Consider the following 144,179-nt stretch of genomic DNA (forward strand, 5'->3'; position numbering starts at 1 on the left):
ATAAGAGGTCAGAGCCAGAATCAGTATGAGAGGTCACAGCCAGAATCAGACTGAGAGGTCAGAGCCAGAATAAGTCTGAGTGGTCAGAGCCAGAATCAGTCTGAGAGGTCAGAGCCAGAATCAGTGTGAGAGGTCAGAGCCAGAATCAGTATGAGAGGTCAGAGCCAGAATCAGACTGAGAGGTCAGAGCCAGAATCAGTGTGAGAGGTCAGAGCCAGAATCAGTGTGAGAGGTCAGAGCCAGAATCAGTATGAGAGGTCAGAGCCAGAATCAGTATGAGAGGTCAGAGCCAGAATCAGTATGAGAGGTCAGAGCCAGAATCAGTATGAGAGGTCAGAGCCAGAATCAGACTGAGAGGTCAGAGCCAGAATAAGTCTGAGTGGTCAGAGCCAGAATCAGTCTGAGAGGTCAGAGCCAGAATCAGTGTGAGAGGTCAGAGCAAGAATCAGTATGAGAGGTCAGAGCCAGAATCAGTCTGAGAGGTCAGAGCCAGAATCAGTGTGAGAGGTCAGAGCCAGAATCAGTATGAGAGGTCAGAGCCAGAATCAGACTGAGAGGTCAGAGCCAGAATCAGACTGAGAGGTCAGAGCCAGAATCAGTGTGAGAGGTCAGAGCCAGAATCAGTGTGAGAGGTCAGAGCCAGAATCAGTATGAGAGGTCAGAGCCAGAATCAGTATGAGAGGTCAGAGCCAGAATCAGACTGAGAGGTCAGAGCCAGAATCAGACTGAGAGGTCAGAGCCAGAATTAGTATGAGAGGTCAGAACCAGAATCAGTATGAGAGGTCAGAGCCAGAATTAGTATGAGAGGTCAGAGCCAGAATCAGTCTGAGAAGTCAGAGCGAGAAACAGTCTGAGAGGTCAGAGCCAGAATCAGTTTGAGAGGTCAGAGCCAGAATCAGTATGAGAGGTCAGAGCCAGAATCAGACTGAGAGGTCAGAGCCAGAATCAGTATGAGAGGTCAGAGCCAAAATCAGACTGAGAGGTCAAAGCCAGAATCAGTCTGAGAAGTCAGAGCGAGAAACAGTCTGAGAGGTCAGAGCCAGAATCAGTTTGAGAGGTCAGAGCCAGAATCAGTATGAGAGGTCAGAGCCAGAATCAGACTGAGAGGTCAGAGCCAGAATCAGTATGAGAGGTCAGAGCCAGAATCAGACTGAGAGGTCAGAGCCAGAATCAGTCTGAGTGGTCAGAGCCAGAATCAGTGTGAGAGGTCAGAGCCAGAATCAGTGTGAGAGGTCAGAGCCAGAATCAGTGTGAGAGGTCAGAGCCAGAATCATTGTGAGAGGTCAGAGCCAGAATCAGTCTGAGAGGTCAGAGCCAGAATCAGTATGAGAGATCAGAGCCAGAATCAGTATGAGAGGTCAGAGCCAGAATCAGTAAGAGAGGTCAGAGCCAGAATCAGAATGAGAGGTCAGAGCCAGAATCAGTCTGAGTGGTCAGAGCCAGAATCAGTCTGAGAGGTCAGAGCCAGAATCAGTGTCAGAGGTCAGAGCCAGAATCAGTATGAGAGGTCAGAGCCAGAATCAGTCTGAGAGGTCAGAGCCAGAATCAGTGTCAGAGGTCAGAGCCAGAATCAGTATGAAAGGTCAGAGCCAGAATCAGACTGAGAGGTCAGAGCCAGAATCAGACTGAGAGGTCAGAGCCAGAATCAGTGTGAGAGGTTAGAGCCAGAATCAGTATGAGAGGTCAGAGCCAGAATCAGTATGAGAGGTCAGAGCCAGAATCAGACTGAGAGGTCAGAGCCAGAATTAGTATGAGAGGTCAGAACCAGAATCAGTATGAGAGGTCAGAGCCAGAATCGGTCTGAGAGGTCAAAGCCAGAATCGGTCTGAGAGTTCAGAGCCAGAATCAGTCTGAGAAGTCAGAGCGAAAATCAGTCTGAGAGGTCAGAGCCAGAATCAGTATGAGAGGTCAGAGCCAGAATCAGACTGAGAGGTCAGAGCCAGAATCAGTGTGAGAGGTCAGAGCCAGAATCAGTATGAGAGGTCAGAGCCAGAATCAGTCTGAGAGGTCAGAGCTAGAATCAGTGTGAGAGGTCAGAGCCAGAATCAGTGTGAGAGGTCAGAGCCAGAATCAGTATGAGAGATCAGAGCCAGAATCAGACTGAGAGGTCAGAGCCAGAATTAGTATGAGAGGTCAGAGCCAGAATCAGTCTGAGAGGTCAGAGCCAGAATCGGTATGAGAGGTCAGAGCCAGAAGCGGTATGAAAGGTCAGAACTGGAATCAGTATGAGAGGTCAGAGCGAGAATCAGTCTGAGAGGTCAGAGCCAGAATCAGTCTGAGAGGTCAGAGCCAGAATCAGTCTGAGAGGTCAGGGCCAGAATCAGTCTGAGAGGTCAGAGCCAGAATCAGTCTGAGAGGTCAGAGCCAGAATCAGTATGAGAGGTCAGAGCCAGAATCAGACTGAGAGGTCAGAGCCAGAATCAGTCTGAGTGGTCAGGGCCAGATTCAGTATGAGAGGTCACAGCCAGAATCAGACTGAGAGGTCAGAGCCAGAATCAGTCTGAGAGATCAGAGCCAGAATCAGTCTGAGAGGTCAGAGCCAGAATCGGTATGAGAGGTCAGAGCCAGAAGCAGTATGAAAGGTCAGAACTGGAATCAGTATGAGAGGTCAGAGCCAGAATCAGTATGAGAGTTCAGAGCCAGAATCAGCCTGAGAGGTCAGAGCCAGAATCAGTATGAGAGGTCAGAGCCAGAATCAGTATGAGAGGTCAGAGCCAGAATCAGTATGAGAGGTCAGAGCCAGAATCAGACTGAGAGGTCAGAGCCAGAATCAGACTGAGAGGTCAGAGCCAGAATTAGTATCAGAGGTCAGAACCAGAATCAGTATGAGAGGTCAGAGCCAGAATTAGTATGAGAGGTCAGAGCCAGAATTAGTATGAGAGGTCAGAACCAGAATTAGTATGAGAGGTCAGAGCCAGAATCGGTCTGAGAGGTCAGAGCCAGAATCGGTCTGAGAGTTCAGAGCCAGAATCAGTCTGAGAAGTCAGAGCGAGAAACAGTCTGAGAGGTCAGAGCCAGAATCAGTTTGAGAGGTCAGAGCCAGAATCAGTATGAGAGGTCAGAGCCAGAATCAGACTGAGAGGTCAGAGCCAGAATCAGTATGAGAGGTCAGAGCCAGAATCAGACTGAGAGGTCAGAGACAGAATCAGTCTGAGCGGTCAGAGCCAGAATCAGTATGAGAGGTCAGAGCCAGAATCAGTTTGAGAGGTCAGAGCCAGAATCGGTCTGAGAGTTCAGAGCCAGAATCAGTCTGAGAAGTCAGAGCGAGAATCAGTCTGAGAGGTCAGAGCCAGAATCAGTATGAGAGGTCAGAGCCAGAATCAGTATGAGAGGTCAGAGCCAGAATCAGTCTGAGAGGTCACAGCCAGAATCAGACTGAGAGGTCAGAGCCAGAATAAGTCTGATTGGTCAGAGCCAGAATCAGTCTGAGAGGTCAGAGCCAGAATCAGTATTAGAGGTCAGAGCCAGAATCAGTCTGAGAGGTCAGAGCCAGAATCAGTGTGAGAGGTCAGAGCCAGAATCAGTATGAGAGGTCAGAGTCAGAATCGGACTGAGAGGTCAGAGCCAGAATCAGACTGAGAGGTCAGAGCCAGAATCAGACTGAGAGGTCAGAGCCAGAATAAGTCTGAGTGGTCAGAGCCAGAATCAGTCTGAGAGGTCAGAGCCAGAATCAGTGTGAGAGGTCAGAGCCAGAATCAGTATGAGAGGTCAGAGCCAGAATCAGTCTGAGAGGTCAGAGCCAGAATCAGTGTGAGAGGTCAGAGCCAGAATCAGTATGAGAGGTTAGTGCCAGAATTAGACTGAGAGGTCAGAGCCAGAATCAGACTGAGAGGTCAGAGCCAGAATCAGTGTGAGAGGTCAGAGCCAGAATCAGTGTGAGAGGTCAGAGCCAGAATCAGTATGAGAGGTCAGAGCCAGAATCAGTATGAGAGGTCAGAGCCAGAATCAGACTGAGAAGTCAGAGCCAGAATAAGTCTGAGTGGTCAGAGCCAGAATCAGTCTGAGAGGTCAGAGCCAGAATCAGTGTGAGAGGTCAGAGCAGAATCAGTATGAGAGGTCAGAGCCAGAATCAGTCTGAGAGGTCAGAGCCAGAATCAGTGTGAGAGGTCAGAGCCAGAATCAGTATGAGAGGTCAGAGCCAGAATCAGACTGAGAGGTCAGAGCCAGAATCAGACTGAGAGGTCAGAGCCAGAATCAGACTGAGAGGTCAGAGCCAGAATAAGTCTGAGTGGTCAGAGCCAGAATCAGTCTGAGAGGTCAGAGCCAGAATCAGTGTGAGAGGTCAGAGCCAGAATCAGTATGAGAGGTCAGAGCCAGAATCAGTCTGAGAGGTCAGAGCCAGAATCAGTGTGAGAGGTCAGAGCCAGAATCAGTATGAGAGGTTAGTGCCAGAATCAGACTGAGAGGTCAGAGCCAGAATCAGACTGAGAGGTCAGAGCCAGAATCAGTGTGAGAGGTCAGAGCCAGAATCAGTGTGAGAGGTCAGAGCCAGAATCAGTATGAGAGGTCAGAGCCAGAATCAGTATGAGAGGTCAGAGCCAGAATCAGACTGAGAGGTCAGAGCCAGAATAAGTCTGAGTGGTCAGAGCCAGAATCAGTCTGAGAGGTCAGAGCCAGAATCAGTGTGAGAGGTCAGAGCAGAATCAGTATGAGAGGTCAGAGCCAGAATCAGTCTGAGAGGTCAGAGCCAGAATCAGTGTGAGAGGTCAGAGCCAGAATCAGTATGAGAGGTCAGAGCCAGAATCAGACTGAGAGGTCAGAGCCAGAATCAGACTGAGAAGTCAGTGCCAGAATCAGTGTGAGAGGTCAGAGCCAGAATCAGTGTGAGTGGTCAGAGCCAGAATCAGTATGAGAGGTCAGAGCCAGAATCAGTATGAGAGGTCAGAGCCAGAATCAGACTGAGAGGTCAGAGCCAGAATCAGACTGAGAGGTCAGAGCCAGAATTAGTATGAGAGGTCAGAACCAGAATCAGTATGAGAGGTCAGAGCCAGAATCGGTCTGAGAGTTCAGAGCCAGAATCAGTCTGAGAAGTCAGAGCGAGAATCAGTCTGAGAGGTCAGAGCCAGAATCAGTTTGAGAGGTCAGAGCCAGAATCAGTCTGAGAGGTCAGAGCCAGAAGCAGTATGAAAGGTCAGAACTGGAATCAGTATGAGAGGTCAGAGCCAGAATCAGACTGAGAGGTCAGAGCCAGAATCAGTCTGAGTGTTCAGAGCCAGAATCAGTGTGAGAGGTCAGAGCCAGAATCAGTGTGAGAGATCAGAGCCAGAATCAGTGTGAGAGGTCAGAGCCAGAATCATTGTGAGAGGTCAGAGCCAGAATCAGTCTGAGAGGTCAGAGCCAGAATCAGTATGAGAGGTCAGAGCTAGAATCAGTATGAGAGGTCAGAGCCAGAATCAGACTGAGAGGTCAGAGCCAGAATCAGTGTGAGAGGTCAGAGCCAGAATCAGTATGAGAGGTCAGAGCCAGAATTAGTATGAGAGGTCAGAGCCAGAATCAGTCTGAGATGTCAGAGCCAGAATCAGTCTGAGAGGTCAGAGCCAGAATCAGTATGAGAGGTCAGAGCCAGAATCAGTATGAGAGGTCAGAGCCAGAATCAGACTGAGAGGTCAGAGCCAGAATCAGTCTGAGTGGTGAGAGCCAGAATCAGTATGAGAGGTAAGAGACAGAATCAGACTGAAAGGTCAGAGCCAGAATCAGTCTGAGAGGTCAAAGCCAGAATCAGTCTGAGAGGTCAGAGCCAGAATCAGTATGAGAGGTCAGAGCCAGAAGCAGTATGAAAGGTCAGAACTGGAATCAGTATGAGAGGTCAGAGCCAGAATCAGTATGAGAGTTCAGAGCCAGAATCAGTCTGAGAGGTCAGAGCCAGAATCAGTGTGAGACGTCAGAGCCAGAATCAGTATGAGAGGTCAGAGCCAGAATCAGACTGAGAGGTCAGAGCCAGAATTAGTATGAGAGGTCAGAACCAGAATCAATATGAGAGGTCAGAGCCAGAATCTGTCTGAGAGGTCAGAGCCAGAATCGGTCTGAGAGTTCAGAGCTAGAATCAGTCTGAGAAGTCAGAGCGAGAATCAGTCTGAGAGGTCAGAGCCAGAATCAGTATGAGAGGTCAGAGCCAGAATCAGTATGAGAGGTCAGAGCCAGAATCAGTATGAGAGGTCACAGCCAGAATCAGACTGAGAGGTCAGAGCCAGAATAAGTCTGAGTGGTCAGAGCCAGAATCAGTCTGAGAGGTCAGAGCCAGAATCAGTGTGAGAGGTCAGAGCCAGAATCAGTATGAGAGGTCAGAGCCAGAATCAGACTGAGAGGTCAGAGCCAGAATCAGCGTGAGAGGTCAGAGCCAGAATCAGTGTGAGAGGTCAGAGCTAGAATCAGTATGAGAGGTCAGAGCCAGAATCAGTATGAGAGGTCAGAGCCAGAATCAGTATGAGAGGTCAGAGCCAGAATCAGTATGAGAGGTCAGAGCCAGAATCAGACTGAGAGGTCAGAGCCAGAATAAGTCTGAGTGGTCAGAGCCAGAATCAGTCTGAGAGGTCAGAGCCAGAATCAGTGTGAGAGGTCAGAGCCAGAATCAGTATGAGAGGTCAGAGCCAGAATCAGACTGAGAGGTCAGAGCCAGAATCAGACTGAGAGGTCAGAGCCAGAATCACTGTGAGAGGTCAGAGCCAGAATCAGTGTGAGAGGTCAGAGCCAGAATCAGTATGAGAGGTCAGAGCCAGAATCAGCATGAGAGGTCAGAGCCAGAATCAGACTGAGAGGTCAGAGCCAGAATCAGACTGAGAGGTCAGAGCCAGAATTAGTATGAGAGGTCAGAACCAGAATCAGTATGAGAGGTCAGAGCCAGAATTAGTATGAGAGGTCAGAGCCAGAATCAGTCTGAGAAGTCAGAGCGAGAAACAGTCTGAGAGGTCAGAGCCAGAATCAGTTTGAGAGGTCAGAGCCAGAATCAGTATGAGAGGTCAGAGCCAGAATCAGACTGAGAGGTCAGAGCCAGAATCAGTATGAGAGGTCAGAGCCAGAATCAGACTGAGAGGTCAGAGCCAGAATCAGTCTGAGTGGTCAGAGCCAGAATCAGTGTGAGTGGTTAGAGCCAGAATCAGTGTGAGAGGTCAGAGCCAGAATCATTGTGAGAGGTCAGAGCCAGAATCAGTCTGAGAGGTAAAAGCCAGAATCAGTATGAGAGATCAGAGCCAGAATCAGTATGAGAGGTCAGAGCCAGAATCAGTATGAGAGGTCAGAGCCAGAATCAGAATGAGAGGTCAGAGCCAGAATCAGTCTGAGTGGTCAGAGCCAGAATCAGTCTGAGAGGTCAGAGCCAGAATCAGTGTCAGAGGTCAGAGCCAGAATCAGTATGAGAGGTCAGAGCCAGAATCAGTCTGAGAGGTCAGAGCCAGAATCAGTGTCAGAGGTCAGAGCCAGAATCAGTATGAAAGGTCAGAGCCAGAATCAGACTGAGAGGTCAGAGCCAGAATCAGACTGAGAGGTCAGAGCCAGAATCAGTGTGAGAGGTCAGAGCCAGAATTAGTATCAGAGGTCAGAACCAGAATCAGTATGAGAGGTCAGAGCCAGAATTAGTATGAGAGGTCAGAGCCAGAATTAGTATGAGAGGTCAGAACCAGAATCAGTATGAGAGGTCAGAGCCAGAATCGGTCTGAGAGGTCAGAGCCAGAATCGGTCTGAGAGTTCAGAGCCAGAATCAGTCTGAGAAGTCAGAGCGAGAAACAGTCTGAGAGGTCAGAGCCAGAATCAGTTTGAGAGGTCAGAGCCAGAATCAGTATGAGAGGTCAGAGCCAGAATCAGACTGAGAGGTCAGAGCCAGAATCAGTATGAGAGGTCAGAGCCAGAATCAGACTGAGAGGTCAGAGACAGAATCAGTCTGAGTGGTCAGAGCCAGAATCAGTATGAGAGGTCAGAGCCAGAATCAGTTTGATAGGTCAGAGCCAGAATCGGTCTGAGAGTTCAGAGCCAGAATCAGTCTGAGAAGTCAGAGCGAGAATCAGTCTGAGAGGTCAGAGCCAGAATCAGTATGAGAGGTCAGAGCCAGAATCAGTCTGAGAGGTCAGAGCCAGAATCAGTGTGAGAGGTCAGAGCCAGAATCAGTATGAGAGGTTAGTGCCAGAATCAGACTGAGAGGTCAGAGCCAGAATCAGACTGAGAGGTCAGAGCCAGAATCAGTGTGAGAGGTCAGAGCCAGAATCAGTGTGAGAGATCAGAGCCAGAATCAGTATGAGAGGTCAGAGCCAGAATCAGTATGAGAGGTCAGAGCCAGAATCAGACTGAGAGGTCAGAGCCAGAATAAGTCTGAGTGGTCAGAGCCAGAATCAGTCTGAGAGGTCAGAGCCAGAATCAGTGTGAGAGGTCAGAGCAGAATCAGTATGAGAGGTCAGAGCCAGAATCAGTCTGAGAGGTCAGAGCCAGAATCAGTGTGAGAGGTCAGAGCCAGAATCAGTATGAGAGGTCAGAGCCAGAATCAGACTGAGAGGTCAGAGCCAGAATCAGACTGAGAGGTCAGTGCCAGAATCAGTGTGAGAGGTCAGAGCCAGAATCAGTGTGAGAGGTCGGAGCCAGAATCAGTATGAGAGGTCAGAGCCAGAATCAGTATGAGAGGTCAGAGCCAGGATCAGACTGAGAGGTCAGAGCCAGAATCAGACTGAGAGGTCAGAGCCAGAATTAGTATGAGAGGTCAGAGCCAGAATCAGTATGAGAGGTTAGAGCCAGAATCAGACTGAGAGGTCAGAGCCAGAATCAGACTGAGAGGTCAGAGCCAGAATCAGTGTGAGAGGTCAGAGCCAGAATCAGTGTGAGAGGTCAGAGCCAGAATCAGTATGAGAGGTCAGAGCCAGAATCAGTATGAGAGGTCAGAGCCAGAATCAGACTGAGAGGTCAGAGCCAGAATAAGTCTGAGTGGTCAGAGCCAGAATCAGTCTGAGAGGTCAGAGCCAGAATCAGTGTGAGAGGTCAGAGCCAGAATCAGTATGAGAGGTCAGAGCCAGAATCAGTGTGAGAGGTCAGAGCCAGAATCAGTGTGAGAGGTCAGAGCCAGAATCAGTATGAGAGGTCAGAGCCAGAATCAGACTGAGAGGTCAGAGCCAGAATCAGACTGAAAGGTCAGAGCCAGAATCAGTGTGAGAGGTCAGAGCCAGAATCAGTGTGAGTGGTCAGAGCCAGAATCAGTATGAGAGGTCAGAGCCAGAATCAGTATGAGAGGTCAGAGCCAGAATCAGACTGAGAGGTCAGAGCCAGAATCAGACTGAGAGGTCAGAGCCAGAATTAGTATGAGAGGTCAGAACCAGAATCAGTATGACAGGTCAGAGCCAGAATTAGTATGAGAGGTCAGAGCCAGAATTAGTATGAGAGGTCAGAACCAGAATCAGTATGAGAGGTCAGAGCCAGAATCGGTCTGAGAGTTCAGAGCCAGAATCAGTCTGAGAAGTCAGAGCGAGAATCAGTCTGAGAGGTCAGAGCCAGAATCAGTTTGAGAGGTCAGAGCCAGAATCAGTATGAGAGGTCAGAGCCAGAAGCAGTATAAAAGGTCAGAACTGGAATCAGTATGAGAGGTCAGAGCCAGAATCAGACTGAGAGGTCAGAGCCAGAATCAGTCTGAGTGGTCAGAGCCAGAATCAGTGTGAGAGGTCAGAGCCAGAATCAGTGTGAGAGGTCAGAGCCAGAATCAGTGTGAGAGGTCAGAGCCAGAATCATTGTGAGAGGTCAGAGCCAGAATCAGTCTGAGAGGTCAGAGCCAGAATCAGTATGAGAGGTCAGAGCTAGAATCAGTATGAGAGGTCAGAGCCAGAATCAGACTGAGAGGTCAGAGCCAGAATCAGTGTGAGAGGTCAGAGCCAGAATCAGTATGAGAGGTCAGAGCCAGAATCAGTATGAGAGGTCAGAGCCAGAATTAGTATGAGAGGTCAGAGCCAGAATCAGTCTGAGATGTCAGAGCCAGAATCAGTCTGAGAGGTCAGAGCAAGAATCAGTATGAGAGGTCAGAGCCAGAATCAGTATGAGAGGTCAGAGCCAGAATCAGACTGAGAGGTCAGAGCCAGAATCAGTCTGAGTGGTCAGAGCCAGAATCAGTATGAGAGGTAAGAGACAGAATCAGACTGAGAGGTCAGAGCCAGAATCAGTCTGAGAGGTCAAAGCCAGAATCAGTCTGAGAGGTCAGAGCCAGAATCAGTATGAGAGGTCAGAGCCAGAAGCAGTATGAGAGGTCAGAGCCAGAATCAGACTGAGAGGTCAGAGCCAGAATTAGTATGAGAGGTCAGAACCAGAATCAATATGAGAGGTCAGAGCCAGAATCAGTCTGAGAGGTCAGAGCCAGAATCGGTCTGAGAGTTCAGAGCTAGAATCAGTCTGAGAAGTCAGAGCGAGAATCAGTCTGAGAGGTCAGAGCCAGAATCAGTATGAGAGGTCAGAGCCAGAATCAGTATGAGAGGTCAGAGCCAGAATCAGTATGAGAGGTCACAGCCAGAATAAGACTGAGAGGTCAGAGCAAGAATAAGTCTGAGTGGTCAGAGCCAGAATCAGTCTGAGAGGTCAGAGCCAGAATCAGTGTGAGAGGTCAGAGCCAGAATCAGTATGAGAGGTCAGAGCCAGAATCAGACTGAGAGGTCAGAGCCAGAATCAGTGTGAGAGGTCAGAGCCAGAATCAGTGTGAGAGGTCAGAGCTAGAATCAGTATGAGAGGTCAGAGCCAGAATCAGTATGAGAGGTCAGAGCCAGAATAAGTCTGAGTGGTCAGAGCCAGAATCAGTCTGAGAGGTCAGAGCCAGAATCAGTGTGAGAGGTCAGAGCCAGAATCAGTATGAGAGGTCAGAGCCAGAATCAGTGTGAGAGGTCAGAGCCAGAATCAGTATGAGAGGTCAGAGCCAGAATCAGACTGAGAGGTCAGAGCCAGAATCAGACTGAGAGGTCAGAGCCAGAATCAGTGTGAGAGGTCAGAGCCAGAATCAGTGTGAGAGGTCAGAGCCAGAATCAGTATGAGAGGTCAGAGCCAGAATCAGTATGAGAGGTCAGAGCCAGAATCAGTCTGAGAAGTCAGAGCGAGAATCAGTCTGAGAGGTCAGAACCAGAATCAGTATGAGAGGTCAGAGCCAGAATTAGTATGAGAGGTCAGAGCCAGAATCAGTCTGAGAAGTCAGAGCGAGAAACAGTCTGAGAGGTCAGAGCCAGAATCAGTTTGAGAGGTCAGAGCCAGAATCAGTATGAGAGGTCAGAGCCAGAATCAGACTGAGAGGTCAGAGCCAGAATCAGTATGAGAGGTCAGAGCCAGAATCAGACTGAGAGGTCAGAGCCAGAATCAGTCTGAGTGGTCAGAGCCAGTATTAGTGTGAGAGGTCAGAGCCAGAATCAGTGTGAGAGGTCAGAGCCAGAATCAGTGTGAGAGGTCAGAGCCAGAATCATTGTGAGAGGTCAGAGCCAGAATCAGTCTGAGAGGTCAGAGCCAGAATCAGTATGAGAGATCAGAGCCAGAATCAGTATGAGAGGTCAGAGCCAGAATCAGTATGAGAGGTCAGAGCCAGAATCAGACTGAGAGGTCAGAGCCAGAATTAGTATGAGAGGTCAGAACCAGAATCAATATGAGAGGTCAGAGCCAGAATCTGTCTGAGAGGTCAGAGCCAGAATCGGTCTGAGAGTTCAGAGCTAGAATCAGTCTGAGAAGTCAGAGCGAGAATCAGTCTGAGAGGTCAGAGCCAGAATCAGTATGAGAGGTCAGAGCCAGAATCAGTATGAGAGGTCAGAGCCAGAATCAGTATGAGAGGTCACAGCCAGAATCAGACTGAGAGGTCAGAGCCAGAATAAGTCTGAGTGGTCAGAGCCAGAATCAGTCTGAGAGGTCAGAGCCAGAATCAGTGTGAGAGGTCAGAGCCAGAATCAGTATGAGAGGTCAGAGCCAGAATCAGACTGAGAGGTCAGAGCCAGAATCAGTGTGAGAGGTCAGAGCCAGAATCAGTGTGAGAGGTCAGAGCTAGAATCAGTATGAGAGGTCAGAGCCAGAATCAGTCTGAGAGGTCAGAGCCAGAATCAGTCTGAGAGGTCAGAGCCAGAATCAGTCTGAGAGGTCAGAGCTAGAATCAGACTGAGAGGTCAGAGCCAGAATCAGTATGAGAGGTCAGAGCCAGAATCAGACTGAGAGGTCAGAGCCAGAATCAGTCTGAGTGGTCAGAGCCAGTATTAGTGTGAGAGGTCAGAGCCAGAATCAGTGTGAGAGGTCAGAGCCAGAATCAGTGTGAGAGGTCAGAGCCAGAATCATTGTGAGAGGTCAGAGCCAGAATCAGTCTGAGAGGTCAGAGCCAGAATCAGTATGAGAGATCAGAGCCAGAATCAGTATGAGAGGTCAGAGCCAGAATCAGACTGAGAGGTCAGAGCCAGAATTAGTATGAGAGGTCAGAACCAGAATCAATATGAGAGGTCAGAGCCAGAATCTGTCTGAGAGGTCAGAGCCAGAATCGGTCTGAGAGTTCAGAGCTAGAATCAGTCTGAGAAGTCAGAGCGAGAATCAGTCTGAGAGGTCAGAGCCAGAATCAGTATGAGAGGTCAGAGCCAGAATCAGTATGAGAGGTCAGAGCCAGAATCAGTATGAGAGGTCACAGCCAGAATCAGACTGAGAGGTCAGAGCCAGAATAAGTCTGAGTGGTCAGAGCCAGAATCAGTCTGAGAGGTCAGAGCCAGAATCAGTGTGAGAGGTCAGAGCCAGAATCAGTATGAGAGGTCAGAGCCAGAATCAGACTGAGAGGTCAGAGCCAGAATCAGTGTGAGAGGTCAGAGCCAGAATCAGTGTGAGAGGTCAGAGCTAGAATCAGTATGAGAGGTCAGAGCCAGAATCAGTATGAGAGGTCAGAGCCAGAATCAGTATGAGAGGTCAGAGCCAGAATCAGACTGAGAGGTCAGAGCCAGAATAAGTCTGAGTGGTCAGAGCCAGAATCAGTCTGAGAGGTCAGAGCCAGAATCAGTGTGAGAGGTCAGAGCCAGAATCAGTATGAGAGGTCAGAGTCAGAATCAGTGTGAGAGGTCAGAGCCAGAATCAGTATGAGAGGTCAGAGCCAGAATCAGACTGAGAGGTCAGAGCCAGAATCAGACTGAGAGGTCAGAGCCAGAATCACTGTGAGAGGTCAGAGCCAGAATCAGTGTGAGAGGTCAGAGCCAGAATCAGTATGAGAGGTCAGAGCCAGAATCAGCATGAGAGGTCAGAGCCAGAATCAGACTGAGAGGTCAGAGCAAGAATCAGACTGAGAGGTCAGAGCCAGAATTAGTATGAGAGGTCAGAACCAGAATCGGTATGAGAGGTCAGAGCCAGAATTAGTATGAGAGGTCAGAGCCAGAATCAGTCTGAGAAGTCAGAGCGAGAAACAGTCTGAGAGGTCAGAGCCAGAATCAGTTTGAGAGGTCAGAGCCAGAATCAGTATGAGAGGTCAGAGCCAGAATCAGACTGAGAGGTCAGAGCCAGAATTAGTATGAGAGGTCAGAGCCAGAATCAGTCTGAGAGGTCAGAGCCAGAATCGGTATGAGAGGTCAGAGCCAGAAGCGGTATGAAAGGTCAGAACTGGAATCAGTATGAGAGGTCAGAGCCAGAATCAGTATGAGAGTTCAGAGCCAGAATCAGTCTGAGAGGTCAGAGCCAGAATCGGTATGAGAGGTCCGAGCCAGAAGCTGTATGAAAGGTCAGAACTGGAATCAGTATGAGAGGTCAGAGCCAGAATCAGTATGAGAGTTCAGAGCCAGAATCAGCCTGAGAGGTCAGAGCCAGAATCAGTATGAGAGGTCAGAGCCAGAATCAGTATGAGAGGTCAGAGCCAGAATCAGTATGAGAGGTCAGAGCCAGAATCAGACTGAGAGGTCAGAGCCAGAATCAGACTGAGAGGTCAGAGCCAGAATTAGTATCAGAGGTCAGAACCAGAATCAGTATGAGAGGTCAGAGCCAGAATTAGTATGAGAGGTCAGAGCCAGAATTAGTATGAGAGGTCAGAACCAGAATCAGTATGAGAGGTCAGAGCCAGAATCGGTCTGAGAGGTCAGAGCCAGAATCGGTCTGAGAGTTCAGAGCCAGAATCAGTCTGAGAAGTCAGAGCGAGAAACAGTCTGAGAGGTCAGAGCCAGAATCAGTTTGAGAGGTCAGAGCCAGAATCAGTATGAGAGGTCAGAGCCAGAATCAGACTGAGAGGTCAGAGCCAGAATCAGTATGAGAGGTCAGAGCCAGAATCAGACTGAGAGGTCAGAGACAGAATCAGTCTGAGTGGTCAGAGCCAGAATCAGTATGAGAGGTCAGAGCCAGAATCAGTTTGAGAGGTCAGAGCCAGAATCGGTCTGAGAGTTCAGAGCCAGAATCAGTCTGAGAAGTCAGAGCGAGAATCAGTCTGAGAGGTCAGAGCCAGAATCAGTATGAGAGGTCAGAGCCAGAATCAGTATGAGAGGTCAGAGCCAGAATCAGTCTGAGAGGTCACAGCCAGAATCAGACTGAGAGGTCAGAGCCAGAATTAGTCTGATTGGTCAGAGCCAGAATCAGTCTGAGAGGTCAGAGCAAGAATCAGTATTAGAGGTCAGAGCCAGAATCAGTCTGAGAGGTCAGAGCCAGAATCAGTGTGAGAGGTCAGAGCCAGAATCAGTATGAGAGGTCAGAGCCAGAATCGGACTGAGAGGTCAGAGCCAGAATCAGACTGAGAGGTCAGAGCCAGAATCAGTATGAGACGTCAGAGCCAGAATCAGACTGAGAGGTCAGAGCCAGAATAAGTCTGAGTGGTCAGAGCCAGAATCAGTCTGAGAGGTCAGAGCCAGAATCAGTGTGAGAGGTCAGAGCCAGAATCAGTATGAGAGGTCAGAGCCAGAATCAGTCTGAGAGGTCAGAGCCAGAATCAGTGTGAGAGGTCAGAGCCAGAATCAGTATGAGAGGTTAGTGCCAGAATCAGACTGAGAGGTCAGAGCCAGAATCAGACTGAGAGGTCAGAGCCAGAATCAGTGTGAGAGGTCAGAGCCAGAATCAGTGTGAGAGGTCAGAGCCAGAATCAGTATGAGAGGTCAGAGCCAGAATCAGTATGAGAGGTCAGAGCCAGAATCAGACTGAGAGGTCAGAGCCAGAATAAGTCTGAGTGGTCAGAGCCAGAATCAGTCTGAGAGGTCAGAGCCAGAATCAGTGTGAGAGGTCAGAGCAGAATCAGTATGAGAGGTCAGAGCCAGAATCAGTCTGAGAGGTCAGAGCCAGAATCAGTGTGAGAGGTCAGAGCCAGAATCAGTATGAGAGGTCAGAGCCAGAATCAGACTGAGAGGTCAGAGCCAGAATCAGACTGAGAGGTCAGTGCCAGAATCAGTGTGAGAGGTCAGAGCCAGAATCAGTGTGAGAGGTCAGAGCCAGAATCAGTATGAGAGGTCAGAGCCAGAATCAGTATGAGAGGTCAGAGCCAGGATCAGACTGAGAGGTCAGAGCCAGAATCAGACTGAGAGGTCAGAGCCAGAATTAGTATGAGAGGTCAGAGCCAGAATCAGTATGAGAGGTTAGAGCCAGAATCAGACTGAGAGGTCAGAGCCAGAATCAGACTGAGAGGTCAGAGCCAGAATCAGTGTGAGAGGTCAGAGCCAGAATCAGTGTGAGAGGTCAGAGCCAGAATCAGTATGAGAGGTCAGAGCCAGAATCAGTATGAGAGGTCAGAGCCAGAATCAGACTGAGAGGTCAGAGCCAGAATAAGTCTGAGTGGTCAGAGCCAGAATCAGTCTGAGAGGTCAGAGCCAGAATCAGTGTGAGAGGTCAGAGCCAGAATCAGTATGAGAGGTCAGAGCCAGAATCAGTGTGAGAGGTCAGAGCCAGAATCAGTGTGAGAGGTCAGAGCCAGAATCAGTATGAGAGGTCAGAGCCAGAATCAGACTGAGAGGTCAGAGCCAGAATCAGACTGAAAGGTCAGAGCCAGAATCAGTGTGAGAGGTCAGAGCCAGAATCAGTGTGAGTGGTCAGAGCCAGAATCAGTATGAGAGGTCAGAGCCAGAATCAGTATGAGAGGTCAGAGCCAGAATCAGACTGAGAGGTCAGAGCCAGAATCAGACTGAGAGGTCAGAGCCAGAATTAGTATGAGAGGTCAGAACCAGAATCAGTATGACAGGTCAGAGCCAGAATTAGTATGAGAGGTCAGAGCCAGAATTAGTATGAGAGGTCAGAACCAGAATCAGTATGAGAGGTCAGAGCCAGAATCGGTCTGAGAGTTCAGAGCCAGAATCAGTCTGAGAAGTCAGAGCGAGAATCAGTCTGAGAGGTCAGAGCCAGAATCAGTTTGAGAGGTCAGAGCCAGAATCAGTATGAGAGGTCAGAGCCAGAAGCAGTATGAAAGGTCAGAACTGGAATCAGTATGAGAGGTCAGAGCCAGAATCAGACTGAGAGGTCAGAGCCAGAATCAGTCTGAGTGGTCAGAGCCAGAATCAGTGTGAGAGGTCAGAGCCAGAATCAGTGTGAGAGGTCAGAGCCAGAATCAGTGTGAGAGGTTAGAGCCAGAATCATTGTGAGAGGTCAGAGCCAGAATCAGTCTGAGAGGTCAGAGCCAGAATCAGTATGAGAGGTCAGAGCTAGAATCAGTATGAGAGGTCAGAGCCAGAATCAGACTGAGAGGTCAGAGCCAGAATCAGTGTGAGAGGTCAGAGCCAGAATCAGTATGAGAGGTCAGAGCCAGAATCAGTATGAGAGGTCAGAGCCAGAATTAGTATGAGAGGTCAGAGCCAGAATCAGTATGAGAGGTCAGAGCCAGAATCAGACTGAGAGGTCAGAGCCAGAATCAGTCTGAGTGGTCAGAGCCAGAATCAGTATGAGAGGTAAGAGACAGAATCAGACTGAGAGGTCAGAGCCAGAATCAGTCTGAGAGGTCAAAGCCAGAATCAGTCTGAGAGGTCAGAGCCAGAATCAGTATGAGAGGTCAGAGCCAGAAGCAGTATGAAAGGTCAGAACTGGAATCAGTATGAGAGGTCAGAGCCAGAATCAGTATGAGAGTTCAGAGCCAGAATCAGTCTGAGAGGTCAGAGCCAGAATCAGTATGAGAGGTCAGAGCCAGAATCAGTATGAGAGGTCAGAGCCAGAATCAGACTGAGAGGTCAGAGCCAGAATTAGTATGAGAGGTCAGAACCAGAATCAATATGAGAGGTCAGAGCCAGAATCAGTCTGAGAGGTCAGAGCCAGAATCGGTCTGAGAGTTCAGAGCTAGAATCAGTCTGAGAAGTCAGAGCGAGAATCAGTCTGAGAGGTCAGAGCCAGAATCAGTATGAGAGGTCAGAGCCAGAATCAGTATGAGAGGTCAGAGCCAGAATCAGTATGAGAGGTCACAGCCAGAATAAGACTGAGAGGTCAGAGCAAGAATAAGTCTGAGTGGTCAGAGCCAGAATCAGTCTGAGAGGTCAGAGCCAGAATCAGTGTGAGAGGTCAGAGCCAGAATCAGTATGAGAGGTCAGAGCCAGAATCAGACTGAGAGGTCAGAGCCAGAATCAGTGTGAGAGGTCAGAGCCAGAATCAGTGTGAGAGGTCAGAGCTAGAATCAGTATGAGAGGTCAGAGCCAGAATAAGTCTGAGTGGTCAGAGCCAGAATCAGTCTGAGAGGTCAGAGCCAGAATCAGTGTGAGAGGTCAGAGCCAGAATCAGTATGAGAGGTCAGAGCCAGAATCAGTGTGAGAGGTCAGAGCCAGAATCAGTATGAGAGGTCAGAGCCAGAATCAGACTGAGAGGTCAGAGCCAGAATCAGACTGAGAGGTCAGAGCCAGAATCAGTGTGAGAGGTCAGAGCCAGAATCAGTGTGAGAGGTCAGAGCCAGAATCAGTACGAGAGGTCAGAGCCAGAATCAGTATGAGAGGTCAGAGCCAGAATCAGACTGAGAGGTCAGAGCCAGAATCAGACTGAGAGGTCAGAGCCAGAATTAGTATGAGAGGTCAGAACCAGAATCAGTATGAGAGGTCAGAGCCAGAATTAGTATGAGAGGTCAGAGCCAGAATCAGTCTGAGAAGTCAGAGCGAGAAACAGTCTGAGAGGTCAGAGCCAGAATCAGTTTGAGAGGTCAGAGCCAGAATCAGTATGAGAGGTCAGAGCCAGAATCAGACTGAGAGGTCAGAGCCAGAATCAGTATGAGAGGTCAGAGCCAGAATCAGACTGAGAGGTCAGAGCCAGAATCAGTCTGAGTGGTCAGAGCCAGAATCAGTGTGAGAGGTCAGGGCCAGAATCAGTGTGAGAGGTCAGAGCCAGAATCAGTGTGAGAGGTCAGAGCCAGAATCATTGTGAGAGGTCAGAGCCAGAATCAGTCTGAGAGGTCAGAGCCAGAATCAGTATGAGAGGTCAGAGCCAGAAGCAGTATGAAAGGTCAGAACTGGAATCAGTATGAGAGGTCAGAGCCAGAATCAGTATGAGAGTTCAGAGCCAGAATCAGTCTGAGAGGTCAGAGCCAGAATCAGTATGAGAGGTCAGAGCCAGAATCAGTATGAGAGGTCAGAGCCAGAATCAGACTGAGAGGTCAGAGCCAGAATTAGTATGAGAGGTCAGAACCAGAATCAATATGAGAGGTCAGAGCCAGAATCAGTCTGAGAGGTCAGAGCCAGAATCGGTCTGAGAGTTCAGAGCTAGAATCAGTCTGAGAAGTCAGAGCGAGAATCAGTCTGAGAGGTCAGAGCCAGAATCAGTATGAGAGGTTAGAGCCAGAATCAGTATGAGAGGTCAGAGCCAGAATCAGTATGAGAGGTCACAGCCAGAATAAGACTGAGAGGTCAGAGCAAGAATAAGTCTGAGTGGTCAGAGCCAGAATCAGTCTGAGAGGTCAGAGCCAGAATCAGTGTGAGAGGTCAGAGCCAGAATCAGTATGAGAGGTCAGAGCCAGAATCAGACTGAGAGGTCAGAGCCAGAATCAGTGTGAGAGGTCAGAGCCAGAATCAGTGTGAGAGGTCAGAGCTAGAATCAGTATGAGAGGTCAGAGCCAGAATCAGTATGAGAGGTCAGAGCCAGAATAAGTCTGAGTGGTCAGAGCCAGAATCAGTCTGAGAGGTCAGAGCCAGAATCAGTGTGAGAGGTCAGAGCCAGAATCAGTATGAGAGGTCAGAGCCAGAATCAGTGTGAGAGGTCAGAGCCAGAATCAGTATGAGAGGTCAGAGCCAGAATCAGACTGAGAGGTCAGAGCCAGAATCAGACTGAGAGGTCAGAGCCAGAATCAGTGTGAGAGGTCAGAGCCAGAATCAGTGTGAGAGGTCAGAGCCAGAATCAGTATGAGAGGTCAGAGCCAGAATCAGTATGAGAGGTCAGAGCCAGAATCAGACTGAGAGGTCAGAGCCAGAATCAGACTGAGAGGTCAGAGCCAGAATTAGTATGAGAGGTCAGAACCAGAATCAGTATGAGAGGTCAGAGCCAGAATTAGTATGAGAGGTCAGAGCCAGAATCAGTCTGAGAAGTCAGAGCGAGAAACAGTCTGAGAGGTCAGAGCCAGAATCAGTTTGAGAGGTCAGAGCCAGAATCAGTATGAGAGGTCAGAGCCAGAATCAGACTGAGAGGTCAGAGCCAGAATCAGTATGAGAGGTCAGAGCCAGAATCAGACTGAGAGGTCAGAGCCAGAATCAGTCTGAGTGGTCAGAGCCAGAATCAGTGTGAGAGGTCAGGGCCAGAATCAGTGTGAGAGGTCAGAGCCAGAATCAGTGTGAGAGGTCAGAGCCAGAATCATTGTGAGAGGTCAGAGCCAGAATCAGTCTGAGAGGTCAGAGCCAGAATCAGTATGAGAGATCAGAGCCAGAATCAGTATGAGAGGTCAGAGCCAGAATCAGTATGAGAGGTCAGAGCCAGAATCAGACTGAGAGGTCAGAGCCAGAATTAGTATGAGAGGTCAGAACCAGAATCAATATGAGAGGTCAGAGCCAGAATCTGTCTGAGAGGTCAGAGCCAGAATCGGTCTGAGAGTTCAGAGCTAGAATCAGTCTGAGAAGTCAGAGCGAGAATCAGTCTGAGAGGTCAGAGCCAGAATCAGTATGAGAGGTCAGAGCCAGAATCAGTATGAGAGGTCAGAGCCAGAATCAGTATGAGAGGTCACAGCCAGAATCAGACTGAGAGGTCAGAGCCAGAATAAGTCTGAGTGGTCAGAGCCAGAATCAGTCTGAGAGGTCAGAGCCAGAATCAGTGTGAGAGGTCAGAGCCAGAATCAGTATGAGAGGTCAGAGCCAGAATCAGACTGAGAGGTCAGAGCCAGAATCAGTGTGAGAGGTCAGAGCCAGAATCAGTGTGAGAGGTCAGAGCTAGAATCAGTATGAGAGGTCAGAGCCAGAATCAGTATGAGAGGTCAGAGCCAGAATCAGTATGAGAGGTCAGAGCCAGAATCAGTATGAGAGGTCAGAGCCAAAATCAGACTGAGAGGTCAGAGCCAGAATAAGTCTGAGTGGTCAGAGCCAGAATCAGTCTGAGAGGTCAGAGCCAGAATCAGTGTGAGAGGTCAGAGCCAGAATCAGTATGAGAGGTCAGAGCCAGAATCAGTGTGAGAGGTCAGAGCCAGAATCAGTATGAGAGGTCAGAGCCAGAATAAGACTGAGAGGTCAGAGCCAGAATCAGACTGAGAGGTCAGAGCCAGAATCACTGTGAGAGGTCAGAGCCAGAATCAGTGTGAGAGGTCAGAGCCAGAATCAGTATGAGAGGTCAGAGCCAGAATCAGCATGAGAGGTCAGAGCCAGAATCAGACTGAGAGGTCAGAGCCAGAATCAGACTGAGAGGTCAGAGCCAGAATTAGTATGAGAGGTCAGAACCAGAATCAGTATGAGAGGTCAGTGCCAGAATTAGTATGAGAGGTCAGAGCCAGAATCAGTCTGAGAAGTCAGAGCGAGAAACAGTCTGAGAGGTCAGAGCCAGAATCAGTTTGAGAGGTCAGAGCCAGAATCAGTATGAGAGGTCAGAGCCAGAATCAGACTGAGAGGTCAGAGCCAGAATCAGTATGAGAGGTCAGAGCCAGAATCAGACTGAGAGGTCAGAGCCAGAATCAGTCTGAGTGGTCAGAGCCAGAATCAGTGTGAGAGGTCAGAGCCAGAATCAGTGTGAGAGGTCAGAGCCAGAATCAGTGTGAGACGTCAGAGCCAGAATCATTGTGAGAGGTCAGAGCCAGAATCAGTCTGAGAGGTCAGAGCCAGAATCAGTATGAGAGATCAGAGCCAGAATCAGTATGAGAGGTCAGAGCCAGAATCAGTATGAGAGGTCAGAGCCAGAATCAGAATGAGAGGTCAGAGCCAGAATCAGTCTGAGTGGTCAGAGCCAGAATCAGTCTGAGAGGTCAGAGCCAGAATCAGTGTCAGAGGTCAGAGCCAGAATCAGTATGAGAGGTCAGAGCCAGAATCAGTCTGAGAGGTCAGAGCCAGAATCAGTGTCAGAGGTCAGAGCCAGAATCAGTATGAAAGGTCAGAGCCAGAATCAGACTGAGAGGTCAGAGCCAGAATCAGACTGAGAGGTCAGAGCCAGAATCAGTGTGAGAGGTTAGAGCCAGAATCAGTATGAGAGGTCAGAGCCAGAATCAGTATGAGAGGTCAGAGCCAGAATTAGTATGAGAGGTCAGAACCAGAATCAGTATGAGAGGTCAGAGCCAGAATCGGTCTGAGAGGTCAAAGCCAGAATCGGTCTGAGAGTTCAGAGCCAGAATCAGTCTGAGAAGTCAGAGCGAAAATCAGTCTGAGAGGTCAGAGCCAGAATCAGTATGAGAGGTCAGAGCCAGAATCAGTATGAGAGGTCAGAGCCAGAATCAGTATGAGAGGTCAGAGCCAGAATCAGTATGAGAGGTCAGAGCCAGAGTCAGACTGAGAGGTCAGAGCCAGAATCAGTGTGAGAAGTCAGAGCCAGAATCAGTATGAGAGGTCAGAGCCAGAATCAGTCTGAGAGGTCAGAGCCAGAATCAGTGTGAGAGGTCAGAGCCAGAATCAGTGTGAGAGGTCAGAGCCAGAATCAGTATGAGAGATCAGAGCCAGAATCAGACTGAGAGGTCAGAGCCAGAATTAGTATGAGAGGTCAGAGCCAGAATCAGTCTGAGAGGTCAGAGCCAGAATCGGTATGAGAGGTCAGAGCCAGAAGCGGTATGAAAGGTCAGAACTGGAATCAGTATGAGAGGTCAGAGCCAGAATCAGACTGAGAGGTCAGAGCCAGAATTAGTATGAGAGGTCAGAGCCAGAATCAGTCTGAGAGGTCAGAGCCAGAATCGGTATGAGAGGTCAGAGCCAGAAGCAGTATGAAAGGTCAGAACTGGAATCAGTATGAGAGGTCAGAGCCAGAATCAGTATGAGAGTTCAGAGCCAGAATCAGCCTGAGAGGTCAGAGCCAGAATCAGTATGAGAGGTCAGAGCCAGAATCAGTATGAGAGGTCAGAGCCAGAATCAGTATGAGAGGTCAGAGCCAGAATCAGACTGAGAGGTCAGAGCCAGAATCAGACTGAGAGGTCAGAGCCAGAATTAGTATCAGAGGTCAGAACCAGAATCAGTATGAGAGGTCAGAGCCAGAATTAGTATGAGAGGTCAGAGCCAGAATTAGTATGAGAGGTCAGAACCAGAATCAGTATGAGAGGTCAGAGCCAGAATCGGTCTGAGAGGTCAGAGCCAGAATCGGTCTGAGAGTTCAGAGCCAGAATCAGTCTGAGAAGTCAGAGCGAGAAACAGTCTGAGAGGTCAGAGCCAAAATCAGTTTGAGAGGTCAGAGCCAGAATCAGTATGAGAGGTCAGAGCCAGAATCAGACTGAGAGGTCAGAGCCAGAATCAGTATGAGAGGTCAGAGCCAGAATCAGACTGAGAGGTCAGAGACAGAATCAGTCTGAGTGGTCAGAGCCAGAATCAGTATGAGAGGTCAGATCCAGAATCAGTTTGAGAGGTCAGAGCCAGAATCGGTCTGAGAGTTCAGAGCCAGAATCAGTCTGAGAAGTCAGAGCGAGAATCAGTCTGAGAGGTCAGAGCCAGAATCAGTATGAGAGGTCAGAGCCAGAATCAGTATGAGAGGTCAGAGCCAGAATCAGTCTGAGAGGTCACAGCCAGAATCAGACTGAGAGGTCAGAGCCAGAATTAGTCTGATTGGTCAGAGCCAGAATCAGTCTGAGAGGTCAGAGCAAGAATCAGTATTAGAGGTCAGAGCCAGAATCAGTCTGAGAGGTCAGAGCCAGAATCAGTGTGAGAGGTCAGAGCCAGAATCAGTATGAGAGGTCAGAGCCAGAATCGGACTGAGAGGTCAGAGCCAGAATCAGACTGAGAGGTCAGAGCCAGAATCAGTGTGAGAGGTCAGAGCCAGAATCAGTGTGAGAGGTCAGAGCCAGAATCAGTATGAGAGGTCAGAGCCAGAATCAGTATGAGAGGTCAGAGCCAGGATCAGACTGAGAGGTCAGAGCCAGAATCAGACTGAGAGGTCAGAGCCAGAATTAGTATGAGAGGTCAGAGCCAGAATCAGTCTGAGAGGTCAGAGCCAGAATCAGTGTGAGAGGTCAGAGCCAGAATCAGTGTGAGAGGTCAGAGCCAGAATCAGTATGAGAGATCAGAGCCAGAATCAGACTGAGAGGTCAGAGCCAGAATTAGTATGAGAGGTCAGAGCCAGAATCAGTCTGAGAGGTCAGAGCCAGAATCGGTATGAGAGGTCAGAGCCAGAAGCGGTATGAAAGGTCAGAACTGGAATCAGTATGAGAGGTCAGAGCCAGAATCAGACTGAGAGGTCAGAGCCAGAATTAGTATGAGAGGTCAGAGCCAGAATCAGTCTGAGAGGTCAGAGCCAGAATCGGTATGAGAGGTCAGAGCCAGAAGCAGTATGAAAGGTCAGAACTGGAATCAGTATGAGATGTCAGAGCCAGAATCAGTATGAGAGTTCAGAGCCAGAATCAGCCTGAGAGGTCAGAGCCAGAATCAGTATGAGAGGTCAGAGCCAGAATCAGTATGAGAGGTCAGAGCCAGAATCAGTATGAGAGGTCAGAGCCAGAATCAGACTGAGAGGTCAGAGCCAGAATCAGACTGAGAGGTCAGAGCCAGAATTAGTATCAGAGGTCAGAACCAGAATCAGTATGAGAGGTCAGAGCCAGAATTAGTATGAGAGGTCAGAGCCAGAATTAGTGTGAGAGGTCAGAACCAGAATCAGTATGAGAGGTCAGAGCCAGAATCGGTCTGAGAGGTCAGAGCCAGAATCGGTCTGAGAGTTCAGAGCCAGAATCAGTCTGAGAAGTCAGAGCGAGAAACAGTCTGAGAGGTCAGAGCCAGAATCAGTTTGAGAGGTCAGAGCCAGAATCAGTATGAGAGGTCAGAGTCAGAATCAGACTGAGAGGTTAGAGCCAGAATCAGTATGAGAGGTCAGAGCCAGAATCAGACTGAGAGGTCAGAGACAGAATCAGTCTGAGTGGTCAGAGCCAGAATCAGTATGAGAGGTCAGAGCCAGAATCAGTTTGAGAGGTCAGAGCCAGAATTGGTCTGAGAGTTCAGAGCCAGAATCAGTCTGAGAAGTCAGAGCGAGAATCAGTCTGAGAGGTCAGAGCCAGAATCAGTATGAGAGGTCAGAGCCAGAATCAGTATGAGAGGTCAGAGCCAGAATCAGTCTGAGAGGTCACAGCCAGAATCAGACTGAGAGGTCAGAGCCAGAATTAGTTTGATTGGTCAGAGCCAGAATCAGTCTGAGAGGTCAGAGCAAGAATCAGTATTAGAGGTCAGAGCCAGAATCAGTCTGAGAGGTCAGAGCCAGAATCAGTGTGAGAGGTCAGAGCCAGAATCAGTATGAGAGGTCAGAGCCAGAATCGGACTGAGAGGTCAGAGCCAGAATCAGACTGAGAGGTCAGAGCCAGAATCAGTGTGAGAGGTCAGAGCCAGAATCAGTGTGAGAGGTCAGAGCCAGAATCAGTATGAGAGGTCAGAGCCAGAATCAGTATGAGAGGTCAGAGCCAGGATCAGACTGAGAGGTCAGAGCCAGAATCAGACTGAGAGGTCAGAGCCAGAATTAGTATGAGAGGTCAGAGCCAGAATCAGTATGAGAGGTTAGAGCCAGAATCAGACTGAGAGGTCAGAGCCAGAATCAGACTGAGAGGTCAGAGCCAGAATCAGTGTGAGAGGTCAGAGCCAGAATCAGTGTGAGAGGTCAGAGCCAGAATCAGTATGAGAGGTCAGAGCCAGAATCAGTATGAGAGGTCAGAGCCAGAATCAGACTGAGAGGTCAGAGCCAGAATAAGTCTGAGTGGTTAGAGCCAGAATCAGTCTGAGAGGTCAGAGCCAGAATCAGTGTGAGAGGTCAGAGCCAGAATCAGTATGAGAGGTCAGAGCCAGAATCAGTGTGAGAGGTCAGAGTCAGAATCAGTGTGAGAGGTCAGAGCCAGAATCAGTATGAGAGGTCAGAGCCAGAATCAGACTGAGAGGTCAGAGCCAGAATCAGACTGAAAGGTCAGAGCCAGAATCAGTGTGAGAGGTCAGAGCCAGAATCAGTGTGAGTGGTCAGAGCCAGAATCAGTATGAGAGGTCAGAGCCAGAATCAGTATGAGAGGTCAGAGCCAGAATCAGACTGAGAGGTCAGAGCCAGAATCAGACTGAGAGGTCAGAGCCAGAATTAGTATGAGAGGTCAGAACCAGAATCAGTATGACAGGTCAGAGCCAGAATTAGTATGAGAGGTCAGAGCCAGAATTAGTATGAGAGGTCAGAACCAGAATCAGTATGAGAGGTCAGAGCCAGAATCGGTCTGAGAGTTCAGAGCCAGAATCAGTCTGAGAAGTCAGAGCGAGAATCAGTCTGAGAGGTCAGAGCCAGAATCAGTTTGAGAGGTCAGAGCCAGAATCAGTATGAGAGGTCAGAGCCAGAAGCAGTATGAAAGGTCAGAACTGGAATCAGTATGAGAGGTCAGAGCCAGAATCAGACTGAGAGGTCAGAGCCAGAATCAGTCTGAGAGGTCAGAGCCAGAATCAGTGTGAGAGGTCAGAGTCAGAATCAGTGTGAGAGGTCAGAGCCAGAATCATTGTGAGAGGTCAGAGCCAGAATCAGTCTGAGAGGTCAGAGCCAGAATCAGTATGAGAGGTCAGAGCTAGAATCAGTATGAGAGGTCAGAGCCAGAATCAGACTGAGAGGTCAGAGCCAGAATCAGTGTGAGAGGTCAGAGCCAGAATCAGTATGAGAGGTCAGAGCCAGAATCAGTATGAGAGGTCAGAGCCAGAATTAGTATGAGAGGTCAGAGCCAGAATCAGTCTGAGATGTCAGAGCCAGAATCAGTCTGAGAGGTCAGAGCCAGAATCAGTATGAGAGGTCAGAGCCAGAATCAGTATGAGAGGTCAGAGCCAGAATCAGACTGAGAGGTCAGAGCCAGAATCAGTCTGAGTGGTCAGAGCCAGAATCAGTATGAGAGGTAAGAGACAGAATCAGACTGAGAGGTCAGAGCCAGAATCAGTCTGAGAGGTCAAAGCCAGAATCAGTCTGAGAGGTCAGAGCCAGAATCAGTATGAGAGGTCAGAGCCAGAAGCAGTATGAAAGGTCAGAACTGGAATCAGTATGAGAGGTCAGAGCCAGAATCAGTATGAGAGTTCAGAGCCAGAATCAGTCTGAGAGGTCAGAGCCAGAATCAGCATGAGAGGTCAGAGCCAGAATCAGTATGAGAGGTCAGAGCCAGAATCAGACTGAGAGGTCAGAGCCAGAATTAGTATGAGAGGTCAGAACCAGAATCAATATGAGAGGTCAGAGCCAGAATCAGTCTGAGAGGTCAGAGCCAGAATCGGTCTGAGAGTTCAGAGCTAGAATCAGTCTGAGAAGTCAGAGCGAGAATCAGTCTGAGAGGTCAGAGCCAGAATCATTATGAGAGGTCAGAGCCAGAATCAGTATGAGAGGTCAGAGCCAGAATCAGTATGAGAGGTCACAGCCAGAATAAGACTGAAAGGTCAGAGCCAGAATAAGTCTGAGTGGTCAGAGCCAGAATCAGTCTGAGAGGTCAGAGCCAGAATCAGTGTGAGAGGTCAGAGCCAGAATCAGTATGAGAGGTCAGAGCCAGAATCAGACTGAGAGGTCAGAGCCAGAATCAGTGTGAGAGGTCAGAGCTAGAATCAGTATGAGAGGTCAGAGCCAGAATCAGTATGAGAGGTCAGAGCCAGAATAAGTCTGAGTGGTCAGAGCCAGAATCAGTCTGAGAGGTCAGAGCCAGAATCAGTGTGAGAGGTCAGAGCCAGAATCAGTATGAGAGGTCAGAGCCAGAATCAGTGTGAGAGGTCAGAGCCAGAATCAGTATGAGAGGTCAGAGCCAGAATCAGACTGAGAGGTCAGAGCCAGAATCAGACTGAGAGGTCAGAGCCAGAATCAGTGTGAGAGGTCAGAGCCAGAATCAGTGTGAGAGGTCAGAGCCAGAATCAGTATGAGAGGTCAGAGCCAGAATCAGTATGAGAGGTCAGAGCCAGAATCAGACTGAGAGGTCAGAGCCAGAATCAGACTGAGAGGTCAGAGCCAGAATTAGTATGAGAGGTCAGAACCAGAATCAGTATGAGAGGTCAGAACCAGAATCAGTATGAGAGGTCAGAGCCAGAATTAGTATGAGAGGTCAGAGCCAGAATCAGTCTGAGAAGTCAGAGCGAGAAACAGTCTGAGAGGTCAGAGCCAGAATCAGTTTGAGAGGTCAGAGCCAGAATCAGTATGAGAGGTCAGAGCCAGAATCAGACTGAGAGGTCAGAGCCAGAATCAGTATGAGAGGTCAGAGCCAGAATCAGACTGAGAGGTCAGAGCCAGAATCAGTCTGAGTGGTCAGAGCCAGAATCAGTGTGAGAGGTCAGAGCCAGAATCAGTGTGAGAGGTCAGAGCCAGAATCAGTGTGAGAGGTCAGAGCCAGAATCATTGTGAGAGGTCAGAGCCAGAATCAGTCTGAGAGGTCAGAGCCAGAATCAGTATGAGAGATCAGAGCCAGAATCAGTATGAGAGGTCAGAGCCAGAATCAGTATGAGAGGTCAGAGCCAGAATCAGAATGAGAGGTCAGAGCCAGAATCAGTCTGAGTGGTCAGAGCCAGAATCAGTCTGAGAGGTCAGAGCCAGAATCAGTGTCAGAGGTCAGAGCCAGAATCAGTATGAGAGGTCAGAGCCAGAATCAGTCTGAGAGGTCAGAGCCAGAATCAGTCTGAGAGGTCAGAGCCAGAATCAGCATGAGAGGTCAGAGCCAGAATCAGTATGAGAGGTCAGAGCCAGAATCAGTATGAGAGTTCAGAGCCAGAATCAGTCTGAGAGGTCAGAGCCAGAATCAGTCTGAGAGGTCAGAGCCAGAATCAGTATGAGAGGTCAGAGCCAGAATCAGACTGAGAGGTCAGAGCCAGAATTAGTATGAGAGGTCAGAACCAGAATCAATATGAGAGGTCAGAGCCAGAATCAGTCTGAGAGGTCAGAGCCAGAATCGGTCTGAGAGTTCAGAGCTAGAATCAGTCTGAGAAGTCAGAGCGAGAATCAGTCTGAGAGGTCAGAGCCAGAATCATTATGAGAGGTCAGAGCCAGAATCAGTATGAGAGGTCAGAGCCAGAATCAGTATGAGAGGTCACAGCCAGAATAAGACTGAAAGGTCAGAGCCAGAATAAGTCTGAGTGGTCAGAGCCAGAATCAGTCTGAGAGGTCAGAGCCAGAATCAGTGTGAGAGGTCAGAGCCAGAATCAGTATGAGAGGTCAGAGCCAGAATCAGACTGAGAGGTCAGAGCCAGAATCAGTGTGAGAGGTCAGAGCTAGAATCAGTATGAGAGGTCAGAGCCAGAATCAGTATGAGAGGTCAGAGCCAGAATAAGTCTGAGTGGTCAGAGCCAGAATCAGTCTGAGAGGTCAGAGCCAGAATCAGTGTGAGAGGTCAGAGCCAGAATCAGTATGAGAGGTCAGAGCCAGAATCAGTGTGAGAGGTCAGAGCCAGAATCAGTATGAGAGGTCAGAGCCAGAATCAGACTGAGAGGTCAGAGCCAGAATCAGACTGAGAGGTCAGAGCCAGAATCAGTGTGAGAGGTCAGAGCCAGAATCAGTGTGAGAGGTCAGAGCCAGAATCAGTATGAGAGGTCAGAGCCAGAATCAGTATGAGAGGTCAGAGCCAGAATCAGACTGAGAGGTCAGAGCCAGAATCAGACTGAGAGGTCAGAGCCAGAATTAGTATGAGAGGTCAGAACCAGAATCAGTATGAGAGGTCAGAACCAGAATCAGTATGAGAGGTCAGAGCCAGAATTAGTATGAGAGGTCAGAGCCAGAATCAGTCTGAGAAGTCAGAGCGAGAAACAGTCTGAGAGGTCAGAGCCAGAATCAGTTTGAGAGGTCAGAGCCAGAATCAGTATGAGAGGTCAGAGCCAGAATCAGACTGAGAGGTCAGAGCCAGAATCAGTATGAGAGGTCAGAGCCAGAATCAGACTGAGAGGTCAGAGCCAGAATCAGTCTGAGTGGTCAGAGCCAGAATCAGTGTGAGAGGTCAGAGCCAGAATCAGTGTGAGAGGTCAGAGCCAGAATCAGTGTGAGAGGTCAGAGCCAGAATCATTGTGAGAGGTCAGAGCCAGAATCAGTCTGAGAGGTCAGAGCCAGAATCAGTATGAGAGATCAGAGCCAGAATCAGTATGAGAGGTCAGAGCCAGAATCAGTATGAGAGGTCAGAGCCAGAATCAGAATGAGAGGTCAGAGCCAGAATCAGTCTGAGTGGTCAGAGCCAGAATCAGTCTGAGAGGTCAGAGCCAGAATCAGTGTCAGAGGTCAGAGCCAGAATCAGTATGAGAGGTCAGAGCCAGAATCAGTCTGAGAGGTCAGAGCCAGAATCAGTGTCAGAGGTCAGAGCCAGAATCAGTATGAAAGGTCAGAGCCAGAATCAGACTGAGAGGTCAGAGCCAGAATCAGACTGAGAGGTCAGAGCCAGAATCAGTGTGAGAGGTTAGAGCCAGAATCAGTATGAGAGGTCAGAGCCAGAATCAGTATGAGAGGTCAGAGCCAGAATTAGTATGAGAGGTCAGAACCAGAATCAGTATGAGAGGTCAGAGCCAGAATCGGTCTGAGAGGTCAAAGCCAGAATCGGTCTGAGAGTTCAGAGCCAGAATCAGTCTGAGAAGTCAGAGCGAAAATCAGTCTGAGAGGTCAGAGCCAGAATCAGTATGAGAGGTCAGAGCCAGAATCAGTATGAGAGGTCAGAGCCAGAATCAGTATGAGAGGTCAGAGCCAGAATCAGTATGAGAGGTCAGAGCCAGAATCAGTATGAGAGGTCAGAGCCAGAATCAGTGTGAGAAGTCAGAGCCAGAATCAGTATGAGAGGTCAGAGCCAGAATCAGTCTGAGAGGTCAGAGCCAGAATCAGTGTGAGAGGTCAGAGCCAGAATCAGTGTGAGAGGTCAGAGCCAGAATCAGTATGAGAGATCAGAGCCAGAATCAGACTTTGAGGTCAGAGCCAGAATTAGTATGAGAGGTCAGAGCCAGAATCAGTCTGAGAGGTCAGAGCCAGAATCGGTATGAGATGTCAGAGCCAGAAGCGGTATGAAAGGTCAGAACTGGAATCAGTATGAGAGGTCAGAGCGAGAATCAGTCTGAGAGGTCAGAGCCAGAATCAGTCTGAGAGGTCAGAGCCAGAATCAGTCTGAGAGGTCAGAGCTAGAATCAGTCTGAGAGGTCAGAGCCAGAATCAGTCTGAGAGGTCAGAGCCAGAATCAGTATGAGAGGTCAGAGCCAGAATCAGACTGAGAGGTCAGAGCCAGAATCAGTCTGAGTGGTCAGGGCCAGAATCAGTATGAGAGGTAAGAGCCAGAATCAGACTGAGAGGTCAGAGCCAGAATCAGTCTGAGAGGTCAGAGCCAGAATCAGTCTGAGAGGTCAGAGCCAGAATCGGTATGAGAGGTCAGAGCCAGAAGCAGTATGAAAGGTCAGAACTGGAATCAGTATGAGAGGTCAGAGCCAGAATCAGTATGAGAGTTCAGAGCCAGAATCAGCCTGAGAGGTCAGAGCCAGAATCAGTATGAGAGGTCAGAGCCAGAATCAGTATGAGAGGTCAGAGCCAGAATCAAACTGAGAGATCAGAGCCAGAATTAGTATGAGAGGTCAGAACCAGAATCAGTATGAGAGGTCAGAGCCAGAATCAGTCTGAGAGGTCAGAGCCAGAATCGGTCTGAGAGTTCAGAGCCAGAATCGGTCTGAGAAGTCAGAGCGAGAATCAGTCTGAGAGGTCAGAGCCAGAATCAGTATGAGAGGTCAGAGCCAGAATCAGTATGAGAGGTCAGAGCCAGAATCAGACTGAGAGGTCAGAGCCAGAATTAGTATGAGAGGTCAGAACCAGAATCAGTATGAGAGGTCAGAGCCAGAATCGGTCTGAGAGGTCAGAGCCAGAATCAGTCCGAGAGGTCAGAGCCAGAATCAGTATGAGAGGTCAGAGCCAGAATCAGTATGAGAGGTCAGAGCCAGAATCAGTATGAGAGGTCAGAGCCAGAATCAGACTGAGAGGTCAGAGCCAGAATCAGTATGAGAGGTCAGAGCCAGAATCAGTATGAGAGGTCGGAGCGAGAATCAGTCTGAGAGGTCAGAGCCAGAATCAGTATGAGAGGTCAGAGCCAGAATCAGTATGAGAGGTCAGAGCCAGAATCAGTATGAGAGGTCAGAGCCAGAATCAGTCTGAGAGGTCAGAGCCAGAATCAGTCTGAGAGGTCAGAGCCAGAATCAGTGTGAGAGGTCAGAGCCAGAATCAGACTGAGAGGTCAGAGCCAGAATCAGTGTGAGAGGTCAGAGCCAGAATCAGTATGAGAGGTCCCATATATATACGTGCACATATACAGGGTCTCGCATATATATGCGCTCGCATATATATGCGCGCGCATATACAGGGTGTCCCATATATATGCGCGCGCATATACAGGGTGTCCCAAAAAAATGTATACACATTTTAGCAGCTGATAACTCAATTATTTATTCTTTCTTTACAGACTGAGCCCATTACGAGTGCTCCCATTGAAGTTAAAGGGAAGTGTTTGGCAGCCTGCCGTAGCGTTGGCGTGTACGGCTGTGATACACGCTCGGCGTTACTCTGTGTGAATGTTCCCTTACACGTGGTTGTGCACGTCAGTTTCACAACCTGAACAGGTGAGAGGCCATCGGGTCTAAATAGATATTATTACTTTTTATACTTTTTTTGTACCAACCATATTTTAAAAATTACTACACTATCATCGGTTTTTGCTCGGTGCTGTTTTGTGTTCTCTTTGAGGTTTAATATGATGGAAGTTCTTGGTTGTCCTGATCTGGTCCTAGTCTTCGCTGAAGTCCTCGTCTGTCTTGGATTGTGTTCAGTCCTGGTCTTGTCCTGGATTGTGTCTGGCCTTGTCCTGGATTGTGTCTATTCCTGTCCTTGGGCTGTATCTAGTCCTGTATTGGGCTGTGTGTAGCCTGGTCTTGGGCTGTGTCTGACCCTGTCCTGGATCGGGTCTAGTCCTGTCTTGGACTGTATCTAGTCCTGGTCTTGGGCTGTGTCTGACCTTGTCCTGGATTGAGTCTAGTCCTGTCCTTGGACTGTATCTAGTCCTGGTCTTGGGCTGTGTCTGACCTTGTCCTGTCTTGGGCTGTATCTAGTCCTGTCTTGGACTGTATCTAGTCCTGTATTGGGCCGTGTCTAGACCTATTCTTGGGCTGTCTCTGACCCTGTCCTAGATTGTGTCTAGTCCTGTCTTGGACTGTATCTAATCCTGTCTTGGACTGTATCTAGTCCTGTATTGGCCTGGTGTAGCCTGCTTTTGGGCCGTGTCTAGACCTATCCTTGGGCTGTGTCTGGCCTTGTCCTGTATTGTGTCTAGTCCTGTCTTGGGCTATATCTAATTCTGACCTAGGGCTCTGTTTAGCCTGGTCTTTGGATGCTTCTTAGTCTTGTCTTGGGCTCCGTATACTCCTGATCTAATATTATCTATAGTCAGAGTGTTTTGAGCATGCATTATCCCTAGCCTCACACAGCGGGGACTCAGTAGTCAGCACTGCTACATCTGTCAGACCCCATAGGAATGTTATTATCCATATTCTGCACCGATTCTATGCTGACGGCTTAAAGTGACAGAGCAGACTTTCATATAACCTTCATGGAGTGCATCTGTCAGGGGTTTGTGTGATGCTGCGGTGCCGCACGTGTCTCATTCAGTCCATTCTTTGTTACACACACACACATATATATATATATATATATATATATATATATATATATATATATATTTATATATATATATATATATATATATATATATACTGTACATATCATGGAGGCTTCAGACCCGGGAGGTCAATTATTACCATCTCCCAGTACATGCTCGGCGTTCTACCTCCCAGAGGACACAATCCGCAGCAGAACCATCACCCAATTATATCGACAACCCAGCAGGAGCCACAATTATTATTATTTCTTTCTAGTCACGTCCAATGTAAGCATTATAAAAAAAGTATTTGCCCCCTTCCAGAATCATTATTTATGAGTGTAAATGTACTTCAGTACTTTCCTCCTGTATTTGTAGTGCAGAAGTCTCGCCCCTGGCCATTGGGGGTAGCTGGTTCCATAGATCCAAAAAGCCCCAAGATGTCTCCGTAGGACAGAGGCAGGGTCTTCAGTATGGCACCTGTGAACCGAGTAGGGTCCAGTACGTAGACAATGGGGCTGAGCCACAGAACTACCATTGGAGAGGCTAGACAATGTTGCAGACAGTAAAATGGAAAAGAGTCCATGTTGCTAGTTGGGATGGGTACAGCACAGATCCAGTTGTGAACCCTCAACAACATGGAAGACGTCATCTTATCAAGAGACTGAGTTGGCCTGGAACCTGGAGGACAAACCTGGGTTTGTCCTTGTAACGTAAGAAACCAGCTTGTAGGCCGTGGGTTGAAGACCAGAGGCAAAGACAGCAAAGACACTGCACTTATTTGGAGATCCCTGGGTGGAAGTGGTGATCATGACACCATCAAAAACGGCCTATAGGCCTATAGAGTCACCTGTAGGGGTGGGATGAAGCCGCTTCTCCCCAGTTCTGTTGATCTACTTGTTAAATATTTGGCAGGTTTGCAAAGACAGTGATAAAAGGTTCCACCGATGTGATTCTGAGCCTCTGGTAGAGCAGGAAGCCATAGGCCTCCTGCCCTACCACTCTGATATATAGGTTAAAAGTACCCTGCGGTCTACAAGGTGCGAGGAAAACAGACAAGTTACGTGTCCTGGTGCAGGTGGTGGAATAATCACTGCCTTGTGTCCCCCCGTGTCGGGTCACTCATGTCCTCTCAGAACTCCCGGTACCTTGTATGTGGCTCACAATCTGGAAGAAGAAGCAGCGTCACCGCGGGATGGCGGAGGTGAGTATAATATTCACACATCGGGGGGGGGGGGGAGTTATAATAAGGGGACATTGTGGGGGATTATATTATTGGGGGAATCAGGTTACATTACAGGAGGGTATAAAAACATGGTGGCAGCAGGTGACATTGATGGTCTTAGAGCACATTGGGGGGATTGGTTATATCATGGGGGTATCAGGGGATATTGGGGGAATATTAATACAAAGAGACACCATTTATATCAGGCTATAGTCATACTACCTTCTTTCTATCTTGAAACACTATGCTAAAAAAGCGCAATGCCACAAAAAATGTTTAACAAAAATATATCAGACTTTATTTAAATACATGTTAAAACATATATAAGAAAAGAGATAATGAGGTGGTACAACCATACAAAAAATGGAGGCCCAATTGAGATAATACTATATATTAGTAAGTAAATGACACTCTCATTGCATACATATAAGGATATATACAATATCCATAATTTTTAGAGTGCAAATACAACATAGAATTATCATAGTACAAAAATATTAATTATCTATGGAAAGACCTCCATATAGTAAACGCACCCCAGGGACCTCCAAACAAGGACACAGGTCGCAGCATGGGCATGTTATACTGTATGAGGGAGCACTGCTGGGCTTGCTATACTGTAGGGGGACACACTGCTGGGCATATAATACTGTGGGGGGGGACACTGCTGGGCATGAAATACTGTGTGTGTGTGTGGGGGGGACACTGCTGGGCATGTAATACTGTGGGGGGGCACTGCTGAGCATGAAATACTGTGCACGCCACTGCCCTCCCCCTTAGATGCAGCAGTACCCCCAAAGATCTCCTGCTCCCCCTTAAATGCCAGAAACACCCAAAGAACCCTGTCTCCCTCCATGCTAACGACTCCTATACCACACTAAACATGAATCCAATCCCCCAGACCCTCCATGATACAGTCCCATATAAAACATCACTCTCTTTTCAGCCTCATCCAACATGCAGTCCCGTGTAACTACATAACTCACCCCCCCAGCCTTACCCAACGTGCAGCCCCATGTAACTAACTCACTCCCCCCCTCAGCCTCATCCAATGTGCAGTCCCATGTAACTACATCACTCCCCCCTCAGCCTCATCCAACGTGTAGTCCCATGTAACTACATCACTCTCCCCTCTGCCTCATCCAACGTGCAGTCCCATGTAACTACATCACTCCCCCCTCAGCCTCATCCAACGTGCAGTCCCATGTAACTACATCACTCCCCCCTCAGCCAACATACAGTCCTATGTAACTGCATCACTTGCTTCCCTCAGCCTCGTCGAACATGCAGTCCTATGTCACTACATCACTCTCTCCCCTCAGCCTAATCTAACGTGCAGTCCCAAGTAACTACATCAATCCTTCCCTCAGCCTCATCCAACACACAGTCCCATGTAACTACATCACTCCTTACCTCAGCCTCATCCAACGTGCAGTCCCATGTAACTACATCACTCTCTTCCCCCTCAGCCTAATCTAACGTGCAGTCCTATGTAACTACATCACTCTCTCCCCTCAGCGTCATCCAACATGCAGTCCCATGCAACTACATCAATCCTTCCCTCAGCCTCATCCAACATGCAGTCCCATGTAACTACATCACTCCTTACCTCAGCCTCATTGAATGTGCAGTCCCATGTAACTACATCACTCCTTACCTCAGCCTCATTGAACGTGCAGTCCCATGTAACTACATCACTCACTCCCCTCAGCCTCATCCAACATGCCGTCTCATGTAAAACAAACCTGTCTCTCCCCTTCCATCCTCCATTACCACGCTACAATCCCCTCTGCTTTCTGTTCTCCAGCTCCATGTGCTCTGCTCCGGCTTCCTCTACACAGCACAGAGCAGTGATGGCCGAAACTCCGCCCTCCTCGGAGAAGACGGAAAGCATAGACCGGGTCCGGCCGTGAGCGTTTTATGCTCTCCGCCGCGAAACCGGATTTTTTAATCCGGACACAGAGTACTGCATGTCTGCTCACGGCCGGACAGCCTTCTCACCCATTCAAATGAATGGGTGAGAAAGACTCCTGCAGGTTTCCGTCTCCTGCTCTGTTTTATACAGGAAACAGAAACCTGCAGTACGGAGAGGAGAACGCAGATGTGAACGAGCCCTGATTATGTTTTCTCACCTCCCCTGTGCCATTCGCTAATTATACTTTGGGGTCTCTTTTGCATCTGTGGGGCATCCATTTTCAGGGATTCTTTATTAACTTGAGTCCACTGAAGGACCGATGAAAATGGACAAAAATGGGAAATTTTTTGACGGCCCATTAAAAAAGACATGTGCAACTTTGTCTTTCTGCTACAGGCTTGTACACATGACTACCCTCTTATACAATGAGATTAACAAAACATAAAGCCTCGCACCTCAGTTTCCGTGGTGATTCATCCACAGATTTGGCAAGATGCTTTTTTTTCCAGCATCCATCACTGCTTCCATCCTCACTGCCTTGAAGGCAATGGAAAGCAGGTGTGGAACGGTTTTTGGAGAGGATTTTGAGGAGGAAGATTGCCTCTCCAGATTCCACTATGGAAAAATTGTATTATGCTTCATAGAACATTCCACAGAACTACAGTTTTTAGCCACAAGATGCAATACCCGACAATTTATAACTTTAACAATTTAAAACCCATTGCAATAATTTTCAAGCATTTTCCATTTACTGTCAAATGATGAACATAAAAACTTGATATAAAACACTGTTTTGTTCTGGATTTTATCACTTCTTCAGATGATTTTAGACCTAGAACATGGTGTCTGTTGTTGTTTATACATGTTTTCTCTCATCTGTCAATATTACTAAACACAGCTGTGTCACGTACGATAATGAGATCTTCATCTTCCCAAAGTAGGGCCCTGTTAAATTTACAGGCGAAATGTTCTATAAAGTTACTAAAATGTGTCATTTTCTAAATAATAATTTTTTGATCTGTAGTTTAATGTATGAATCTAAATCTCCCCCTCCTTATATCATTAGGGAGATGCAGTTTACATACGCAGAAATCTGTAATATGCACCTATACAACTTAATGGGGGAAATTTATGTTCATGATCCTCCCTAAGGGTAAGTTCACACAGGGTTTTTTGGTCAGGATTTAGAATCCGTATTCACCTCAAAATCCTGACCAAAAAGACAGCTCCCATTGAAATTCTTTGAAAAGACACTCCCGACTAGGAGGAGGCTTTCAGTTGCGGCTACCCGGCTTTTGGCCCGGAGTTCCGGACCAAAAAATCGCCGTGTGAACTTACCCTGACAAAGATGTACGCCTTTTCAAACGAACAGCAAAACCCGACATGTAGGTTTTTGCTGTCCGCTTGAAAAGTCGGACATCTTTGGGAATGGACAGTTAAGGACAGGCACGGACTGTAGAAGAACGCACCCGGTCTCCATTTAAATCAATCCAAAATGTCACGGACACAGCTAGTGTCCGATGCTAATGTCCGCACAAGATTTTGAACAGGCATTAGCAGTGGGCACTAGCTGTCGGAGACACTGACGGTAGTGTGAACGCTCCGGCGGAGGCTGTCTCAGGTTCCGGTCCAAAATACGGGTAGCCCCAATTGGGTGCCGGTGCAGTGCACTCCGCTCCGGATTAGGCCCAAATGAATGGGCCTAATTGGGAGAGAGTGTCTTTAGGCGGATGTCGCGAGGCGAATCCACCTGAAAGAATGAGCATCTCACCTTTTCTTTGATTTCAATGGGAGCCATTTTTTTGTCAGGATTTTGAGGCGGATACGGGCTCAAAATCCTGACCAAAAACCCCTGTGTGAACTTACCCTTAGGGTCCATTCACATGTAGGAAAATGGTAAAACAGGACTGTATGGTGAGGTGTTTTTTTGGGGAGGAATTTGAGGCGGATTCCGCCTCAAATTCCTGACCAAAAAACTCAGTGTGAACTAAGCTTTATAGCCTTATGTGGGACACAATGTAAAAAAGCAAAACAAAAAACAAATAAAAATGAAAGTAAAATAAAAAAAATCACCAATACTGCACCCATATCACAGGTTCTAGTCCCACCCGGTATCACAACACTATGTTTTAGCTACATAAAAATTACTGTAATTACTGCTATTCAAAAAAATGTGAAACCTAAAAACAGACACATTTCCCCTTCTTTTTTGTTTACATTTTCCTGACTGCATAGAAAAAAGGAACCTTCCAAAAATAAAAATAACATTAAGAAACTTGGTTTATATTGTTTGCACTGTCTTTGCTATGTTTGTGCCACTGTGGATCGTGCATTTATGCATTATGTATATAGTATGTATTTGAAAGTGTGAATTTCCTCTTAAATGGGCTGTTCCATTGGAGACTGGGAACTAAGAGCAGATGGTGTGGTCCAGCCAACAAAATTCTGGAAAAGGGCAGGAGACAGAGTTTTCCATACAGAGTAGATGTGTTCTATCCAGCTCCCCAAGAGGAAAGTATAAAAGAAGATCCCACTGGAAAAGTTTTTCTAATGCGAGATAGATTTATTCAATAGTGTAAGACAATCACATGAAAGAGGAAAGTATGAGAGGTAAAGCAAAGCTTATGCAACTGTGCTGCAGCCCTGAGAAAGGGAGAAGTAAGCTGACTTCAACTGTCAGGAGAAGTTTGGAGAGTTTTAGTGCCACTTTATGGCACTTTATGTAATGATATCTACAGCATAGGCCTTAGGGTACACCCTCTGCTGCACAGACTGGGCAACCTGGGTAGGGGCCCGTTCACACGGAGTAAACGCGCGTGTATTTTGGCAAAATACACGTGTAAAAATAAGACTCCCATTGACTTCAATGACATTTTTTGCACGTGTAAAAAAAACACGTCAAAATACACGTGTAAAATGTCATTGAAGTCAATGGGAGTCCTATTTTTACACATGCATTTTTTACACGTGTATTTTGCCAAAATACACGCGCGTTTAATCCAAGAGACTGGCATATATACCTAGAGAGTCAGATCAAAACACAGTATAGTGGAATTACCATCGCCAGCTCACCCCTCCTCCACAAACCTATGAGTAAGACCTATGCCTCCATTATTGTGGAAGCTGTTGGTTGCTGTTTTACATTGTTATCCAGTAAAGTTGTGAACTATTTCCTTGCAATCACGTGTCCTAGGTCATTTACCTGCATTCACCATCACTCCGACTATCAACTGGCTCATGAAGGCAGAAACCTGTTAGGATGTGCCCAGAAGGCAGAATAACTCCACCATCATGTATCCTGCAAAGCCCCTAATCTCTCTATCAGTCAAGGAGAAGAGCTGGTGGAGTTGGTTGAATGTGCCACTGTGACCACTACTGGTTAAACTACTACTACTCCCGGCCTCTAGGCTCCCTCCAACGTCTGGCTGCACTAGTAGGATTTCTGCATAGCCTGAGGATTGTACAAATCTGTATTGTTTCCGGCATGGCATTCATGGTTTGTGCATTCTGATTTTCATTCATAAGATACTTACATGTAAAATAGATTGTGGAGCTTTCTGTTTTCTGGTATTTTTTTGTTAAACAAAATGTGTAACAGATTTGAGCAGAAGGAAAACATATTCAGATCTTTCCTTTGAGAATGTATCTGTCTCCCTTTTCCTGTGTCAGTTGGGGGGAAAACATTAGAAGGTAGAATGGACCCCTCAGACACTAGCATGAAATCCAATATTATGTCTCATACACTGAAGGCCTTGGACTGCCAATGAAATACAGTTTGGCACCAGCGCAGTAGACATTTCCCTTACCACCTAATTTAGACATCTTGCTTAAATCAGAATACTCAAACATTATATTTGTTGTTTGTTGCTCTTGTGTGTATGCCATCTGGCTGCATTTCTAGTTCATCAGAATGTGAAAATGTGTGCCGTCTAGATGTTATGATTTGTCTTCACTTCTGGAACTCGTAATTATTGCAATCAAATCCATGTTGGTTAAACAAAATGATTTTAATTTAAAAAATACCCAAATACATTGCCCACATCATAGCGTCACTTTATCAACACATATTCAGTTCATTTGAGAGGTTTGTTAGCGCAATAATACATGATTTGCTTTTTTCTATGGAAACAGGATTTTCTGCTATTTTTGCTATGCATCTACATTCATTTTGTCAAGCTCTCAATTTCTATGGCAATTATACAGGAAAAACATATACTTACAAAAATACTGTGTAATGAATGTTGAAGAATAATGGTTACAAAGGACAATATTTGAAATTTGCTTAAGACTAAAGCCCCACGTTGTGGAAACGCAGCTTTTTTTGTTAGATTGTGTTGCATTTTTTTGAGCCAAAGCCAAGAGGGGATTGAGCAGAAGGAAGAAATATAAGTACTTTATACATATCTCCCATTCCTCTTGTAGCTATTCAAGGCTTTGGCTCAAAAAAACAACAAAAATAAAAGCTGCGTTTCCGCAATGTGGGGCCTCAGCCTAAAAGCCATTTTCAGCTTACCCACATGCAGCTCATCCTAGGTAAAGTCCAAATGGATGGCAAAGAATTTCTTTAAAGAGAATCGGGCAGCTCTCTTAACATGTGGAAAGCTGGTTTTACATGTGAGATATTTAACTTGAGATTATAGGAAAATTCAGCTTGTTTATATGACCTCCACAGACATAAGATTCTCAAAAGATTTTACCAAATTTAGCTGGATCTGCCAAAGGTCTGCAAATAAATATATTTTGTCTATGAGCAGCTTAAAGGGTTTCTCATCTGAGGGTTTCTCCTGCTCTTCTGTCCCCTCTCCCTTCTACTTCCTGGTTCTCAGCTCAGGCCAGCAGTGCACTTCTGAGATGAACAGTGTGCTTGTAATAAATTGCACAGTTATGTCTGGATTCAACTACAGAGATAACAGAGATGCAGATCATATCCCATTCTAGTTGTTATCACTTTGCAGTGCTGACAAACTGCTTAATTGGAGAAAAAGAGAATAGAAATGGCTGGGAACAATGACTGATCATCACTGCAACTAGATTGCAGATGAACTGAAACTTAGGCAACAAGCTGTAAGCGCTGATGAGATATATTCAGCTGCATCTGCCAAACACAGCAAGATTGACAACCATGTATTAGGTAAAATACTTCAGTTAGCTTAAAGGGGTTATCTAGGTAAAAAATGTATTTTTATTTCACCTGGGGGAAGGGAAAAAAAAAAATCATACTCACCTTTCTCCGTTGCTCCGGTGCCTCCGAGAAAGGTATGGTCCTTCCAGTCCGTTGTTCTCTTCTAGTGGAAATCCCCGCTACACATGAACCACTGAGCCCAATCACTTGCAGGACCGGACTAAACTAGGAGGACACCGAAGCACCGGAGGCGGGTCAGTATGATTTTTTTTTTTACCTTCACTGGCCTATTTAAAAGAATATTTTTTTGCTCAGGCAACCCCTTTAAGCAGAGATGGAATACTCCTTTAAGTACTTGCATGCCTCATGAAATAACAATTTTAGGGAGCCTTTACATGGAGTTTACGCTCCGCTCATTCTGAACGTAAACTCGTTCAGAATGAGCGGCGTGACAACAGATCCCATTGATTTCTATGGGTGCCGGTATACGCGCGCTCCCCATAGAAATTAATGGGAGGGTTTTTTACCTATTGATTTCAATGTGATACGAGGAGTTTTATAACCCACAAATGGCTGATAACAAGATAAAATAAAGAAGCCAAGTAATACTCACCTTACCCATCCTCTGCTGCTCCAGTGCCAGTACTTCCCTTGTCCACTATACCCAGCTCTACCAGTCAATGGCCACAGCAACATGTCAACACATCACTGCTACAGTCAATGCTTTGCTATTGTGAGGACTTGAAGCATTAGCATGGGATCAGCTAGGACGCTCACGTTTGTTAGTGTATACTAGAAGTTTATAAGTTAAATTCATGGGGTTTATATTAGAGATGTTCTATTTATCTGTATAAAAGGCAGCACAGTTCAGTGTGCAGGTCCAGTTTACCATCAAGTTAACACGGGGGTTACCTGATCTATAAGACTGCTCAGTACCTCTCCATAGCCAAAATCCTCCCTGGAAACAGCTCCTTATCTATAGCTTCTATAGAAGGGTTCCTATCAAAGGATCTGTAAGGGATTGCCTAAACCCACAGAGAGCTGTGTAGATCTGGCCTCATTCATCCTCTCCCTATAGTTCCCTTTCCAGAAAGCTGTACTGAACTCTCTTTATGAATCCGTCCAATTTCTGAATTAATTGCAGTTTGTAAAGAAATCATGTAAGGCGCTTTATTGCTTCTGCAGTACATGAGCATAGTTCATGTTGAACATTCCCTAAGCCTTTAATAAGCCCATTTTACTTTTCTAGAATATAATCCTCTTATATGGTTTAACAAAAAGACAAATGGAAGTAACATTCTAAAAATACTGCCCAGATTGTTTAGCTACAGTACATGCTGCATAACATCAAGTATTGTTTTCACAGTGCACATAAAAGTGCTATATAATACTTTACAATAAGAAAATGAACAAATTCTATAGTTTAACATGTAACAGCGTAAAAAAGTGTAATAAAATACAAAAGAAAATGACTGAGCACCTTACTGGCAAGTCGTATTTGACTATAGTAGCCTGTAAATACAATTTCCTTATCTAGAACATGTTCTGCTCACTTTGAACAAAATATGTTCATGTAATTTTCTTGCATGTAAACATGATGGCTGTCTATCTATATTTATGTAACCACTAAAAAGTGTCATGTCACTTAACCTTGCATGTAATAAAGTTAAAGGGACACCATCACCAAGGCACAAAAAGTGTTATATGCAACACAATACTAATATTGCTTCCTCTAACCTGACCAAAATATGTCCTTTCTAGATTTAGACATTGTTTTATTGCTATGGTTGCTTATATATTGGTTAGTTTGCTTCACAGAAAAAGTTTGGCCACCCGCAGATATCTCTGGGGGTTTCAGCAGCTGGAGTCCCAGTTATTAACTAAGTAAAGGGATTCTTGATGTTTTTTTTTTTTTCTAAATGTAGATCGTGAGCCCCACATAGAGATCACAATGTACATTTTTCCCTATCAGTATGTCTTTGGAATATGGGATGGAAATCCATGCAAACACGGGGAGAACATACAAACTCCTTGCAGATGGTTTTATGCCCTTGGTGGGATTTGAACACCAGGACTCCAGCGCTGCAAGGCTGCAGTGCTAACCACTGAGCCACCGTGTGGCCCCTTAGGGATTCTTGATGTTTGAGAAGGTGTTGTTTAATTGGGAAGCCCCCTTTAAGGCAAAGTTGTTATAGATGCAAATGTTTCTCAGTTTTGACTGCTGACATCTGCTTGAGTTGTATCGCAGGGTTCAGACATCAAGCTTCTCGACTCCTGATTTTTTAAGTGCTGTGAAGGAAGTCCTTATTCCTTTGATATTGGCTTTTGGTGGTGGGGAAATGATGGGCACAGTTGAATATAGGACTGTCCCAGGGTGGGAAAGACATAAAAGTAACAAAATATAGTAAACATAAGTTAAAAATACATTTTGTAGTTTGCACAAAATGTGCAGTCTAGTGTTAGAGACTGAAAAATGTTCTCTTGAGACAGTCTTCTCTTGCGGTTAGTCTTCAGTGCATGGTCCAGAGACAAGGAAGACATTGTCCAAAGCCATTTCACCATTTTTCCCCTTCCCACGTTCAGATTCAAATATAATCTGCAAAAAGACAATAACATAAGTTACCATGTCAGGCGTACAAGATGCTTATTGGTGTTTCTTTTATCGCTATCTTTTTTTCTCCAGAAATTCAGAAGTGAACTCTAATTTGCTATGACATACTTTTCTAAATCGGCATGAACTCTCACTTTGCTCTTCGTGTAATTCAAAGAGAACATCACTTATATAAAAGAAATTGTATACAATGAATGCATAGCATTTTACATTTTACGCTACTACTTTATTATTTACAGGGCCTGTACACACATGCTTAACACCTTAAGCTTTACTCCTTACACCTAGACCTCAGGCTAGCTTATTTTACTTAAAGGCCAATTTTGGTCTTTAAGTCCCTAACTCATTGCTAAGACTGTATTAGAGGAAAAAGTGTCTTATTGCTGTGGTTCCACCCACCCACCAGGGTTTTTCAGGTGCTGTGTGTGGGAATGGAGCAGCGATATGTATCCATGACCAATACTCTATTCACTTCTATGGGACTCTCGGAGGTAGCTGAGTACAGTGCTATGTCTTTGAAGTGAATGGACCTGTGGTCAAACAAGCACACTACTGCTCCATTAACACAGGGGAAGCTCCGGTTTGCATTCAGCAGTGATCTCTACACTGACACCCTGGTCATTCACTTATCCCTTTCTTTGGGTGAGAACCCCTTAACATTTTTGAGAACTTGAATTTAGAAGTGTGATGGCTTAGAGATCAGCTTCACTCTTCTGAGCTTATTAGGAAATGTCAGTGGTCTGTTTCTACGCAGGTACATCATCGCTGCTATGGTGTATGGAAACAACAAGACATATATATATATATATATATATATATATATATATATATATATATATACTGTGTTCATAAGCTATATTTATATTATTTATATTGGTTCAGTATACTAATAATTTTCACAGTGACTCCTACTTCATTCTCTTTGATGTAAAGATACTTCATAAGAGTATTAGATAACCCTAATTGTCAATGTCTGCATTTCCATGGGTTTTCCATGAAGAAATAGCAGACTTCCCTGAAATTGTTATGAAACTGAACATCTAATAAGACTTTGATATTTATCCGCATCTGCCGGGAGTGTATATTTTCTCTCTGTACTTGTGTGGGATTGCTTTGTGTACTCTGGTCTCCTCCAAGACCATATTGATAGGTTAATTAGATTCATATGGAATTTATCCTTGTGTGTACATGTTTGACATAGAAAATAGTTTATGAGCCACAGTGGACAGAGAGAAATGTGAGGGATTTTTTTTTTTATCTATGTAGCACTCGGCAGAATTTGTTACCACAATATAACACTATATAAGTAAAGAGGAATCAACCATAGGACACAAAAGTAGTTATTTTATGTTTTATACATTAAGAATGATAAAGATATGTGTCTGGATGTGACTATTTCACTTAAAGGAGTTTCCAGGATAAATGGAACTCCAAGGGTGGAAAATAAGAAAAGAGGTGATACTGAAGTGGCGTGTCTTCTGTTCTCACTGATGCTGGGCTGGACCAGTCTGGCAGTGACTAGGTTCAGTGAGTTCTGTAGCCAACCACTGGCCACAGCAGTCACATGCTGGTACCCCACATGTGACATATCAGCAGTGACTTAACCAATACTGCACCATCTACACGTTAAAGAACACAACTAGTGATGGCTGATATAGTTTTATGTTTGTGTAATGACAGTAATTTCTATTACAAAATTGTTTGACCACTCTATAAGCAATCTTACCTCTGATGCCGCCCCTGTTACCTCTTGTGTCACCCCTCTACCTCACAGATTATAAACTCTTACGAGCAGGGCCTTCGGAATATTTCTTTATAATGTATCTTTTTGTCTATACTTGAACCCTACAAATTGTACAGCGCTGCCGAATATGTTCACGCTATATAAATAAAATGTATTATCATTATTATTGTTATTATTATTAAAGCACACGTAACAGCTGAGGCTACTGATTTGGTCATGGGACCCTTAGCACGTCCAGCACTGAATGAACGAGGAGACATGTCATGTGGAAAGAGAGCTGGGTGTAGGTGACTATATTTTTTTATTTTGCACCACCCATGGGTTTTCCATTTATCCTGGAAAACAGGACAGATCCACTTTAACAGTACTCAGTGCAGAGGCTATTCTGCATTAAATGCAATTATTTAATAAAATAATTTGCTGTTCACCTGATAAACATATGACTTAATGGGGCATATAGATTATCTTAAGGCAGGAGATAAATGTGACATATCCCTTATTATCGCTTTTTGGAACAGAAATTTCAAGAAATACTCTTTGCTTCTCTACCTTGCTAGGTGTTCTGCCATGTGTCTCAGGTATTTCAATCCTTGCTATCCTCCAGCCTTCATCTTTACTTCTGCTCTCTTCCCAGACTGGATTCTTGTTTTCATTTATATACACTCGTAGCTTTCCAAACCTTTCTCCAACAAGACGATAAGTAAAAATTAAACAAGACTTGCTGCTTGAGCTTAGATTCGGAAATGGGAGCCTCAGGCGGCCAACAGCCTTCTTGTGACCAACACTAGCAGGAACTGATAAATAAAACCCAGTACCTGATTGAGAAAAAGAAATAGTTTTACCATATTTGTGGAGAGTGCTGAGTATGAGTTCTAGGCATACAATATCACATACATGAAATAAAATATATATTTAAAGGTTTTCCCATGAGCAACAGCCTGCTTAAATGTGTAAACCATTAAAAGCCCAACATTTTTGCAAATAATTACAAATTTGGCAGAGATTTTAAAGATTTTCTAACCATCTATGTCTTTTGTCTTGACAGGCTGCCAATGCATATGACCATGAATACAGGAGCTTTCTGAAACCCAGCCATGAATTGCTTAGGGTATGTTCACAGTTTTTTGCAGGTGGGCTTTGAGGCTTGTACAATTTTAGCCCTGTCTTGAATTCATAGTATCTAGTAGCATTAAAACCTTCTGGGAGCTTCATTACTTTTACTTTCAGCGCTGAAAAAAAGCCTCCCATTGACTTCAATGGGCTCCTTTTTCTGCTAGCAGAAAAAAGAACCCATTGAAGTCAATGGGAGGGTTTTTTTCAGCGCTGAAATCCCACACCAAATTCAGCGCCATTTTCCTCCATGTGAATTGCCCTCTCTGATTCTCTGTAGCTGGCTCTCCTTTGCTCCTCCTAATCTCTGTTTATAAGCAGACCACATGTGACCATGCATCCAGTGAATGGCTGCAGCAGTCATTTGTCATATTACTGGCATGGTGGCTCAGTGATGGGAGCAATGTTGTCAGTAATATGGCAAGTGATCACTGTGGCCATAGGTTGGCTGCAGTGCTCACATGCTGTTTGGTTGTGACAAAAATCCAAGACAACAAAAATAAAGCCTAAACTGGATTGCCACAGGAACATACAGGTGAATAGTAATATAGATTTTATCCCAGTTTATAGTTGCAAACTTTAAATTTGGAAATTATTTTCCCCCCAATTCTCCTATTCATTGTGACCAGACTACTGGACATCTATCATCATAGCACAAATCTTAAATTTCTGTGGCTGTCAGTAAAGCTAATGTTATGCTTAGATTGTTTTGCCAATGGACATTTGGACTCTTTCACATGGAAATAGGAAAACCAAAAACACCAAATGGAATGCTGTACCTATTACTGTTGTAACTGTATACTACCACCATTTAGCAATGTATTTCATGACCTATAAACTCTGGTAAGATTTGCTAACATCTGGCATATGCAACACCATAACATATCTAGCAAAAAGAAACCGCTGGGAGTCAGATTGTAATCTACTGCTATGAGCTATGTAAAAGGAGAACTATGTCAGTCAATTGGTGGTTGACACAAGAGAAGGAACTTACAGTAAGATGATCTGTGATATACTCATAGAAAAAGAGAAAAGCAGTACCTATGTAGCACCAGTCATCTCTGTATATTCGTCAGCTGATGTTTACACAAATGTATAAATGTACGGACATGTCAATGAAAAACTTCTCAAAGTAGGAAACAGCCTGTCACATACATGCTTACTATATGCTGTAATCTACCATATGCATGCTTACTATATGCTGTGACCTACCATATGCATGCATACTATATGCTGTAACCTACCATATGCATACTGTTTACTATATGCTGCAACCTACTATATGCATGCTTACTATATGCTGTAGCCTACCATATGCATGCTGCTTACTATATGTTGTAACCTACCATATGCATGCTTACAAAATGCTATAACCTACCATATGCATATGCTGTTAAAATGTAACCACTTAAATAGTTGAAATGGTTGAAGAAATTCCACTTATTTGTGAGATTGGATTTCTTACCATGGCTCCGATTTGTATGTTTCCAATCAAAGTCATCTTCAGTCTCCTGTTTCCAGTCACAGGCTCCACGATCAAAGCTGCAGTCTATGGACACCTCTAAACATATGGAAGACCAATAATATAATCATGTTTAGTATAATGTGCTAATTATGTGACAAATGAAAATAAAATGGCCATAAAGTTTCTAAAAAGACCGTCACTAATACATTCAGTTTATACCATTCAATTGGGTTTATAATTATAGTGTATGTGTCTATATATATATATATATATATATATATATATATATATATTCATAGCGTCTATATAATTATCCTTCATACTAGACCACAGATGCCGATAATTTTTAATAGAGTGTAACATCCACCTGTTCTGGTCTCTGCGCCACCCTCTGATAGCATGCTGCGGCGCAGGAGGCGTGTGCAGTTTGATAACTTGCTTAGAGTTTTAAGTTGCATTGTCTGAACACTGTCCTATTCCTTCACCTTGTTAATTGATTTTCCACCACACCTGTCTCCTTCACCTTCATTTCCCTCTGCTCCCCTAAGAGTTAAGTTTTGTTTTGCCCTGTGATTGACAGCCTGCCTTCCTATCAGGTTCAGGGTGGGTTCTTCCTCCCTATTTATTCTTGGTTCACATTTACATTTATGCTTGCTATTGCTTTGTGCGTGCTGGCTTTTTCTCTTGCTGTTTATTCGTGTATTCTGATTCTTGAACTCTGGCTTTACCTATTGACTACTCTTTTGGATATCGATTTTAACACTGCTTTGCTCGACTGCTATCGAACCCTGGCTAGCTGACATCCCTTTGTTGTTGTTGTCTTGTCTGCGTTTTTTTGTGTCACATATATAGGAAGGGATCGCCTCCAAGTTGTCGCCTATCACTTAGGATAGGACCGGCAAGCAGGAAGGGACAGTGGGGGGTTTCAGACCAGGGCTCACTGTCTCTTGTGCCCCTTCCTCCAGGGTTCAGCATCTACTGGGGAATTGTTGTTCTGGCAATTCCTTAACATAGAGAAAATTAGCTCCTAAATGTATCTAATAATGTGTTTTTAGAGCTGGTTAGCCAAGTTTACTTTTTTTAGACATAGATTAAACATTTAGCTTCTTTATGCCATGCTTGAATCCAAAACCAGGATCCCTTAATATATTTTCTCCTTTTCTGATCCATGCCTGACTCCGACATCAAAAACTGAATTAAAAAACCTGAAAGTGTAAACCAAGCATAAGGAAAAGAAGAATTGCCAACACCTCTTTCTGAATATAGAGTGAACATATCCTTGGATTCCAATGTATAATTGAGGTGATCCACCTTTGTTATAAATTGAAAATGAATGTCTGTGCAATAATACAGGATAGGTTGTAAGTGTCTGATCACTGTGGGTGCAACTGCTGGGCTGCCAAACAATAAATAATATGGAGGTCTCCAGTCCTGCCTTTGAACAGGAGGATGGTTGAACATACATGATGGCTTTCCATTTAATGTCTAAGGGTCTGCTGTATTCAGCTATTTCCTAAAGTCCCATTTGCATAGGGCAGCAGCCGTGTTTGACTGTCACCATGTCAATACAAGCAATTTGTAGCTTTATATCTGTAGAACAGATCTCTGGCCACTTTAAAGTCCCATGCACTTGAAAGTGAATAATTGGACATGTATGGATGGTTTCTTAACATCTGTTTTATGTCCATTTTAAAGAGGACCTTTCATGACTTTAGACACAGGCAGTTCTATATACTGCTGGAAAGCCGACAGTGCGCTGATTTCAGCGCACTGTCGGCTTTCCCGATCGGTGCCCTGGGTAAAGAGCTAGCAATACCGGTACTGTTGCTCTTTACAATCAGAAGGGCGTTCCTGACAGTCTGTCAGGAACTTCCTTCTGCACAGTAGCGCCTATCACGCTGTACATTGTGAGCGGGGAGGAACGCCCCCTTCCCTCCTGATAATACTCGTCTATGGATGAGCACTGTGAGCAGAGGGAGGGGGCGTTCCTCCCCGGTCTCACAGTACAGCGCAATAGGCGCTGCTGGACAGAAGGAAGTTCCTAACAGACTGTCAGGAACGCCCTTCTGATTGTAAAGAGCTACGGTACCGGGACAGATAGCTCTTTACCCGGGGCACAGATCGGGAAAGCCGACAGTGCGCTGAATTCAGTGCACTGTCTGCTTTCCAGCAGTATATAGAACTGCCTGTGCCCAAATTCATGAAAGGTCCTCTTTAAGAACAATAGGAGTCAATGACATACACATGGCAGTTTTTTTAATAACTGCGCAGAATTTTAAACCCAAAAAACTTTTTGCTAAAACATTAAAATTGCTGTACCTGTAATATTATTGAGTTTTACATTTATGTGATAAGATAACAGATTATAAAGTGGAACCCTCTTAATTAAAAAAAGGTACACCGAGCTCATTGTAACATAAAGAATTTGTCAACATGTTTAAACTGTGGTTAAATTGAATTTTACCGTCTGTTTTTCTGTAAGTGGCCTTCTGATTTATGATGCTTGACCTAAAAGTCGACTCCTCTCTTCTAACCTGTAAGGCTAATGGCAAAATAGGTTAAAAACATGTAACTATTAAAACACCCACCCCATGCCTTCTAAAATTAAAGGGGTTGGCCACTTTCAGACCAATATTGACAAACAAATGTATAATAAAAAGATATACAATTTCCAATATACTTTCTGTATCAATTCCTCACTGTTCTCTAGATCTCGGCTTGCTGTCATTCATTCTGTTACTTCTAGAGGATAAAACTCTGACCATGGTCATGTGACTGGTGCTGCTGGTTATAGTCACAGCACAGTAATCACACATCTGCCTGGTAATTAGCTGTGCACCTGTGTACTCATCACATGACCATGGACCATAAATCACATGACCATGGTCAGAGTTTTATCCTCTAGAAGTAACAGAATGAATGACAGCAAGCCGAGATCTAGAGAACAGTGAGGAATTGATACAGAAAGTATATTGGAAATTGTATATCTTTTTATTATACATTTGTTTGTCAATATTGGTCTGAAAGTGGCCAACCCCTTTAAGTTAACAATCCTACCATGGAAGGCTCGGTGCTAGGAATATAAGGGCAGATGCCAAAACCCAATGGAATTGAAGGGTCCAGTGTGGACAGGGTAAATTTGTTTTGTGGTTTTCTAAGTGAATTATCAGTTAGCACACTGTAAATCAGTCTCCAAGAGCCTACATGTAACTTGAGCTGGTCCTGGTATCATAGTACACAAATGTCTCCATATATGAACACTCACACCTCAGCCTTCTTTTCAAGCTAGTTCAGCAATTGTAGGTTTAAATTAAATATGTTCTTCAGAAGTCAGTGATTCTTAAACATTATTAATAATATAAGGATCTGTTTTGTACCTTCTACATTGTCAATCTATATTATGGATTCCTTCTTCCAATTAAATTATCTCAGGAAAATTAGATAGATATAGTGCTATATTAATAGACCAGAATTGAAAAATCTCTAAAATGCCTAACCACACCAATAATTATACCATTTGGGATCTTGTAGGTTGTGGCACATAGGTCGTCAAGTGAAGATCCCTGCAAATCAGCTGTTTTTAATAGACTGCAGCATTCAGGTGAGCGCTGCAGCCTCTTCACTAGGTCAACAATTACAGTAATAAGTCCCAATAAACCCCTTTAAACGAATTTATTTTTTGTTAAATCAACTATAGACTAGTCTAGGTTTATACCATGTATTAGTTGCCTTAGTTTCCAGCAAAAATGTAGCAACATTTTGAGCATTTTGGCACATTGTGGCAAGGTTAAGCCCTGCTTCTTTTGACAACTCCACCCCTTTCCAGATAAGCCCCATTTACACTTAAAGGAGTTGTGCAGGACCTAGCAAAGTTGGATAGGACAGGATAGGACATCAGTATCAGATTGGCTGGATTTGGGGCGGGGGATCTGTAAGGCCCTCATTTCTGACAGTGGAGAAATATCGGTGCCGAAACTAATGGCTCCAATAACTCCAGCACTGGGGCACAAATCGGGAAAGCTGACAGTGTGCTGTGTAATACTTCAAATCTCTGAGAACATGAAAAGGCCTCTTTAAGGTCCCTTTACACAGCCCTATTATCTAGTCAATTATCAGGAATATGCCTTCATGCCTATTTCCAATAACTGGGGCCTTTCAAATGTGCAAAGTATCATGTCAATTGAGCAAACACTGAGATTATCACATCTTTTATGCAACCTAAAAAAATGATAGATTGTCCTCAGCACATGTAAATAAGGTGAAGTGCTGCCAACAAAAGCATGTATAGGAATGTAAATGCAGCAAACTAGAAGTCAATATACAGGAGCAAATGCTCCTAGAAACATGTGTTACTGATCATTGCCTTCTGGTTTGGTTCCTGAAAAGGAGGCCTTTACACAACACCATAGTAAAATCTAGATAGCAGCCCAACATTACCTCCATAGTTGAAGTGGCATGAAGCGATGTAGATAGCACACCTATATTTGCCAGTTATTTATCATTCCTAAAGGTTTCCTTTCTTGTTTAGCATAAATATTTCAGCGAGTTTACCTAAGAAGACCTGCAGTCACATCCTTTAAAAGAAATATGTAGGTTTATGCTTGGAAACATTTACACCTAGACCACACAGTCATCTGAAGCAGATTCTGGGTTAAAGTAGGTACTGCCCTCCAACAAATCTGTATTGAATTTCCAAGAGCAGAGTTTCTTCTCTCCTTAGATGGCCTGATAACAAGAGACCAATCACATAAGACTGTCTTCTATTTCTTTAAACACATGAGCAAAAATGTTTAGCAGTCTGGATATCTGAGCAATCCATCAGCGGAATTAACTCAACATTTATGGAACTACTGCCAGGAAAAGCGGTGTAATGTGAGACTGTATGGTGTATAGCCATGAGGTTATTAAATCCTGTATGGCATCTTTTATTAAACACATTTAGGGGCAGATTTGTTATAGCCCTATGCTAGTCTTATGATCTGCAGTTTTAGCACAGTATATGGAGCAGTTAGCAGATGGCTCTGTATACTGTGTAAAGGACAAGGGCTGCTATCAAAGTTCAGGTCTGATTAAAATGTCATTCCCCACAATCTCAAACCTATCCTAAGGAAAAAGGTCTAATTATTTTCAGAAATGGTGCCACCCTTGTTTATGGTTGTGTCTAGTATTGCAGTTTAGCCTCATTCTTTGGGAAGGGGATCAGTTGCCATACCAGAGACAACCATTGGATAATGCCAGTGCTGTTTCTGGAAAAAGGCAGATTCTTATTTTTAAACCTGGTCAAGTCTTTTGCGAGACATTATCTAAAATATTATGTGCTGTATTAAAACATTGTCATTATCAAGAGCTGCTGACGGTATTGGTTTCTATAGTTCCTTAAATTCTTAGCCAAATGTATTTTCAAGGTAGCCGTTTCCTAGTAATATATAATACCTAGGCATACCTAGGAATTCACCCATAGCGCCAGAGATTGTATTTCTCAGGATAACTTATTGTTCAGTTCAGCAGAATATATTGTCGACTTTCATATAGATACTACATGTGGTGGCCATTAAGTTAATGGAAACCATTTTGCAGAGAATTCCAGAATTCTTATACTTTAAGACTATAATGAGCTCATAAGAGATGAATAAAATATGTCTCCCATGCTGAAAACTCATTTAGTAATGTATCCATTCTAGAAATGTTCCACAACGGGGAGATCAACAGCTTAGATGATAGAATTTATACCATCGAATGAAAGCACTTTGTACATTACTATTCATGCCGTGTGTTAGCTTTATAGCATTTTGACTTTTGTTTATAAAATCTGATGAAAATCCCACACATGGACAAACCGTCTCTCCCAAGTGTGCGGCAATAAAAGTTCTTAAGAATAACAGTGAGACTAAACAGAACAATAAGCACAAGGCCGGATAGATTTATTTCACCTTGTTAAATACATTCTAACAATGCAGCTTATCTCAGCGACCCTGCATTGTAATTAGTATTGGTCCATCATAATCCTGGCATGTCATTCAAGCAGTTAGGAAAATATTTACATATCCACATCCAGGTCATATACATGTGAAGAGTGCACTTAGACATTGTAGTATCTGAATGTGAAAAGGTACATGACGCTTTGGATCAAAAAAACTCAGCCCAAATTTGCAGCTTTTCCGCAACGTGGGGCCTTAGCCTTAATTAGTTTATAGAGAGCTAATTGGCAAAAGAGTGTCAGTAAGGCTACATTCACACAACAGGTGCAAAACATCCATTTTTTATGGCCAACTTGCACCTCAGGGTCACCTGTTTTCACGGATCCCCTATAGATTTCAGTGTATAGAGGGATCCTTATATACGACCAAAAATCGAACATGACCTATATTTTGATGGTCATAAATTTGAATAGCTCCCATTCACTGATGGTGAAATTAATGCTGCTGTGTGGCGTACATAAAAAAAAAAAAAAAAAACACAATTCACACAGCCAGTATTTATTGTCATGTGAATGTTGTCTTATAGTGGTTAAAGTGGAAGTGTGGGTGATTCAAGGCAAACAACTTACAGAAGACCTTAGGCATTGTGTTATAGAGAAGCACTGAAAAGGCTACAAAAGCATTGATATATACAAAAATAAGTGATAAATAGAGATGAGTGTGTACTGTTCGGATCAGCTGATCCGAACAGCACGCTCGCATAGAAATGAATGGACGTAGCCGGCATGCGGGGGGTTAAGCGGCCGGCTGCCGTCAAAGCGGAAGTACCAGGTGCATCCATTCTTTTCTATGGAGCGTGCTGTTCAGATCGGCTGATCCGAACAGTACTCGCTCATCTCTAGTGATAAACACAACAAAATATTGTCTTCGCCACAGTAAGGTCAAGAAAGTGGGGTTGGGAAAAGGCATATATTACCTGGCTTGTCTCTGCGCTTAGGTGTCATCTCAGACACTTGAGTCATCTAAGCTACCTAGATATACATATATCTGCAGTGAATGTAATGTGCACACGTAGGGAGCTAAGGACTCATTCTATCTAAGGGACCCACTGGGTGATTCCCCTGATCCCCTGTGGGCAAGTCCTAGTCTACCCCCCAGTTGCTTACGTTGCCCTTTTGACGGTGATGGGTGTTGCTCAGCGCAGGGTGTGTGCTTTATAGGCTCATTTATTTGTTCTTCTATTCTACAATTTAGTATCTCATTGTGATATAGATGAAAGATAAAACAAACTTTATTACAGATGTCTGAACTGTCTCCAAATGGAGATAATATACCTTCCATTTTAATGAAGTTAATCTAAACTCAGTTTTCCGCATGTCTTTTGCCTGCAGAAATCGTTGGCATTCCAAGCAAAATATGCCATGCTATAAATGAAGACAAAATGTAGGTTGCAACATGCAAGTTTCCTTAGCTGTCACAACTAGAAGATTGATCTTCCTATTCTAAACTATTGGCAGATTATGGGGATAATGTCACTCCTTAGGGAGAGACCACCTTTTTAGGTGTGTGGAGACTTATATACAGCCATAGTTGCTCCACTGCAAGGGAACATGGGAAGAATATGCAAATCTGTCTCCCAAGATGTAAACAGGGAGACAGTGCCTCTGTTATGCTGCCCTCTATTGGGAAGCACCCTGAACATCATGCCCGACTTTCCCAGAAGTCCCCAGAAGTTCCCATACATAGTTCCAGCAAAGACAAAAACTGAATCTTCATTTTATACAATTGATACCTTTTAATTTCTATCTAAAGAGATGACGACAAATGGCAAGGTTTAAAGACAACATAGGTCTCTTCATCAGGCATGGTATAACACAATATCTGAAGACATATGTATACACAAGAGGACATAGTAATACTGTGGTAAATGAGACAAATGATGTAAAAGAGAAATAGCAATATAAAGAGTAAACAACTACAGCAGTAAATATTGGAGCAGTTCATAGATAAGGAATACAAAAGTTTTATTATCTCCTGATTGAGATCTTGTTTGTGTTTGTGATGTCCTCACAAAGTCTGAGAGCACATTCCTAAAGTGATCCACAAGGACATGAATCTATGAGACACAATGATCCCTGTCCAGAGTGTGTCAAAGGTTATCAAGAGTTTATACTCACAGACCCTCCTGTCTCCTTGAGATCTGAAGTTGCCTTTCAATACTAAGATTTCCATATCATAATTTTTTTTTTTTAAATGTAGATTGTGAGCCCCACATAGAGCTCACAATGTACATTTTTCCCTATCAGTATGTTTTTGGAATATGGGATGGAAATCCATGCAGACACGGGGAGAACATACAAACTCCTTGCAGATGTTTTTTTGCCCTTGGTGGGATTTGAACACCAAGACTCCAGCGCTGCAAGGCTGCAGTGCTAACCACTGAGCCACCGTGTGGCCCCTCATATCGTAATTTTTTTGTAAAGTTTTCACACTGGGAGATCTGTCTTCTTCTCTTTGCTTGTACGTTAATGTAACTTCATCCTCATTCTAAGCTTCTGTCCTGTTTGTCCTACATATATACCACTAGTAGGACATTTGGTGAGTACAGTTCAGTACGCCACATTTGGTGTAGTGTAGGTGAAGGTATCTGGGATTTTGTAGTTCTGATTTAAGTTGGGGGAGCTTTATCTTGTCAGTGGTCATTATGTATATGTAGTCTTTATATTTTCTCTTGTAGCAATGATAGGAAACATTCATGTTGCTGTTGGAGGGGAAAGTGAGATCCTGATGACGATGTTCCTAAGATTAGGGGGGTGCCTATAACACAGGTGAGGGTGGGAGGGTCTGTAAATATTGATTTTAAATGATCATTTTTATATAATAGTGGATATAATTTCTATGTGACTCTCCTCAGCATCTTAAGGTGAGGGTTGTAGGTGATGACAAGGGGTGTTGATTGAATGATTATACCTGTTATACCATGCTTGAAAATATGTGATTCTTCAGATATATCGTTATACCATGCCTGATGAAAAGACCTAAGTAGTCTTAAAAGTTTGATATTTGCCATTATCTTTGCTATTAGCCCTTAAGGTGCCATTCACCAGTCTTACATATAAAAGGAGACAAACATGTTCAAGTGCTTTTTTCCTTTTTCCTACCATGAAAATCATCAGTCCTCTACAGATGAATTGAGCAACAGTACATATGCTTAGTACATGAGACCCAAACTATCAGACGCTTATCACCTATTTTATGGATAGGTGATAAGCTAAAAACAATAGATTAAATTGAATTGTAGAGAAAATGTAAGAAATAATTTCATATTTACTTGCTTTTCTATAAACATCTTTTAATATGTGGTATAAGAAGAAAAATCTAACTTACCAAACACATCACCCCTCAGTGTCTTCTCTTGTCCAATCCCATTGTCATAGTCATCTTCTTTTTCATCCTCTTCATCTTCATCCTGTTCATCTTCTTCAAGATCTTTATCATCTTCTTCATTATAAGTTCCACCAATGTAGATGCCATCCACATAGTCAAATGGCTGTAAGTGTGGTTTGGGTGATGGAGTAATAACAGGTTCGGGTATTAAATTCTTTATTTCTTCATTCCTCTTTAGGCTGTTCTTATGTGCCAAGAGTTTCTTAATTGTGTCTTTTGCACTTCCAACTATTTTGGGGCTTTCTTTTACCGGCTTGTTTGGTATAGCTGAAGACAAACAATTGAAACCCATTAATTATTGTTAAAAAATAATCATTCTTCATATTTACCAAACAAGCAATATTCATGATAGGTAGAGCTCTCAGGATAGTTCAGGTGGGTGCACAATTCCACTGGGGGCTTATTGGACCCCTCCACAATAGACAAATATATGAAAAAGATAGACAGCACTCCAGTATGTTTTGATCTTGCTTATATTTAATAGGTTTATGATTCTATATATGGTACAAAAAGCAGAAGAACACATATACTGTTTCACAAAGAATTAACAAGTCTTACTGTACAGCTGGTGAGCGTAAGCAACAATTTCACGCAATTGTATGCCCTTCATCAAGTATATTGCAGGGCATAGATTTGAAAGAAAGTTGCAAGGGTCCCAGGTGGGAGACCCTGGTGGCTGACCCAGATATATGTAAAGTCAGGGAGAAGTGGATAAAGTTCCAATACACACAAATTAAATAAAAAAGTGCATAACAAAACGTGTAATTGCCATGACTGTATCTCTATTGCTACTTTTACAGATTATATCATTGCTACAATACAGATTTTGCCACTTTCCAACCATAGTTTACTAAAAGGGCCTATCTTTATTAAAGGAATATTCCCATTTGGGCATTTATGACTATATTGAAACAGTTTGCCATATATTTTTTTGGTTTTTGTCTTGTTCTTTGTTGCGGTTTTTGCCAAGCGCTCTTTTTGCCTGCGGACTCCCTGAATGGAATCCTAATTCACTAAAAAGAGGTTATCCGCGGAAACTAGATGCCTGGTTTCTTCCCAAAAAGGGCGAAAAATGCAGAGAGAAAAACTCTGCTTGCAGCACTTTTCTCTCTGCATTTTTATAGCGGAATGGGGAACGGAATCCCCCAGTGGAGAGCAGGCCCAGGCGTGAACCAAGCCTTGCTCAGTGTTTTATTTATTGCCTATATAGCAATCTTTGTATAGTACAAATAAAAGGATTACATAAAAAGAGCATACCGCTGAATATGTAATATTGGGTATTGAGATTTTATCTGGTTTGTCCATCTAGTTATATTATTATATATAATCTATTCATCATGGGATTAAATAAAATGCTTTGATCACTTTTATTTAGTTAAGGGGAGTTGTAGGTTACACATTCCTCACAGGGCTCCCGTATGTTTATATGTAACTTAAATTAAACATGCCGCACGTTAACATTGAGATCAAGAATGTCTAACCCCTGCCAAGTTGCTGGCCATGATAGTCATCTTATACATATGTTATCATTTATTTTGATTGTAGTAAATGATCATAATGTTGGTTTTATAACTATTCTATACATGATTAAACATGTAATACACTTACTGGCTGAATAAATAAATACAGGACTGTAGCTAAATGAATAATATGCCATTGAAGTGAACTGTAAATTCATAGATGAGGAACAGCCTTCTGTCTGGAAAAATATTTTAGTAATGATGGAGATTGGAGGACAAATTATGGCGAGATGAAAGAAAGATTGACTTCTATTGCTGTTAGTGTTGACTAAACACCTCATGATTTTCTGGATGAAAGAAGAAAGGCAGAAGGGTATTAAGCAGCTAAATATGGCAGTTTTTTACAACCAGGATTGGCTGAAGCTCTGGGGTTCCTTAAGCCCTATTCTGGGGTTCCAAAGAACACAGCAACAAGATTTCTCACTTTTTTCAAAACAGAAGACAAACCGATTTTAACCTGCTCAAAGGTTCCTCCAAATCAATTGTATCACAGTAAAGAACAAATCATAAAACCTAACCTTTAATAAATATACCACAAAATAGATCGATCATGGACAATGCCCAATAAATAGAAAACCCCCCAAAACAAAGCACAGGGCCATGAATACCACTATACACAAATAAGGGATGGGACAATAGAGTACCACTGATCGGAGAATGATGAGAAGCTCCCGATGTAATGGTCAAGAAGAAAGCTAGGTATCCTGGTCACTTATGCTGCAGAACAATAGAGACACCCCCAATGCTGGAAGCCTGCGAACCATTTACTAAAGAGAGATCATTATATCCCACCTACTTATGTATAAGAATCCGAGGCAGAAAACATACCCACACACCATCAGCTATATATAAGACTTTCCAGACATAATGTATATGTTACAGCAACACATAGAACAGAACCATCTCTACAATGCTAGCAAGGCATGTAAAATCCAACAGCTGAACAACATTCTTAGGACCCCCACAGATCAACCTTTTCACAGAACACGCAGCTCCCAGTATTGTTTACATGCCGGGCGCAGCGCTGCTCACTCACTTGGGAAAGTGGCCTAAGGAAAGGACAGGATGTCACAGGTGACATATGAGCGACGTCCCGGTACCTTTTATTAGGCCGTTGACTGACCTCAGCGGTCACTTGAGACAAGAACTTTCACCAGAAGAATCTCCAAGGTGCCAAGGTACCAGACAACAGTGGGGGACACTGGAGCACCAGGAACAGGTGAGTATATATATTTTTTTATTTTTCACCTTCCCTGGCCTATTTGCTAAAAATGATATATCCTGGACAACCCCAGTAACTTGTCACAAAGGACACCGAGGGGAAAATATATCCTTTGTTAGTAAAAGATTGTCATTTGTCCCTCCCTGTGTTTTTTGACATGTTTATCTGTTTTATCCGGAGACTGAAGTGCCAAAAATTCTTTAAAATCCTTGATAAGCACCAGTGTCAGATTTTAGGGGTAAATGAGATGGATACACCATCTATAAGGGTCTTGGATACATTATTAAAGGACAGGGAGATAGAGTTTAGGATTGGACATTTTACTGCTTTGGCCCACACTTCAACCAGAAATCCTCCCTTTAATAATGGCGCCCAATTAACATCTTCCTGTGTATGGTGATGGACAAGTTGAAATCATTACAAATAACTATGCCACATAAGTATGAGGATGGGTGAGATGTCTAAGATCCTTGAAAATGTTATAATATTTTTAGATCTCCCGATTAAAAAGATTACTAAGGGAAAGTAACTTGAAACACCTATGTTTCAAAAGTTGACTGCCACAAATAGTCGCCTAAAATGTGATAGTTGGCATCCACAACCTTTATGTTGGGGAATACCTAAGAGCCAGTGCCTTAGGGCTTGCCGAATTTGTTCATCTATCAGGGATTCACATATGGTGACTGGCAACATGAGGGATAGATTCCTGAGGAGAGGCTACCCAGAAATGGTTCTTAGGTTAGCCTATCAGCAGTCCATATCCCTTAATAGGGATCAACTTCTGAATGCAAGAGACAGGCCACATGAGGATGGTGTGTTGAGACCATTTGGTCCATAGCTTGCCGACACCTGTGATTGCTACCTGTACCTGGTTACCCTCAAAGTTAAATGGCACTTTCAAATGTGGTACGTACAGGGCATGCAAGGAGTTTCTCGGCCACACCACTGGATGTAATTGGTGATATGATGCATGAGGGGGTGGGATTTATTTGCTTACCTGTGAGTGCAGCATTCAATATGTCCATAATGCAATTTGGGAATTCCATAAACGGATTCAGGAGCATTTCACTGACATTGAAAGACAAGAGACAGTGTCCTGGTATGTATTGCAGTGCCAGAGGCTCAAATCAGAACACTATGATGGTGAAACCCAATCTGAAAGGTGGGTATTTTGATCACAAAGTCCCACTAATGGAGGCATTGTGTATTTTTCGGATGGGTACCATCAACCTCAAGGCCTTAATGATCAGATCTCCTATGCATGTTTTTTGTAGCATGCACATTTATGTTTCCTCTTGTTCAATTCTCGGCTGGAAGGTACTGTATTGATATGCCGGTTAGCTGTGGTATTGTGATGTTTGGACTTGGCATTTGTCCCCCTCTCTGGAAGCAATTTTGGTTAATACACCTTTAATCCATCTCAGTGTACTTTATGTTGATTGTTGTAACTTCATCCGGTGAAGGTAACAATTCAGTGCTGTCACCCTAGTACAATATACACTCACCGGCCACTTTATTAGGTACACCATGCTAGTAACGGGTTGGACCCCCTTTTGCCTTCAGAACTGCCTCAATTCTTCGTGGCATAGATTCAACAAGGTGCTGGAAGCATTCCTCAGAGATTTTGGTCCATATTGACATGATGGCATCACACAGTTGCCACAGATTTGTCGGCTGCACATCCATGATGCGAATCTCCCGTTCCACCACATCCCAAAGATGCTCTATTGGATTGAGATCTGGTGACTGTGGAGGCCATTGGAGTACAGTGAACTCCTTGTCATGTTCAAGAAACCAGTCTGAGATGATTCCAGCTTTATGACATGGCGCATTATCCTGCTGAAAGTAGCCATCAGATGTTGGGTACATTGTGGTCATAAAGGGATGGACATGGTCAGCAACAATACTCAGGTAGGCTTTGGCGTTGCAACGATGCTCAATTGGTACCAAGGGGCCCAAAGAGTGCCAAGAAAATATTCCCCATACCATGACACCACCACCACCAGCCTGAACCGTTGATACAAGGCAGGATGGATCCATGCTTTCATGTTGTTGACGCCAAATTCTGACCCTACCGTCCGAATGTCACAGCAGAAATCGAGACTCATCAGACCAGGCAACGTTTTTCCAATCTTCAATTGTCCAATTTCGATGAGCTTGTGCAAATTGTAGCCTCAGTTTCCTGTTCTTAGCTGAAAGGAGTGGCACCCGGTGTGGTCTTCTGCTGCTGTAGCCCATCTGCCTCAAAGTTCGACGTACTGTGCGTTCAGAGATGCTCTTCTGGCTACCTTGGTTGTAACGGGTGGCTATTTGAGTCACTGTTGCCTTTCTATCAGCTCGAACCAGTCTGGCCATTCTCCTCTGACCTCTGGCATCAACAACGCATTTCCGCCCACAGAACTGCCGCTCACTGGATGTTTTTTCTTTTTCGGACCATTCTCTGTAAACCCTAGAGATGGTTGTGCGTGAAAATCCCAGTAGATCAGCAGTTTCTGAAATACTCAGACCAGCCCTTCTGGCACCAACAACCATGCCACGTTCAAAGGCACTCAAATCACCTTTCTTTCCCATACTGATGTCCGGTTTGAACTGCAGGAGATTGTCTTGACCATGTCTACATGCCTAAATGCACTGAGTTGCCGCCATGTGATTGGCTGATTAGAAATTAAGTGTTAACGAGCAGTTGGACAGGTGTACCTAATAAAGTGGCCGGTGAGTGTATAGCTGAGTTATGTGTGATTTTTCAATAACATTTTACTGGCTGCATAGATAGTCAAGTATATAATATAGCATACAGTACAGAGCAATGCTTCTTAAACGGTGATGCCTGCTTCACTGGTAAAAGCACAGCTCACTGGCTGCAAGGCACAGGGCCCTCACAGCGATAGCTGTGGCAAAAAACAAGGACTTTAAAGCAAAAATTGCACCAATAATGCCAGTCTTGCATATTCAGTGCAGTCTCAGTAGCTATAAAGGCTGAAGGACCTGATGATATCATCACCAACAGTGCACAGATCCTTCATGTAGGAGCAGCTCAACCTGCAGGCTATATGCTCTAATGTGGAGGCAGAAACATCATAGACTGATACTCCCTGGTGTAACTATAGGGGTCACACCTGCAACTGGGCTTAGAAGTCAGAGGACCCCACAAGTCACTCTCAAATTCTTTGATCTCCTTTCTAATTTCCTTTGATGGATGGCACTCAGTGTGTTGTACTTTTATGGCCCGAGCCATAGGGTGAAATAGAGTGAGAATATTTATGATATATAGCTTTTCACTCTCAAAAATGAGAAAATTAACCCTTTAGTGGCACAAAATAGGCGTCAGTCAGCGAGCATGATTATGCGACGGAATGAGAATGATGGGAAGCTTGTACTGTACATGTTGTGAACAAATCTTCACAGTGATCTGGGCCAAGATAGAGAAGGGAAATATAAATACTGATAAAATATACAGATGGGATGCGTCTACTGGTTGTAAGGTGAGATTGTGCATTGGTGTATTACATATACTTTACTATGGTATTTTTTACAACTGGTGAAGGTATTATGTGTACAGCAGAGTGCCATGTTTTTGGCACTCCATGGAAGTACTTCATTACCGGCTAGGCCCCAACATCACAACCAATTGGCTGGTGAGGATTGGGTTAAAAAAGTTGGAAGCCGTGGTATAGAATGTATGATTATTGTGTATGCTTTGTGGAGTCTGATGCATTGTGTTATGCGAGTCTATCATTGAGTTCCCACTGATAATATATGTTCACAAACATAAAGTTTATCAGTATTTTGTCACCTTGGATCAGACTCCACATGAAATGGCTGAATATTACAATATATGATATCAGTTTCAAGAAAGTTTCAACAAAATTCATATGCAATGAGGGACTATGAAAAGTTCAAGCATTTCTCAGTAGACAGAGACTATTACAAGCTGTATGTTTTAATGTGAGGGTTATACTATGTCACTTTAGATTTCTATTCTGGACGTTTTCTACATAGACTTTTCCAAGATTTTGGTGCATTTGGTTGTTGTGCAGAAAATAATTTATAATAATATTCTAAATGAAACTAGTATGGGAACTTTTCAACATTGGAACCTTTTGTGAATATATGCTAGAATGTGCCAAAAAACACAATAGATTTCATTAGTTACTATTCTAAACCAACAGAAATGTTTCTTGTACATGGTTTTGTTAGCTTAACTATAGACTTCTAAGTTGTCAAGTGTATTTTTACTCTGTACATAAACTTAATAAAAATCCACAATTTCACAAATACTAAAGGAAGACTAATGGGCCCAAACTGTTACATTGGACTTGAATTCACAAAGCTGTCTAATAGAGAAAAAATCCTGTTGCCAATAACTTTCAATAATTACTTAGCTTTCATTTTATCACAGTAATTTCCGAAGGGAGAGACTGGTACAAGGACCATGTATACCCTGCTAAGAAGTCTGGGTAAGCAATATGCAAATAAACCTCATTGGCAAAAAAAGAGGAATTTGCTTCTAGTGTCACCTTTTGGAAGGCAAAATAAGATCATGTATGCCCTGTTAGATTTTGAGTTTGACACTAAGGGTGTTGTCAAAGTAGTCACCCTGGTATTTACCCTTTAAAACCTGCATGGGGATCTGGACTTTCTAGGGAGACAACCACTAATTCTTGATACTGGGGTTGGTAACTGCTGGCCTAGCTAGCATCAGGGGTGAGACAAACAAATTGTCAGGTATTGGCCGAATGTCAGAGCAGACAGCACAGGTTCATAGTTGAGAGACAGGTTCAATGGTAGGACAATCTGGGATTGTCTAGAGACAGATTTCCTGGGGCTCACGCTGAAAGGGTCAGCATGCCTGCCTTATGGGAGCTGCTGCAAAGGAAGGATAGCCAGGTGAGATACAAACTTGGCAGCGTGAAATATCTGCACATGGCCAGAGGAGGAGGTGGGGAGAAGAAGGCAGAAGCAGGCAGAGCCAATACAACAGCAGCTACAAGAAAAGGTGAGACTATCTTTTAGGAAAAGGCTGCATTATAATTATAATGAGCTATAGGCATACTGTATATTACTTTGTTCTTTATTTTAGCTTTCCAGTTTATTTATTTTTTTGCATGTTCAGAAAAAAGCTAAAATGTTGGCAACCTTGATATAGTTGAATGTGTTTCTTAGGCCTGGTTCACATCTGTGTTCAGTATTCCATTTGGGGAGTCCACTTGGGAATACACGGACCCCATTATAGTCTATGGGTCTGTGTGCTTTCATAAGCTTGTCAATGCATTTGGTATTCTCTTTGGGGGGGGTCCCCAATAGGCCTCATGCACACAACCAAGTGTGCATGAGGCCTATCTGTCTCTTTCCCATCATTGGCACTACCACTCACTAAGCTCATATGTAGAGATGAGCGAACACTAAAATGTTCGAGGTTCGAAATTCGATTCGAACAGCCGCTCAATGTTCGTGTGTTCGAACGGGTTTCGAACCCCATTATAGTCTATGGGGAACAGATACTCGTTAAGGGGGAAACCCAAATCCGTGTCTGGAGGGTCACCAAGTCCACTATGACACCCCAGGAAATGATGCCAACACCTCTGGAATGACACTGGGACAGCAGGGGAAGCATGCCTGGGGGCATCTAACACACCAAAGACCCTCTATTACCCCAACATCACTGCCTAACAACTACACACTTTCCACATTCAAAAAAACCTCTATCAAAGTGGGAAAATACCTGGAAACCTTCTTTACTCCCCAAATGGATGGACACAAACCCCAATTTAAGCTCAACAAACAGTAACAACCACCCCTTTAAATCACGTTCCCCATGACAACCACAAATGGAATAGGCAATGGGAATTCCAAAAGCCCTCACCCTTAACTGTCATTTTGAGTGTGTGTGTGTGTGTGTGTGTGTGTGATGTGGTAAGACCTTCCAAAATTCACTTTTCTAGCCCTTAACATGAGCCCTTCCAAACAAAGTTACATGACCTTAAGCTGAGCTACCAGCAGAGATTGAGGCCCTTGGCATGAGTAGAGCCTTGCACCAGCAGTGTTTTTGGCACTTAGGGTGAGTTGAGCCTTGTACCAGCGTGTGTCCCTTAACATCAGGCGGGCCCTAAGTTCTGCGCTTTGCACAAAAGTTCCACATTAACTAGGCTGAATGGTACAAAGATTAGTAGGCCCGAGAACCAGGAACAGGTCTTGCAATGGCTGTCGGATAACGCTTAAAGCACATTGTCCACCAGCCAGTCAGCCTCTACCTCCTCTTACCCAACAGTCTTGTCCTCCTTCCACCCAAAATTCCCAATCTTCTCAGAACAATAACCCCAACTGTCCCTGCTCCCCAGAGCTGTTCTCCCTTCCTTTGACTGTACCGCAACCTGCCCCTCCATTTCGCGATTCCACGGACCTAACAGACGAGTATCTGTGTCCAGATGCTCAAACACTAGAGTCTCCTCCATTCCATCTCCGGTCGATTTGGTGGCGGATGACCAGCAACCCACCCTCATCGACGACGATGAGACGCAGTAGCTGTCAGGGCAGCCAGTTGACATGCGCATTGTGCAGGAGGAGGAGGCGAGACAGGAGTTGGAAGAGGAGGTGGTGGACGACGAGGACACCGACCCCACCTGGACAAGGCAGATGTCAAGCTGGGAAAGTAGTGTGGATGTTGAGGCAGGTGCAGCACCAAAAAGGGTAGCTAGAGGCAGAGACATGTCCAGAGGCAGAGGTCAGCTGCTTTGCCGAAGCCAGGCCAGACCCGGAATGTCCGAAGATGTTCCCTTTTGTACCCAGCCCAGAAAAACTCCCCCATCGAGGGCACGTTTCTTGAAGGTGTAGAGTTTTTTCAAGGAATGCGCCGAGGACAGATATAGTGTCGTCTACACAATTTGCCTCTCGAAATCGAGTAGGGGCCCTGAGAAGAGCAACCTGTCCACCACTTCAATGCACCGTCATTTGGAATCCAAGCAATGGAATCAGTGGCAGGCAGCAACGGCAGGACAAACGTCGCCCGCCGTTCATGCCACTGCCTCTGCTCACAGTGCTGGCGATGCACTCCAGAGGACGAGCCAGGACATCACTTCATCTGCCTCCGCCACTTTGTTGACTTCTCCCTCATCCTCCCCTGTTTCTGTCTTATCTCCTTCTCCTGCACCATCAAAGGCACCATCAGGCGCTTCTTTACAACAACCCACCATCTCTCAGACATTGGAGCGCCGGCAGAAATACACTGCTAACCACCCACCCACGCAAGCCTAGAACGCCAACATCGCTAAACTGCTGGCCCAGGAGAGGTTGGCGTTCCGGCTTGTTGAAACTCCCGCCTTCCCGGACCTGATGGCAACTGTGGCACCTCACTATGCCGTCCCTAGCCGTCTCAACTTCTCCCGGTGTGGCGTCCCCGCCTTGCACCAGCACGTGTCACTCAACATCAGGTGGGCCCTTAGTTCTGCGCTTTGCTGCAAGGTCCACTTGACCACCGACACTTGGACAAGCGCCTGTGGTCAGGGATGCTGCAGTGCTTATCTTTAATGACAGGCAGGGTGAATGTGGTGGAGTCTGTTCCCCGGGTGCAAACTGGGGTGGCCTATCTCCTCTCCCAGGCCAAAATTCATGGCAGGAGTAGACTGAAACCCTACGACGCTGCAACCTCCACCACAGCTACTAGCGGCAAACGCTAAAACACTGGTGTGGGGAGACGTCAGCAGGCGGTGCTGAAGCTCATCAGCTTGGGGGACAGACAGCACAGTGCCTCCGAGGTCAGGGATGCCATCCTGGCTGAGATGGCATTTTTTTTTCCCTGCTACACCTGGGGCCTGGCATTTTTACGCCTGTGATAATGGCTGGAACCTGGTAGCGGCTCTGGAGCTTGCCAGCCTCCAACACGTTCCATGTTTGGCCCACGTCTAACCTAGTGGTGCAAAGTTTTTTAAAAACATACCCAAATGTACCGAAGCTACTGTTGAAAATGCGGCGCTTGTGCGCCCACTTTTGCAAGTGCACAGGAGTCGCTGCTAGCCTAAAAACACTCTAGCAAGGCCTACATCTGTCCAAACACAGGCTGTTGTCCGTCATTCACACACGCTGAAACCCTACAATACCATATCTTGAGCAGGGTGTGTGAGCTGCACAGACCTTTGATGGAGTTCCATCTACAAAACCCAAGGGTTCCTCAAAGTCAGCAACCAAAGTTTCTGCACCATGAGTTTCCAGGGGTGGCAGAGTTATGGCTAGGGGAAGAGGCATGGATAGGGATGATGTCTAGGGGCAAAAGCAGTGTGGATGTGGAGGCAAGCTAAGCAGGAAAAACTGGGGGTACAAGCTAAGGCATGGACTGGGGTGATGTCTAGGGGCAAAAGCAGTGTGGATGTGGAGGCAAGCTAAGCAGGAAAAACTGGGGGTACAAGCTAAGGCATGGACTGGGGTGATGTCTAGGGGCAAAAGCAGTGTGGATGTGGAGGCAAGCTAAGCAGGAAAAACTGGGGGTACAAGCTAAGGCATGGACTGGGGTGATGTCTAGGGGCAAAAGCAGTGTGGATGTGGAGGCAAGCAAAGCAGGGAAAATGGTGGCTAGAGGCAAAGGGATGTCCATAGGCAGCAAGGGCAAAGATGCAAAACTCTCCCGTTTCAAGAATTTTCCTGACTTGTTTCCCCACAAAACATTCCTGGGAGGAGGGCTGAAACACCACCCTCCTCCTCCTCCGCTGTTAGATTTACCCCAGCTACGAGCTGAAAACGCTGCAACACTGGTGTGGGGAGACGTCAGCAGGCTGGGCTGAAGCTCATCAGCTTGGGAGACGGACAGCACACTGCCTCTGAGGTCAGGGATGCCATCCTGGATGAGATGGCAATTTGTTTATCCCCGCTGCCCCTGGGGCCAGGTTTTTTAGCTTGTTGGAGGGCTCTGGAGCTTGCCAGCCTCCAACACGTTCCATGCCTGGCCCACATGTTCAATGTAGTGGTGCAATGATTTTTAAAAACATACCCCAAATTAGCTGAGCTAAGGGTGAAAGTGCGGCACTTGGACACCCACTTTCCCAAGTCTACAGTACCTGGAGCTAGCCGCAATACACTCCAGCAAGGCCTACATCTGCCTGAAGCACCTACTGTTGTGCGAGGTCACCACACGCTCTAACCCTAGATACCGTATGTTCAGCAGGGTGTGTGAGCAGCAGAGACCTTTGATGGAGTACCAGCTACAAAACCCAAGGGTTCCTCAGAGTCAGCTCCCTCACTTTCTGCACCATGAGTTTCCATGGGTGGCAGACTTATGGCTAGAGGCACAGGCATGGATAGGGGTGATGTGTAGGGGCAAAAGCAGTGTGGATGTGGAGGCAAGCTAAGCAGCAAAAACTGGGGGTACAAGCAGCCGGTGACATCATCACTGACAAGCACAGCTGTCTGTCAGCTGACAGGCTGACTTTCACCAAAATGAACAGACAATGGATAGACTCATCATATACATGTCAGTTACATGACAAATTTAGTGCAATTTGCAAGTCCAAGATGGTTTGGAGATCTGCGGAGAGGAATCTCACCACCTCTTGCGGGTGCCATCATTTGGAAGGCAAGCCCTGGGCTCAGTGGGTGAGAGCAAGCGCAGGATAATCGTCGTTTGGCCTGGCGGCCACTGCCTCTTCCACTGTTGACAGGGCTGGCGCTGCAGTCCAGACCAGGAGCCAGGACACCTCCACATCTGCCTCTGACACTTTGGGGAGTTCACCCTTATCCTCACCTTTTCCTGCCATTTCTCCTTTTGCCCGCGCCATCATGCGCCTCTTCCCAGCAACTCCCCATCTCCCAAGCCTTTCATTTCATGCTAAAGTACAGCGCAACCCACCCACATGCCCAAGGCTTCAACGGCCTCATCTCAAGAAATCTGGCCCAGGAGATGTTGGAATCCCGGCTGGGGGACACTCTGCCCTTTTTGGGCAGAGTGTCTACTGCGCCACCGCACTGTGCCGTCCACACCAGCACTTTCCCCCAAACATGAGGCGGTCCCTAAATTCAGCGCTTAGCCCTAAAGTTCCATGTGACCAGTTACGAATGGACAAGTGCATGCGGACAGGGACGCTACCTTTCAATTTGGGCACAGTGGTTGAATGTAGTTGAGGCGTGGACCGGGTCGCAAAATGTGGTGGCCTGACTTGTCTCCCCACACAACATTCCTGGGAGGAGGGCTGAAACACCACCCTCCTCCGCTGTTAAATTGACCCCAGCTACGAGCTGGAAACGCTGCAACACTGGTGTGGGGAGACGTCAGCGGGCCGTGCTGAAGCTCATCAGCTTGGGGGCCAGACAGCACACTGCCTACAAAGTGAGTCATGCCATCCTCGATGAGACGGCAATGTGGTTTTTGCCACTGCACCTGGGCCCAGGCATGTTGTCATGTGTGATAATGGCCATAACCTGGGATTGGCTCTGTAGCTTGGCAGCCTGCAACATATTCCATGCCTGGGCCATGTTTTTAACTCATTGCTGCTAATCTTTTGAAAAAGGTACCCCAATGTTCCTGAGCTACTGGTGAAAGTGTGGCGCTTGTGCGGATAGTTTTTAAAGTGTATAGTTGCCGCTGCTAGCCTCTATGCACTCCTACAACGCCTGTACCTGCTGGAACAACGGCTGTTGTGCGACGTCTCCACACTGCTGGCACTAAACATATCATGTGTTGAGCAGAGTGTGTGAGCAGCACAGACCTTTGATGTAGTTCCAACTCCAAAACCCTCGGGTTCGTCAAAGTCAACTCCCTCAGTTGCTCAACCATGAGTGGCCATGGGTGGCAGACTTATGTGAAATCCCATCCCATCCATTGCACTGGACACGAAACATTAGCATGCGCTCAGCACAACTTCGGATATGGCAGATGCGTTAAGCAGGGTGCAGGGTACAACACAGACCAGGCCCGAGCACCAGGAACAGGTGTTAGAAATACTGCAGCATCAGCTGTGGTCATGTGCGGTTTGCAGTAAGGGGGCAGTGCGCAATTGGAAGAGGAGTTGGTGGATGACGAGGCCACCGACCCCACATGGACAGGGGTGATGTCTAGGGGCTAAAGCAGTGTAGATGTAGAGGGAAGCTAAATCAACAAAAAACCTGGGTAGAAGCAAAGGCATAAACTGGGGTGATGTTTAGGGGTGAAAGCAGAGTAGATGTGGAGGGAAGCTAAGCAGCAAAAACAGTGGGTAGAAGCAAAGGCATGCAAAACTCTACCCTGTTGGAAGACTTATTCCTAGGTCTGGAACACGTTAATGGCCCCCCTGGACAAATTACTGCCACTCAGGGGCCTAGTGTCACCAGGAGGGACAAGTATAGGCGCATGTTGTGGGAATACCTGGCCGACACCAGCTCTGTCCTCTCCGATCCCTCTGTGCTCTACAGCCTAAACTTATTTTCTCATCTTTTTTTCTGAACTGCACATCTCTTGCCTGCTTCCTTTGGGATCTTAGAAATGGTGGTCCACTTCCACAGATGGTAACTTCAATAGACAGTGTAACGGGAGTAGCTGAGGGATCGCTGTCTTAACCACTTTTTGGCACAAAATTAACTTCCAAAGCCAAATATGGTGCAAGTATATGATGCAAGGACACCTACACACCTATCTCTGACACATTGGGGAGTTCACCCTCATGCGCCCTTTTGGCCTGCACCATCATGCGCCTCTTCCCAGCCACTCCACATTTCCCAAGCTTTTCATTGCAGGCAGAAGTACAATACAACCCACCCCCATGCCCAAGCCTGTAACAGCCTCATCGATAAACTGCTGGCCCTGGAGATGTTGGTGTTTGTTTATGCTTCTGGAGACCCAGGCCTTCCGTCAGCAGATGGCAGCTGGGGCACCTCCCTATGCTGGGCCTAGCCGTTACTACTTCTCTTGGTGTGCTGTCTCTGCCTTGCGCCTGCATGTGTCCCATAACATCAGTCGGGCCCAGAGCTCTGCGCTTTGCTGCAAGGTCCACTTGACCACCGACACATGGACAAGCGCCTGTGGTCAGGGATGCTGCAGTGCTTATCTTTAATGACAGGCAGGGTGAATGTGGTGGAGTCTGTTCCCCGGGTGCAAACTGGGGTGGCCTATCTCCTCTCCCAGGCCAAAATTCATGGCAGGAGTAGACTGAAACCCTACGAAGCTGCAACCTCCACCCCAGCTACTAGCGGAAAACACTGTAACACTGGCATGGGGAGATGTCAGTAGGCCGTGCTGAAACTGATCAGCTTGGGGGACAGACAGCACAGTGCCTCCGAGGTCAGGGATGCCATCCTGGCTGAGATGGCATTTTTTTTTCCCTGCTACACCTGGGGCCTGGCATTTTTGCGCCTGTGATAATGGCTGGAACCTGGTAGCAGATCTGGAGCTTGCCAGACTCAAACACGGTCCACGCATGGCCCACGTTTTCCAACTTGTTGGTGCCATGTTTCTTTGAAACCTACACCATTGTGCCTGATATACAGGTCAAAGTGGGGCCATTTTCGTAAGTGAGAACTAGCCTCTGCTAGGCAGAAAACATTCAGAGCACACTCCTCTCATCTTCGCACCGTTGGCTGGCGGAGGAAGACGAGGGGGTTGGAGTGGCATCTGATGTCCCTATCCCACACGAGGCTAGAGGGTGCACTTCAGTGCATCCCATTGCTTCACCACAAATGGTGTGAAGGGGAGTGGAAAATGGAGGAAATGGAGAGTGACCCTTACAGTTGGGGCCAGCAAAGGCATGCCAAGTAACACACTGGCACACATGGCTGACTTCATCTTGGGTTGCTTTTCAACACATATTTCACATCATGAAGAACAAATAATACTGGATTTTTTCAAGCCTCGAACCCCGGTCTAGGTCTAATGTCTGTTCCTTTCTTATATTAGGGGAGAGGGAAAAAAAATTACTTCAGTGATACGTTTAGCGTACATAGACTGACTATTAATGTGTATCCCACTTAGTGTTGTTAGGGTTACACACCGTCACAACCTGGCTAAAGCTTCTATAGCTGTTAATAAAGTCAACATAACTTTACGGTATCCAAAAAGACAGCTGGTACCGACAGAGAGCAAGACAAATGTCACCCAAAGCTGTGAGCTCTGAACACCCACAGTGACTTTGGCGTCATCATCATTATAAGGGAGCGGGTGGTAATAAATAACTTGGCAGTGCCTAAAACCCAAAAAGCTTATACAACTATATTTACATTAAGATACACAAATGAAACTTTTCAGTAGCATGTCATGAGACAAGCTGATAAGCTCTTCCTTTGTGCAGTGCTATTTGAAAGTTAAACGCTGCCTTTATTTTAATTCTGGAGAAGGTGCAGACATTAGATTTAGAACATGTTGTCTTCATTGTCCAAATCCTCTATATAGGTAACGCGTTTTTCGGGCCGAGCTGTCTGGGAACGAGCTGGTGCAGCACTGACAACCTGGGTGAATATGGCAAGAGCCTGAGATGTAGGGTGAATGAATCCCCAAATTATTTGTGGAATTCCCAGTGAGACAATGGCACTGTATACCAGTATTAAAAATTGTGGGTGCACATAACCCCCATATATTCTTTGAATTCCCAGTCAGACAATGGCACTGTATAGCAGTATTAAAAATTGTGGGTGCACGTAACCCCCATATATTCTTTGAATTCCCAGTCAGACAATGGCACTGTATACCAGTATTAAAAATTGTGGGTGCACATAACCCCCATATATTCTTTGAATTCCCAGTGAGACAAAGGAACTGTATAGCAGTAGCAAAAATTGTGGGTGCACGTAACCCCCATATATTCTTTGAATTCCCAGTCAGACAATGGCACTGTATAGCAGTATTAAAAATTGTGGGTGCACGTAACCCCCATATATTCTTTGAATTCCCAGTCAGACAATGGCACTGTATACCAGTATTAAAAATTGTGGGTGCACATAACCCCCATATATTCTTTGAATTCCCAGTGAGACAATGGAACTGTATAGCAGTAGCAAAAATTGTGGGTGCACGTCACCCCAATATATTCTTTGAATTCCCAGTCAGACAATGGCACTGTATACCAGTAGTAAAAATTGTGGGTGCACATAACCCCCATATATTCTTTGAATTCCCAGTCAGACAATGGCACTGTATACCAGTATTAAAAATTGTGGGTGCACATAACCCCCATATATTCTTTGAATTCCCAGTCAGACAATGGCACTATATACCAGTAGTAAAAATTGTGGGTGCACATAACCCCAATATATTCTTTGAATTCCCAGTCAGACAATGGCACTGTATACCAGTATTAAAAATTGTGGGTGCACATAACCCCCATATATTCTTTGAATTCCCAGTCAGACAATGGCACTGTATACCAGTATTAAAAATTGTGGGTGCACATAACCCCCATATATTCTTTGAATTCCCAGTGAGACAAAGGAACTGTATAGCAGTATTAAAAATTGTGGGTGCACATAACCCCCATATATTCTTTGAATTCCCAGTCAGACAATGGCACTATATACCAGTAGTAAAAATTGTGGGTGCACATAACCCCAATATATTCTTTGAATTCCCAGTCAGACAATGGCACTGTATACCAGTATTAAAAATTGTGGGTGCACATAACCCCCATATATTCTTTGAATTCCCAGTCAGACAATGGCACTGTATACCAGTATTAAAAATTGTGGGTGCACATAACCCCCATATATTCTTTGAATTCCCAGTGAGACAATGGAACTGTATAGCAGTAGCAAAAATTGTGGGTGCACGTCACCCCAATATATTCTTTGAATTCCCAGTCAGACAATGGCACTGTATACCAGTAGTAAAAATTGTGGGTGCACATAACCCCCATATATTCTTTGAATTCCCAGTCAGACAATGGCACTGTATACCAGTATTAAAAATTGTGGGTGCACATAACCCCCATATATTCTTTGAATTCCCAGTCAGACAATGGCACTGTATACCAGTATTAAAAATTGTGGGTGCACATAACCCCCATATATTCTTTGAATTCCCAGTCAGACAATGGCACTGTATACCAGTATTAAAAATTGTGGGTGCACATAACCCCCATATATTCTTTGAATTCCCAGTCAGACAATGGCACTGTATACCAGTATTAAAAATTGTGGGTGCACATAACCCCCATATATTCTTTGAATTCCCAGTCAGACAATGGCACTATATACCAGTAGTAAAAATTGTGGGTGCACATAACCCCCATATATTCTTTGAATTCCCAGTCAGACAATGGCACTGTATACCAGTATTAAAAATTGTGGGTGCACATAACCCCCATATATTCTTTGAATTCCCAGTGAGACAAAGGAACTGTATAGCAGTATTAAAAATTGTGGGTGCACGTAACCCCCATATATTCTTTGAATTCCCAGTCAGACAATGGCACTGTATACCAGTATTAAAAATTGTGGGTGCACATAACCCCCATATATTCTTTGAATTCCCAGTGAGACAAAGGAACTGTATAGCAGTATTAAAAATTGTGGGTGCACGTAACCCCCATATATTCTTTGAATTCCCAGTCAGACAATGGCACTGTATAGCAGTATTAAAAATTGTGGGTGCACGTAACCCCCATATATTCTTTGAATTCCCAGTCAGACAATGGCACTGTATACCAGTATTAAAAATTGTGGGTGCACATAACCCCCATATATTCTTTGAATTCCCAGTGAGACAATGGCACTGTATAGCAGTAGCAAAAATTGTGGGTGCACGTCACCCCAATATATTCTTTGAATTCCCAGTCAGACAATGGCACTATATACCAGTAGCAAAAATTGTGGGTGTATATAGCCCCAATTCTATTGCTAGGGGACTTGCAGGGTATTTCTGAGGTGAAGGTGGGGGGGCACACCATTGGAACGGGGATTTGGGGTGTATATATGGGGTATACGGGAATACACTGTCAGTGTGTTCCATTCAGGATCCTGGGAAAGCTGGGTTGCGGCGATTGAGCCCGTCAGTGCCACGTTACACTGACAAGCTTCTCCCTGGAATTGAAGTTATATGTAAGCCCAATATATTCTTTGAATTCCCAGTGAGACAATGGCACTATATGGCAGTAGCAAAAATAGTGGGTGTATATAGCCCCAATCCTATTGCTAGGGGACTTGCAGGGTATTTCTGGGGTGAAGGTGGGGGGGCACACCGTTGGAACGGGTATCGGGGGTATATATCGGGTATACGGGAATACACTGACAGTGTATTCCATTCAGGATCCTGGGAAAGCTGGGTTGCGGCGATTGAGCCCGTCAGTGCCACGTTACACTGACAAGCTTCTCCCTGGAATTTAGCTCTTATAAGAGCTGTTGGTTGTCTTCTCCTTCCTATCCTAGCCTGTCCCTGCCTACCCAGAATCTAACCCCTAGCTAACTGGACGGAAACCTCCGTCCTCGGTGAATTGCAAGCTCAGAATGACGCGAAGCTGGGCGGCGCTGTTCTTTTAAATTAGAGGTCACATGTTTTCGGCAGCCAATGGGTTTTGCCTACTTTTTTCAACGTCACCGGTGTCGTAGTTCCTGTCCCACCTACCCTGCGCTGTTATTGGAGCAAAAAAGGCGCCAGGGAAGGTGGGAGGGGAATCGAGTAATGGCGCACTTTACCACGCGGTGTTCGATTCGATTCGAACATGCCGAACAGCCTAATATCCGATCGAACATGAGTTCGATAGAACACTGTTCGCTCATCTCTACTCATATGTATTGTACCAGGAAGCTTTGAAGGGGTTCCCCACAAAAGAAAATGGCAGGGAAGAGGTTAACATAAAAATAGGTGATCCTTCTCTTCATCCCACCATGCCAACAGTGGAGCCCTCTGTGATCCTCTATGTCACAGTTGGTTCCAGTGCTCCAGTGAAGACAACAGTGTCCTTCCAAGTGGCTGCTGTGGTCAACCACTGTCCTCAGCAGTCAACTGCAGTAGACAGGATAACATCACTGCAGAGATAGCTTCAAGTGGACACGTGGAAATCTTGAGACAGACACAGAGGATCAAGACCACAGGCCTAGGTATACATTCTAGATAAAAGTCTCAATGACAGTTTTAAAAGGTGTTTGAAGTAACTTTCTCTACTTAATAGGCCTGCAGTGAACAGTAACACTTTTATATGTGTGCAGATGTATAGTCTATGTCACATAAAATGAATGGATGTTGGAATGTACTGACGGGTTTTAACATTTTCAGATGTCATGGTAAGGAATGAATATTTTTTTCATTATGTCCCCAGAGCCCTTCATCATTATTTACACTAAAGTGAAGGTTTAACAGTCTTTATAGGGGCCATTAGCAATTTCTCATTCTTTCATGTCTCATTTGTAGACATCATACCATTATATAATACATTCTACAATGTTGACATCATACATCTAGTAATACTGTTTATATTTCTAGTGTTAGATCTGTAGGTGAAAGCTAAAAAGCGGATATACATATTGGTGACTGCTAGGGAATGTCCTGCTGCAATTTCTTGAAAAATCATCTTAGATCAATGCATTTATATGTTTACTTACAGAACACATAAAATATAACTAATCTGCATCCGCCTGGCTTACAAGACATTACATCTGGTTATTGCCCTATGCTGTCATGATACACTCAAGACACATTATTAATAGGATCTAACAATATATGTATCAGCTGTATAGCATTCTGTTCACAAATGCCAGAATATTTAGCATTACACTGAATAAAATCCAAGTCAAAATTCAATTTCAATACTACACAATACTTTTTGCACCTATATGATGGTAGTTGATCCTGACACTGCTATGACTTCACCCATCCTACTTGAGCGGCAAGAGCAGTAGTCTAGGAGTTGAAGGCCCAACCACCAATGCACCAACAAAATGAAAACTTTCAGTGGTACTCAACTCTATACTGGCATATGATATCTTGGGAGAACTAATTAAAATGGAATTTTCACCATTTCCACCAATACCAACTCTTTGCAGTCTGTACTAAATGCTATTTCACTTATTCCGGATCAGGTGGATTTTTTTTCTCTAGCCCGTACCATTCCTGAGCAATTATTTCTGTTAGCTTCAGCACAATTAGACTCTCAACTGTCAAGTGGGCAGTTCCTGATTGACTGCATCATCCCAGGACCACCCACCTGACAGAGAGCCTAATTAGCATTTTGGGTCTAGAAACAAAGAGCTCAATTGCTCAGGAAGAGAATGGGCTATAAAAAAAAAAAGGTAACTGTGCTAGAATCAGTGGAGTGTCAATGACGCAAAGGACTGGAGTTGGTGGAGGTGGTGAAAGGTTCTCTTTATTAGTCTGATATCTCTACTTTATTTCCAATCTTACAAAATAAAACAGAAACAAATTCCATTTGTTTGAATTTGCCAGATTATTTGATGCTGGATTAAATTAATTTTATTTTAGTGCTATTTATATTTTTATGTGTAAAGTTACTTTAATGAAAAAAAGGGATATTATCATTATTAGATACAGTATGATATTAATTCCAGAAATTTATCCTTAGGATAGCTCATCAGTATTACATTGGCGGGGTCCGACACTTAGCACCCCAATATCAGCTGTAAGGAGCACAATATATGGAGCGGGAAGCAGGCAGGTCTCTACCCTCTATACTGACTGTGCCACATTGTTGCATCTCAGCTACCATTCAAGATAAACTGTTCACTTTCTTGAATAATTTGTAAACTTACCTGAACAGACATATCCACTTCCCTTGTATCCTTGCTTGCACTGGCATTTATAGGATCCTGGAGTGTTAAGGCAATCGCTGTGAGGGCTGCACTTGTGAGTGCTCACCAAGCATTCATTTATATCTGCCAATAAGAAGCCCGTGCTGTACTTTAATATCATATTCCACAATGGATGGGTCCACATGATACATTTCTATTGCATTTGTGTTGCTATATTTCATCCAAAGCTCCTTCAGGCTGGATTTTTACTTAGGCTTTGCTCAGGTATGTATAAATAAGAGAAGTAGCACCTTCTCACCTCTTATGATCAAAATCTGGTTTACCTGTACAAAACCTGACTGTGAAAACCCAGCCTTGGAACTGCATGTTTTTTTTTCCAATTACAGTAAGGACTAGCACATTTTATTTTATTTTTACACATTTTATTAACGGCCATCACATGGCTGTATTAATTTCAAGGTCTGCGAATGGGGGAGATTCACATGACCAATATGTTAACACATTATATACTGTGCAGCCTGTAATTGCATCACCCTGCAAACTCGAGCAGATGCTAGAGCCCTTTGGTCTCAAGGGGGCCCATTGCTTAGTTGAGAGCTGAAAAGATCAGTTTTATTAACAAAACCCTTGCTAAACTTGCAGTCATCAGTCTGCAACCTTTGTGTCCTAGACTTTCCCCTCTGACCTCTCTGTAGCTCCTGTCTTCTCCAAGTGATGTATAGTGCTTCTGTAACAGATGGAATGTGAGTGATCTCAGATAAGTGAAAGTTTTATCCTGTTAATCTGCCAATGTTTATTGCTCAGTTCACTGTACGTTTCTGTCCTGGGACTTGTAGTATCTCACCTTTGTTATGCAGCTGTCAGTGATTGTATGTATCTGTAGTTTAACTGAGGAATTATTTTAACAAATGTCCAGTGCAAAATCATGACATGATAAAACTCAACAGACCACATTGTAAGTCAGTGTTGGGTAAAGGTGGTGTCTGCCATGAGACGAAACCAACACTATGTTGTGGTTTGCAGAATCTTTGATGCACATGTGAATGGAGCCTTAATTTGTAAGTTTTTTGGGGACGAAGTTTGTTAAAAAGTGTATTGAGTATAACTGTAATATTCTATATGCATGACAATAATATCTGGTATAATCCCAACATCATTGCAAACAAAGGCCTCTGAGAAGGTCGGCATGATGTTAAAGGGAGCGCCCTCTATAGGTTTGTTTGACTGAGACTCTGTCTTCCTACTTATATCATGGAAGATAGACTTGCACATTCTTAGTCAGCGCCCTCTATTGGTGTGCATGTCTAAGGCACTGACATCTTAATTACATCTTGGAAGTCAGATTTGCATATTCTTCCCATGTACATTCAACCAGTCATTATAGTACTGTATGAGTAAGGTTAGGATCACACTTTTCAATTTGTTCTGACAGAATGACAAATGCTACACCATCAGTTTGCATCTGCCACAATTCACTGCAATGTTAATAAGAAGGAAGCTTTCTTTGTTCACTCTGACAGCGCAGGACATGATGTTCTTTATGAATTGTAGCACTCACTGGATGGGCCTCTTACCATGATTGACAATCCTGCACAGTATATAGTTTGTCAAAATATCGGTCATGTAAATAGCCCCTATTCACAGACCTTGACATTAATGTAGCCGTGTAATGACCATTAATAAACTGTGTAAAAATGAAATAAAACATGCTATTCCTGCACCTGTTTATAACCTATTAGGCTAGATTCACACACCCGAGCTGCACACATAAAACTTGGTCCCTGTGTTCATCGGATTTACTGGCCTGAACAGTATTCCAGGAGGGGGGCTCCTAGCATGATATTTATCTCAGAGGCTAGGTGTTATCCCTGGGAGGCAGAGAGCCTGGAGTTCCATTGAGTCACTGTTTGGGCATAAGATTCCACTATAAGTGGAAGCCACAACACAAATGGGAACAGAGCTGAATATATACAGTATCTATGATTCTTACATTATATAACTTTCTATTTAACTCCAGGAAATCTGGTTTTCATGCCACCTCTGCATCAATTCTTATTCACAAATGGAAGTTAATTATTTTTGACACTGGACAATTCTCTATAAACCATAGTAAATTACAAACTAAATGACTGAAAATTACAAACACGCAAGTCAATTTATCAAAACCACGTAATCTTACCTACACAGTCGTATTTGCCATTTACATATTTTAATTCAAAGCCATGCTGGCACTTGCAGTAATAGCTTCCAAATGTATTCACACATCTCCGGTTTAAAGGGCAGAGAGCTTTCCCAGTGGTACATTCATCAATATCTAGAAAGTAGCAGGAGGTACAAATTTATTCCCATTTCCATAAACAGTAGTGGAGATTTGGGTACTACTCTGAAGAGATTACCCTAAAATATATTATGCTTGCCTTATTTCCCTCTTTCAAACTGAAATCTAGCTAACGCGTAACATAAAATATCAAACAACAAAAACAAAGAAAAAATTCTGTCCCTTTGAAAGAGTGATGAAAATGTATAGTGATTTCTTTGGAATGTGCTGATGTGATACTGTTGCAACTCCCATGGTTACACAATTACTAGAGGTCACATGTATATATTAGACTGAGGCCACATGTTGTGGAAAATTAGCTTTCTTTTGTTGCAAATTTTGCTGCTTTCTTGAGCCAAGGCCAGGAGTGAATTTATCAGAAAAGAATATTTCCCATTCCTTTTAAAGCCACTCTTGACTTTGGCTCAAAATGTCAAAGCAAAATTTGCAACAACAAAAAAACAGCTTTCTGCAATGTGCGATGCCAGCAATGTACTTACGTTGTGTAAGGCCCAGTTCACATATGCGTTCGGTATTCTGTTCAGGGACTCCGCTTGGGACTCCCCCAGAACAGGAACCTATACGCATTAAAAAGCGGTAAGCTAAGAAACCACACAGACCCCATAGTCTATAATGGGGTCCATGTTGTTTCTGCTCAGTGTCCGCACAAATCATGTGGAGAGAAAAGTACTGCAACTGTTTTTTAATGCTTATAGGTTTCCGTTCGGGGGGTTCCAAGTGGACTCCCCAAACGGAATACAGAATGCAGATGTGAACTGGTCCTCAGTCTCCTTTCAAATAGTCAGTATTTGGTCAGTATTTTTCATCAATATTTATAAGCCAAAACAAAGGAAGAAAATTACAGAGAAAACCTATAATGAAAAAAAATTTGTATCTTCCAAGTCTTGGAACCACTACTGCTTTTAGTTTACAAATACTAATACAAAGTCCAGACCATGAACCGTGTTAAAGACTATGTAACAGTGGGAAAAGACCACTAGAAAACGCTCTCCCACCAGCTCTAATATCTGTCCACTCTTTCCCAAAGTATACATATATGGTGGAGGGTCCTTATAAATAAGGCAGTCTTCAGATTGCAGAAACTGGATTTGTAACATATGAGGAGATTATAGAGATTTACTTTAGCTATTTATATTAATGTGCTTCATTTTGACCCACATTAGTAGGAATTGAAAATCTGCACTAGCACTCACAGACGGGTGTTTTTTTTGGTTAGACCCACTCTATCGATAAAGAAATGGAACCTAAATGAAACATCAATCTGGGCGTATTAAGTTTAATTCAACGTCAGTAATGATAAAAGGTCTTGTAAAATCTGACACTGTCTGCTACATTTCCTGCAAAAGAAATTTCAGTACTAAAGATTCCCCTTGAAGCAATCTATAAGTAGTATATAGAGCATATAAGGCATACAGAATTGGTTTATTAAATAATGGAGAATGATTTTATTGTGTGTTCAAAATATGACTTCTATATCTGTCTAAGCATTTTCCTGGTTACTAAATACAAAAGATAAGTTGCTGCAGTGGGTTAGAACAATGTATCCTCACACACCTATACAATTCCTTCCATCTGGCCCCAGCTGTAGTCCACTGGATGGGCATAAGCATTGAACTTCTCCCTTGACTTCTTCACAGCCATATTGGCAATTTGCCATTGCACAGGTCCTGGAGTCTGGAAAACAAGTTTAATGATAGAGTGTTTCAGTTCTGACATTGTCATTGTTTTACTGTCTTCTATTGGAAGGTCGAGCATGATGCAAAAGGGAGCAGCCTTTATTGGGTTATTTCACTGGAGTTCTGTCTTCCTAACTACATCAGGGAAGACAGGCTTGCACATTCCAGTGAGCGCCCTCTATTGGTTTGAAATACTGAGGCAGCAACTGACTTCCTAATTACATCATGGAAGACAGATTTGCATATTCTTCCCATGGTCCTTTGCGAAGTGGAATGCTAAAGGCTTAATAAGTCTCCACACACCGATATGGTGGTCTCTTCCTAAGGAGTGACAATATCCCCTTAACCCTGTCTTCTATTTAGTGATAAACATTAGATTTAACAATGTTTTATTCAATTCTAAATATACTTAGAAGTTCGTTCCTCAGGAAACATGCTTTCTATAAATTCTTCACTAGTCATGTATACCAAATGGATTAATAGTAACATTTGTAGGCTGGTCCCCACGTTGCAGAAATGCAGTTTTTTTGTTGCAGATTTTGCTGCATTTTTTTTTTTTTTTTTTTTTTAGCCAAAGCCAGGAGTGGATTGAGCAGAAAGCAGAAGTAAGTATAAGTACTTTCTATATATTTCCCATTCCATTTCTAGACATTCTTGGCTTTGGCTCAAAATAACTAAGCAACCCCATCAAATAGCTGATCTGTGGGGATCCCTGGTTTGGACCCCACTGATCTTTTATTTATGACCTATCCTGAGGGTATTTGAGCTATCCTCATGGGCATTTGGCAGTCCCCTGGCATCCTGTTCAGGCCTCTTGCTGCGTCTGGCTGATGTCATATCACCACTTTGGAGAATTATAAAATGGAAGCACTGGGGAGCATATTATACTGGGTTTGGGCAAGGATTCTTGGGAGCATTTTATACTATGTGGAGCCACTTTGGAGGATTATACTGTGGGAGGTTCTGGGGAGCATATTATACTTTGTTGGGCCACGAAGGAGAGTTACGCTCTGGGAGATGTCAGGAGAGCATTTTATACCATTTAGAGGCACTTTGGAGCATTATCCTGAGGGGGAGGTGGTCCAGTGCAGAGAATTATGTTGCAGGGAGCACTTTGGCGAATTATATACTGTGTGGGACCACTGTGGAGCAATATACTGTAAGGGGCACTGTGGAGCATTTTTATAACGTAGGGAGCACTGGAGAACATTTTATATTCTGAGTAAGGGCCACAGGAAGATACATCAGCATGGGTCTCCCAAATTTATGATGGCAGCCCTGAGTGGGCATATGGTGCCTCACAGAGACACCATGGGGCAGAGTCATTTACAGGAGTTTGTATGGTTGCATATTAATGTCTAAATAAAATTCCATACGTCTTCCAACCATGTGCAACGGGCCTATTGAAACCAATGGAGATGCAAAAACAATAGACCGCGTACGAACTCAATCGATATCTGATCTACTTTTCATGGATCCATTGCTAGGAGATGGTAAAAAAAATGAAACCCGAAAGTACTTTTAGATGACAAAATGAGAGAAACATAGTTGATGTATGAAAGTAAAATAATTTAACTTGTGCAATATAGGAGGACGCAAAATGAACCTTCATATACCTTTTGTGAATGAATAAGGCTTAGCTTGGATTCTAACCGCACATCATGTTCAATAGGATTTAATGTAAAGTCAGATAAGGATCATTTAAATTGCACAATTACATACATGGTTGTATGATATGATATTACATTCCTGGTCTGGAGAAGATATTAAATCTTGGTAAGGCCTCTACTAAGCTGAAGAATACAACTGTATATCATTAATCTCTGCGCCTGGGTCTGGAGATCTCCAGCAGACTTTCTTAATCATGTTCCTTAGGAATAAACCAATGTTAAGTGAGCACTGCCAATGTAAACGGCCTGAATTGTTCTACTTCACGGGTACAAAATACCACAAGATGAATAAGATTTCCAGCCACATTATATGGTTTAATATGAATCCTGCAGTGTAGCTACAGTTCAGTGATTTCACCGCTTTGCCAGCTTTTTTATATCCAGATTTTATTAGAGGTTTTTTTAGTGCAACTTCTCTCGTTTGTTTGTTTAACAAGTTAAAGCCAGTTTTTGCATACATAAAAGAACATGACATTCAGTAAAATATTGCCACAATAGATACCAGAATATACAGAGGCATACATTGCAACCATTATGTTGCATTGTTCATATCGATGGGAGTTTAACACAGAAAATAAGGTTACTTTTACTGTATTGTAGTAGGAAATAAAGATATCTGACCATTGAATTGCATCTGAAACCTTACTACTACTCTACTTTGTTTTAGGATTTAATAATTTCACATATATAGTTGTGGCCACATGTCTTGGAGTTCACAAAATTCACTGTTATAATGCTTCTAGGGAGGCATTATATTGTGTGGGAGCCACTAAGGGGCCATTATACTTTGTACAGGCCACTTAGGGTACATTATACTGTATTCTGGAGACATCATCACTGATGGCTATACATTGAAGGGCACTATTACTGTGTTAGGGTACAAAGAGACATGATAGGAATGGTGGAGTTTAGGGCACTACTTAACACAAAAAAATTGCTACGGTGTGCTATGCGTGCCACCACACTAATCTGTCTTTATGTCCTATGAAAGTTGGGAGGTATGTCTAAGTGGTGATGATGGCGGGGGCCACCATGGTGTTAAAACGATCCTGATTATCACTGCAAAGCAGGGTATTTGCTGACTAGGTGAGAAGTCATAGAGATGGGTCAGAATGTTTCTATTTACTAGGTTTCTGAAAAAAAACAAAACAGGCATTGATCTATAGGGTGCTACCTCCTGAAAGGTGGCGCTAGAGCAGGCTTTCCTTTTTTCACAGGAAGGACTTGTTTGAATATTTTTGTATCTTATATTTATATTCTTCTTCTAGAATCCTTATCAGGGCATGCATAATTGATAAGTCCCCAAACACTGCACTGAAAAGTGGCTTGTTAGGCAATTCAAATCAAATCAAATCAAATAAAAAAAGCTTTATTGGCACGTCCGAATAGATATTTGGCATTGCCAAAGCTAGTAAAGTGTGTGTGTGTGTGGGGGGGGAGTTGGACTCGGGTGGGGGTGGGGTGGGTGGTTTGGGGTATAACAGTCCATGGAGTCTCATCTTTCTCTTCGTTGGTGACCGTTATATGGGGAGGTGGGGTGGGGCGGGGCGGTTGGTTTGGGGTATAACAGTCCGTGGAGTCTCATCTTCCTCTTCGTTGGTGACTGCTATATGGGGAGGTGGGGTGGGTGTTTTGGGATAAATATAACAGTCCGTGGAGTCTCATCTTCCTCTTATTTGGTGACAGCTGGACACGTATTGGGCAGCGATCTCCACAGTGGCCTCTTCTTCTCCCAGTAGGATGTAGAGTTTCCTCTTCTCGTCTGCAGATATGAAGTCTGGGATGTGGGCAGAGAGTCTTTGGTAGTAGACGGCCCTCACAGCTGAGTATTTGGTGCAGTGTAGCAGGAAGTGGGTCTCGTCTTCTAGGGCCCCCTGGTCACAGTGCTGGCACAGTCTGTTCTCCCGTGGCTTGTACGTCTGCCTGTATCGCCCCGTCTCTATCTCTAGGTTGTGGGCGCTCAGTCTGTACCGGCTCAGGGTCTGTCTGTGCTTGGGGTGGCGTATTCTCTCCAGGTAGGTGGCCATGGTGTAGTCCCTTTGTAGGGATTGGTACACAGTGAGTTTCTTGGAGTTATTTATTTCGTTTCTCCATTCTTCAATGTACCGCTCTCTGTTTGCCTCTGTGGTCGCCTTTATTTCGGTCTTGGTTATCATCTGTTGGTGTTTTTGGTTTGGTGGTTAGCTGTTGTTTGGTTGGTGAGTGTCTGGTTTGCTCAGGTGGCTTAGCCATGCTTGGTGGTGGTAGGAGTCGGGCTTGCTCCCCTGGATGTGTGCCTGGAAAGCTAGCGCCCTCTTCTGTATGGTGAGCCATAGGGGGAGTCTGCCTAGCTCTGCCCTGCAGGCCATGTTGGTGGTGTTGCGATGGACATGGAGCAGGTATTTTCAGAACTCCAGGTGGAAGTTCTCTGTTGGGCTGGAATCCCACTTTGACTGGTCTGGGTAGGTGGCTGGGCCCCAAACCTCACTGCCATAGAGAAGGATCAGGGAGATGACAGCGTCAAATATCTTCATCCAGACCCTCACCGGTGGTTTGAGGTGGTACAGTTGTCTTCTGATGGTGTAGAAGGTTCTGCAGGCTTTTGCTTTCAGGGTTTCTATTGCTGCTTTGAAGCTTCCTGATTGGCTGAGTTCCAGCCCCAGGTAGGTGTAGCTGTTGGTTTTCTCCAGTGTGGAGCCGTTCAGTGTGAATTGTGGGGTGGTGGAGGCTTTATTGTGGCCCTTCTTCTGAAATACCATGACTTTGGTCTTCTTCTGGTTGATGGGTAAGGTCCATGTGGTGCTGAATTTTTCCAGCACTGACAGGCTTTCTTGGAGGTCTTTCTCGGTGGGGGCCAGGAGTAGGAGGTCATCGGCGTATAGCAGGAACTTCACCTCTCGATTGTTCAGGGTGAGGCCTGGGGTTGGTGAGGCCTCCAGGGCTGTAGCCAGTTCATTGATATAGATGTTGAAGAGCGTTGGGCTCAGGCTACAGCCTTGTCTGACCCCTCGGGCCTGTTGAAAGAATGCTGTCCTTTTCCCGTTCACCTTCACACTGCACTGGTTTCCGGTGTAGGAGCTCTTGATGACGTCGTACGTTCTTCCTCCTATTCCACTCTCTAAGAGTTTCAGGAGCAGGCCTGAGTGCCATACTGAATCAAACGCCTTCTTAAAGTCTACGAAGCAGGCGAATATCTTGCCTCTTCTGGTGTTGTGGACATGCGTCTTGATGAGGCTGTGCAGGTGTAGATATGGTCTGTGGTGCGGTGGTTTGGCATGAACCCTGCTTGGCTCTTGCTGAGGACCCCATGTTGTGTGAGGAAGGTGAGGATTCTGTTATTGATGATGCTGTTGAACAGTTTCCCCAGTGTGCTGCTGACGCAGATCCCTCTGTAGTTGTTGGGGTCATATTGGTCCCCATTCTTGTAGATGGGGGTTATGAGCCCTTTGTTCCAGTCTTCGGGGAAGTGTCCAGCATTGAGCACGAGGGTGAATAGCTTTGCCAGTGCCGCGTGTATTGCTGGAGGGCTGTATTTGATCATCTCTGGTAGGATGCCGTCAGGGCCACTGGCCTTTTTGCCTTTCAGCAGGACAATTCTTTCCTGTATATCTTTTATGGTGATTGGTGAGTCCAGAGGGTTCTGGAAGTCTTTGATGACTTTCTCCATGTCCCTCAGTTTGGTGATTATCTGTTGCTGTTCTGCAGTTAGTTCTTCTTCTGGGATGTTTTTGTAGAGACCTCTGAAGTAGTTGAGCCAGATATTGCCATTTTGGATGTGGAGAGAGTTTTTCTTGGGTTTTGTGCCCATGTGGTGCCAGGTCTCCCAGAATGAGCTGTCCTGGAGGGAGTCCTCTAGTTGCTCTATTTTGTGGGAGAGGTACCTCTGTTTCTTCTCTCTGAGGGTGCCCTTGTATTGCTTGCATAGATTGTTGTAGGCTTCCCTCGACTCTCTGTTGTTGGGGTCTCTGTGTTTCTGGTTGGAGGCTGCCCTTAGAGAACGGCATAGAGCCTTGCAGTCGCTGTCAAACCATTTGTGAGACTGTTCGTTAGTCGGTCTCTTGGGCTTTGTCTGTTTCAGGCCTGCTAGTTCTGCCGTGGTGTACAGGATGTTACTGAAGTCCTTCACTGCTCGGGTGACCCCTTGTTGGTCTGGCTGGTAGGAACTCGTATAGAAGTTTGTGAGCAGTTCCTTGATTTCGGGTCGGTTGGCCGCATTGGTGTATTCGGTGGCCCAGTGACTGGCCCATTTAAAGAATGGTGGCAGGTTGTAGAGACCAATCTGGTGGGGCTGCCGTGTGAGTGGCTTGTCAGTGGATCTCATGTACAGCAGGATCTGGTTGTGGTCTGACAGGTGTGTCTCAGGGGTGACTATGAGAGCATCTATGTCTGCTGGGTCTGCGTCTGTGATGACATAGTCCACCACACTGTTTCCCACATGGGAGTTTAGTGTGAAGCGTCCCTGAGTGTCCCCTCTGGTACGCCCGTTCATTATGTACAGTCCCAGACTCCGGCATAGGTTCAGCAGCTGTCTCCCGCTCTTGTTGACGAGTATGTCATAGCTATTTCTTCTTCTCTGTGCAGACTCCAGGTGGTGGACCTCGCCTACCGGAATGTGCAGGTTTCCATCAGAGGACAGGTAGTCTATCTCTGTTCCAGTCCTGGCGTTTAGGTCGCCGCAGATCAGCACTCTGCCTTGGGACTGGAACTGGGCAGATTCCCTTTGTAGGACCTCATAGATGTCTGGGTTGTGGTAGGTGGACTCAGATGGGGGGATGTATACTGCACAGAGATAGATGTCGTGTTGGCCACTGAGGATGAAGTTGCTTATTTTTATCCACATGTGGTTGTCACCACGTTTGATGGTTTTCACATGTTCTTTAAGCTCCTCCTTGAACCATATTAGTATGCCTCCTGAGTGGCGGCCTAGTTTGGTAGTCTTGCTTTTCCGGGCAGCGACAGAGAATTCTTTGTAGCCCATGGGTGTTAGGGATTCATCTTCTGCCCGGGTCCATGTCTCTAGGAGGATTTGGATGTCTATGTTTTTTAGTCTGTCTATAAATTCTGGATCATTTGGTTTGGATCCAAAGGCTGAGGCGTTCAGCCCTTGGATATTCCAGCTACTGATAGTCAGTGGTGTCATCTTTGGTGGGTATACCTTGTATTGAGCTGTCCTGCAGAGGACGGGCTGGGTTTGTGTAAAAAGACAAATCTGACCCAAATTTAGGACTTTTCACCCAGCCAGCTAGCACCCTGCTTGCTCTGATGAGAGGTAGTAACCTCCTATTAGCTGTGCATGGGTGTCTCTTCCCTTTGAAGGAGAGATTCTGGTTTTCCTTTATCCCCAGAACACACAACTAGCATTCTGGGGAAAAAACAGGCTTTGCTTTATAAGGAGATACATTCCAAAAGGTGGAATTAGAGCAAGTTTCACTTTTTCCATCAAGGGGAACTTATGTGCATATTCTTCTTCCAGAATCCTTAGTCTAAGGAATACAGCTCAGGAGGAAACAATACTTTTCCAGTTTAGTATTTTCTTATTAGTGATTCCTGATTCTATAATATACAGATTCTTTATATAGCTTCTTATAGTGTGCACAGTAAATAAAGGCTATTCATTTACTTTATATACAATAAGAATTGCAGTTTTGGCTCCAAACATTCCCAGATTCACACTTTGCACTATCTAACGCACTAAATGATATAAAAGATCTTGAGGATATGATAGTTATATAAACATGCTGAGACAAACTGTAACAATACATATATACACTGTGTATATAACTTACTTGAGCATGAGCCATCTGGCATCAGCATGTAGCCATTGAGACAATAGCACTTGTAGCTGCCGTGAGTATTCATACACCGATGTTCACAGGGACGAGGCTTAAGACCGCATTCATTCAAGTCTGCAAAACACATCTCATTCACAAATATGTGGACACATAGCTTTACAGTAGATGCACTGCCAAGAAAAAGTTTCTGAGACAGAAAATGAATGAAGGTCACTTGTAGTTCACATGGCTTACTAGGATTTGCAGTAATCTTTACCTGTAACAGATTTCAACCACTGCAAAAAAGAGGACTTACGGGTTATTAGCTGGATACCAAAGACTCAAGAAGATATTTCAAAGTATGGTAGAAAGAATGTAACACTATATAGCTGGAGAAGGGGACACAAAGGATGTTTAGAATGAAACGCATTATCTCATTGCTATACAGTACTTTATATAGATATTCGGGGAACCATTTATTTTGTCTATTATTAGTCTAGTGAAAAAGTAATAAAAGCACAAATGTATGAATATATGACTTCACATGTAATCCCCTGCCATCTGTACCTCGGAGCCTTTACATCTGTTGTACTACAAATCCCAGCTGTTCTTGAGTCTTAAATTCCATCAGTTGGGGATTTTTAAGAACAGCTGTGGATGTGACATAACACAATTAAGATAAAATACCTAATACAAGTACATGTTGACATCTTGGGAGAAAACAAGTTCAGGACTGGATTCTTGACAAGTCCTGACAAAGTGCCAATATAAGACAGGTGTCAACAGTATGCACATACCATACAGAGGATCTGCTGTACGTATATAGAAAAGTCTTTGCCTTTTTCATTATATCGGTTGGATTAATGTGGCTTTGACAGTTTCCTTGTGAATTATGTTTTTACTGTTGATGATGAAGAAGCTAGAAATACAGTTAAATAGTAATATCAGTGATAATGAAATGCTTTCTAAGGATGTGTTTTGTAACAATCAGATAACAATCCTCTGCGTCTACTGTTTCCGTGTTGCTATTTTTACCTTTTTATTACTACTAGAACTACAGTAAAATTGTTAGAAAAGGGATAAAAAGAAAGAAGTCTTTGACACTTTACCGATCTCACATCAAGGAAACTCTAAAGGTGCCATATATTAGATTTATGTTTCTTGAACCTGCTAGTTTAGTCGGGGCTGGCCACACATCTGCAGAAATCTAGGCTGTCTGAGCACCATAAAATGCCTCTTACAGGCATCTTGTATTAAGTCGTTTTTAATGGATTTCTTGGAAGAAAAAGTCTGGGGACAGGAAGAACTTACTATATAATAGATCCCTTGCCTATATAGGTAAGAATGCTCAGCTGGGACTGAAGCTCCAGCCTGTAGACTGATTCACAGGCAGCAAAGCCCATAGAATCAGTCTCTCCTACAAACAATTTCCTGAAAATGGTTCAATGGGTCACTAACAGAGGAAAAGAAATGAATTGAATGTATTGTACTATATTGTACTCAAAACGCCTCTTTCTGAACCATAAAATTGTGCAGCATTTACTTTTCTTTCAACATTAGATCACTAAAAGTGAAGTAGAAATGCCGCAGAGTTAACCTGAAAGTCTACCATTAAACTGGTGCAGCATGATATCTTACAGAAGGCAACAAAAACCAATGAAAAGTCATTATAAAAACATGTATATCATTATATCTTCAACAAACATAATATTATTAAGGAACAAGTATGACTGAAAGCCTCTTCAGACAATATACTGTTGCAGGACTGGCCACTCAGTCTAGTAATGGATACAGTGTAAGGGTGCGTTCACACAATGTAAAATGGAGCGCAAGCTGGCACGTATACGCGTGTCAGCATTTTGCGCGCTCAAAAAGATCCCACTGGTTTCAATGGGAGTTACGAGCATATGCGCCACGTTATTTTGCGCCCGTAACGTATACGCTCATAACTCCCATTGAAATCAATGGGATCGTTTTGAGCGCGCAAAATGCTAACACGCGTATACATGCCAGCTTGCGCTCCATTTTACATTGTGTGAACGCACCCTAACATTGAAATGTTGCATAAGATCAATTATCCTTGGATGACTATACTATAGTATTACAAGAATTATATGTGATACAACAGATCATTCAGTCATGTAACATCTTACTAAGATGTCTTATTGATAGTTCACTAGCCATCAAGGCATTCCAGTGTTCAGAACAGGGCCTGTTAACTGTTAAAGGCCTGGCAGCTGGAGGGAAACACAGATTTTAGTTTATCTTTACAAATGACAGGTTCAAGGCATGTCAGTCAAGGTTTGATGTTGGAGAATGTGTGCACATAGTTCATACAACCACGGTTCTTAGCACAGTGTACAGATCCAGCACTGTACACTGTTTAGTAGTCTGCTGTGCTATGGCAGCTCATTCTCTTGAATATGAGCTGAGTCGCACTAGCATGGCACAGCCACTACAAATGATGAGAGTCTGTAAAATATGCTGGGAAATGCTGATCTGACATCCGGCACCACTACCAATCTGAGATTGGTAACCTGTCCTATGGATAAGCTATCAGTATCTGATCCGGAATAACCTCTTACATTATGATCTAACAGCACTGTTCTGAATTCTTAGTTTTCTTTTTACACTTCCATGCACGTGCCAAGTTTGTTTCTCCAGACATTATTACTGATTGTTTCTTCTGAACTGAAACAATTTAAGAATTTTTGTCATCTGAGTGTCTGCTACATGTGGTTTCCTTTTAAGCACTGAGGAGGAGCGATACACAATATATGTACTCATATACCAGGAATGTCTTCATTACCGCTGCATTTTAGAGCAGGTTACGGGAGGTTACAGTTTGTAAATGATCTTTTTTTTGTTTTCATACACAGCTGTTGTTGTGTAATTCCCAGGGACATGTCAGTAGATACATATACTTTATTGATTAATGCGACCAGAGAGCACATACAATGCTTTTTCTGGCTACAGCATATAATGCAGTATAAAACTTTTTCACAAATACCAATGACTCGTAAATGGCATTTATTACAATAATATACCATAAGTAAATCATCACTGTGTATCAAAGTATTAGGAATAACCCACTAAATGTAATGCACTATTACTGTGCGATAATGGAAGGGGTTAATAAAGATGAGCAACCACGGCATGTTTAAAGGGATTCTACCATTAAACTACCTTTTTTTCTAATGAATACGTCGGAATAGCCTTAAGAAAGGCTATTCGTCTCCTACCTTTAGACGTAGTCTCCGCCTCGCCGTTCCGTAGAAATACCGGTTTTAACTGGTATACAAATGAGCTCTCTGCAGCAATGAGGGCAGGCCCCAGCGCTGAAACACCGATGAGCGCATCCCCATTGCTGCCCAGAGCTCTTTCCTGCGCCACCTCCTTCTTCTGCAGCAACTCCGCCTCTTCTGGCTTCTCTTGCTCTTGTAGTTCGATACAGGAGCATAGAGAGGCCACCCCAAAATGGCCGCCGGCCAGCTCCTGTATTGAATTGCAAGAGCGGCTACCCCAAAATGGCCGCCGGCCAGCTCCTGTATTGAACTGCAAGAGCGGCTACCCCAAAATGGCCACCGTCTGGCGGCCATTTTTGGGTAGCCTCTCTTGCAGTTCAATACAGGAGCAGGCCGGCGGCCATTTTGGGGTGGCCTCTCTATGCTCCTGTATAAAACTACAAGAGCAAGAGAAGCCAGAAGAGGCGGAGTTGCTGCAGAAGAAGGAGACGGCGCAGGAAAGAGCTCTCGGCCATCAATGGGGATGCGCTCATTGGCCTTTTAGCGCTGGGGCCCGCCCTCATTGCTGCGGAGAGATCATCTGCATACTGGTTAAAACTGGTATTTCTACGGAGACCACGTCTAAAGGTAGGAGACAAATAGCCATTCTTAAGGCTATTTCCACGTGGTAATTAGAAAAAAAAGTAGTTTAATGGTAGAATCCCTTTAAGTATAGCCAAAGTTTGGTACCTGAGATTTCATGAAAAGTAGAAATTTATACATGGTCTTACTGGGCAGTCTGTTCTATAACTGTACGAGCCTTCATACATGATGCCCTATCAATGTTTTTTCTTATTATTATTTATTACTGCAGCACATTTTACAATTGTCTTTGAAGGGTGTGTAGAATATGAAGCAATCTGCCCCTACCTTTATCAATTACTACGGTCAAGACCTGAGTAGTTTGTAAAAATTTGTGTGTTTTCTGGGGATTTGAGCGGGTGTTCTGTGGCTCTCTGGTTGTTTTCTTACCACTGACGCTGGGTTCACACCTGCGTCTGGGGTCTCCGTACTATGGTTTCCGTCTTCTGCATGGCAGAAGACGGAAACCATAGATCGGGTCCGGCCGTGCGCGGCGGTGAGCGTTTTAGGCTCTCCGCCGCGAAACCGGATTTTTTTATCCGGACACAGAGTAGTGCATGTCCGACTCTGTGTCCGGATTATAAAACCCGGTTTCGCGGCGGAGAGCGCAAAACGCTCACTGCCGCGCACGGCCGGACAGCTTTCTCACCCATTCAAATGAATGGGTGAGAAAGTCTCCTGCAGGCTTCCGTCTCCTGCATCTGTTTTATGCAGGAAACGGAAACCTGCAATAAGGACCGACGACGCAGATGTGAACGAGCCCTGAGCTATTCATTTGGTTGTTAAGTATCTGCCTTAAGTGTACACTTGAGGTCTCTTTGATGCGAGCCTCAGGTGTTTCATATACTCATCAACCTATCAGATTGCTTCGGGGTCTGTATAAGGCAGAGGGCTGGCGTTAGTCTTCGCCAGTTTTCGTTGTTACCAACCTGAATTCTTGGCCCGTTTAGGAGGAGTTACTTGTGGAAGTTGCATAGTCTCAGGAGCTGATTTGGAAGGAGTGTGAGTGTTACCTTGTGTGAGAGTCTGTTTTTCCCTCAACACTTCTACTCAATCCATGTTCTACATTTTTTGGTTGCTTGACACTGTCTTGGTATTAGTGAGGTTTTGTTTAGGGTTTCAGGTTTCCCTTTCCTCGCTACTCCACTGTTCCTCTCCTCATACTCCTGTTGTGTGTTTATGATGTGCTGCATGTTTGTTTTCCAACACGTCCCATCCTAGTTGTTTTTTTGTTTTTTTAAATGTAGATTGTGAGCCCCATATGGGGACCACAATGTATATATTTTTTTCCTATCAGTATGTCTTTGTAGAACGGAAGGAAATCCACGCAAACACAGGGAGAACATACAAACTCTATGCAGATGTTGTTCCTGGTGGTATTTGAACCCAGGACTACAGCGCTGCAAAGCTGCAGTGCTAACCACTGAGCCACAGTGTTGCCCCATCCTATTTGTTTCTGTTTGCAGCTGCACTAATTCTTCATTAGGGGTGACCACCTTTTAGTATCCCAGTCCCTAGCCTCTTTTAGCTCCCTACCTATCCATTAGGTCTTTGTGTTTAGAAGTTGTCGGGGCGAAGCTTAGCTTGGGAACAGCCGACCACCATCCTCAGGCAGGGCCTAGTCAGCTGCTGTAGCGCCAGGGAGAGTTTCCTACCCCATTCCCATAGAGGTGCATGCTGCATTCAGTATTCGGTTGCTTGGGCATAGAACAATCACACTATGATTAAGGGGGACCCATACCCCGAAACGCGTCAGTTCTTTTTAGATCACCTGTTATGTTTTCTGACTAGCACTGTTTTGTTCATTATGTGGACTATCCTTTTAAAGATGTTGGAATAAATAATTGAAATTTTAAGGACTCTGGAGTGTTGCAAACCATTCTCTTCATGTGCAGTAAATCTACTGTATATCTGTGATACATCTGTAGTAACATACTGTATATCTGCAATACATGTGTAATAATATACTGTATATATGTGATACATCTGCAGTAACATACTGCAGGGAGCATACTATCATGGCTATGACTAAGGGACACACTGGTCCTGAAACGCGTTAGCGGTTTTAGACACTTTTTTCTGTATTTCTTACTTTTTAACATGTTTTTGTACTATGTGTACTGTCTTCTGCAATTTTTAACAAGATTAATTAAAAGCTACATTTTATTCAAGTCCGGAGAGTGAACGGTCTTCTATTGAACTGATCTACTGTATATCTGTGATACATCTGTAGTAATATACTGTATATCTGTGATAGATCTGCAGAAATATACTGTATATCTGTGATACATCTGTAGTAATTTACTGTATACAGTGGGGCAAAAAAGTATTTAGTCAGTCACCAATAGTGCAAGTTCCACCACTTAAAAAGATGAGAGGCATCTGTAATTTACATCATAGGTAGACCTCAACTATGAGAGACAAAATGAGAAAACAAATCCAGAAAATCACATTGTCTGATTTTGTAAGAATTTATTTTCAAATTATGGTGGAAAATAAGTATTTGGTCAGTAACAAAATTTCATCTCAATACTTTGTTATATATCCTTTGTTGGCAATGACAGAGGTCAAACGTTTTCTGTAAGTCTTCACAAGGTTGGCACACACTGTTGTTGGTATGTTGGCCCATTCCTCCATGCAGATCTCCTCTAGAGCAGTGATGTTTTGGGGCTGTCGCTTGGCAACACTGACTTTCAACTCCCTCCAAAGGTTTTCTATAGGGTTGAGATCTGGAGACTGGCTAGGCCACTCCAGGACCTTGAAATGCTTCTTACAAAGCCACTCCTTCGTTGCCCTTTGGTGTGCTTTGGATCATTGTCATGTTGAAAGACCCAGCCACGTTTCATCTTCAATGCCCTTGCTGATGGAAGGAGGTTTGCACTTAAAATCTCACGATACATGGCCCCATTCATTCTTTCATGTACCTGGATCAGTCGTCCTGGCCCCTTTGCAGAGAAACAGCCCCAAAGCATGATGTTTCCACCCCCATGCTTTACAGTAGGTATGGTGTTTGATGGATGCAACTCAGTATTCTTTTACCTCCAAACACGAAAAGTTGTGTTTCTACCAAACAGTTCCAGTTTGGTTTCATCAGACCATAGGACATTCTCCCAATACTCTTCTGGATCATCCAAATGCTCTCTAGCAAACTTCAGATGGGCCCGGACATGTACTGGCTTAAGCAGTGGGACACGTCTGGCACTGCAGGATCTGAGTCCCTGGCGGCGTAGTGTGTTACTGATGGTAGGCTTTGTTACATTGGTCCCAGCTCTCTGCAGCTCATTCACTAGGTCCCCCCGCGTTGTTCTGGGATTTTTGCTCACCGTTCTTGTGATCATTTTGACCCCACGGGGTGAGATTTTGCGTGGAGCCCCAGATCGAGGGAGATTATCAGTGGTCTTGTATGTCTTCCATTTTCTAATTATTGCTCCCACAGTTGATTTCTTCAATCTAAGCTGGTTGCCTATTGCAGATTCAGTCTTCCCAGCCTGGTGCAGGGCTACAATTTTGTTTCTGGTGTCCTTTGACAGCTCTTTGGTCTTCACCATAGTGGAGTTTGTAGTCTGACTGTTTGAGGGTGTGCACAGGTGTCTTTTTATACTGATAACAAGTTTAAACAGGTGCCATTACTACAGGTAATGAGTGGAGGAAAGAGGAGACTCTTAAAGAAGAAGTTACAGGTCTGTGAGAGCCAGAAATCTTGATTGTTTGTAGGTGACCAAATACTTATTTTCCACCATAATTTGAAAAAAAAATTCTTACAAAATCAGACAATGTGATTTTCTGGATTTGTTTTCTCATTTTGTCTCTCATAGTTGAGGTCTACCTATGAGGTAAATTACAGACGCCTCTCATCTTTTTAAGTGGTGGAACTTGCACTATTGGTGACTGACTAAATACTTTTTTGCCCCACTGTATCTGTGAGAAATCTGCAGTAACATCCTACTAATATTATAAATGTGAAAGTTTGTATGTTTGTGTGTTTGTTCCTCAATCACGCAAAAACAGCTGAACAGATTTAAATGAAGTTCGGCACACAGATAAATTGTAACCTCGATTAAAATATAGGCTACTTTTTATTCCGGTAAATGACATGGCTTCATGACTGTTATGAATTTAAGTTCACATACTATATTAAACAGTTCTTAGCAGCAGCCTTATCTCAACCAGGGCTGTTATCTCACTGTGTAAACACACGCTAACCCTCAAGCATGTAGACACATTTGCATATTATCTGATCTGCTCCAGTGATGACAAAAGGACATGGGCAAAGACCTTTAATCCACATGGGAAGTTTGTCAATTTTAAACATGCCTGATAAAAGAAAATCTAATTTGTCACAAACAATGAGAGCTATGAAGGAGCCAGAAGTCACAGAGTTCTCCTCAAGTGCAGCTGAGGGGGATCATCAACGCCAACAACACATGCATCATATGGTGTCCCAGCGAGCTGCTGAGATACCAGAACATAAACGGACACAGCTCGAGGAATAAGTTCAGTGGCAGGCCAGCTTGACAGCTGCCGAAACGCTGGAGCAGGCGGATCATCAACACCAGCAACACGCTCATTATATGATATTCCAGCGAGGTGCTGAGATGCCGGAACAATCACAGGCACAGTGCAAGAAAAAAGTTCAGCAGCAGGCCAGCTTGAGAGCTGCCAAAACGCCGGAGCGTGCGGATCATCAACACCAACAACACGCTCATTATATGGCGTCCCAGCGAGCTGCTGAGATGCCGCAACAATCATGGGCACAGCGCAAGGAACGAGTTGAGCGGCAGGCCAGCTTCACAGCTGTTGAAACGCTGGAGCAGGCAGATCATCAACACCAACAACACACTCATTATATGGCGTCCCAGCAAGCTTCTGAGATGCCGGATCAATCACGGGCATGGTGTCAGGAGCAAGTTCAGCAGCAGGACAGCTTGAGAGCTGCCAAAATACCGGAGCAAGCAAACCATCCACGTCAGCAATTTGCTGAATATAGGTGGATCATCAACGTCAACAACCCGCAGATGGAGTCGCGGGCAGAGGCTAGTATATCTGTATATCTGTGATACATCTGCAGTAACATACTGTATATCTGCAATACATCTGCAGTAACATACTGTATATCTGTGATACATCTTCAGTAATATACAGTATATCTGCAATACATCTGCAGTAACATACTGTGTATATCTGCGATACATCTGCAGTAACATACTGTATATCTCTGATACATCTGCAGTAATATACTGTATATCAGTGATACATCTGCAGTAACATACTGTATATCTGTGATACATATGCAGTAACATACTGTATATCTGTAATACATCTGCAGTAACATACTGTGTATATCTGCGATACATCTGCAGTAATATACTGTATATCTCTGATACATCTGCAGTAACATACTGTATATCTCTGATACATCTGCAGTAACATACTGTATATCTGTAATACATCTGCAGTAACATACTGTGTATATCTGTGATACATCTGCAGTAACATACTGTATATCTCTGATACATCTGCAGTAATATACTGTATAGCTGCGATACATCTGCAGTAATATACTGTATATCAGTGATACATCTGCAGTAACATACTGTATGTCTGTGATACATCTGCAGTAATATACTGTATATCAGTGATACATCTGCAGTAACATACTGTATATCAGTGATACATCCGCAGTAACATACTGTATATCTGTGATACATCTGCAGTAATATACTGTATATCTGCGATACATCTGCAGTAATATACTGTATATCAGTGATACATCTGCAGTAACATACTGTATATCTGTTATACATCTGCAGTAACATACTGTATATCTGTGATACATCTGCAGTAATATACTGTATATCTGCGATACATCTGCAGTAATATACTGTATATCAGTGATACATCTGCAGTAACATACTGTATATCTCTGATACATCTGCAGTAATATACTGTATATCTGCGATACATCTGCAGTAATATACTGCATATCAGTGATACATCTGCAGTACCGTATTTTCCAGACTATAAGGCGCACATAAAAACCTACGATTTCCTCAGAAATCGTAAGTGCGGCTTATAGTCCGGTGCGCCTTATATATGGATGGAAGCGGCGGCAAACATACATAAAAGGCACCGTAAGGGGGCATTCACACTACGGAACGCCGGCGTGTATCACAGCCGTACACGCCGGCGTTACAGCAGGGCTGCCGGACACTTCCTATTCATTTCTATGGGAGCCGGCATGCGAGCGCTCCCCATAGAAATGAATGGACAGACACTTCCCATTCATTTCTATGGGAGCCGGCATGCGAGCGCTCCCTATAGAAATGAATGGAAAAAAGCAGTCCATTAATTTCTATGGGGAGCGCTGGCATGCCGGCTCCCATAGAAATGAATGGGAAGTGTCCGGCAGCCCTGCTGTCACGCCGGCCTGAAACAGAACGTGAAACTTACCGAGCGGTGCAGGGCGGGCGGGTGGGCATTCAGGCCTCCTCTTCCTCCGATGTCCTGACCACTTCCTCCGGCGCTCGCGATCTGATAATGGCCTGGGCGCATGCGCAATATCATAATGCTTCTACTACGGCTACTGCGCATGCGCCCAGGCCATTATCAGTTAGCGAGCGGCGGAGGAGGAGGACAGAACATCGGAGGAAGAGGAGGCCTGAATGCCCGCCCACCCTGCACCGCTCGGTAAGTTTCACATTCTGTTTCAGGCTTTTATTTTAAAACGGGGGGGTAGTTTAATCTAACTTTTACGGTTGGGCTCTATCAGCATGATTTTGCTGATAGAGCCCCTCCTCGCCTGCCGAGCGCTTCCAATAGAAGCGGCTGGCACGCGGGGGGTTAAGCGGCCGCTGGCAAAGTCTGCCTGCCGCCGCTTTCAATAACATATAATGCGCACCGGACTGCGGCTTATAGTCCGGTGCGCCTTATATATGAACCGAGACGGACTATAAGGCGCTCATGGGCAATGCGCCTTATAGTCCAGTGCGCCTTATAGTCCGTAAAATACGGTAACATACTGTATATCTCTGATACATCTGCAGTAATATACTGTATATCTGCGATACATCTGCAGTAATATACTGTATATCTGCGATACATCTGCAGTAATATACTGTATATCTGTGATACATCTGCAGTAATATACTGTATATCAGTGATACATCTGCAGTAATATACTGTATATCTGTGATACATCTGCAGTAACATACTGTAATATCTCTGATACATCTGCAGTAACATACTGTATATCTCTGATACATCTGCAGTAATATACTGTATATCTGCGATACATCTGCAGTAATATACTGTATATCTGCGATACATCTGCAGTAACATACTGTATATCTCTGATACATCTGCAGTAATATACTGTATATCAGTGATACATCTGCAGTAATATACTGTATATCTCTGATACATCTGCAGTAACATACTGTATATCTGTGATACATCTGCAGTAACATACTGTATATCTGATACATCTGCAGTAATATACTGTATAGCTGCAATACATCTGCAGTAATATACTGTATATCAGTGATACATCTGCAGTAACATACTGTATATCTGATACATCTGCAGTAATATACTGTATATCAGTGATACATCTGCAGTAACATACTGTATATCTGCGATACATCTGCAGTAATATACTGTATATCTGCGATACATCTGCAGTAATATACTGTATATCAGTGATACATCTGCAGTAACATACTGTATATCTCTGATACATCTGCAGTAATATACTGTATATCTGCGATACATCTGCAGTAATATACTGTATATCTGCGATACATCTGCAGTAATATACTGTATATCTGTGATACATCTGCAGTAACATACTGTATATCTCTGATACATCTGCAGTAATATACTGTATATCTGCGATACATCTGCAGCAATATACTGTATATCTGTGATACATCTGCAGTAACATACTGTATATCTGTGATACATCTGCAGTAACATACTGTATATCTCTGATACATCTGCAGTAACATACTGTATATCTGTGATACATTTGCAGTAATATACTGTAATATCTCTGATACATCTGCAGTAACATACTGTATATCTGCGATACATCTGCAGTAATATACTGTATATCTGCGATACATCTGCAGTAATATACTGTATATCTCTGATACATCTGCAGTAATATACTGTATATCTGCGATACATCTGCAGTAATATACTGTATATCTGCGGTACATCTGCAGTAACATACTGTATATCTCTGATACATCTGCAGTAATATACTGTATATCAGGGATACATCTGCAGTAATATACTGTATATCTGTGATACATCTGCAGTAACATACTGTATATCTCTGATACATCTGCAGTAATATACTCCATCTCCTTAGTACTGTTCTTGAGAACAACAGATCCATTACCTAGACGTGAATGCAATAGAAATGGTAATTTATGTGTTATTATTATTACCTCAGACCTTAACAATCTTAATGAATAATCATCATCTGTGAGAAGATGACATGGAGGGAAACAAGGATGTCTCAGGCATGACTCCCTTATGTTACAAATGTATGGTTTTGGAGCTGGCCCAAAAGCAAATGAAATCTTGACATGTATTTCTTTTGGCAGCACTGACAACAAACACAGATAGCAATCATGCTTAATCCGGAAATATACTTCTCAGAACTAAAACGTTCCAGAGACCCTATAATATACAATTCCGCAATTCATACAAACAGCATGTTAAACTGGAAGGCCAAGCTGACAGGATAAGCTTATAATGTGCAGCTTCCCAGTTGGAGGGGTAGGACACGCAGAAAATTACATGATTTATTGCAGTGTAACCAGGTGTCTGAACATCCACATGAGGTCATCTCGGGAGTTTGCGTACATGTCACATGTGTATATCCTGTAACTATCTCAAAATACAACTAGAGACAACCATAGCTACATCCAATACAGCAGACTATGGATTTTGTAGTGGAGTGCAGGATTTGTATTCTTTGTTGCCACTGATTTTCTGCAAATGACTAATACTAGTATAGAAATAACTAATATGCACCTGTCATTTTAGGCAACCTTCCAGGATAATAGCTTTGCATTATTTACCAATTTCCCCCTTTTGGACTCTATGTGTAGTTTGCAGTTCTCTTGGAGGTGGTTGGTGGGGATGAGCTGGCATTCTTTGCTCACAGCAAGTAAAGGAGAATCTGCTGCCATTCTCTCACTCAGAAACAGCCTCCTATACTGAGGCGAATAAAGTAATAAAGTAATTTGGGTATGATAGAACACTACTACTTAGCTCCAGCAACAGCCTAATATTTTGTTTCTGCATCTTTCTCTGCTTGCACTCTCTCCTCCCCTTCTCCTCTCTATAGACTTCAATAGATGAACAATCTGAGAAAAAGAGAGTCATGTGACCTTCAGGCCATGCCAAAATAGGTGTAGCATACATTCCAGAAATTAGTCATTTTCAGCAGGAATGGAAATGGGGTGAAAACAGCCCGATAAGAGAAGAATAAAGTATTTTTCTGTCATAGGATACATTACAAATTTTCATATAGTAGCAAAATATTGATTTTGCAAAATTTGTTAAAATGGTGGTGACAATTTAAAAAGGAGTCTACCACCTACCAGGCATATTCAACTGCCACCAACTGTTGCAGAGCATATTACAGTGATAAACAACATACATTTGTTATATACAGTATATATATATATATATATATATATATATATATAAATTCTGTTGATTTGTTATATGCAAATGAGTCAGTCGGTGCACTGGTGGTGGGCCTTCAGCTCCGGGAGGACTGCTCTTGCCACTCAGACCTCTACCATTTCCTTCCTGTGCATTTCCATGCAGTAAGGCCTGGTTCTCACCTGTGTTCGGTATTCCATTCGGGGAATCCACATGGGGACCTCCCAAATGGAATACCGAACGCATTGACAAGCTATGAGCACTGAAAGCACACGGACCCCATAGACTATAATGTGTCCGTGTTTTTTGCGCAGTCTCCACACGAGTCATGTGGACAGAAAAGTAGTTCATGAAGTACTTTTCTCTCCATATGACTTATGCGGGCAGCGTGCGGAAAACTCATGGACCCCATTATAGTCTATGGGGTCAGTGTGCTTTCATCAGCTCACCGCTTGGCAATGTGTTTGATATTCCGTTCGGTGGGTCCCCATGCGGACTCCCCAAACAGAATACTGAACGCAGATGTGAACCAGGCCTAAGAATTCATCATCCCACTAAGACATTATCCATCCTGTTATGAAAAGCTGTGCTCCTAGGGTCTGCAGTGCCACACCTCCCATGAGGCGACCTGATGCGACCGCTTCAGGCGGCGCTATGCCAGGACCCTGGGGAGGGTGGCATTTTTCCTCCTAAGCCAGTCCAGGAAAAGCTGTCCTGGACTGGCTTAGCATCACCAAGCGGTGGATTGGGGAGGCTGCTGGAGCAGCGCTGCTCCAGCGGCCTCCCCTCAAGCTCAGGCAGAGAGCAGGTCCTCTCGGGGCGGCTTTCTTTAGTTGGCCTCGGGTGGCGAAACATGCAGGTTCACCCCTGAGGGTCTGTTCCCAGTGCACCAACTATTTCTTTTGCGTAAGACTTCAAAGTTATTTTTCTCCAATTTTACAAAAGTGACATACCTAAAAAAATATTATGTTTATCACTGTAATGTACTCTTTAACACAGTGTAGCAGAATATGTTTGTGGGAAGTGGTAGACTTCCTTTAAGCCCAAAGTAGAGCAACCCCTAGACATATACTCAAGCATCAAAATAAGTCTGCCTCAAAAAGCACTTCCCTCTCATTTCAATGGGTCAGTAGCATTTTTTCCCCTAGCTGATTTTTTCAACTAGAGGAAAAACAATTATATGACCGATCTTCAGGCAGACTTTGCCTTGAAAACAATAAGAGACGCCAGCTGCATCCAAGGTGCCAATTTAGAACAAGGATCCACGGGGTTAAAAATTAACTCTTTATTCTTCCATATTAAAAAAGTTACAGATGTAACTGTACAGGTCAGTCTGGTACAAGGCTACGCGTTTTGGGCGCTATACGGCCCTTCTTCTCGGCTCTACGGCTATACGGCCGAGAAGAAGGGCCGTATAGCGCCCGAAACGCGTAGCCTTGTACCAGACTAACCTGTACAGTTACATCTGTAACTTTTTTAATATGGAAGAATAAAGAGTTAATTTTTAACCCCGTGGATCCTTGTTCTAAATTGGCACCTTGGATGCAGCTGGCGTCTCTTATTGTTGTCTACTGCTGTATCAGAGGGTTGGAGTCCGCCCACAAGCCGTGCTCTCCAAAAAGCCCTTACAACACGTTACAGGGTGAGCTGAAACGCTTTTTTTCTTGTTATTTGTCTTGAAAAACCCATTGAAATCAATGGGAGGCAGAGAAATCACAACACAATTTTTTGATAGTTATTGACAAGATTTTTGCAAAAACTTCATCAAAATCTGCAAGTGTTTGTTTAAGGCTAAGGACTCACGGGTATGGTTGAGCGATTGGGATCGGAAAAGATTGGATTCCGATCGGCGATCAAGTAAATTTCACGATCGGAATTCCGAACCGATCTTTTCCAGCGGGATCGAGGTCGGAGATTATTTCAAGAGCGGCTCAACCCTCAAGTAACTTTTCTCATAGAGAAGCATTGACTAGGGTTGAGGATCGGGATCGGAAAAGATTGGATCCTGATCGGCGATTGAGCAAATTTCACGATCGCAATCGGCTGAAAATGATCGAAAATCGGATTTTGAAATCGATCCTGAAATCTCAAGATTGGCTCAACCCTACTCACGGGACAACCCGCATCTATAAAGCACTGCTGGAAAAACCACAGCGGTTGTGCCTCATGGTTCTTCCCGCAGCACTTTAAACAGAAAGTTTGTGGAGTTTTCCTCTGTGGACTTTCTCTTACAATTATATCTACAGGGAAACCGTCAGCGTTTCTATAGATATAATTGACATGCTATGATCATGGCATGTCCGTGCCGCAGTTTTTACCGCAAAGTGGGCAAGTCGCAAGAATCCCATGCACTTTGCAGTTACTGGAAAACACCATGTTTCCCCGTGGGCCCCCAGCCTAAAGGCAAGTTTCCAGGTCCATACTGTTTGCCGGAGCAAAAAATACAATGAAAAACGCAACAAAAACCACATCATATAAAAAACGCAACAAAAATTCCTGTGAACATACCCTTAGGGTCCATTCACAGTTTTTTGGCGAGGAATTTGGCGCTGAATCTGTGTCAGAATCCACATGGAAAAAACGCCTACCCATAGATTTCTATGGATTGTGCTAGCTACCTTCATGCAGATTCCGCCTGCAAAAACAAACGCAGTCAATGGGAGGCGGAAAATCCACGTGGAATTGGCAAAAACCATGTGGAAAAAAACACTAGCGGTTTTTTCAAGGTCCATACCCTGTGCTGGAGGAAAAAAAATTTCCTAATTCCTGAAGCAGATTTTTTCCTCACCAAAAAACTCAGTGTGAATGGACCATTCACACGGAGGAAAATGGTGAGAAATATGGTGTGGCACGTGCTTTTTTTTCAGCGCTGAAATTCCACACCAAATTCGTCACCATTTTCCTCCATGTGAATGGACCCTAAGGCTGCATTCACACAGAGGAAAATGGCGCTGAATTTGGTGTGGAATCCACACCATGATGCGGATTCCACACTAAATTCAGCGCCATTTTCCTCCGTGTGAATACACCCTAAGGGAGCATTCACACGGCGTAACGTCCCGCGAGATTTGGCACGTGTACGCCGCGTGACCCTTTGCGTGCCGTACACGCTCCCATTCATTTCAATGGGAGCGGGGAGCGTATGCGCCGCGCTAGTTTGCGGCCGTGCATTTATTCACGGCCGCAAACTAGCGCGGCGCATACGCTCCCCACTCCCATTGAAATGAATGGGAGCGTGTACGGCACGCAAAGGGTCACGCGGTGTACACGTGCCAAATCTCGCGGGACGTTACGCCGTGTGAATGCTCCCTAAAATGAGATTTATCCATGAATATACATGACTGTTGTAGTTTTACATACCTTGACTGCAGCTATTTCCAGTGAATCCAGGGAAACATTTGCACTTGTTAAGTCCTACACATTCTCCATGCTTACAGCCCTGTTCACATATAGCTGGTGAATGACAAGGTGCAGTACATCAAAATATAATAATTCAAGTCAATCCAAGCAGTCAAACATACGTTATAGGGGTTATGTAGGATTACAAAACATGGCTGTTGTATTTTCCCAGAAAGTGGCATCATGTCTGTTGGTTACATGGCTATGCTGTAGTTCAGTTTTATTCATTTGAATGGGACTGCTCAGTAGCATTGCCATGTGACCGACAAATATGTCAAATAGGTCACTTTCTGAGAAGAAATCAGCTATGTTTTCTAATACTGCACAATCCCTTTAAATCAGGATAACCTTTGAGCAACTACTATCTAATGGGGTACTATATAGGGGAAAAAAAAACAACAATAACAACCACAATATTTATAAAACATAATATTATAAAATATAATTAAATTAAAATTCTAATACAAAGTTTGTCTAATTTTTATATACTGGAATTTTTTTGTGGGCAAATGAACTCAGAACCTCCATACATACATGGTACCCAATATCTTAGCATGTTTGCAATGTAATTTACAAACATATTTCTTACGCTAGGTTCACACCTGCGTTCAGGGTCTCCGTTCTGTGGTTTCCGTCTTCTGCATGCCAGAAGATGGAAACCACAGACCGGGTCCGGCCGTGAGCGGCGGTGAGCGTTTTATGCTCTCCGCCGCGAAACCGTTTTTTTTAATCCGGACACAGAGTACTGCATGTCCAACTCTGTGTCCGGATTAAAAAACCCGGTTTCGCGGCGGAGAGCATAAAACGCTCACCGCCGCTCACGGCCGGACTTCTTCCTCACCCATTCAAATGAATGGGTGAGAAACAATCCTGCAGGTTTCTGTCTCCTGCTCTGTTTTATGCAGGAAACGGAAACCTGCAGTACGGAGAGGAGAACGCAGATGTGAACGAGCCCTTATTGTTTTTGTGGCAGAATTCTGGCTTGTTTTTTGCTCCTTTTTTCTTGTGTGCACCTTTATTAATCACTTACTCAATTTTTTTAATGTGCCTTTTTTTCAAAAGTGACTTGATATGTCTTGTTTAGCTGCTGCATGTAGGAGTGCATCTAATTTACTTTTTAAGTATATGTTGCTAATTTTTTGTGCAAGTTCACTCCACTTTTGAGTTGGCTTTTAAAAAAAAAAAAAAAAAAGCACCAAAAATCCTTGGTGAATTCTGGCCCCTTCCCTTAGAGAACTGCAACAAATTTATGAACCAGCATAAACACTTTAAAAATAAGTCGAATCAGAAAAGTGGCATAAAATCCCTTCCTCATCTCTTTGCCTCCTCTGTCCTTGTTTTGTCCTTTTTATCATCAAAAAGTATAAAATCCCTTTAAGGCTAAAGCCCCATGTTGCAGAAATGCAGCTTTTTTTGTTGCAGATTTTAGGGAAGGGGTTAAAATAACAAAAGAAAATATATTCACATGTCCCAGAGCCCACGACTACAGTTTCCTAGTCCACAACCCCAGTCTTCTGTTCCAGGATTCCAGAGATGATGTTCATTGACCCTCCCATGGCTGTTGCAGTCAAACAGTGGTCCAGTGCTGGTGGTTGGTTACATCAGTGCTAAAGAGGCTCTGATTTTGGTTTCTCAATGACATACCCGGCCACCCACTTGGGCCAGTGGTTGTCTGCAGAGACTATGTGTGGTCAATGCAGGTCATAGCTGGTGTGCCGGAGCATAAGGCTAATACTGTAGACTGAGAAGTTGCAGCTGGGACGACGGGTCCTATGACAGATATATGTATGATATCTATGATCCTGTGATTAAAGGGGTTGCTAAGATATATTATCATTTTCTGTGCAGCCATACAGTATATCGATTAATCTTATGATTGACAAGCATGGACATGCATAGGCAGTAAATTACATCATTATGGAAAATTATTATTGCATAAAATTTAAAAAACGTAAACTAGGTTGTGATGATAATTTTGTAGTTTACCTTCACATTGGCCTTTGTTATTTCTTTTCCACCCATAGCAGCATTCAGTTTTAGTTCCATATCTACATAGCCCAGGTGTATTTAGAGATGGAATGAGCCGTCTATGCCTTCTAAAGATAGAAAAAGATGGCACTATTAATTATTTTTGCAAAGACATAATCGCCTTATCAAAGCTAAATTAAAAAAAAGATACAACGTCATTGTTGCCTTTATAGCAATGGTGTTTATCGCTTGAAATACGTTTCCTTTGCTGCCTAAGACCTGGTTCACATCTGAGTTCAGGTCATTCCGTTCCCCTCTCTGCAGGAAAAACATGGAGAGAAAAGTCCTTCAAGCAGCACTTTTCTCTCCGTATTTTTTGTGTGGAAACTGAGCTGAAACGACACGGACCCCATTATAGTCTATGGAGTCAGTGTGTTTCCTAAGGTAAACATGTATTACAAATTGTAAATAAACCTGTGCATTTCCAGTTATGCTTGTAGATACCCCACAAGGCCACACCTATGAAGCCTGTCCTACATGGTGACCCTATTGCCTAGGCATATATGTAACACCAGAAGCTTGTCCAGTAAATATGATCTGGTTGCCTTGTCTCTGTTGGAAGTCTCTTTTGCCAAAAAATAAAAATTAAACAGTTAGTTCTCCCAGTTGTATCTTTTTTACATTACTATCAAACTACTGGTGGGAGAATTACCTGTAAACATAACTGGATGTAAACTTTGGATTTGCTTTGGTACTTATTGTTTTGAGAGAAATATATTTTAATGCCCCATATTGTGAAACACGTAAAAAACACTGCAGACAAAAAGCACAGCAGAAGCGCATCACTCCCTAGATCTGCCCTGTATTGTAGGCTCGTCTATGGCCCCAGTAATGAGCCCATTACCCACAGTTGGAGTTGAGGCCTATTCCAGACCTGCCCTGGACCACACATATGTCAGAAACCTGGGGCTAATATAGTGGATCCCCAGCACTCTGCCTGTCAACTTCTCACACTGCTCAAAAAAAAATCAAGGGAACACTCAAATAACACATCCTAGATCTGAATGAATGAAATATTCTTATTGAATACTTTGTTCTGTACAAAGTTGAATGTGATGCCAACAAAATCACACAGAAATCATCAATGGAAATCAAATTTATTAACCAATGGAGGCCTGGATTTGGAGTCACCCCCACGTTTTTTTGCAGAGGTGGGGGACATATGCAGCTATCATGATAACATGTGGTAGTTCTTTGGTAGGTGGTTAGATAAGCCTGTAGTGTGTTTTTCCATGTTAATTTTAGGGGTGACTCCAAATCCAGGCCTCCATTGGTTAATAAATTTGCTTTACATTGAAGATTTTTGTTTGATTTTGTTGTCATCACATATCACATCATATACACACACACACACACACACACACACACACACACATTGCATGCATCGAAAGAAATTAGTAGTTTAAGATAAACACTAAAGTTATCTAAAAAAAAATAAATCCAGATAACCATTAGCTATAACATCTATTTTTTTTTAATAATATTAGGAAACGGGAAGTTATATAATAAAATAATTTGATTCTACTATATACAGAATCATGAAAGAAAATTAAATTAGTCAATAGTGCTGCCAAATCCCATATTATTTCACTTAATCCAGCAAATTGGCCTGCAGGGTTGTTATAGTTTCAGTTATCTGCTAAGGTCTCCACAAGTGTACAACATGATATCAGTGTCTAGAATTGTGCAGGAAATGGCTGAAGTGGTGTTAAAGTGTTTGGTTTCATAGAATATTCTCTATTACTTCCTATTAATGATTTGTAGATGCCTTTATATCAGCAGATTTTGGCTGAAAAAATAAACTTTGTGATTATTATATTTACATTAGGCATCTGGAATCCTACAAATTACCCAAGTGTTGATATATAATATGCATGTTACTTTAAGAGTCCTCTTACAACAGCTTATGTAGAACGTATAGCACAAAGGAAAAGTCTGTTCATATTTGCATATATCTTCATGATGTGCAGCAGATATTCTTGTGCAGAGAAAACTCTGCTGTTCTAACGTTATTGGAAAATTCACAATTTACGATAAGATACGTAAAATAGTAATACAAATAAGTAATACGTAGTAATAGTAATTACAAATTTCCCACAAAAATATTTTTTGCCTTCCAATTAAAATGATATGTAGCACAGCAGGCTCTCTCCTACTAGTCAGAACCAATCTTCTAGCTCCAGAAAGTCCCAAGTACTCTGAGTATTAGAACTATGAATAGAGAGTTAAGAGAGCCAGTTATGAGTTTAACCCTAATGTTGCTACACTGTGTTTCAGGTTGGTGTTGGGAAATTAGAGACCAAACTATATAACTGCAAGTCAAGTACGGTATTTGCATACTGTTGATAGACAAAGTTTGTCAAGTTGTTCACTTAAGTGAAATTCTGCTTTATATGCAGTTTGTAAAGAGTTGCCAAGATAACTCCAAGAAACTATGTGTGGGATGAGAGGGAGATTCCCTTCCCACAGGTGTGCTGCTGAAGACAGGTTGGTTCAGTGGAGTTAACAAATTGTTGTATTTGCCTTGTGAGTGCCTTCTTAAAAGACTATTTAGTAAACAGTTATAAACTACATCTAAGGCTGTAACTGTAAATTGTAGTAAAGGTAATTTTACTAGTGGCTGTTTTGTGAGTAATCTGCTTTACGCTTCTTAGCTGTGTCATGTGACCAACACTGAGAGCATTTCATGTGTGGACAGAAATGTCAAGACTGACATTGCATGTTTAAAGGATGTGGTGTCACTTGGAGAGTCTTATTGCTGCTCATATGACACAGCTGAGGACATGAAGGGAATTGATAATTCACAAATACAACCACAGGAAAAAAAAAAGAGTAGTTTTGTTACAGTTAACTTCATGTAACTTTCTAATGGCCAGGATAGAAACATTTCAGAACCATGGGCTTAAGTCTTAATCCTGTTCTATTTGCAGAAAAGCTGTTTGTTTGGTTTTTTGCAGGTTTTGCTGTGTTTTCTTTGAACCAAAGTCAGGAGTTGGTTGAGCAGAAGGGAGAAGCATAAGGGTTCCCTAGATATTTCCAATGCCTTCTGTAGCCACTACTGGGTTTGGCTGGAAAAAAACCACAGCAAAATCTGCAACGATAAAAGCTGTGTTTCTGCAACATGGGAACTTAGTCTAAAGGGGTTTTCCCTTTAAAGGACTTTTATATTAATGATAATCAGCTATCCTTAGGAAAAGTGAATGTGAGAAAGAGTACCATTCTGGGATACAGCGTGATGGATGGAACTATGTTATTCCTGGATTTACTTCAGCCTGTTCAATCAGATGATCAGTAGGGGCGATATTGGCAATGGAAATTCTAGGAGTTCCCTCCATACAGATTTGGAAGAGAATTTAGGAAACACTTTGCCCAATCATAGCTAGAACATTTAAAATGCTCCAAAAATTACCAATTTTTCGAGAATGGAGCACGCCCATTGTTTTTTAGTCAAACATGGTGGTTATATTGCAAAAACAATGGTTCTATTGAAAAATCCCATTTTATTGACTTGTAGTGTTACAGGCTTTTTGTTATTTGGCACATAAATATGGTACTGTGTGCCTAGTTGAAACGTGATGAAGAAGAATTGGCTTTCCAAAATATAAAGCCATAAACAAATTATTATTACGCTGTGGAACAAATAGTCTTGTCTGCGTGAGCAGTGGCAGTGTTTGTTGCTGTCGCAATATGAGTGGCAGTACAGCATGGAAGAGGAGGGGGAGTAGGAGAAACAGTTGGTGATGGTGATGATGACGACCACCATGTGCTAGGTGTACATATGACCTGCCTACAAGGAAGATCAGGGGTACATGGCGTAGGATGACCTGGCTCACTTCCCTTGCTAGTGCCACTGCCAAGTGATGGTGATGTCTTTTCATGTGAATATGTAGAAATGTAGTTCCTACATATGTTCCTGGACCGCCATGGTTAAGTTCTGCTTGCAGAAAAATAGCAGAGCACTAAAAGCACATAAAATGGTGAACTTGTCATTGAGTATTATTCTACAACTGCATCAGTTAGCTTGGGGTTTCTTTTTTGGCCGTTACAATGGCGGCAGTTTGTATGTATATAACAACTACAATACATACAATATATTCTACCAGTAGCAATACAATTTGTATTTATTTATTTTGCTTACTTATATAGCGCCATCATATTCCACAGGGCTTTACAGATATTGCCACCAGTCTCATATATGGCCCATGTAACCATGATGTAATTTTAATTGACTGCACAAGTATATTTATTATAAGGAACATTAAAAAGGCACCATTAAGAGCCTTTTTTGGAATTGTGTATTTTGCATTTTGCAGACAGAGGACAATAGGCGAGATTCCAAGGAGACTCTGTGCAGAAGATAAAAGGACCTTTACTGTCTTGACTATGGGGTAGAGCTCTTTCCAAAGTGTTTACCGCAGCAGGTACTTGTGCATGACATGGTTGCAGCCACCTCTTTGTAATGTGATACATACACTGTCTGTGAGCAGCTGTTTTGCTACATAATAATTCACTGAAGGTTTCTCATCATTCTGGGAACACACCATTTATCTGTCTTATTATTCAAGATCAAGACTAGCACAAAAGAAAAGCAAAGACAATTCATTTAGCCTTACGTTCCCTCACCTTAGACATCTGAACGTTAGGTACATGTATAACTACAGTGATATAAGAATTAATATTGAGGTAAAATTAGCACCAACAAACTGTCTAACACACTATAAACACATCAAGCCATTCATTCCACAATTCTGGAGGAAAAGATTGCAAAAAAATTTTTTGATCTTGCCCGAAATTTTGCATCATTTTGCATTTTTACACCACTCTCTTTACTTTTGAAAAGAGGTTGGATAACCTATCTAACTGCTTGTATACTAGATGTATAGAATGTGTCTTTTAATAAAAATTGTTGGAATCTTACTTCAGTAAGTAGGTGGTGTAATAACTGGAGTGGCAGCTTAGGACACAAGTGTTAGACTTGTAGATGAGGCAAATTGTTAGAAGTTTATCAAAACTGTCTAGGGGTAGTGAACTTTATGGAATCACCCTTCTTTCAAATAATAGGTGACAAATATCTGGTCACTGGGGACCCCACAGCTTCTTGGATCCCCACTGATGAACAAAACAGAAGTCCAAAGACCCCAGTTCCTCTGAACTGCATAACTGGACTATAGTGAAGTGTGTGACAGAAGTCATAGAAGTGATCAGTGGGGACCCTCAGAAATCAGCTATTTATCACCTATTCCATAGACAGATCAGTGTCAATTGTGGGAATAGCCCTTTAAGATTCTCTCTTGCTATGGCAGATTTGGCTTGTTATACTGAATGCCCGTTTCTTTCAATGAACACCATGTAATGCTGTAGAGACACGTGGGAAAACTGCACACTTGCCACCAGCTTTTCTCATGGGTTTCACCTGATTTCTGGGGCCCCAGTAGTTGATAATCTTATATTCTGGAAGGTTTTTTTAGCACAAAGATTTCTAAAGATAACATTTTTGACATAAAAGAACTTTGGCCATAGTTTATACAAGTTGTCTAACTCATATCCACTTATATTAACTTTAAGCAACATTAGATGTAAATACAGGCTTGAGTGGACTTTAAAGGGGTAGTGCTACCAATACGAATAGGAATGAGTAATCTGAATGAATGAATGAATGAATGAATAACAATTCTGTTTAACATATTGTAATAAAAATAGTTTCCTTATAGAAATATCACAATGATCTGCTTATTATAGCACCCTCTAGTGTTCCAAATGTAAAGATCTGCGGGTATCATTCTGGTGAGACTCAGTTATTAATAAATGCCCTCTAGAATACAGTATAGCTTCTGCTGTATCCTCAGTAAAGAAGCAGAGATTTCATTTAAGCTGGACACAGGTTTTAGTTTTGCCGTGAGGTCCTCATCTAATGGTCTTCCCCTTACTGTTTGAAGTCTGTATCATGATCTTTATCTTTAACTGGCATTGTCTCTAGAAAGCAGACAGATTATAACTTAGCTTATATGTATTAACAGGCAATTGGCAGCTGTCTGAGGTTTATTTTTTAAATCTTACTCTGGTTGGATTTGATGGACCTTCATGTCCTTAGTAACCTGTTCTGTCTGATTTCTAGGAGGAACTGCTATTCCAGTAGTTGATCTATCTCCAGGGCAAGATAACAAGTGACATGCGAGAAATGCATCAGTTCACACTCCTGCTTCGAACTGGAGGAATTCCTGGAACACATTTCTGTTGGCTTCCCTTGTATGAGAACATCTGGTGTAAATTATTATTTTGCGTTCTGCACCAGTTTTGCACCTGTTTTCTTGCAGTGAAAATAATGAACGTGTGATATATAAACAAACATGGCGTAATTATAATGTTTCACAACACAAACCTTTCCATATGGGACACACCGAGTTCTTCGGCAATTTACCCAACTGCTCATTTCCTGCAGCACTTCAAGTAATTGACTGCCACTTATTCAGCTTCCATTTAACACTGCCCAGAGACCAGCAAGTACAATGGCATCTGGCCGATACATCACACGTATGGCACATTGCTTATTCAGACAAGAGACAGACCCTTTAACCCAGACAGAATTTTCTTCTTATTATACCACAGCCCATAGCAGAGAATTGACTTATAGATCATTAACCTGACAAAGCATCTGCACATGGGTAAAGACATTAAAGCGTTGTGTAAATCATATTGTGCATCAAACTCCATAAATTGTGCTGCTTTGCTTGGATTCTATGCTTTATGTAGTGTATGACTTTAATAACCACTGACTGCTCTAAATTCCTAATACACTGTGCGGTACCATATAGCCCATGGCCCCCATCTGTATAGAGGATATTGGTTATTTACAGACACTGGTCCAAAGATATGGAATATGTCCATAGGGATCTATACCTGTACCCTGCCCAAATGGACCATGAATTCCCTAAAGCACTCCTGAGATCAGAACTGGGGAATGTTTATTTAAAAGAAAGTATATCCAGCATTTAGATTTCTGTTATTATAGCCCTATTTCTAGTGCATCCCCAGTAAGTATACATCATGTTACATATGTATTTGTTGATAGTCACGCGTTTTTTGGCTGCACAGAAGGACTTTGTATGTGAATTGTTATATGACATGCATTAAAAGAATACGTTTAGGTATAGACATGCACACTGACCTTGAAGACTCTGCAAATCTACCTGCAGCAGAGGTGAAGTATAGACCTAAAAGAGTTATCCACAGCAGCAGCCCCATGTCTGAGCCCAGCACCTGGAAGCTTATATAGTACTGAGAGGTAATGCACAAGCTTCTCCCTTGTTCCTGAGGAGTTGTGTGAAGTTACTAGTGAATGGAGGGCAGTCCTGAGAGTCCCTGTAGTGCTATTCACTCCATCCCTGTGTGTGCTTCTAGTAGTGGGGGAGCACTTTTCCTTTAGCTTGGCTTTTGTTGGGTGTTAGCTCTGCCTTTTTCCTGCCTTTAAGCAGCTGCATAAAACACTTGGCTGCTCTAAAATTCCAGCCAGTCTGCCCTCACAGTCACTGATGACAGCGCAGAAGGTTGGTGGGTTGTGGCAGGATTTTACATAGGGAGGAGTGGGCTGTCTAGGGTTTTCCTTATTTTAACCCTGTGTTCCCACTACCTGTGTACAGATAGGAGATCTCACAAAGTACTGGTGTATACTGTAACTACATGCAAATACTGCCTTGCTAAAATAAGCTACTATTAGTTCTCTCCATGTTTTTAAGACAATCTATATATAGACAATGTATATATAAACAATGTATATGTCGTAGGGAAATGATGAAACTGGAGATTTGATCAAATCATGGAAGATGTTAAAATAACAACTCTGTGGGGTCATTTCCCTAATGAAAGTAAGTGATTTGATCAAATCCCTGAAATGCTTTAGTGAAAAGATGAAATAAAGAAAAGTCAGGACTTGTACAGCTCTATGTTTCGCTTGTTATCAGTCCCCCTTTACCTGCGTTCTGTGCTGAGACAGGCAATTGCGGTGGCGGGCAAGTACCAGGGGCCCCCAGAGGCTCTGTGGGTCCCGGCACTTGCCCGACTATGCTGTGTGCTGATGCCAGACCTGGCAGGTGCCCATACAGACAATATTTGCAATCCCCTGGGATACATTTTATTTTCCTGTTCTATGGTCCCCATATATTATAATGCACCCCAGTGGCCCACATATATTACATATAATGCTCCTCAGTTGTCCCCACAGTATAATGTGCCCCAGTACCATCCCACATAATATAGAGATAGAGAAATATGGGTGTACATATACAAATAATTTTAATAATTGATTGGACTTTTTCTATATTTGCTGTCACATTGAATCACCTTTCTTGTTTTGTTACCACACCCTGAGTTGTAGATCTTCATGGTCCATAAATTGACAGTTTTCTCTCTTGAACAATGAAGCAACAATGTCACCAAACATACACAGAAAACTTAAATGGTCATTTTTCAAACAACTTATGCTCAATTATAGAATAGAATACCCTTCCTGGAATTCTAAATCGCATTGAAAAATCTGATGTTTTTCGCCATAATCATTGCTTTGAAAGTCCTGACACTAGGGAGCTCCTAATCTTTAAAGAGGACCTTTCATGAGTTGGGGCATATGCGGTCTTTCACGATCTGTGCCCCAGGTGTAGAGCTATCGGTGCCGGTACCGTAGCTCTTCACCTGTGGCACAGATCGTGAAAGCCAACAGTGCGCTGAATTCAGCGGTATATAAAACCGCATGTGCCCCAACTCATGAAAGGACCTCTTTAAATCTGCTGTTCTCTAATCGTTGTTAAGCTAGTTTTACACCTGTGTTCGGGTTTTTTTTTCTTCAGGTTCACTTGAAGTTACCCGTATAATAGACTATTATAGAGTCCACCAGTTTCCGCCCAAAAAATGCAGAGAGAAAAGCACTGCTTACAAGACTTTTCGCTCTGTATTTTTTAAGTGGATTCGGGGAAGGTATGAATCTAGCCTTAGGTAGAAGGGCCGTAAAGGGGTTGTACGATGTCAAGGATTCTATCTATACTGGTAGCTTATGTAAATTGAAGACTTTTCCTAAATAAATTGCTTTAGAAATTCTGCTTTGTTTGCCTGGTATGTGAATTTATTCCTCCCATTGTTTACACAGCATTTCTATAACCACAGACCTGGGAGATGGGACAGGTAATGTCACTTACTCAGTGCTGACAGGGCAATCCGTTCAGCTATTTGCAGTTTGCTGATAAAGCTGAGTCTGTTATCTCTCATAGAGAACACGGATATCATCGTCTTTGCTCCACCTCACCCTTCAATGGGTTCCCGCTTCCATGTCAAAAGAACATTGGCCCCAGAACGCATTGTGGTTTTTCCCACAGGGCTTTACACAGAAAGTCCTATTGGGATACCACTGGCGTTTCTGTAGGTATAATTGATATGCTGCAATTTCCAAAACTGAAACGCTATACGTATGTCTCCGCAATGTAAGGCTTGGTTTCGCTAGAACCCCATAAACTTTGTAGTGACTATAAAACATTGCCAATTTTGCCACGGCGCTTATGCTACATGGGTTCTCAGCCTCAAACACTAAATCTTATACTGATGACACAATACTTTTAAGGAAGAATCTGTTGTAAAACAGTCTGTGGGGGTAAATATAACTTTCATTGCTTTCAACATCACCCAGGATAACAAAGGTTGTTATAAAATATAAACAGAAATATAATGCACAGCAGAAGATGGGACTCTAGGATGTTTGACAGCTCTACAGATGAATTGGGAATATAGGACAGAAGGACATGTATTGCATTAGTATCTCATATCTTATCTTACCACTCGGTTCAGAACTATATTATAAATGATGTAATAAAACTATACTGTGAGAGGCCAACATGCAGCTGAGTCCAGCTGTTTGAATGTTTGCCAATTGCAGCAACATATTGGGAACATATTACATGTTGTCATATGGCTTTTCTAAATCTATGAGGCCCAAGTTTGATCCAAAGTGTGACAAAATAATGGAATTAGCCAAAGGCTGATAATCCTTCTATACTCATTGATTCATACGCTGTTAGGGGCACACGCAAGGGCGCAAGTATGAACGCCCACTTAGTAACAACAGTACAAAAAATGAGACCTACCAGAAGGAAATGTATGAAAGGCCTGTAATTGCTCATTAACACTATGAGAACAATTTGTAAAGTGGTTCTCCAACCCCATTATTTTTTAAAAAAAAATAATGTACAACAGTGTAAACTTACAAAAGAAGTGATACTTATGGCAACTTTCACCAAATCTGCTGCTCCAGTGCCAGCTTCTCCACAGTTTACCTTACTCTATTCTTCCTACTCCAACAATGATACATTGCCATGAAGCAGCCAATCACTTACTACAATGAATATGGAAAACACATTATAAGAAATATACAAATAAAGTCATTCAGCTGTATTAGTATGCGTTAAAACAAACTTGTTATGTCTGAAATGAATCAGCACTAAACATTACTAATTGAAGTCATGGAGCAGAGAAAGAGATTTGTACCCCAGATCACTAAAGAATACTAATAAAAAATAGATAATGGATAGGTAGTAGTCCTTTTATGGTTATCTCCCTAACAAAGATGAATCATTCATCCAGGGGCATTGTTATATATCAGCCTATTATGGGCTTTATTCTTCATAGCACAGGCTACCTATAAATCGGAGACAATGTTTGAAGAACAAGAACAGGTTTGCCTGCAGTGCTGTGTTGTCAACACCAAAACCCTAGTGGATACCTGACAAATCCCATTGTAAATGAACTGAGAAAACATTGGCAACAAAAAAGGCAAAACCTCTGGCAATGCCATATCGGTTACGATCAGATGGCATTACCATACCAACGGCCCAGAATCGATGTTATATAAAAGAAGCGAATGCAATCACTTCATTGAGGCCCTCTGGATAGTATAAGGCTGAAAAAAAGAAGAAATCCATCAGAGAGATAATGGAAATGTCACGAGCGGCCAAATCAACAATTTGGTACATTCTGGTAAAAAAGTGTGCTCATGTGAGCTCAGAAACTAAAAAAGGCCTGGACATCCGCTGAAGACAACAGTGGTGAACGTGCTTTGTAAAACATGGCGGAGGCAATGTGATGGTACGGGCATACAATCCAATGGCCTGAGTTTCTAGTGTTTATTGATGATGTGACAGAACACAAAAGCACAAACACAAAAGTTTTACAGAGCACGTGGTGTGCTTTGGATCATGAGCCATTCCAGGCCTTTTCCATACTCTGTTCTCATCATTATGGTACAGGTTGATCTTAGTTTCATCTGTCCAAAGAATACTGCTCCAGAACTCGGCTGGCTTACTTATGTTTTTTTTGGGAAAGTCTACTCTGGCGTCTCTACTTTTGAGGCTGATATATGGCTTGCACCTTGTGGTGAACCCTTTGTATTTGCTCTTATGAAGTCTTCGCTTTCTGGTAAACTTACACCTAATTCCTGGAGAGTGTTCTTTACCTGGGTGGATATTGCAAAGGATTCTGTGATCATCCACCACTGTTGTCTTCAGCGGACGTCCAGGCCTTTTTTAGTTTCTGAGCTCACCTGAGCACACTTTTTTACCAGAATGTACCAAACTGTTGATTTGGCCGCTCGTGACATTTACATTATCTCTCTGATGGATTTCTTCTTTTTTTCAGCCTTATACTATCCAGAGGGCCTCAATGAAGTGATTTAATTCGCTTCTTTTATATAACATCGATTCTGGGCCGTTGGTATGGTAATGCCATCTGATCGTAACCGATATGGCATTGCCAGAGGTTTTGACTTTTTTGTTGCCAATGTTTTCTCAGTTCATAAACCCCATTGTAAGTCAGTGAAGATCTATCAAAATATGGTAACCTTTTTTAAATGAATCTGTCATGGCTCTCATAGTCTTCATGACTCTATCAAGAACTGAAGCTAAGATGCTAGCATGACCAGGCCCTTATTCATATACGACCACTTTTGTATGAAATGATGAGCTGAGGAATAACTAGTTACTAAGGACTGTTTTCAGTGTGTGGTGGATTCCTTATACAAATTTCCTATCTGAGTAGATCAGGATTTTGCTGCATTTAGTACATATAAGTACTTAAAGTGTCTCTTGATCCCAGATTTATATAAAATATGAAAAATGGTTCTAATAAAAATAGTTGTGCAAAGAACAAAGAGAAAAAAAGAGCAAGAGTTCAGGATAAATGGCTTCTTTCCTGTTCTCCGAGTTGACATGTTTTACATTTATACATGTTAGATACGTTAGATCTCCCTGCCAATATCATCCTTTTAATCTGCAGCAAAGGTTCTAATAAAATGGTGCAAAATTTTTGTTAGCAATGGACATTGCCAAAATATATTCCTTCTTCATAAGTGATATGCATTTGAACACACTGGATGCAGTATTTGTGATTATATATACACTCACCGGCCACTTTATTAGGTACACCTGTCCAACTGCTCGTTAACACTTAATTTCTAATCAGCCAATCACATGGCGGCAACTCAGTGCATTTAGGCATGTAGACATGGTCAAGACAATCTCCTGCAGTTCAAACCGAGCATCAGTATGGGGAAGAAAGGTGATTTGAGTGCCTTTGAACATGGCATGGTTGTTGGCGCCAGAAGGGCTGGTCTGAGTATTTCAGAAACTGCTGATCTACTGGGATTTTCACACACAACCATCTCTAGGGTTTACAGAGAATGGTCCGAAAAAGAAAAAACATCCAGTGAGCGGCAGTTCTGTGGGCGGAAATGCGTTGTTGATGCCAGAGGTCAGAGGAGAATGGCCAGACTGGTTCAAGCTGATAGAAAGGCAACAGTGACTCAAATAGCCACCCGTTACAACCAAGGTAGCCAGAAGAGCATCTCTGAACGCACAGTACGTCGAACTTTGAGGCAGATGGGCTACAGCAGCAGAAGACCACACCGGGTGCCACTCCTTTCAGCTAAGAACAGGAAACTGAGGCTACAATTTGCACAAGCTCATCGAAATTGGACAATTGAAGATTGGAAAAACGTTGTCTGGTCTGATGAGTCTCGATTTCTGCTGCGACATTCGGATGGTAGGGTCAGAATTTGGCGTCAACAACATGAAAGCATGGATCCATCCTGCCTTGTATCAACGGTTCAGGCTGGTGGTGGTGGTGTCATGGTGTGGGGAATATTTTCTTGGCACTCTTTGGGCCCCTTGGTACCAATTGAGCATCGTTGCAACGCCAAAGCCTACCTGAGTATTGTTGCTGACCATGTCCATCCCTTTATGACCACAATGTACCCAACATCTGATGGCTACTTTCAGCAGGATAATGCAATGCCATGTCATAAAGCTGGAATCATCTCAGACTGGTTTCTTGAACATGACAATGAGTTCACTGTACTCCAATGGCCTCCACAGTCACCAGATCTCAATCCAATAGAGCATCTTTGGGATGTGGTGGAACGGGAGATTCGCATCATGGATGTGCAGCCGACAAATCTGCGGCAACTGTGTGATGCCATCATGTCAATATGGACCAAAATCTCTGAGGAATGCTTCCAGCACCTTGTTGAATCTATGCCACGAAGAATTGAGGCAGTTCTGAAGGCAAAAGGGGGTCCAACCCGTTACTAGCATGGTGTATCTAATAAAGTGGCCAGTGAGTGTATATATGTATATATAAATTTCAAATGACAAATATCAGATCAGAGTCAAAGTAAAAATGACCATACACCTTAGATAGATGTCAACTAATCATTGTACAACTAACTATTTTGACATGATCTTATTTGTGAAGTGTGCATGTATTTTTAATTAGAGGAGGGGAATAAATGTGGTGGGCGAAGACCAAGATGGTGGTTACTCACTTCTTCGCAGTGGCTTTAGCACCAAATCATCTTACAGGTCCTGGGGTGGTACACTGATGAGGTAGTTGCTTTTGGGTGATATTAAAGGATCTTCTTTTTATGGGTCTCCTGTGTATTTTTATTTCATGGTGGCCTTAATGGTGGGTGAAAATGAGACATGGGAGATTTAGTGGCAGTTGAACACACAATGCTTGTGGCACAGGCTACTTAGTAGGATTCTTCTAGGCATAGTCTAACATGGAGTCACAATGTAAGTGGAATCCCTAGTCCTCTGACTCTTTCCTCCGTAGTAATCTATGTTGACCCCTATGACTTAGTCTTCTCTTTCCAGCCATTATTGGGGAAATGCAGGACAGATTTTGGCCATGAATATCAGGTTCTCCCACTGATGATTTTAGAAATTGTTATACATTAACACAACAGTTTTCTATTTGCAGTGGTCTTATTATTGCACTTATCTCCCCTGAGAACAAAAAGGCGGAATATGCTTACACCATTGCATGGCAACATTCCAGTTGTGTGTACCAACTGCAAACCTACATAGACCTTGGTTTTTGCACTTAACACTAAATATCCTTCAAGTGGCTTACTGTAGATGATGTATGGCTATTACCAACCAGTCCTCTATGCCCCTCACAGTAAAAGTATATGTGAATTACACTGAATCCTGTAATAAAACATGTTTCTTTTGCTTAGTAAGTAACACTGTAACAGATATGTGTATATACTTGATATAATGGTATGAAAGAAAGCTTATGGTTTATACATGTGTGCATCTTTGCCTACCAAATCAGTATGTACTGTATGAAGTGGAGATTGGTATTCCATAATGACTAGAAAGAGCATATGCCATATAAAATCCGGATATTTTACTTTTGTTACATCTTTGCCTTTCTTTTGGAAAGCGTTACCATGAAATGCCTGACAATATAGACTGAGTCACTGAGTTATTTGTAAAGAATACCTTCATTAACTAACATTACAGATCTATGATGAAGAGATTTTTACGGGCCATTTATTGCCTTCTTTTTCAGGAGAGCCTTTCTGTGATATAAAAAGCCACCCCTTTTGACCATCTTTTGATCATTGGTTGGATAATATATATATTGTGTTCTGTGCTTGATATTTCAATGGTTAATGCATTTCTATGGCGTAGAGTCGTGTATGTTGTCAGCATTCGACTCTCTTCACTCTGTTCTTTAATCTCCTTTAATTTAGCAGAGAAGATGAAATGTTCATGTTTCAGAGAGATAATGGCTTCTACATCTGTACAAATACAAGTAGTTATGTAGAACCAGACATCTCCCTGAAAGAAGAACCTTTCATCTTTTTTATATTATTAGTTTGTTTTAGTATATCAAATATGCATGGTTTTTTTTTTCTATTGTTGGAGATTTTCTCAAGGCCTTTGAATCCAATTATAATCATTAAAAATTGTGATGAAATGGGAATGGTGTCATTTTCATTAGTATTATTTTTATTACAGTTGTGATATTAGATACTTCACTTGAATCTAGTAGTACTATACATCTGGAATAAGGCCATGCTCTAAGGAAAAAATGCCATGTTGATTAACTTTTCATGTGCACAATTAATACACAATTGTACTAGTGGTTCCGACTCTAGAGACCTGGTCCATAGGGAGAGGATGGTAGCTTTCCTGTCCCTTCTGACTCACACCTGCTTATAATAATAATAATAATAATAATAATAATAATATTATACATTTTATTTATATAGTGTCAACATATTCCACAGCACTTTACAAATTGTAGGGTTCAAGTACAAATAAATAGGGCTGAGGGCCCTACTCGCAAGAACTTTCAATCTATGATGTAGAAGTGGTGACACAGGAGGTAGAAGTTCTTATATAGTATTCTGGCCATTTTAAGTTGCTTTAATTACAGAAATAAATAAAGCTGTATGAGCCGGTTACCAGTCAGTGCTCTTATATGCAGTGGTGAACCTAGCCTCTCTGCTGCTTGAGGCGGACGATCAAAAGGGTCTTTTCAGCCCCCCGAGTATAATAATCGGAGCCCCAGGGGAGGTGAGGGAACATAATAAACAGCGTTACTCACCTCTCTGGGATCCGATGTTAATCCTAGCAGGCTTCAGGCCTATATGGTAATGCCCAGACATCACATGGTCTGGGATATTACCATATAGGCCCAAAGCCTGTCCTAGTAGTAATAGCATGTTGTCATACAGGCCCAAAGCCTGTGCTAGCAGTAACAGGTTATTACTACTAACACAGGCTTTGGGCCTATATGGTAATATCCTAGACTACGTGACATCTGGAACATTACCACATAGGCCCAAAGTCTCCTAGGAGTAACATCGGATCCCGGAGAGGTGAGTAACAGTGTTTATTATGTTCCCTCACCTCCCCTGGGGCTCTGATTATTATACTCAGGGGTCTGAGTATAATAATAGTGGAAGTGGGATCGCATTCTGGGCCCGGGCCTATTCACTGCCGCTCCCGCTTCCTTTGTACTATAGGCGAAGGGCGACAGTGAACAGGTCCGGGGAGGTTGGTAAATAGGCCGCTACCTGCTGGGGATACTCCAGCAGGTAGCGGCCTATTATAAAACAAAAAAGCTATTATACTTACCGACCTCGCTGCTGCTCCTGCTGCCACCGCATCCTCTTTTCCTGGCAGTACACTGCGTCTCAGCGTAGGCGGCGTAATGACATCGCCTATGCTGATATATAGATGCCTGAACCAGCGCAAGGAGAGCGGTATCTCTTCTTGTGCTGGTTCAGAGAAAAAAACAGTATCAGGCCAGCATCGCAGTTCAGCACCAATGCTGGCTGGCACTAGAGCTGGCCCAATGCTGACTGGCACTGGAGCTGTGTAAAGGAGCAGCGGATCACAGGACGCCAGAGAGGGGCGTGGGTTGACTTGGGGATTGCATTGATTGTCGGTGAGTGCAAGATTGTCAGCGGCCGGGCTGCACGTCCCAGTTGCTGGAGGACACGGTGAGGCCAGACTTCACTCCCTGATGCTACGGCTGCAGTGACACACACACACCGTCTTGGTGGCACACCACTCACGCCAGTTTGGGCTCCATCCTCCTCTCCGCACTGCGAGTGAGGGCAGGGTCTGGTCACTCGTCTCCGGCGTCCTGTGATCCGCTGCTCCTTTACACAGCTCCAGTGCCAGCCAGCATTGGGCCAGCAGTCAGCAGTTCAGCATGTCCCGATGCTGATGCTGAACTGTGATGCTGGCCCGTTAACAGAAAAGTACCAAATACAGTAAAAAAAAAAAAATCGCCTGTTCTGCCGCCCCCCTCTGGTCCGCCGCCCGAGGCCCGAGGCAGGCGCCTCACCTCGCTTCATTAGAGGTGCGGCGCTGCTTATATGTGCAGATACAAAGTGCCTAGGCACACAGAGTTACACACAGATAAAGACCTCATGTTCTGTGGGATAATGGGGAGAGGGCAATGTGAAGTAAAGATGGTTAGTTTGGGGAGCGTAGCTGTAGAAAATTTTGAGTAGGAAATAAGATACAGCCGCCTGAAGAGATGTGTCTTTAGGATGCGCATGACGCTGTAGAAATTAGTAGTTAATCTGATTGTTTGGGGTAGCACATTGCAGAGGTGTGGTGCAACTCAGGAGAAGAATCACCCTGTACTGCATATTACAGGACTGTAATCATCACTAGCTCTGCTGACATACTTCATTCTGTCCATGTTGCCCTATTTGATGTAGGCCTAGTGCACAATGAAAAGACTCATTTGGCATTTGCTGACACACTCAACTAGTATTACAAGGCAATAACCCATAAAATCATCAGTTAGATCTAGTACTGATGTGGTTAAAATAACAATTATCAGCAGCCCTCAGCCAATACAAGTCATTCCGTGCCCCCATTGGGTTATATATCGGCCATTCTGCAGCTGTGGCATTTCACCGCCTAAATGACACCATAGCTCCCTGCACTATGCTGTGTGTGGCCTCAGCTTCAGGATCAAGGCCCGGCCATAGCATATGACATTAGCAGTCAGTGAACTTTAAAGGGGAAGTGCTCTAAAATTTCCTCTATTGGTTAACAGCTGTGGCATTTTCCAAATTATTGCCTGTTGTTTTCTATTGTTCGATTTGCCTTGCTGGTTTGGTCTGACTATGCATGTATCAAACTTGGCTTGACCTCATCTTGCATACTACAGATTACCTGTAACATCTCTGCCTGTTCGGGCCTCTGCGCCACCCTCTGCTCGCATGCTGTGGCGCCGGAGGCGTGTGCAGTTTGACAATCTGCTTAAGGTTTTTAGTTGCACTGTGTGAACACGGCTCTAGTCCTTAATTGGATTTGCACCACACCCGTCTTCTGCCAAGGTTGGCTCTGTTCATTAAGTGGTTAATCTGTCTTGCCTGTGATTGACAGCTTTTCTTCCTGTCAGGTTCTGGGCGGGTTCTTCCTTCCCTATTTAGTCTTGGCTCACAGTCACACTGGTGCCGGTTATTGCCCTAGCTTTCTGGTTTTTCTTGCTGTTATATTACTTGTACTCTAATCCTTGACCTCTGGCTTTCCTACTGACTATTCTCTTGACTCCGATTTGTCACTGCATCGCTCTCCTGTTACCGAACCCTGGCTAGCTGACCTCCCTTTGTTGTTGTACGTCTTGTCTGCGTTTTGTGTTTCACGTATTCAGGGAGGGATTGTCTTTGTGGTTGTCTCCTATTACTTAGGATAGGGTCTGGCAATAGGAAGGGCAAGCGGGGGGCTTCAGTTTAGGGCTCACTGTCCCTTGTGCCGCTCCCTCCAGGGTTCACCAGCAGCTTCTGGGGAATTATCATCTGGCTATTCCCTAACATTACCCAACTAGACTCATCTCATTCCTGTCTCTGACCCATCCCTCTATCTGCGACCTAAGAATATATTAAGTATTAAATCAGGGTCTGTGACCTGGTTATTCACTGGTAAAGTTCACACGCCTTTTTAAAATTTACGGTGAAGAACAGAAGGATTCTGTTATTGTTAACAGTGCTCAGCATTTAGGGATGGAAATCAGAAAAGATTCAGGGAAGGTTAGCATCCGGATCAGTCATTGTGTTTAACCATCTGTTCACCATACAATTACCATCATCAGTTTGCTTTATCATCTGATTACCATCACCATCCTGTTTCGGTTATTTATTAGTGAATTCCTATATCATTGTATTCTTGTTACCCTCATGTTGTGATTTTTTTTTTGTACAAAATTTGCTTGTTTTATGACTATCTGGTTGTTCCATAATTCAACCCTACTGAAAATGCTGGGGATAACTGAGTACTGAGAGACACTGTACCCAAGAAGGGAAATATCTATATGTGAAGTCCCGTTTTGTCATCTTGAGCCCAGCTTGCATTGTTACAGATACCTTGTACTGCAAGTTAGCCAAAGCCATCCTAAGGCCGGGTTCACACGGAGTTACGTGCCGCGAGATTTGGCACGTAGACGCCGCGTGACCCTTTGCGTGCCGTACACGCTCCCATTCATTTCAATGGGAGCGGGGAGCGTATGCGCCGCGCTAGTTTGCGGCCGTGAATAAATGCACGGCCGCAAACTAGCGCGGCGCATACGCTCCCCGCTCCCATTGAAATGAATGGGAGCGTGTACGGCACGCAAAGGGTCACGCGGCGTCTACGTGCCAAATCTCGCGGCACGTAACTCCGTGTGAACCCGGCCTAATAATGGTCTCAGGGAACAATCTCTTTTGTTCTTCCATGTTGGAGAGCAACTTCATTAAGCATTTTAACTATTTTTTTTATTGCTATTACACTTTTTTCAGGTACTGTCCAAACACTTGAACTCCAAGCTTCATGTGAGTACCGCTTCTATTTTATCAAGGCATGAGTAGTCATAAGTAACTGTAACTAAACTGAATAAAAATAGAAGAGAATTTCATGATATCATTTAAGGTTATGTACCTCGTTTCAGGCATCCATTTATTGTTCTCCTCTGAGGTGTGGTGACTTCCTGAAAAGTACATGGGGTGGGGGAACTTAACTACAGTCACTTGTTCCCCTCCTCACTATGCCTTCCTGAATTACTAACTACCCTTAGAAAAATATGACTTCTGTTTACACTTGTATTGGTTTCTACAGGAAACCTTGGAGTATATTTTCCATTGATATCCTTGATCTTTATAGGTCAGCCATAAACACATAGTTACAATGTATATGAAAACTGTCAGAAATCACAACTAGAGTAATTCCATACCTCCTGGTTGTGTTATAGCGTGTGGATACAATGTGTGATTTCACTGCACTTATTATTATTATACTGAATGGCTTTCATCTTCCAGTATTACTCCTGTTTCTTTCATCTCTAAGTATTAAACACTCTTTAATGTTAATGCTGAGATTTTCTGTGAATGAAGATTTACTGTAAATAGAGGATGATAACAGAATTAGCTCAAATACTTGTTTATAAGAAGATTAAAAATGGTCCACTTCATCCTCATAGATGTGTTGCATTTTTTGCATTATTATTTTTGGCTTTGGGCCATCCAACTATACAGCACTAAGCACAAGCCAACATCAAGAACACTATCAATATTTCTCAAGACAGCTGTCCTTAAAATATCAGAATTTCAAACCCTTAAAGCACTGATGCACCAATTATAAAACTTAACGTTTATTTTCAAACTCCTAAAATTTTCAAAGGGCTGTTCTACCCTCAGACATAGATAAAATATTAAATATATCAGTACCCACAAGGCACACACCAGTGTAATCCCAGGTTCAGCAATAGGGACCAAAAATAATCTACGCACCGTAATATCAAGGTAAGTATAAATGGTTTGGTCTTTCCCCTTCTGTTGTCTGCATGTGTACCGGAACCAGACAGGACTGTCCCTATAAGGCCCTCTAGCCCTGTCCCTCGGCCCCCAAACTCCCGCCCTAACAAGGGCAGTCCCAAGCTGAACCTGTAACAAACATTCCCCATCCAACTATAAAAGCAATATGACCAGAATTTCTGTACTTAGGTGTCCTTGTGTGTATGTTAAAATGAAAATTACTTCTATTTCTAAAAAATAATATCGATATAAATTTAGGAAATATAATTTTTAATCAAAGCTCTATGTAGAGAAGGAGTTTGAAATATAAATGAAGGAGCCTTTATTGCACATTAAAACCTGAAATTCTTTTAGGAGAACCTCTGAGCACTCCTTGTCCACTGCTGTAACTTCTGGCTTTTTGAGGCTGCTGTAATAGTTGATTCGGGTGTTGAACCCCTACAGACCACATACTGATGACTTATTTTAGGGGAATTGTTTAAATTAAGGGTACCCCAGGTCTCCATGACAACACTGACAAATATCAGAAAGGCATGTGTTATCCAAACCTGACTGGTGTAATCTCCAGGGCTCAAGTTCCTAGCAGCCCCTACAGACAGAAGGCTAAATATGTGGAAGTAATGACACAATAACCAGTTTTATGTACTCAGACTGATTTTGACTTAAGAAATGCAATACATTTTGACTCTTCTAGTATTAGTTTACTAGTATTAAAACTGTCATTACACACCCTGCCCCTTTACTCCTTTCCATATTTCCACGCGAGTTCTGGAAGCCCACCCATAGACTCCTGGGGTTTATGCTGGTCGCAGCACGGTCAGTCATCCCTAGACTCTGGAAGTCCCCGACACCCCCTACACTCCTATCCTGGCTGAAGGAGATCCTTAGCTTACGTACTATGGAAAACTTGATGGCTGAGCTTCGTAATGATGACAGAGTGCACCAGCAGTCGTGGCTCCTTTGGAACCATTTCTACTATTCCGCCGATTTCCAAACCTTCATCCCTTCTGTGTCCTCATAATGTTGTTGCTCACTTTGGTATTTTTTCTCTTTATGTGGTTCTATTTACCTGTTATGATTGGTACTTATCTGTTTTGTACGCAATTGTAATTTGACTCTGCTGCGTCAGAGTTTTTATTTTTTGTTACCTCCCTTCCCCTTCCCCCAGCCCCTTTTCCTTGTTCCTGATGTTTTTTTTCACCGCTGCCCCTCCCGTATCTCTTATTTCTGGTTCCCCCCCCCCCCCGTCTCCCTCATCCCCCCCATCCCTCTTTCACTATTCCTTTTCCTATATTTTCCCACATGTTTGTTAATGAAAAACTTCAATAAAACCTTTAATATGAAAACTATCATTACAGAACTTGTTCAATTAAACTAAATTCTCTAATTTATTATGTTATAAGCCAGTTTCTTTTATAATTGTAGTTATATTCCATTTAAGAGTATCTGCACGTTCTTCAGCTTTTTTACTGTTTCATTGAATCTAGACTACAAACCCTGTTTAGGATGTTCTATGCTTCAACCCACCTTCATTCCTTCTATTTACATCTTCTACCCTTCTCTGCTAAACTTGGCACGCGTAGTGACTAACAATTTAAAAATGTAAGCTACAATGTATTTTACTGTTATTACATATATTATAACTTTTGCCAAGGTTCCTGGATTTTGCTGAGTAAAGAGACATGACAGTATCATGAACATGATCAACAGATGGGAAAGCAAGAAATTCCTCATGCCTAAAGATGTATACTTATCTCTAATGTGCAGTCATGGAAGACGTGAAATGCTCTTTTGATGTATTTGAGATAACACATCAATGTCATTGTGTTACATTCTGGAAAAAAAAAAGATTTTGAATGCATTAACTGTGACTCTATACACTTGAGATAACCGTGAACTCCACACAATACAGTACTAAGGCCATGCACGTGATAGGAATCAAAACAACGGAAAAGAAAACTACATTTGCCAAAATACTATATACTATATATATATATATACAGTCCTATGAAAAAGTTTGGGCACCCCTATTAATCTTAATCATTTTTAGTTCTAAATATTTTGGTGTTTGCAGCAGCCATTTCAGTTTGATATATCTAATAACTGATGGACACAGTAATATTTCAGGATTGAAATGAGGTTTATTGTACTAACAGAAAATGTGCAATATGCATTAAACCAAAATTTGACCGGTGTAAAAGTATGGGCACCTCAACAGAAAAGTGACATTAAAATTTAGTAGATCCTCCTTTTGCAAAGATAACAGCCTCTAGTTGCTTCCTGTAGCTTTTAATCAGTTCCTGGATCCTGGATGAAGGGATTTTGGACCATTCCTCTTTACAAAACAATTCAAGTTCAGTTAAGTTTGATGGTCGCCGAGCATAGACAGCCCACTCTCAAATGATCTGAAAACAAAGATTGTTCAACATAGTTGTTCAGGGGAAGGATACAAAAAGTTGTCTCAGAGATTTAACCTGTCAATTTCCACTGTGAGGAGCATAGTGAGGAAATGGAAGACCACAGGGACAGTTCTTGTTAAGCCCAGAAGTGGCAGGCCAAGAAAAATATCAGAAAGGCAGAGAAGAAGAATGGTGAGAACAGTCAAGGACAATCCACAGACCACCTCCAAAGAGCTGCAGCATCATCTTGCTGCAGATGGTGTCACTGTGCATCAGTCAGCAATACAGCGCACTTTGCACAAGGAGAAGCTGTATGGGAGAGTGATGAGAAAGAAGCCGTTTCTGCAAGCACGCCACAAACAGAGTCGCCTGAGGTATGTAAAAGCACATTTGGACAAGCCAGCTTCATTTTGGAAGAAGGTCCTGTGGACTGATGAAACAAAGATTGAGTTGTTTGGTCATACAAAAAGGCATTATGCATGGCGTCCAAAAAATAACAGCATTCCAAGAAAAACACTTGCTACCCACTGCAAAATTTGGTGGAGGTTCCATCATGCTTTGGGGCTGTGTGGCCAATGCCGGCACCGGGAATTTTGTTAAAGTTGAGGGTCGCATGGATTCCACTCAGTATCAGCAGATTCTTGAGAATAATGTCCAAGAATCAGTGACAAAGTTGAAGTTACTCCGGGGATGGATATTTCAGCAAGACAATGATCCAAAACACCGCTCCAATCGACTCAGGCATTCATGCAGAGGAACAATTACAATGTTCTGGAATGGCCATCCCAGTCCCCAGGCCTGAATATCATTGAACATCTGTGGGATGATTTGAAGTGGGCTGTCCATGCTCGGTGACCATCAAACTTAACTGAACTTGAATTGTTTTGAAAGAGGAATGGTCCAAAATCCCTTCATCCAGGATCCAGGAACTGATTAAAAGCTACAGGAAGCGACTAGAGGCTGTTATCTTTGCAAAAGGAGGATCTACTAAATATTAATGCCACTTTTCTGTTGAGGTGCCCATACTTTTGCATCGGTCAAATTTTGGTTTAATGCATATTGCACATTTTCTGTTAGTACAATAAACCTCATTTCAATCCTGAAATATTACTGTGTCTATCAGTTATTAGATATATCAAACTGAAATGGCTGTTATAAACACCAAAATATTTAGAACTAAAAATGATTAAGATTAATAGGGGTGCCCAAACTTTTTCATAGGACTGTATATATATATATATATATATATATATATATATATATATATATATATATATATATATATATGCACACACAAAACCACTGTTATAATGAATGTATAGAGGAAGGAAAAACATGAACTAAAATTCTTTCATATATTTATTTCAAGTGATTTTTCTTGTGTTGTATGACTAACATCTGACTGATACACAGGACAAGTGTTGGTATAAGATAAAGAATGGAGAGGCAGAAAAGACAATGGCTTAACTTAACTGCCATTAAGTAAAATGGCGAGTGAGCCTGCGCAGTAGCACTCCGGAGGGAAGCGCTACTACGCAGGCGCGGGATTTGAAGAGAAGAAGCCGGAAGAAGATACGGAACCAGAGGGCTTTACTACAAGAAGACAGAAGAGGCAGGCGTGTCTGAAGCTGACGTCACATATAATAATAATAAATTTTATTTATGTAGCCCCAACATATTCCGCAGCACATATATGTTTTAATGCTTTTATTTAAAAACGGGACTTGGATTTAATATAACATTTACGGTGCCTGAATAGCCTTTTTAAAGGCTATTCACGCATATGTGGGGCTCTATTAGCATAATTTTGCTGATAGAGCTCCTTTAATAATACTTTCTGTGTGCCCCCCTTAAATTAGTCCCTGTTCCCCCGCAAATAATAATAGCCCAATTAATAATGCTCTCTAATTAATTATGCCCACATTCCACCTTAAATTAATACTGCCCAATTCCCCAGTGATTAGTAACCCCTAATTCTCCCTTATATTATGTCCCTGATGCCCCTGTGCATACATAATGCTCCCCGATAGTGAATGGTTTGTCCAGAATAAGAAAAAAAATGTATGAAGGCAGCAGAGGATGTTTAAAAACCATTTCTACTTACCTTCATCCACCCTTCTGTTCCTGTGCTGGATCGGCCGTCTTTTTTTTCGCTATTTTGTATGTATACAGAGCGGCTACAGCACTGATGTCACATCAACAGGACTACTGCAGCCATTCACTGCTCTAAACTATATACTGTCAGAGGAGCTGGTTTTACAGATCAGCATCATCACTGGGTGTACACGTCTATAGTCTTGTACTATCATGGGGGGCATTCCTCACCGTCCAGTGATGACTCTGAGCTGGAAGGGCCGCCAGTCTGGTAGTGCAGGGATATTGGAAGCCGTTTTTGGCACCACAATGGCAAGTGCAGTGTCTAGTATCAGACCCTTATCTATCTGATACTGATGACCTGTCCTTAGGCTATGTCAAGAATTTTTTTGTATGGAAAACCCTTTAATACTATCAATAAACATGTATCTATAATCTATTTTAACGGTTCACACTTTGTTCATATGGAATACTTACCTGTCCACTGACAATCCAGAGAATTGGGGGAAACATGTTCAAACTTTGGGACCATAATTCTATCTTACATGCACTACATATAGTGATTGACAAATTTCTACATGTAGTGTGTCAGGATTTGAACCTGCGACCTGCTGTCTTGCTCAGTGTCTCCTTGCTACCTGAGCTATCAGGCTTGTGGAATCATGGCCTGTTGGACTTCTGTGTGGAGCCTACTCCTGAGGCTCATCAGCTGCTGCTAATGATTGGAACCCGCCCTGTATTAACCTTGATTGGACTGGCTATATATAGGTGACTCTGACACTTCCTGTTGTGTTGGTATTGTGTTCTGTTTACTCCGGATATAGCCTGAACACCCAGGAGACCTCCTTGCGAGATCTTCTTCAGTTCCTTGGAACCTCACCTGCTGGCTGCAAGCTCACCGTAGCTTTACTACAGCTCCTGGAAGACTATAGACTTCTACCTGGTCTTTACTCATCTGTTCTTGGACTACTGCCTCAGACCCCTGTGGGCTATCCACCTGCTGTCTCCAGCCTCCTCTGCATTACCCGACGACTGGACTCCTGATCCTGTACCACTAGTATCGTGACAGGATACCAACACCTACAATGGAGTCCGTTGGGAAAGAAGCTTGGGAGGCTCGCTTCAAAAAGGTACAAGCTGCCTTGGGCGCAATGTATACGGAGGTCCAAGATATGAAGCACCAATGGGAAACTTTTGATCAACTGACCACTGGTAAAATCGCTATGCAAGGCCAAGCTCTGCAGGAATTGCAGACATCCATGAATACGGTCACAGCACGTATTGCACAGCTGGATGCACAAGGCCTGATTCCCACCTCTGCTCCATCCCCAAGATTGCCGCCATTTAGATTCAATGGTGATCGGGATAAGTTCAGGGGATTCGTAAACCAGTGCAATTTGTATTTTGATGCACATTCTAACCAGTATCCAACTGAGAGATCAAGGGTGTTGTGCGTCATTATGCTGTTAACACACAAAGCTATTGCCTGGGCAAATCCGCTAATCAAAACCGAGGACGTCTGCCTAAATAACTACAAAGACTTCATGGACCTCATGAAAGGGATGTTTGATGACCCCAACCGAATGGTTACAGCAGAGACCACCATATTAACATTGTGGCAAGGCAGACGTTCTGTTGCGGATTATGCCATGGAATTCCGGAGATGGATCGTGGACACTAGCTGGAATGACTCCGCAAGACTAGCACTTTTCAAGAGTGGACTTTCCAGTAGTATTAAAGACGAACTAGCACGAGCAAAAACTCCTTCAGTCTTCTCTGAATTTATTGATCACTGCATTCAGATTGATACTCGTCTGACAGAACGTCGACAAGAGAAATGGGGCTATGCAAACCGCACGACCAGTCAATACACTACCACATCACCGCTGGGTTATAAAAAGTCATCTGATCAGCAGTCCTGAGAATCCCAACCAGAATCGATGCAGATTGATGCAATTCAGAAACGGGAGAGTGCAGAGCGACGAGAAGATAGGTTCAAAGAAAATCTGTGTTTATACTGTGGAAAGTCGGGACATTTTCTTATAAATTGCCCAAGCCGCTCTGCGAATCGCCCCCGGAGAACAGTGGCTGCTGTAATGGATCCCGATGCATCCAATGAGGAATCTTCAGCTTCAGAGGGGGAACAATCAGCTGGAGAAAGTGTCCATTACATATCATCAGTGACCTCTCAGGTTAAAAAGGAGAACAAGGATTCACATTACTTCGTCCCTCTTAAACTACTAATAAACTCCGTGTGGATCTCTACATCAGCTATGGTAAATTCCGGGGCTAGCGGAAATTTCATGGACTTGGGTTTTGCTCAGAAACATGGAATACATTCATCTAAGAGACATTCACCTATTGTGATGGAGACTGTGGACGGGTCTCCCCTGAGTTCGGGACCTGTAGACCAGGAAACTGTACCTTTGGAGATTCACATTGAACCTCAGCATCGTGAAACTCTCTCATTTCTACTCATTTCTTCTCCACACTTTCCAGTCATCTTAGGCCTACCTTGGTTACAGGCACAAAATCCTTCCATCAATTGGGGAACTAAGATGCTGAGTTTTCCCCCAAAAGACAATGAGGTAAAGGATCAACCTGAACCAACCATTACAGTCTCTACTCAAGACCAGGAACAGCATCAGTTGCCAACAGTATATGCGGATTTGAAGGATGTTTGTGATAAACAGGAAGCTGACAAACTACCACCTCACCGCCCTTACGACTGCCCAATAGAATTGCTTCCTGGAGCACCCATACCTTTTGGGACTATATACCCATTATCAGGACCTGAATTAAATGCCCTTAAGGACTTCATTGACGAGAACTTGAAAAAAGGGTTTATCCGGCCATCATCTTCTCCGGCAGGGGCTCCTATATTCTTTGTTAAGAAATCGGATGGTTCATTATGGCCAGTGGTGGATTACAGAGAACTTAATAAAATTACAGTAAAAAAACGTTACCCATTGCCTCTGATTCCCGAACTATTGGAGAAAGTTCAACGAGCAAAGGTTTTTACCAAATTGGACCTACGGGGTGCTTACAATTTAATCTGGATAAGGCCAGGTGACGAATGGAAAACCGCCTTTCGTACACGATATGGACACTTTGAAATTCTGGTAATGCCATTCGGGCTCTGCAATGCTCCGGCTACCTTCCAACATCTAGCAAATGATATATTCAGAGATTTACTAGATCAATTCATGGTGGTTTATCTAGATGATATACTAATTTTCTCTGGATCTCTAGAAGAACATCAGGAGCATGTAAGACGTGTATTGGAACGATTGCGGGAAAACCAACTTTACATCAAATTGGAAAAATGTGAGTTCCATCAGGAAGAGATTCAGTTCCTAGGATACATCATCTCTTCTCAGGGATTGCGTATGGATCCCAGAAAGATCCAAGCGGTTATCGACTGGCCGACTCCTAAGACTGTGAAAGAAGTGCAAAGATTTATTGGCTTCTCTAATTTTTACAGACGCTTTATTAAAAAATTTTCAGAAATTGTAGCTCCTATTACAGAGCTAACAAAGAAGAAGACCCACTTTTCCTGGACTCTACAAGCGGATGAAGCTTTTTCTCGTTTAAAAATTAAATTCACCAAAGCCCCAGTACTACGTCATCCCAATCCAGAACTTGCTTTTGTAGTTGAAGTAGATGCATCGGATTGTGCGGTTGGAGCCATCCTTTCTCAAAGATCAGGTGAGAAGAAGCTGTTACATCCATGTGCATTCTTCTCTCAGCAGATGTCTTCTGCAGAGAAGAATTATGATGTAGGGAACAAAGAGATACTTGCTATTGTTTCGGCATTTAAAGAGTGGAGACATCATCTTCAAGGAGCTTCACAACAGATACTAGTTCTAACTGATCACCGCAACTTAGAGTTCATCAGATCAGCCAAGTGCCTCTCCCCTCGTCAGACCCGATGGAGTCTGTTCCTGAACCATTTTAATTTCTCAATTTCATTTCGACCAGGATCCCGCAATGGAAAAGCAGATGCTTTGTCACAAATGTTTTCTAGTGATTCTAATCCTTCAATTCCACCTACTCCCATTGTGCCTGAGGCAAGGGTGGTAGGTATTATCCATGAAGGTGATTTGCTCGAGGACTTAAAAGCGGCCTATGACACTAATCCATTTCTAGCACAACCGTCAAGGGATGTACACCTATTCCTTAGGAATCAAGTATGGACTGATGGACGGCGTCTATACATACCGGAAGCAATGCGGCTGAGGATCCTACAGTTTGTACATGATTCCAGACTAGCAGGACACAAGGGAATACAGAAGACATATGAATTGTTATCCCGTTTCTTCTGGTGGCCTAGCTGTCTAGAAGATGTGAAAAAATATGTTCTCTCTTGTGATACTTGTACCCGGTATAAACCATCACGTTCCTCACCGATGGGGTTGCTGCAGCCATTGTCCATTCCAGTACGACCTTGGAGTTCGATCTCAATGGACTTCATAGTGGATCTACCTAATTCCAAAGGAAAGACATCGATACTGGTAGTCGTGGACCGACTTACAAAAGCAGCTCATTTCATCCCTTGTACCGGTTTACCTTCAGCCAAAGAAACTGCTGACTTAATAGTCCATAACATCTTCCGTCTTCATGGTGTACCAGATGAAGTGGTCTCGGATCGTGGGGTACAATTCACATCTAAATTCTGGAGAAGTTTCTGTACATCGTTAGATATTGAGCTCCACCTGTCAACTGCTTATCACCCCCAGACTAACGGCCAGACGGAACGTACAAACCAGACACTAGAACAATACCTGCGCTGTTACATCTGTCATTTACAGGATGACTGGGTAGACCTATTACCTTTTGCTGAATTTTCTTATAACAACTCTCAGAATTCTTCAACAAAACAAACACCATTTTTTGCAAACTTAGGATACCATCCAAGTATTCTCCCCAAAAATCCATTTGCTCCGCTAATTCCAGCAGTTACGGATAAAATCACATCACTACAACAAAATCTAAGGATGTTGAAAGAAACATTGGGAGCGGCTCAGGAGCGATATAAAAAAGCAGCAGATAAACATCGGAGACCGGCGCCTGAATTCAAAGTGGGGGATTAGAGTATGGCTTTCTACCCGGAATATTAAGCTGAAGGTCCCTTCACCCAAACTGGGACAGAAATTTATTGGACCCTATAAGATCTCTAAAATAATTAGTCCTCTGGCGGTACGTCTACAACTTCCAGAAACAATGAGAATTCATCCTGTTTTCCATGTGTCTCTACTGAAAGTTGCTACTGCCAATCCATTTCCTGAACGGTCCTCTCAACCTCCAGATTCAGTGGAAGTGGATGGACAAGAAGAATTTGTTGTGGAAAAAATTCTGGACTCCCGTATATACAGAAATCGACTACAATACCTTATCAAATGGCAAGGGTATGGTGTAGAAGAGAATTCATGGGAACAGGTATGTATCTAACATTAATGCTCCTCGTTTGATTAGACGTTTCCATCAGCAGTACCCGACAAAACCAGGTCCTGTGGCGTCCAGAGGTCGCCGTTAGGAGGGGAGTGATGTCAGGATTTGAACCTGCGACCTGCTGTCTTGCTCAGTGTCTCCTTGCTACCTGAGCTATCAGGCTTGTGGAATCATGGCCTGTTGGACTTCTGTGTGGAGCCTACTCCTGAGGCTCATCAGCTACTGCTAATGATTGGAACCCGCCCTGTATTAACCTTGATTGGACTGGCTATATATAGGTGACTCTGACACTTCCTGTTGTGTCGGTATTGTGTTCTGTTTATTCCGGATACAGCCTGAACACCCAGGAGACCTCCTTGTGAGATCTTCTTCAGTTCCTTGGAACCTCACCTGCTGGCTGCAAGCTCACCGTAGCTTTACTACAGCTCCTGGAAGACTATAGACTTCTACCTGGTCTTTACTCATCTGTTCTTGGACTACTGCCTCAGACCCCTGTGGGCTATCTACCTGCTGTCTCCAGCCTCCTCTGCATTACCCGACGACTGGACTCCTGATCCTGTACCACTAGTATCGTGACACAGTGTTTGGCAAATTAATTCTCTAACCATGACATCTCTTTCTAGGATCAGAAAATGTATTTGATTATGTTTTATCTGATATTTGTGTATATGTATTTGCTGAACAATGATATATAACCATACATTTTTATTGCCTCTCGGATTTCTTTATAAAACTAACTGATATGTCTCGACTAAGAGGTGTTCATCTTCAAATTAATATTATTAATGAGGACACTAATATGCCTTTAGTTGCTTTGCTGTCTTGCCAATATATTCAAGTGGATTGGTACGACTGCTAGATATATTGACACCCATGGTGCTGCAGTTGATGAATTTGTTCACCTCAAACAGTTTTCTAATGATAGAATCCCTTTAAGTACAGAGAGTCTGTATATGACTCTGTATAAGCACTGTATATGAATTGCAGTGGAAGAAGTCACAAACTAAAACTGAATAAAACCATAAATAAAAACATGCTTAGATCAGTTACAAGCAGGTAATAAATCCAAACACTGATAGAAGGGTCACAAAGAATATTGTCAATCAATCCAGGTTTATCCTGAAAATTACAATGGCCAAGGTCAATCGAGTAAGAGAAAAGTGCAGGCCAAATATGACTACAACTAGTGCATCTTGAGGGTCCTACAACAACTAGTGCATCTTGAGGGTCCTACAACAACTAGTGCATCTTGAGGGTCCTACAACAACTAGTGCATCTTGAGGGTCCTACAACTAGTGCATCTTGAGGGTCCTACAACTAGTGCATCTTGAGGGTCCTACAACAACTAGTGCATCTTGAGGGTCCTACAACAACTAGTGCATCTTGAGGGTCCTAGGTAGATTGACATAAGAAGAGCACTCATTTCTCTAAGTAGTCATATCCTCTGTGAATGGTTTCCATGGCAAACAAGCCAGCCCCACTGGTTGTCTGAGGGGCAACAACAAGTTACTTTGCCTAAGCCAGGTATTTTGATACAGGAAAAGGACAGTGAACTGGAGCAACAAAGAACTGCATAAGTAGTTAATAAAATTTCAGCTTTTATTCAAATAGTGACTTATAATAATACGATAGTAATATGATTGATGGCTATGAGCAACACATCTAGCTCATATCTCTAATAATTTTCATACATGTAGACTAGAAATTCTGCCTGATTCCACATTAAACACATCTTTCACTTCTACACCCCAATACCTGCATGACTGTCCACAAATCCTTCCCGAAAAACTCACATTGGGGTTTTCCTTGTGTGAAGTGAAGCTCATATGTGGATAACCAAAAAGTCATGGATGGGCACCACAAAATATATATATATAACATTGAATAAGAAACCACGTAGGTGCATCATAACATGTATAGTACCAATAACAAAACCCAAAAAAGACAAAGTGTACGTCCCAAAAAATGCACACATATTCTCAGTAACTTGCATGTTTTGTATTGTTAAGCATGTATGTTATGACTGTGTAACATTTACATCTCTTTTTAAGTACAGGAAGGTACAGCAAGATTGTTTTTCTGTGGCTTTTTTAAAAATGTGAACCGCCCTACATACTCAATAGTGTCCTAGTTGTGGCTTACCTCCCCGTCTTATTGTCCCACCTCTGCCATCAATGTAGGACATTAGTAAAAAGCAGTGAACTGACTACAAACATTTAGAAGAAAAATGTCCCCCTCATGCTCCCCCTCATCTCTGCCCCAGTTTCATGTCCTCCTCTCCATCTCTGTCCCCAGTATAATGTTCCCCTTCCATCTGTGCCCCTAGTAAATCCTGTTTGTTAGGAGTAGAAAAAAATTGGATGGAATCCCCTGAAATATGAAATAACTACACGCCAAAAATCTGGAACTGGATAGGCTACTGTGATTCTTCTGGTGACTGTAAGGCTGGAAGCATGCATGACATTTTGCTAGTCTCTACTGTCGAGGGCCTCAACACTTAGAAAATGCATGGAGATTAATGGATAAGTAGGGATACCCAATACGCTTGTGATTGGTTGGCAGCATGTCAGTGTATTTCAGTGTGTTGAGAGACAGGAGTGGCAGGGGGTCTAAGCAAGGTGAATTATTGTCCATACATGTTATTTATCTTTTTAACAGTTTTTGACTTTTGAGAATCTTCAAAAAATGTTTTTTCCCAGAAATAAAATTCCCTCATATTCTAAGTCTTGTGATTGCCTGATATCACTTTATGATACTGTAATACCACCAGGGTTATCACAGGGGAAACCCCTAGCGACCAGCAGCTTCTGATCCCTGCTCTGTACTCCTACATGTTGAACAGCTCCTGACTCAAGACATTTGAAAGAAAGTAGAGAACACTGTGGAGAAATTCCCAGCTAAGAAATAAAGCACTGAAAGGACAGGATCATTTTAAGATTAGCAATTACACAAGATCATGAACATTATGTTATCATACCTCCCAACTTTTGAAGAACAGAAAGAGGGACAAAATGTGCGGTGCGCATAGCGCGCTGCGGCAAATTTAGCCCCGCCAACTTTTATGTTGACTCCGCCAATTCTCCTTCATTTTCCATGTGGCCCCACACAGTATAATCCTCCTACAGCCACCCGTACATGATATGTCCCCACATTATAATGTTCCCTTCTGTAGTGGCAGACCAGGACAGGTGGTCTGTCACACAGGGGATGAGGTCACATGTTGTAGGTGAATGGGGGAATAACAGAAGCCAACAAGCAGGTGCAGGGTATCTCAGCATTCCCAAAGATGGGTGGGATGCCTTATTTATTTATACTCTTTCTGACAAGGGTGTAACAAGATGTAACCACAAAAACAATTGGTTAACATATATTTTCAAATGCTTTTAAATGAGTTATGCAATATTGTGTTCTTCACAGTGTGTCTAATAATGATTACTTAGCAATTGTTAGTACGTAAATGGCTTATCTTATCTGAACATAAGGCTACTGAGCTAGCTTAGATCCATGAGTTAGCTAGTTCAGAAAACAACAAGAGGCCCTTATGCATAGCAGAAATTAAACATATAGTCTTATTAATCCAGGGTCTTGTAAAGAGTCTCATAAGGTAGGGAGAAACTGGGGGCTCCTTCATCACCTTCCAACTGCCCCACAATATTAAGTTCCTCTCCTGGTGCCCCAGTATAAACTGGGGGAAACTAGAGGGGACATGAAACTGGAGCTGCTGGAGGGGGATATTAGCAGTGGGGGTAGTTGGAGGGGGGCAATAAATTAATGGCAGCTGGAGCTGGACATGAAACTGGGGGCAACTAGAGGAGGACATTGAACTCGGGCAGCTAGAAGCAGACATTAAACTGTAGTGGTAGCTGGAGGGTGACATTAAGCTGGGGGCAACTAGAGGCAGGCAGGTACCCCTTCAGCTACTCCCATGGTTTAATGTCCCCCTCCAGTTGTCCCCAGTTTAATGTCCCCCCAGTTTAAGTACTCCCCTTCATCTACCCCCAGTTTCATGTCCCCCCTCCATCTCTGCCCCCAGTTTCATCTCCCCCTTCCATCTCTCCCCCAGTTTCATATCCCCCTCCATCTTCCCCAGTTTCATGTCCCCCTCCATCTTCCCCCAGTTTCATGTCCTCCCTCATCTCTACCCCCCCAGTTTCATGCTCCCCCTCATCTCTGCCCCCAGTTTCATGTCCTCTCCTCCATCTCTGTCCCTAGTATAATGTTTTCCTTCCATCTGAGCTCCTAGTTTCATGTCC

General features: G+C 43.5%; 1 protein-coding gene across 2 annotated transcripts; it reads right to left on the reverse strand.

Moving 5' to 3' along the window:
- Positions 1 to 40,159: 40,159 nt before the first annotated feature.
- EGFL6 (EGF like domain multiple 6) lies at positions 40,160 to 116,842 on the reverse strand. Of its 2 annotated transcripts, XM_075265044.1 has the most exons (12): positions 116,510 to 116,842; positions 109,303 to 109,412; positions 107,278 to 107,370; positions 90,383 to 90,502; positions 82,826 to 82,945; positions 81,113 to 81,247; positions 78,934 to 79,056; positions 57,490 to 57,816; positions 50,649 to 50,726; positions 48,185 to 48,280; positions 46,159 to 46,424; positions 40,160 to 43,850 (listed from the first exon to the last, which is right to left on the reverse strand). In XM_075265044.1, exons 1-12 carry the CDS (start codon positions 116,584 to 116,586, stop codon positions 43,758 to 43,760), a joined length of 1,638 nt encoding a protein of 545 aa, XP_075121145.1. In that variant the 5' UTR covers positions 116,587 to 116,842; the 3' UTR covers positions 40,160 to 43,757. The 2 variants fall into 2 exon arrangements, with proteins under 2 accessions (XP_075121145.1, XP_075121146.1); XM_075265045.1 differs by lacking the exon at positions 50,649 to 50,726.
- Positions 116,843 to 144,179: the final 27,337 nt, after the last annotated feature.

This window comes from Leptodactylus fuscus, chromosome 2, assembly GCF_031893055.1.
Source record: "Leptodactylus fuscus isolate aLepFus1 chromosome 2, aLepFus1.hap2, whole genome shotgun sequence".
Taxonomy (NCBI): domain Eukaryota; kingdom Metazoa; phylum Chordata; class Amphibia; order Anura; family Leptodactylidae; genus Leptodactylus; species Leptodactylus fuscus.

Coding starts and splice junctions, on each gene's coding strand:
- EGFL6 (XM_075265044.1), bottom strand. CDS start 116,586: ATGGGGCTGCTGCTGTGGATAACTCTTTTAGGTCTATACTTCACCTCT. Junction 82,946..90,382: donor GCCAGATGGCTCATGCTCAA/GTAAGTTATATA, acceptor CTTGTTTTCCAG/ACTCCAGGACCTGTGCAATG. Junction 79,057..81,112: donor TGGCAAATACGACTGTGTAG/GTAAGATTACGT, acceptor TCTTATTGGCAG/ATATAAATGAATGCTTGGTG.